This window comes from Macaca thibetana, chromosome 1 (assembly GCF_024542745.1).
Source record: "Macaca thibetana thibetana isolate TM-01 chromosome 1, ASM2454274v1, whole genome shotgun sequence".
Lineage (NCBI taxonomy): Eukaryota > Metazoa > Chordata > Mammalia > Primates > Cercopithecidae > Macaca > Macaca thibetana.
The window spans coordinates 54,731,963-54,876,141 of record NC_065578.1 but is presented as its reverse complement, the minus strand read 5'-3'; positions in this window follow the sequence as shown (position 1 = coordinate 54,876,141).

Genomic DNA, 144,179 nt, shown 5'->3' with positions numbered 1-144,179 from the left:
CTTGGCTCTGGCCTCTGTCAGCTGAGCCAATGCCCCTCTAAGGAACGTTCGTCAGACAGCGAGCCTACCCGGATGAGTTATAACTTGCCCTAAACTGTAGATCATCAAAGATGGCCTCATATTAAAACTCAAATCACCACTTGTGGTATGGAAAACAGGGGTGGTGTTGGAGGGAGGAGAGAGGGAGAAGGGAAGGGAGGGAAAATAAAATCCAGATTATACACTGGCATCCTTTATGTGTATTATATTGTGAAGGAGACTGAAAAAGACAGATCAAGGCAATTATTTTTCTAACTTTAAAGTTAGAAAATATAATTTTCTTTAAAGAAAATAACACACTAAAAATTAGAAAGATGAAGACCCAGCTCTCCTTTGGAAAGCTCTAATAATCAAGGAGCAGGACCCAACTTCTCCTTGTACCCAGGCAGGGCTGCAACTGCCTATGACATACGGTCTCTGCTTGTGGGTTTCTGCTCCAGCCCAGGCTTCTGCCCAGGCTAACATGAAACTGGGACTCCATTTGTGCCTCCACCAAATGCTGTCCCTCAAGCTCATGTCTCCTCCCCCAGGAACTAGAAGAATCTCCCTGCCTCTTTCAGGGTTTGGAATCATCCAGCTTCCCACTGGAGAATTCCAAAAATCATAGCCTAAGGAGCACTGAAGGGATAATTTCAGATCCTGATCTTTCATACTTTTGTTTTGAATACGGAGAAATTGAGGCCCCAAAACTAGAAGTGACCATGCTTAGAACTTGGACCCAGATTTCTGTCTGTGGAATTGCTTCTCTTTTCCCCACTAACTGTTTGTGTCAGGACCAATCCTGGCATTGAGAGTGTGAGTTCATTTTTCACTCTAAAATTCCTTGGGCAGGTAATTTTATTTCCATTGCCCTGAGGGGAGGAACTCATGAAGCATGTGGCACACAGTTCAAAGAGAGTGGCAGAATGAAAATATGCCCACCCACCTCCCCAGCTCCCTCCCCTACCCACCCCAACCATTTCTCATCTTGTCTTACAGCTCAAACCTAATGTAAGTCTACATGAAAGAAGAAACCTTTGCTGGTGTTTTTTAAGTTAAGTGCAGCCAAAGGTGATGGTTGCCCCAGACTCAGAGGCCATCAGTTGGAACACTCAGGGTGCCCCTCAGTGCAATTTGGTTTGGAGGTCTGTTATGAAAAACCACCCAGGTGGGTTTTATTTTTTTCTCCCACCCCAGTTCCTTCCAAGAGCTATTTCCTTTACTTTTAATTCTTTATCGCCTAAAGGCAGAAGGCAAGAATCCCAACCCAACCTCAAACAGGGGGTTTTCCTCACTTCAAACAAATTGTTCAGGGTTTCTTTTGCCCAAACCTGAATATTCCCAGTTTCTCCATTATCATCCCTGCCAACAATTTTGTACCTGAAATTTGCTGCTACTCCCTTCTTAATGGCTTGCTCCAGTGAATCAAGGATAACCTTGCATTAAGACAGAAGCTTTGATGCCTTGCCAATAGAGAATGCCAGAAATATCCGAATTTTCTGACAAGCTGACCAAATTCAGCAATCATTATTTTATTTGCTAATTTTAAAATTGATTTTGCATACACATGAGAGAGAGAGAGATTTCTATACTTCAAAGTCCCTCTCTTTAAAAGGAATAAATACAGGAAGTAGGAGTAGAAAATCCTACCTCAGAAGAAGTAGGGGTTAAAAGCATGGATCAACCAGACTTGAGGACTAATTCCATTTCTGCCACTTAGTAACTATGTGACTTTGGTCAAGTAACTGAACCCCTCTGACTCTCAGATTTGATAACAACACCAATCTCATGAGGTTTCTCTGAAAAGTAACTGAAATTATCTATGTAAAACATTTATACAGTCCCAGTATACATGGCAGTTACTGCTCATATCATAATATGTAATATATGTATGCTTGTCATAATTATTATTAATATAAAATCATCATTTTGAGCCACAAAACATAATCTCCATGAAGGCAGGAACTTCAAGTGGCTTTTGCTTCCCTATCTCTATTGTGGGGAACAATGTCTGACTCAGAAGAAGGACTCATTAAATATTTGTTAAATAAGTGAATAATAAATGTTAGAAAGAACCTTAAAGATGATCTTAACGAGGTCCTGAGAGCTCTATCAAGATAGTAACCATTTTAGTTCATTTACTTTTGCAAAATTATAAGTTATTTCTCTGATTTCCAAGTTTTCCAAATGGGCATGCATTCATTAGTTATAAAAATATGTATTTTCTGTATTTCCAAATTGCCCCTAATTTCATACATAGAAACTTTTAATACTAACATATCCATGTACTTTATTCTGCTCTGAACAATTTTTGATACATAATACAAAGACTTTCATTTCCCAGAGGTGAAGGCACAGGTAAGACTTCAATTTTAATTGGAAATCTATCAAATTTGGGGGTTTTCAATTTTTAATTTATCAGGTTGAGAAGCAAAATCTTTCAAAGTATAAAATCCATTTTTGGATTATGATAAATGAGGTTTTTTTTTTTTTTTTTTTTTTTTGATGAAAAGTTAGGGAACCCCTGAACAGGTCTGATGACCAGTGAGTTAGGAAAAGGTACTTAATGTTCATAAATGGGCCGGGCGCGGTGGCTCAAGCCTGTAATCTCAGCACTTTGGGAGGCCGAGACGGGCGGATCACGAGGTCAGGAGATCGAGACCATCCTGGCTAACCCCGTGAAACCCCGTCTCTACTAAAAAAATACAAAAAACTAGCCGGGCGAGGTGGCGGGCGCATGCAGTCCCAGCTACTCGGGAGGCTGAGGCAGGAGAATGGCGTAAACCCGGGAGGCGGAGCTTGCAGTGAGCTGAGATCCGGCCACTGCACTCCAGCCTGGGCGACAGAGCGAGACTCTGTCTCAAAAAAAAAAAAAAAAAAATTCATAAATGGTTATTATATACTTTAAAAACAGTTAATCTTCAAAAGACTCTACAGAGCCACCTAGGTACTTCAATTGGGTACCATGGTATAATAAAAATCTTTGCCCCCAGTTTCTGGCACAGAGCTTTCAAAGCCCTTTAAATTACCTAAGTGATAGGAGTGTCTTTTGATATTCATCCCAAGCCCCTTTTTACCATATCTGACTTAATGCCAAAAAAGTGACTCAAGGTGGGCTCTTAGATAGTTTCCAGGGAGGGGCTGGAAACACATGTAATTAGAGAGTTGAACTTCAGCCCCAGCCTCTGACCTCTGGAGAAGGGAGAAGCCTGAAGACTGAGTTCAATCACCAAGGGCTCGTTATTTTTTTTTTTTTTTTTTTTTTTTTTTTTTTTTTTTTTTTTTTTTTTTTGAGACGGAGTCTCGCTTTGTCGCCCAGGCTGGAGCGCAGTGGCCGGATCTCAGCTCACTGCAAGCTCCGCCTCCCGGGTTTACGCCATTCTCCTGCCTCAGCCTCCCGAGTAGCTGGGACTACAGGCGCCCGCCACCTCGCCCGGCTAGTTTTTTGTATTTTTAGTAGAGACGGGGTTTCACCATATTACCCAGGATGGTCTCGATCTCCTGACCTCGTGATCCGCCCGTCTCGGCCTCCCAAAGTGCTGGGATTACAGGCTTGAGCCACCGCGCCCGGCCACAAGGGCTCGTTATTTAATCAATCATGCCAACACAATGAAGATTCAGTAAAAGCTCTGCAACACCTGGGTTTGGGGCAATTCTGGGTTGGTGAGCACACACACGTGCTGGGAGAATGGTATGCCCAGAGAGGTTATGGAAGCTCTGTGCCACCGCTTACTTTGCCCTATACCTCTCTTCCAAACTGGCTGTTCTTGAATTGTATCCTTTATAATAAAATGGTAATTGTTAAGTATAGCACTTTCCTAAGTTCTATGAGTTGTTCAAGTGAATTATCAGACCTGAGGGTGCAGGCTGCGGGCTGCGGGAATCCCTAGCCAAGTTGAACCAAGGTGCAGGTAGCCTGGGGGGCCCTGAACTTGTGACTGGCTTCTGAAGTAAGGGCAGGCTTGTGAGACTGAGCTTTTAAGCTTGTGGAGTCTGACACTAACTTCAGGTAGTTAGTGTGGGAATATGATTGAATTGTAGAACACCCTGTTGATGTTGTAGAATTAGTGTCAGAAAAACACAAATACCTCATGTATAATATGGGGAAAGAATGCTCAAACGAAATAAAAAAGTAACCAATGTTACATCTCCTTTTTTTCTCTGTGTGTATTTCCTAAGGAGACTGCCTGCCTTAGAGTCAACTTGTAACCCATCTTCCCCACACTGTACTTCAATTCTTCCTATTGGAGAAGTAATCAAATCTAACTTTCATGGGTCCACAGTTCTGCACCAGGTGGAGTTCAGAGCCTTGACCTGTGGTCCTTACCACGGGAACTAGATAACTGAGGGGCAAAAATTCTTCTTGCAGCAGAATGCGTAAGCATTTTCCCATTCCACAGATTCACACTCTCCCTTCAATGTGTCATCCAAAGTCCTGGATTTGGGAAAATTAATAGGAAGCCTATTGGGGCTCAGATCCAAGTCCTGCCATCTAATGCAATGCTACCATCAGTGAAGCCAGAACACTTACCTCCATCTGTCTCTTGTGACTATTTCTCAGTTGGTTCAGAACCTGTAGGGAGGGTAGAAATGATTATCATTCTTAAACCCCTATCAACAGGCACTGCTTTCCATTGTGATTCCAAAGCTGTTTTTCTTCTTTTATTCCTCATAGTCTCACAATAATGAGACCAAAAAAAAAAAAAAAAAAAAAAAAAAAAAAAAAACAACCTAGAGAGTAAAGACTGAATATACAAAAAAGAATTTTTTTTCTATTTGTAGTCTAGAACATTAACAATATTGCATAAGGGAAAGAAGATGGTGCCTCTATCCTATCCAAACCACCTCATGTGGCTTGGAAATTTTGTGTTATTTCCTGGAAATATATTTTGTCTTGAAAAGAACTCACCAAGAGTAGTGCCAACATATGTTTCCATGTGTTTTATACATTTTACATTTTCTCCAATTATGAAACCAGCCCTTTTTAAGCCAGGAAGTGTGTATAAAAATGTGTGTGTTGACCAATAATTTTTCTTAAGGTTTATTTCATTTAAACATAATATAAAACCCACCATGGATTGAATTTGGAATGACTTAATTAAAGGCAACTTCTCTCTTCCTGCAGGTCTTTTTCATAGCTGTGGGACTAAAATTTCCAAAGTATTATTTTTGACTGTTTTCCTAAATCATCAACATATTGAAAACAGCTGTCAGCTAGGTACAAGTCACTACAGGGAAAATGCCAAAGGTATCTTTCTCCCCAACATGAGTTTAACCATTGACCAACAGGTCATCTTTGTGCCTTTGTGATTTGGGAAAGATGCAGTTTAGTTGAAATCGATTGTTCATAAATGGCCATTATTCCTGTCCCTGTTGAATTTCTGAAATTTGCATTTTCAGCCCAGGTGCATTTAATCAGCTCTGTAAGACTCTCCCACCGAGAACACTAGTAAAATAGGGATCAGAAGCAGTCATTTACTACCTATATGCCTGGTCCTCAGGTCAACCATGCAAGGCAGATATTTTTATCCACATTTTACAAATAAGGAACTAAAACTCAGAGATGAAAAAGCATACAGGGCCTTTCTTTGGGAGGTCATGGAGCCGAGTGGGTGGCTGAGAAGGGACTGTAATCCAGGTCTGACTGGCTGGAGAGCTGGTGCTAGGAACGGCAACACACTGTGGACCAGGAGGTCACACGGAGCATGCGCAGATGCTGTGGCACGAGCGAGCTGGCAGCTACACTACAGACATTTAATAAATGTTGAGCAAATGCTCAAAGCATAGAGTCTTGTGTTTTGTTTTAAAGTGAAACCATCTGAAGCTGCCCCGTTTCCTCCTGTAAAGCAAGTTTTAGAGGAGAAAAAAGACCTGAGAAGCTGTAAGGCATTGATACGGTTGTTGGTTTTCCATGTTATCATCTCCCAATGAAGAGGAAAGGAAACCTGCTAGCTTGGAGCTGTGGCTCTGCCCCCAGAGAGCTCTCGCTGGAAGCTTCAAGAGAAAGGGAGATGATGAGATCAGAAATCCTATCTGCCTCTCCTCCTGTGGCACAGTGGAGTTGCTGTTGAAAAGCACCAGAAAGTCCTGTGTGCTAGAAGACTCAGAGGGACATAAACTGCCCCATCCTGCCCCCCACCCTCAGCTGCCTTCTCAGACATGCTCCAGAAGTGCAGTAATTGGACCAAAGAGAATATGTCTCAGGAAGCTCTGCCCCCAGATCCCTGTCCAGACTTGTTTAAAGACAGCTGCTCTGATCGTTAAAATGAAATAAAACATGTAACCAGATTATGGGGAAATTATTGCTATTAACGGTAATAATTACTCTCTGTTCAAGTAGCTTCCTGAAATTAGAAAAAAATCAAAGCAGAAGCTTTCAATTACTTAACACCCTATATGAACCCTTTGAGTACATGTATGTTTATGAGGCATCAGAGACAGAGAAAATTAGGGTTGGAGAGAGAGGAAGGAGAATGAAGGACTATTTTGTACTTTACAGTAAATAGACTGCGAATTGTGTGAATACCTATTTTCATTAAAACAAAAACCATTTAGAGAGTACCTGTAGTGTGCCAGGCCCTGTCAAGGGTGCTGTGGATATGGACCCAAGTAAAACTGAGTCCCTGTTCTGGAAACTCCAGTCTCCAGCAGGAGGCACAAATTCAGAGGCAACCATTCTGCAGTATAGCAGGTGCTATGAGAAAGGGAAGCATGAGTAACCAGAATCACACAGAGAGACAAGCCTTGCTCCACCTGGCTGGCGAAAAGGGAGGGTAGACTTCCTAGAGGAAGGAATGCCTAAGCCACATCTTGAAGGATGTGCAGGAGTGAGATGGAAAAGGAAGGTTGAACAGAGTTTCTGAGCACAAAAGGCCCAGTGGTTTGCTGTGATGACCTCAGTCACTGGAGATGAGGCTGAAGATGAGGGCAGGTAATAGACAACTAAAGGACAAGACATCCAGGGAGAATTTTAAGCAGAAGGAGCATTTTAGGACTACAACTATGGCCATAGAAAGGGAGAGGTATTAGAAGGCAACTGCAGGAAACCATGCTAGAAAAGAGTTGGCCCTGAATCTATAGACAGGAGAACATAGGTATTAGAAATCTTCGAGAATTAAAGACTTACAAGGTTAGATTAGTGGATGGATGTTGGCAGGGGTGACATTCAAAAGGTTTAACAGCCAGAACAGCACAGACATTGGCGAATCAGAATAGATACCAGCCAAACACAACTGGCAGAGCCGAAGTATGCCTCCTGGCTGATAGAAGCCCCAGCAGGGGTTTCTAAACACCTTTCCATCCAGGTCAGCCTGCAGGTGAGTTGCCTAGCTCGCTCATGGAGGCATGTCATTTTCACCAGCATTTCCTCACTTCCCTGCTATGGTAGCTTGATTGCACTAATAGGTCCCTCCTTCTCGACTCCTCTCAGTTATTTTGGACTTCAGAGTTTTATGAAGGCATAAAAGCATGAAGGCAGAGTACATTCCCCCATCCCATGTGACTCACTTTAGCCAATATGACGAAGTGGAAGTAATGGTGTTCCAGTTTGAGCCTGAGCCACAAGAGGCCCTACATGTTCCCTATGGCTCACTTGTACTTCTGCCATTTTCATAAGACCATGTTCGGGCTAGTTTTTTAAAGAATGAGAGACACCCAGAGCAAGGCACAGGAACCCCAGTGACCCAAGCTGAGGCCATGCTAGACCAGCCAACAGCCAACCCCCCATGTGTGAGCAGGCCCAGACAAGATCAACAGAGCTGCCTGACTGATCCCAGCTAACTCCTGATAAGTGTTTATTGCTGTATGCATTAAAGTTTTGTGGTTGTTTGTACAATGGCAATAGATAATGGATACCCCCTCCCTTCTAACTCCTTCCTTTCCCCCAGCACACATACCTGTCTTACAAAACAGTCAGTGTGTCATCCAACTCTTTTATCAGCTTTCTTAATACAAAGGTATCAAAAATATTTAACAGGGAAAATATTTTAAAATAAATCTGCAGGTGGCTTATAGACAGAAAGTCTCTCAAAAATCCACACTCTCATTGAGTAGAGCCAGAACCTGTGGAAAAATGCAGAGTATGGCAGGAAGTGTATAAGTTGGAGAATTATCTAGAATATCTCTGCCTTCCATTGCTTGAGTACCCTGCATCCACATTAAGCATTTCTTTATTATAAATCCAATGCATTAGGGTTTTATGGGATCAACAAATCATGTGCCTTTCTTCTTGTATATTCAAAGCCAACTAAGATAGACATAGGAGCCAGGCAGATATAGATTTAAAAAAAGAAAGCTTTTATGCTGATAAAAGAACATGGCTTTAGATAGGGCCAAAAGGATTAGTCAACGAGACACTTCAGCCTGGAATTAAACTTACCCACTTGGCATGGGGGATGGTGGGAGTGGGGGGCTCCCAGAAGGGCAGACTCAGACTGCCTAGGCACGGCTGTGAGCAGACCAGGACACACACTCCCGTTGACTGACAGGCTGCCTCCCACAGCCACCATCAGACAGGCACTCCTCTTCCCTGGCAGAGAGACCAGCAGAGGTGGTCTTGCTGGAGGCCCTCCATATGGAAAGGTGAGAGATGAGGAAAAATGCTCCTGCTGACATTCTGGCAATATTCTGTTGCCTTAGATTACCACAAACTTTTCAGTAATGTTGCTGATTTTGCCCAAGCCATAACATCTTCCCTTCTCCCTGATAGCAATCACTTCATCCCAGCAGGAAGAGACTGACTTCTAACGCTGCTGTCCATGGAGGACTCTTCTCATGTAATTCAGCCATGGGTGCACATGTGTGCACATTCACACAGTCTTACACATATACACAAATTTACATACACACTCACACATGCACACATTCATACATACACATGTACACATTCACATGTACATACTCATACACACTCACACACACACAAACACACACAGATACATACCATGCTGCAAATACAATGCCTTTACTGTTGACAACTTCCTAACCCATATTCAGGGGGCTCAGCCCTCCCAGTAAGGGGTGCACTGGTCAGAGCTGAGCCCATCCTAAAGAAGTTTCATGGCTAAACTCAGAGATTGTACTGGAGAGTTTGTACCCTAAACTAAGTGTGTAAGTCTGATTCCTGCTGTGTTACCTCCTAGTCATTTGTCCTTAGGAAAATTACTCAATGGAGACAATAATAGAACCCTATAGGTCTGGAACAAAGTTTAAATTAAATAAGTCATGTGTCTAGCCTGTGGTAGTTAGGATAGTGGTATATCACAACCTAGACATAACTTATGTAACTTCTTTCTACTGGGGGCATTGGGAGCCTCTGGACACTTCTATACAGTCCTTCGCCTAGCTTGCATGGCCCAGCTTGACCTGACCCCTCACTTACCCCTCCACCTTCATCTCTTGCCACCTCATTGTATCCTTGATGCTGTAGTTATCCTGAGCACATTTCGTGCTCACAAACATCCATGCCTTCCAGATCCTGGTCCCTTTGCCTGGAATACTCTAGCCATCCCCTCCCTCTTGCAAGCACCCTAAGCATGGCTAACTGCTGTCATGAATCAGTTCCCAGACAAGTATCATTTTCATTCATTCAACAAATTCTTGTTGAGTGTCTACTTAACACTTGCATTCATCTGCTTGAGCTGCCATAACAAAGTGCCAAAGACTGGACAACTTACATAACAGAAATTTATTTTCTCATAATTCTGGAGGCTGAAAATCTAAGACCAAGGTGTTGGTGGGGTTGTACATTCTAAAGCCTCTCTCATTGGCTTGCAGATGGTTGTCTTCCCCCTGTGTCTTTATGTAGTCTTCCACCTATGAGTGTCCATGTCTAATATCCTTTCCTTATAAAGTCATCAGATATATCAGATTAGACCCATCCTAATGACCTCCTCTTAGCTTAATCAACTCTTTGAAGACCCTATCTCCAAATATTGCCACATTCTGTGGTCCCGGGAGTTAGAATGTTAACACACGAATTTTGGGAGGATGCAGTTCGGCCCATAAGAGTGCCAGAATACTAAATATTTCCCATTCCCCAAATCTGGATGAGAAGACACTTCTGAGTACTCCCACGTATCTCCAATTACGTCAGGATATACCATGATGATGTACTTCTCCAACACAGTAGATTGTGTCTCCCGCCAGACCTCAGCCCGGTAAGGACAGACATTGCATTGGTCTTAGTCACTATGCTAGGCTTTTTAAATATAATAATGAGCAATATAGAGTAGATAACTAGGGTATTTCTTGACCGAATAAATGAATGAATCTCTTTTGCTGTTATATCTGCATGCCAAAAACACCTCCTTCATAAATAACATGGCCTAGAAGAATGTGTGATAAGAATCCCCTACATTTAGAGAGCACTTTACACTTTAAAGCACTTTTGTATTTCTTATCTTATTTCCCCTCCTAAGCAGCCCTGCAGTGTGAGTACAACTGTCTTCATTTGACAGAAGAAACAACTGAGGCCCAGGGAAATTAAGGATGTTGGCCAAGTTCCCTCGGCAAGCAAGTAGATCTGATGAACCTAGGCTACCTCAGTAGATAAGCACAGTTTTTGAAATTACAGCGAACTAAAATTAAATTTTTAGCAAAATATCCTGCCTCCCTTGAGAAATTTGAAGCTGGTGACTGGAGAAACTAAAGTGTCGTTGGAACCAAGAAAATGCATCTCGGTTCCTCCTTATAGTGAAGTTTCTATCATTCAGTCTTCCAAGGGTGATAGAGACTGTGTGAAACCTCATATGTAAATGCTAGTGTCATCTTTTAAAGTTTGAAAGTTTGAGAAATAGTCTGATCTTCAAACAAGGCATTTAATAGCCTTGCCCTTTCAAGTTTAACATTTCTTGAAGGAAAAAAAATAGTCCAGTGCTTGTTGCTTTTGGAATCTACTTCTTATTACTCATGTTTTTTCCTCTCCAAATGAAAATCATTTCACATTTTGGTAATGCCTCTTGGCAGCATTTGTTGAGAGCAGTCAACAAGCACCTCCAGGATCCAGCATGACCTGGCTGTAGAAAGAGGAGCAGGGCATGGGAAACTATGTGATTTTTTTTAATGCAATCATTTGAAAGCAGGAGAGTCATTGGGCTTAAAACAAAGTACACTGTGATCCATGTGTAAAAGAAGCATAAAGTAATGCTAAGAAGCATGGGCTTTGGCACATTTAGACCTGCTTTCAGATCCTAGCTCTACCACAGTTGCTGTGTGATTTGGAGCAGGTAGCTAGCTTATCCTCCCTAAACTCCAGTTTCATCATCTGTAAAATGGAAATTATAGTAAGATACACTTCAAAAGACTGTAAGAATTAAATAATTTAATACATATAAGATTCTTATCCCAATGCCTGGCATAGTAAATACAAATGTTTATTGAATGTGTACTCAGGCCATGCTAGCCTGAGAAGATATTGAAGAAAAAGGGTCCCAGAAATGATTCAATCCCCTGCCTGGAAGTCCCATCCAAGTCCTTCTTCTCTAATCAGGGTATTCCTGATGGTGGCTGTCATGGTCCAAAAGACGACAGCTGTCCTCCTCTTCACCTGTTCTTGACACCTGGCCTCTACCAAAACTCACCCCGTGCAACTCAGATTTCCATTAAACTTCATTTCTGATGCTCCAGACCTCTCCCTCTACCCCAGACTGATAGTCCTCCACTCCATTCCACATTCTCATAACCAGTCACAGTTCTTTGGCTGCAATGACAATGCTCAAACTAGCTAAAAGAAAACAAAACAAAAACTGAAGTGGTAGTAAAGGGGTACCTGAGTACTGCATAGAAACAAAACACAGTGGAACTTCACAGAACATCAACAGGGACCGATACAGCCATGGGGCGTCTACTTCTATGTGAGCCTGTTAGAATCTCCCAACCCTCTCTGCCCTCCAGTTTTCTCTGCTTAGTCACCACTCACCAGTGTTTCACTTTATCATTTAAGTTTCTCTCAAGGACAATCTGGTTTCCCAAGTCTCCTCTTACGCATAATCTGCCTTTGAGGCAGGCGCCCCTCCATACTTCAATAGGTGGCCAGAAGGGCAGGGCATAGGACATAAGCATGGCCAGTCATGCCCTCTCCTTCAGCAGAAGCTCTATAAGAGGTTTAATGCTCAAAGAACAAGTTATAGGCTGTTATAACACTATCTGTGTTGACATGAGGCCGTTAATCCATCTCTGGTTTTCACTTACAGGGCTGGGGAGGTCTGTTTGGAAGAAAGGAAGAAGAAAGCCAAAGGAAAGGGTGTGGTGAGATTGGGGTGTACTGGCAAGGAGGTTTGGTAGAGGCAACAAGAGGCCCAGTAGAGTAGACAACCAGAGTTACTGTCAAGGGCCTGGGATCAGAACCAAGAAGGAGGGTGCAGTGTCAAGTCACACAAGTAAGGCAGGCTGGATAAACAGAAGAACCTCATGAAGGTCGGAGACCAACAGGGTTAGGAGCAACATGGAACCAGGTATAAATACAGGTCAAGGAACTGGTTCAGAACTAAGTAGAGACTGGCACAAGTGTGCTGAATCTTACAAGGAATTTGGATTGTCTTGCCATGGTGAATATGCCATTTTAAGATGGCTGTTAGGAGCAGGTCACCCTTTCACTCCAACAGTCACTGTATACAAGCCTCTAATGTAGGAAAAGTACCCTCCTGTCAAATGTATGAAACTCCAGACACTTGTGGTACCAAGAGCATCTCTAGTGGCTCTACTCTTTACTTTGATTTCGTCTTTCAGGTCTCCACAGCCCCCATCTCCCTTGGAACTTCACATAATTCCCTGGGCTCACAACAGAAGAGCACTTGAAAGACCCTGCCGTGGACTTTACTCAGTCTGTTGTTCCTCGCTGACCACCAATCTGTATCCAAGATCAACTTTATGCACCCACTTGCTCCCCTTGAGGTGAGTTCCTTTTCTGTCCAGTATTTATACTTCCCTTCAGGATATAAAGTTGCCATTATCCCATTATTTCTCACTTCCTAGGATCCTGGCCCAGAGATCAGCCATCAGACCTAATGGCTGTAGTCGTTGTCTTTCCTAAGAGGTGCCAGTAGGTAAATAGCACCCAAGATGACCCCCACCTACCCACCCAACATTGTGCCTTCCCATCTGCCCAACACTCCATGGTCAGCCTGGCCTCTCCCCAGCTCCATTCTTGCATTTTACACAACATCTGGACTCCCTTCAACTCCTCTTTGACTTGTTAATTTGACTAGAATATTTACCTAGGACCTACTCTGTGAGAGACACTACCTAGGCGCTTTGATAGCATTTTTCTTTAGTTTCTAAGAGTTTATACTCAGTGAGAAGATAAAACCTCTAAATCAACAATTAAAATATAATGTAATATATGTCCTTAGATAATGGTGCAAGAGAATGCAGTGAGAATAAGGAAGAATAGAATTTATCCCAGGCTGGGGGGAATCATGGAAGGCTTCCAGAAGAAGGAGACACAAACAGAATTTGAAGAATCATACTACCTGAAGAGGATTGAGGAGGAAGAAGATGAAGAGACAGAGCATCCCAGGCAGAAGAACACTATGCTCAAAGTAGGAGACTCGAAATGGACTGTCGTTTGAAGAACTACACAATTTTTCAGCTGTATGGCACTTTTTTTCCCATGAATTTATACTCTGAGAGGTAGTGTTTTACAAAAAGGTAAGAGCAGGATCTTGAGGGGTAACTACCCATGCTAAAGAGTTTGTGGGAGCTATCTATTGATTTTAAGTAGACGAGAGATACAATTGAATCCAATGTTGACAGGTACAAAACTATCGTTTTGTCTCCCTCTGAATGCCACACTGAAAGACCACCCTTCTGCCCACCCATACCTGCTGTGGGACCTCTGGAAAGAAGTACCCATTCACGGGCCAAAGAAGGCAGGAGGCTGGAAGGACTTGATTACAGCAGGGGAAAGAGCAGTTTGACCTCCCAAATGACTTTGCAGCCTCTACTTTGCTGAGCACAGCAAAGAAAAATAAATCATCCTTCAAATGGCAAGGGCCAGGGCTTGCGGCAGGACTGTCTAATTACGTGTAAGATTACATTGCAGGTCTGGTTACAGGAGGCCAACAGGAATCAAATCCAACAGCATCAGACCAGAATAAGCAAGACCTTGCTCAGAATGAAAACAGAGAAATATGAAGTACTGCCACCATCACTTCTTTCATTCGTGTCCCTGTGAAGAGACCACCAAACACGCTTTGTGTGCGCAATAAAGCTTTTTCATCACCTGGGTGGAGGCGGGCTGAGTCCGAAAAGAGAGTCAGCAAAGGGAGATAAAGGTGGGGCCATTTTATAGGATTTGGGTAGATAAAGGAAAATTACAGTCAAAGGGGATTTGTTCTCTGGTGGGCAGGAGTGGGGCTCGCAAGGTGCTCAGTGGGGGAGGGTTTTGAGCCAGGATGAGCCAGGAAAACGACTTTCACAAGGTAATGTCATCACTTAAGGCAAGAACCGGCCATTTTCACTTATTTCATGGTAGAATGTCATCAGTTAAGGCAGGGGCAGGGCATTTTCACTTCTTTTGTGGTGGAATGCATCAGTTAAGGCAGGAGCAGGGCATTTCCACTTTTGTGATTCTTCAGTTACTTCGGGCCATCTGGGCGTATATGTGCAAGTCACAGGGGATGGCTTGGCTTGGGCTCAGAGGCCTGACACCTTCCTCACCTCCCAGGTACCAATTTGAATAGCCAGATAAAGGGATTTCAAAAAGGCGAGAAAATTATCTCCTAAGATTTTATACTCAGTTTCATTTCTGATGCAGATCTCTGATTACTGACAGATAAGTTATGAAAGAATCAAGAAAGTAGGAGATGACCATAAACTAACAGCTTATTTGTTATTAAACATTACTGAAAAGTAATTGGCTACCATATGTAAAACATTGCACTGTCTACAGGATACACAAAAGTTATTAAGATATAACCCTTTCTCAATGAGCTTACAGCCTTGTGGGGAAGAACAACCCAACAACTCAGAACAAATATTTCTGTGTTAGGGGTTTTTACTCTTGTTGATAGAGTTAGTTTCAGTGTACATGGAGAGCACTCAGAATGTTGTCACAGAAGACTTATTGGTTTGAACTGAGTCTTTAAAATAGTTTATCACATGATGAAAAGAGGAGAGGAAAGTGCTTACTCAAGAGCAGAGACATGAGAAAATATAAGTCATTTTAATGAATAACGAGGACTACATTTCCTTGATTCTGAAAGTTCATTCATTGCCAGTCATATCACTAATTACACTCTCTCAAGGGGGAATATAAAAGAAAGACATTACACTAAATAAATACATCTTAAAATTATCTACTCATAATAGCATACACTTGTCCCCACCCATACAGACCATTTTCTTCTTTTGTGTCACAAAGTGTTCTATGTTCAACCCAAAGATTCTTCTGAATCATTTTTAGACATTAGAAGTTATGCATAGTATAAGAATGACTCATGACTTTTTGTAACATATGCTCAACATCTTGACCTCATTTGTACCTTTAGGATTGACAGTATACTTTTTAGAAGTATCTTAAAATACCAGAGTTGCATTTTGCATTGCTTTTTTTTTTTTTTTTTTAAGACAGTCTTGCTCTGTCACCCAGGCTGGAGTGCAGTGGCACAATCTTGGCCCACCGTGACCTCCACCTCCCAGGTTCAAGTGATTCTCCTGCCTCAGCCTCCCAAGTAGCTGGGATTACAGGCACTGGCCACCATGTCAGACTAATTTTTGTATTTTAAGTAAAGATAGGTTATACCATGTTGGTCATGCTGGTCTCGAACTCCTGACATCAGGTGATCCACCCACCCCAGCCTCCCAAAGTGCTGGGATTACAGATGTGAGCCACCATGCCAGGCCTGCATTGCCCATTTCATAGTACTCATAAATTTCCTCCCCTTAATTGGTTTATGCAATACTAGAAATTAACCTTCTCTTAGTTTTATTATATCTCTTGATGATTCATCCATTTTGTCTGAGTCAAAAAAAAAAAAATAGAAAGCGTAAATACTACCATAACTATTAAAGAAATTGAGTCACTGTTTTTAAATCTTCTTGCTGCTATGAAAGCTCCAGGCTTAAAGGGATGATTTTAATAAGTTCTACCAAACTCTCAAGGAATAAGTACAATTTTATACAAATTCCTTAAGAGAACAGATGGAGGGATAGTCTCAAACTAGGTTTATAAGATTAGTGCACTTTCTATGCCAAATCCAGACATGGATGACATGAAAAATAAAAATTACAGACCATTGCCACTCTTGGACAGAGATTCAAATGTTCTAAACTCAATGTTTTCAAGTTGGGTCTACCAATGAATAAAAAACATAATACAATTTGATAATGTTTCATTTATCTCAGGAATGAAAGTTTGGCTTGGTATCTAAAACCCATCGACATAATTAATTCATTTTATTAATAATAAAGAGAAGTTATGAACCCCAATAATGTTTTTAATATTCAATAAAATAGAATATTTTTATAATTTAAAATTATTATAGAACTAGGAGTAGAGGAAAACTTTTTTAATCTGATTAAAGTTACCTATCAGAAATCTATAGTAAAGTATACTTAAAGGTAAAATGTTAGAAACAACTTACTAGGAGAAAAGAACAAAACAATAATTCCCTGTTCAATATTGGTCCTAACCAACGCAATAAGTCAAGAAAAGAAATAAAAAAGATAAGAAAAGGAAAACTCATAGTGTATTTGGTAATTTTCAATTGTCAAAAACTGAAAAAATATGCAAATTATTATAAGAGAGTAAGGTGATTGATATAACATCAATATACAAAAGTGAATTATGAATTAAGATTGAGGAAGCACTTGAAATAAGTAAACTTTTAAAAGACAGCATCTATTCAAACATAAAATGCATAAGTATAATATGTTGGGGGAGTTATGTGTACATAAATACAAGACCTCTAGGGAGAAAATTTTAAAACAATTCAGAAAAATATTAAAAACTAATAAATGTAAATGTAAATGTTTACTATGTTCATGGATAGGAAGAGTCAATATCATAAAGATATCATAGTATCAATTGTTTCAACCAAAATTCCAACAAGAAGCTTTTTATGAAGTTTAAAGAGATTTGTACCTAGATTATATAAATGTTTATCATATCAGATGGCTTGTAAAGCTGTATATAGCATTAACACACTGAAGTAATACAGCAAGGATAGACTGACTGATATGACAGAAGAGAGAACCCAGATACCATCCTGAATACATTGCAACTTGGCTTACACTGTGGTTTGAATGCTTTCCCTAGAAGTTCATGTGTTGGAAACTTAATCCCCAATGTAACAGTGTTGGGAGGTGGGACCTATTAAGAAATGATAGGGTCATGATGGCAGAGCCCTCGTGAATTAATTAATATTTTTATCACAGGAGCAGATTAGTTATAACAAGAGTGGGTTGCTGTAAAGTGAGTTTGGTTGCTGGTGCCTTTCTCTCTTGTCTCATATGGCCACTTGCTTTTCCACCATGTTATAACACAGCAAAAAGGCCCTCACCAGATGCAGTCCTTCAGCCTTGGACATTCCAGCCTTCAGAACTATAGAAAATTGATCTCTGTTTTTTATAAACTACCTAGTCTATGATATTCTATTATAGCAGCCAAAAATGGACTAAGACTAGAAACTGGTACCAGGAATGGGTTTGTTGCTATAACAAATAGCTGAAAATGTGGAAGCAGCTTTGGAAGTGGGTAATGGGTAGCGGATGGAATAATTTGGAAGGGCAGGCTAGAAATAGCCTGTATTGCCATGAACTAATGAACACTAAGGGCAATTCTGGTGAAGACTCAGAAAAAATCTGTAGGGAAAACTTGAATTTTTTGAGAGATTACTTAAATGGTCATAACCAGAATACTGATAAAAGTATGGATAGTAAAGGCCATTTTGATGAGGTCTCAGATGGAAATAAGAAACAAGGTATTAGAAATTATTAAACTTTTGTGGCAAGAGATGTTCATAAGAAAGTTCAGGATGGCATTGTTTATAATTTTAAAATACTAGAAATAGTATAAATGTTTGTCACAGGAAATGGATGGAGTAGGAATTGATAATATAAAACACTGTGTAGCAGTGAAAATGAATGAACTATGGCTTCCTGTATCCATGTAGATAAATCTCAAAAACATAATACTCAATGGGAGAAACAAGTTTCAAGATAACATACAAACTATATATATAATTATATCTTAATATCTAATTAAGATATCTTATTAAGATGTAATGAAAAGCAACATAATGATAAACACAAATTCTGGGTAATTGAATACGGTTACCTTTGGGAGAAAAGAGAAGAATACAGTAGAGGAGAAGCACACTGGGGGCTTCAAAAGAATTTCTGTTTCTAAAAGTAGGGAGCGATCACATGAGGATTTATTTTTCTTTATACCTGATATATACATAATACAGTCATTTCTATGAATGAAATATGTCTCAATAAAAAGTACTTTTTTGTATGAGCACCATACAAAATCTGAATATAGGTCTATATTAAAAAAAAAACCACTTCTAATTCTATCCATAGGTAACTATTGCTAGCATTTTTAATATTCTTTTACTCTTTATTTTATGTACCAGTACATTGAAAATTTATTTAAAACACACCTAAAAAGGTTGACTAGAGGCCTTTGTTAAATAGGAATCTAGCACTTGCGTGACACCCAAATCCATCAGTGTAGATCATAACATTATGATGGGGATACCTTCTGAGAAATGCATCCTTAGGTGATTTCATCATTGTGCAAATATTAGTGCATTTACACAAACCTATAAAGTACAGCCTACTACACATCTAGGCTATGTGGCATGGCCTATTGCTCCTAGGCTGCAAACCTGTACAGCATGTTACTAGTCTGAATATTGTAGGCAGTTGTAGCACCATGGTAAGTGTTTGTGTGTCCAAACATATCTAAACATATCTAATGTGTTGCACTGTGATGGCTACCACATCACTAGGCAATAGGAATTTTTCAGTGCCATTGTGATCTTATAGGACCACCTTTGTATATGTGGTCTGTTGTTGCCCATAACATTGTTTGTGACTAATTGATTTTGAGGTCACATTCACACACACACATACACACACACACACACATTCATATATGTACACATATATTAAAAGGCCACTTTATCACAACTTACTCCCCTAACTGGCCACTGGCAAACTTATCTTAACAATAACTACAAAATGCATCCCAGAAATGTTAGAGTGTGAAAAATATATATCTTGAAATCTAAAAAACATTTTAGCTTAGTATAGCTGAAGCAGAGAGTATAAATGGAGGGAGAAAGGAGTAGGAAACAACTAGACATGAACTTGGAAAACAAAATTGACACCAGATTACAAAGGGCTTTATATGAAAAGCTAAGGTACCGCTAGTGTATATACACTACAGTGGCCAAACATTTTTGATTTCACAGTTTTTCTCATAAAGAGAATAGAAATGAGTATATTCAAATCTTATGTGCATATTTAAATGTTTATAAATTACATTCATGTATTTCTCTACCCATAGATGAAATATGAGAAGTAATGTTTTCTTCCTATACACCAAAGAATTGCCTTGAGCACCTCCTGAGAAACACACACCCCTCTGTAGAGCCCTCTGCTCTAAATAAGATCTACGGAAGGATTCTCAGCAGGGGCAACGTGCTCAGAGTCGCCATCTGCTCAGTATGGATTCAGTGAGGGCATGAATGTGTAAATTCTTCAATAACACATGAACATCCAAGGCATAGACCCTGGCAGCACTGTTAAAGATAGGTTGAAGAGGGAAAGATGAAAGAAGGTTTGCAGGTGTCTAGTTGCTCAGGATAAAGGGTTTGGATAAAACCGCATTCTTGCCTCCAACAACAGGGAGTGATGGAGTAGAAGGGACAGTTTTGAGACTTATTTCCTAAGTAAATTTGAAAGATCTGACAATTAGATTAGATGCAACAGCTAAGAAAGAGGCAGTTGTTAAGGATGATCATAATGTGATAGATCATGACACTCCTACCTGAAACACAGAACACAGGAAGAGAAGCAGGACTGCAAAGGCACGGGGGAAGGTTGGTTTCAACCTGTGAACTCTACGGGTCTACAGGATGTCTAGCGTGTGGGCTACAGCACAAGAAAGAGAAGCAGGATAGAGGATTCTTGGCTGCAGCTACATCTTACAAGGCAAGCCAGGTCACGCATCCTTAGACACAACTGAATACACGTTTGTCTGTAGAACTAAAACAAACGTTTTACAAAATGTTTGTTCATTCTTTATGGAATACACTCTAATATTTTTACTCTACTATTTTTAATGCCAATAGCAATCCATAAAATTGATTTCATGCCCACAGAGTTTGGAAAACACTAGGCTAGAATAATTGATTTAAATAGAACACTTCACTTTAATCACTCAAGCATCATGCCGTGAAAAGATATTGGATGGAATCTAATGGGCTTCAGTTTGAATTGCAGAATTACCATTTACTAACTGGGTAACCTCAGGCAAAGCTGAGTCTCATTGTCCTCACTGGTAAAAACTGAAATGATAGTATTTTTCTTGTAGACTTGTGGTGATGATTAAATACAAGAGCATAAACATGTTACCTGACACATGGCTCTCTCTGAGTTTCTGTTAGCCCCTCCTTATTGCTTCTCCAGCATTGATACACAACAGAAACTAGTAAAGTATTTCTCTCAAGAAACCCACTAATTTCCTGACAATGAATATCAAAGCTTAACCAGTCAACTCCAAAATCAGAAAAAGAATTAAGACTAAGGTGACCTTGTTTTACCCAGAGATTTAAGGGTGATTTATGCTGATATATGGATGCCTTGAAATCTTGCATAATCTGGGTATCCTGTGACCCAGTAAGGTAACTTTTGGCCAAAGGAAATTGCCCTGTATTGTGAAATACTTGAGACACATTGTTATATTCAAGTCAAGGCTCAATGAAAAGTCAGCGTGGCCCCAGAGGGCAGAATTGAGAAAGGATTCTTGTTGTTGATGGATGTTTTGAAAACACGATAATTAAACACATAATTCAAAAAATAAAAGTCTGATATCTCCAAAACCTGAACAAGGCTTAAAAAATATATATTCCATGGAAATCAAAAATAAATGTTAAAGGTAAGCAAAGAAGGAATTTCTTTGTTAATAAAATGAGTTTCGGGGTCAAACAGACCTCCTCAAGCCCCTACTACGGGATTCAGTAATGATATAACTTTGAACAAGTACTTAACCTATGTGCCTTTGTTTTCTCACCTGAGAACAGTGATACACAATAATCTGGCTTTACAGTATGTGAAACTCTTAGCACAGTGCTGGACATATAGTTCAGTAATAGAGTGTGATGAATGGTAGTTTCAAACAAAAAGGAAACAGCAGATGGGGTTAAATATGTTAGAAATCTATTTCTAACTAATGTACTAATAGAATTTTGCACAGTCTAATAACTAGAGAAAAGTCCTTTGTGTCTATACCGGAAAAGGTAATCTTATTAGCCATGTTCATTGGATCTTTGCAATTGCAGGTATCTATTTTTTAGAAACCATGATCGCATTCAGGTTTCAGAGAAGAAGCTTTGCAGTTTAGCCTACTACCTAAAGCCCCCATACCTAAGGGCACTCAGACATTTGGAATAGAGAATAAAACGTTCTTCACAACCTTGTGAAAGTCATCTTTGAAATCTTTGGAAACAATACAACCAACCGCTATGTTTAGCTTTCTAACATGTACAGTGTTTTATTTTCCTGCATTCAAAAATTCGCAATCAAATAATGAGATACAATAGGTTAGGACTATGACATTTTCTTTCCATTCTTTCTGATTACAGGGAATTTTAAAAAACAACAGGTAACACCAAATCTGGACTTTCCTGCCTCCATGAAAGCTTTTATTCACGCTGTGACTTAGATTTGAAGTGCCCTTTCCCGTTTTCTTCCCCAAAGTGAATACTCATTCATTCCTCAAGACTCAGCTCAAATATCATCTTTTTTTGTCATGGTTTTCCCAACTTGACCCTAACCTACCTACTGCTGACAGAATTAAACATTCCTTTCCTCTGCTACCATATCTCTTTCTTTCCATGTGACTAAAATATAACAATCAACCATGAAAATAAATAAGTAGTATTTAGTCTTAAAGATATGTTATATTAGTGGTCCATGTCAGGCCTCTGAGCCCAAGCCAAGCCCTCTCATCCCCTGTGACTTGCACGTATACTCCCAGATGGCCTGAAGTAACCAAAGAATCAAAAAAGAAGTGAAAATGCCCTGCCCCTGCCTTAACTGATGACATTCCACCACAAAAGAAGTGAAAATGGCTGGTCCTTGCCTTAAGTGATGACATTACCTTGTGAAAGTGCTTTTCCTGGCTCATCCTGGCTCAAAAAGCTCCCCCACTGAGCACCTTGTGACCCCTACTCCTGCCCCCCAGAGAACAACCCCCCTTTGACTGTAATTTTCCTTTATCTACCCAAATCCTATAAAATGGCCCCACCCTTATCTCCCTTTGCTGACTCTCTTTTCGGACTCAGCCCACCTCCACCCAGGTGATTAAAAAGCTTTATCGCTCACACAAAGCCTGTTTGGTAGTCTCTTCACACGGACGCACATGACAGTCCATAAATTAGTTCAGGTTAAACTGTGATACCAACTAGACCCCCAAAAGTGCAATACCGCTAACAAATTAGAAGTTTATTTCTCTCTTATTTCACAGTCTAGAGTGGGTATTCCAGGTCAGTGGGCAGCTCTCCTCCATGTGGTCAGTCAAGGACTCAGAAGGAAGAACACATTGTCAAACTAAATAATGAAAGAGAAAGGTACTCCAAAAAAAAAAAAAAATATTTATTGATTCAGGAGTATGGCATTGCAACAGAAATACGCATGCCATAGTAAAGTATGTGCATATTCATGGAGGTAAAAAAAAGGCTAAGGTTTCTAAAGGAAAAATGAGGATTACACATCATTATCTTTGGCTACAAAGATCAATAACAAGACTCATGCCAGTCCAAGTCTGGACAGACAGTTGTTGGGCAGATGTCCTTGCAGAAGTATTTTTTATGTAAGGCTGTGATGACCTTTTTGTAAAGTTGTAGTTTCTGTAGAATCTTTGAGATAGTTTTGTTGTTAAGCATACAAGCGTAAGAACTCTACAGCCTTTTCTGGCTCTATTTGTCAGGGATTTTTTATAACACTGGTGACTCAGTTTTGATTTTGACAACATTCAAGCATGAAGGAGGCACATATGCCATCTTAACACCTTCCTGGTAGGACCCAAGTCACTTCTACTCATACTCCACTAGAAATAACTTATTCTCATGGCCACTCTTAATTCCAAGACGGGGCTGGGAAATGTAGACCCTGACTTGGAAGCCAGGGTCTACATAATCTGTTCCAGTTATGATCTTATTACCAGAGGAGAGAACACATTTTGGTGGAAAGCTTACAGCTGCTGCCACACTCCCATGAGGGCAGTGACTTTGCCTTCCTCCTCCTCCACATATCCCCGGTGTCCAATAGAGTGCTCAGTAATTTCAACCCTCTTACCACCCCCAAGACCACCCTCAATGCACTCACAGTGCCAACCCCAATGATGTATACTCCTCTTTCTGATTAATTCTGTCCCTTAAAACTTACTATTACCCAACACATTATATATTTCACTTATTTGATTTGTTAAATTTCTATCTCCCCCACTAGGATGTAAGTTTCATGAAGGTAAGAAATTCTATTTGTTTGTGCCCCTATCTTGTCTTTAGCACCTAGAAGAATGTCTGGCACATTAGAGTTACTGAATAGATAATTGTCAAATGAACAACTAAACATAGCAACCTTTTCTTTTGAAGGCTGACCTGTGTACATCTTCTTGTACTAACCCCCCTGGTTGCTTCTAAAAACAAAACAGTAAAAGCCTTTAGTGTTATCAGTGCCCCCAATTGATTTTAATTAACTTCTTAGTCTAAATCTGGTGAGCAAATTTGCAAGATTTTTTTAGGGGACCAGATATCTTAACTCAGAACTGTGTATTCAAATCTGGGTATTGATTTAGCAACCTTAGATAATAAATCTATTTACAAAGATGATAATCGATGGGATGGAACTTTTAAAAATATAAAGCCACACACAAAGGACAAAAGAAGTGCTTAAAACCAGTTCTTGTGTTTGTATAGAAAACATACTTTACTCTCAAAGCCCAATGATAATCTGAGTTATAGGCAGCTGCTTCTGAGCTTTGGCAAAGAATCTGCGACAGAATGCAGCTTGACTGTCTCAACAGTCCCAAGATGGGCCAGGGAAATGGTCTGGATGACGTGTCCAGCTGAGATCACACAGGGCCTGTGTCCATGAGAGACTGCAGCTGCTAACATGCAAGTCGCTGAAGGATAAGAGAAGTGCTGCTGGCCAGTCGGTCCACAGCACAAAGGGGCTTTCTAAACTGCCTCAGGGAAAGTCATTGCTATAGATTGACTCTGTCTCCCTAAATTCCTATGTTGAAATCTAATCCTCAGTGGGATGGTATTTGGAGATGGGGCTTTTGAGAGGTGATTAGGTCATAAGGGTGGAGCCCTCATGAATGTTATTAGTGCCCTTATGAGAAAAGACTTGAGAGCTAGCTTATGCCTTCTGCCACATGAGGACATGGTGAGAAGTCAGCCATCTGCAAACCAGGGATTGGGCCCTCACCAGACATTGGACCTGCTGCCACCTTGATCCTGGACTTCTCAGTCTCCAGAACTGTAAGAAATAAATGTTTCTTGCTTAAGCCAGCCAGCCTATAGTAATTAGTTAAAGCAGTCCAAACTGACTAAGACAGTTGTCGTGGGCAGCTGAGAATCAAGGAGCTAAGACCTCACATTTTGCTGTTGGACCATGAGCTAGAGATGGGGTATATAAGCCTTGCCTACCATTGGCAACCACATAGACCCCATGGAAAAGACAAACAGCTCAATGAGGGGTAGGACAGATGTAAACTAGCATTTATTAAGCACCTACTGCATATTGAATACCATACAGGATGATTTACATACCTCATCTCTTTTACTCCTTACAGCAACCTACCTAATTATAATTATTACGATAAACATATTACACTATTATCCAGTTCAAAACACTATTTACTGAAGGCCTACATAGAGCCTTGTACTGTACCTGGGACAGTGGAACATTAATTTCTTTAATTCTTAAAAAGTACTATGGGGTAGATATATTCTCCCTGTTTTATAGATGTAAACCTCCTAAAGCTCAGAGAGGTAAAGAAACTCACCAAGGTTCACCAAAAATAGGAGACAAATGCCAATCTAAAAGTCTAAGCCTATGTTCACTTGACTATACTAAATTACTAAATAATGTAAATAGCTGGTTTCCTTCTAGTTTTAAGTCCCTAAAGCATCAGGCTATCAATGTCTAAGAACAATATTCTTGGGGACAGAGGCCAGGCAGGCAGTGCCAAATAACTTCTTTTTGGCTGTCTGTTGATCCTTAGGGGAACTTTGGCATTAGTTGACTGTACCTATGACAGAGAGATTTGCTAGATACTTCACACCTGAGCATCTACTAAAGCCTCCTGCTTTCAGTTGTGTGGTCTCTGATTACATTCAAAACAAGCTGGCAGGTTAATCATCCTAAGACCAAAGTGCTCCTGTCACTCCACTGCTCAACATGAGAGGGTTCCTGCTTTCATCATTAAGTTCAGGTTCCTAAACCCAAACAATAAGAAGCTGCATAGTGTGACTGCTATAGTGAAACCTAACATGCACTGCACATTTCCCATGTGCCAGGCATTGTCCTAAGCACTTTGGTTGTGTTAAGCCATGTAAACCCTATAATGTAGTGACTATTAATCTCATTCCATTTTCCAGAGCAAAGAACAGAGGCACAGAGCTTTGCAAAGAACTTTCCACAAGCTTTCTTTGTGGACTCACAAGGCACGATGTGTAGCTACTAAAGGAGTATCATGAAGAAAGCTTATGGAAAGTTCTATGCAAAGCTGTTCCTTCTGTGTAGCTACCACCTCTACAAGGCCATGGCTAAGGATTAATTTGGGAGCAGAAGAAGGAGAATGTGTCCAAGTGGGGACCTGCCAGGTACTTACATGTCTGTTCATCACCACATCTGCCCATAATAACTTTCTTAGAGTAAGGACTACTGCTGTACCTCAGCCTGCCAAATTTCATGCTTGTTCCTTTTTTGCCAGCTGTAACCTAGAATGACATAGGAATAGAAATTATGGAAAATGCAGTTTCCATCTTAACCAAGTTGACATAACTCAGTGCATCAAGAAAATGAAGGAAGTGATGAACTGCCATGTGCTCTCTATAAGAGAAGACTTCCAAGCAAAGGGAGCTGCAGGTGCCAAGGCCCAGAGGTGGTGTATTAGTCCATTCTCACACTGCTAATAAAGATATACCTGAGACTTGGTAATTTATAAAGAAAAGAGGTTTAATTGACTCACTGTTCAGCATGTCCAGGAGAGCCTCAGGAACATGAGGCAGAAGAGGAAGCAAACACGCCCGGCTTCACGTGCTGATGGCAAGGAGAAGTGCAGAGCGAAGGGGAGGAGGGGAAGCCCCTTATAAAACCATCAGATCTTGTGAGAATTCACTCATTATCACGAGAACAGCATGGAGGTAACTGCCCCCATTATTCAATTATCTCCCACCAGGTCCCTCACACAACATGTGGGAATTATGGGAACTGAGAATAAGCAAGTCCCTTCTGCCTATGGCTGTGTAAAAATCAAAAGCAAGTTAGTTACTTCCCAGACACAATGAGGGTACAGGCATTGGGTAAATACCCCCATTCCTAATGGGAGAAATTGGCCAAAATGAAAAAGCTATAAGTCCATGCAAGTCTGAAATCTAGTGGGGGCAGTCAAATCTTAAAGCTCCAAAATGATCTCTTTTGTCTCCATGTCTCATATCCAGGTCACGCTGATGCAAGAGGTAGGTTCCCATGGTTCTTGGGCAGTTCCACCCCTGGGACCTTGCAGGGTACAGCCTCCCTCCTGACTGCTTCCATGGGCTGGCATTGAGTGTCTGTGGCTATTCCAGATGCATGGTGCAAGCTGGTGGTGGATCTACCATTCTGGTGTCTGGAGGACACTGGCCCTCTTCTCACAACTTCACTAGGCAGTGCCCCAGTAGGGACTCTGTGTGGGGGCTCCAACCCCACATTTCCCTTCTGTACTGCCCTAGCAGGGGTTCTCCATCAGTGCTCTGCCCCTGCAACAAACTTCTGCCTGGACATCCAGGTGTTTCCATGCATCCTCTGAAATCTAGGCAGACATTCTCAAACCTCAATTCTTGACTTCTGTGTACCCACAGGCCCAACACCATATGTAACCAACCAAGACCTGGGGCTTGCACCCTCCAAAGCAATGGCCTGAGCTGTACCTTGGCCCCTTTTAGCCAGAGCTGGAGCTGAAGCAGCTGGGATGCAAGGCACTATGTTCTGAGGCTGCATAGAGGAGTGGGGGCCCTGGGCCCAGGCCATTAAACCATTTTTCCGTCCTAGGCCTTTGGACCTCTAATGGGAGGGGCTGCTGTGAAGGTCACTGACATGCCCTGGAGACATTTTCCCCATTGTCTTGGTGATTAACATTTGGCTCCTCGTTTCTTATGCAAATTTCTGCAGCAGGCTTGAATTTCTCCACAGAAAATAGATTTTTCTTTTCTATTACATCATCAGTCTGCAAATTTTTATGCTCTGCTTCTTCTTGAACCTTTTACCTCTTAGAAATTTCTTCTGCCAGATACCCTAAATCATCTCTCATGTTCAAAGTTCCATAGATCCCTGGGGCAGGGGCAAAATGCCACCAGCCGCTCTGCACAGCAAGAGTGAACTTTGCTCCAGTTCCCCACAAATTCCTCACCTCCACCTGAGATCACCTCAGCCTGGACTTCACTGTCCATATCACTATCGGCATTTTGATCAAAGCTATTCAACAAGTCTCTAGGAAGTTCCAAACTTTCCCATGTCTTCCTGTCTTCTGAGCCCTCCAAGTCTCTAGGAAGTTCCAAACTTTCCCATATTTTCCTGTCTTCCTCTGCCTGTTACCCAATTCCAAAGTCACTTCCACATTTTTAGGTATCTTTACAGCAGCGCCCCACTCTCTGCAGAACCAATTTACTATATTAATCTGTTCTCACACTACTAATAAAGACCTACCCAAGACTGGGTAATTTACAAAGGAAAGAGTTTTAATTGACTCACAGTTCAGCATGACTGGGAAGGCCTCAGGAAACTTACAATCATGGCAGAAGGGGAAGCAAATACTCCTGCTTCACATGGTGGCAGCAAGGAGAAGTGCAGGGCAAAGCGGGGTTAAGGAAGCCCCTTATAAAACCACCGGATCTCATGAGAACTCACTATCACAAGAATAGCATGGGGGTAACCACTCCCATGATTCAATTATCTCCTACTGGGTCCCTCCCATGACACGTGGGGATTATGGGAACTACAATTCAAGATGAGATTTGGGTGGGGACACAGCCAAACCATATCATATGGGATTGCACTTGGCATGATAAAAGTAATGGGACACTACTCAGGCTATTTAACTTTCATGGTTTGGCAGGAAGCATTTCATTATTTACAGAATGCTTTAATGTACCTGTAAGCAATACTAGGATACCTGTTGTTGAAAACTACAGCCTAGAATATAACATAGTGAGTACTCAGTGAATGATTGCTGAATGAATGAAAAAATATCATAGTGGTCCTATTTTTGGTTTTGTTTTTCTCCTGCTCAATATTCAACTGCTTTTCCTATTTGTGGGTAATTCTCTGTAGTGTGGAATATTAGTGCCTTTTTAACAGGATAAAAAGATCACTGAGGAATTACTAGGCACTGGCCTTAATTAAACACTAAATCCTAGGACCCAGAACCTACTGCAGTCCAGCAGGCAAAGTAAGGGTTTATAGAGCTCAAATAATAAATGAAATTTTAATTCGACTTTCATTGTAAGCTCAGCAGAAACATCAACTCCATCCTGGAATTTCTGAATATAGTGCTGGAAACATATTATCAGGCACTCACATTGGCTTCCACACACTGGCTTCCTAATCTGTGACGAAAGACCCAAGCAGGAAATGCCAAGGAAGTCCCCTGCAGTCCCCCTTCCCCAGCAAAATGTATGCAAAAAGCCCTTTCACATCCCTGGAGGCAGAAATTACTGAGAATACTATCTTCATCAAAGAATGGCAAAATGCAGAAATAGTGATTCCCACCACATCCTCCCTACCTGCCACATTGCACAACTCTGGGGTGCCATTTATATATGGAATATAATGTGATTGACTCTGTTGGAGCTATTTGGTGCAGTAACCCCACAGAGGCCATTTAATCATCTAGTATATTAGTTAGCATTCTCTGAAGAAACAGAACCAATAGGATGTATATAGACACATAAGAGGAGATTTATTATTGAAATTGCCTCACACAATTATGGAAGCCAAGAAGTTCTACGATATGCTGTCTGAAAGCTGAAGAACCGGGAATGCTAATGGTGTAATTCAGTCTAAGTCCGAAGTCCTGAAAACCAGGAGAGCTGATGTTCTAATTCTCAGTCTGAAGCCAAAGGCACAAGAACCAGGACTACTGATATCTGTGGGCAGGAGAAGATGGATGCACCAACCCAAGCAAAGAGAGAAAATTCACCCTTCCTCTGCCTTTTTGTTCAATTTTGCCCAGCTACAGATTAGATGACACCTACCCTCACTGGTGAGGGTGGATCTTCTTTACTCAGTCTACCTATTCAGATGCTAATCTCTTCCAGGAACACCTTCACAGATACACCCAGAAATAATGTTTACACCAGATATCTGGGCATCCTTTCACCCAGTCAAGGTGACACATGAAATCACCCATCATATCTAGTTTGGCTGATATAGTAGATAAAAGACATTTGGAATGATGCTACACTGCTAAAATCGTCAGCAACACCTAGAGTAAGAGGTAAAACATTGTAGATGATCAGAATCACTGGTTCTCTGGAAGAAAGCAAAACCTTCTCCTTATCAGAATGTGGAGAATCTGTGATTTTCCCACCTTCACTCTACATTTGGGAAAAATCAAGACAGAGAGGAAAGTGACTCATCCAGGTTCACAAAACCATCAAGAAGCAGAGATGGGTCTAAAGTCCCTTCCCTGCAGTGAAAGCAACTAGAGTTCAGCGAGTTCACACTAAGGTAGAAGATGCAAGTTTTGTAGACTTTAAGCCATGGCTAGAAGAGAATATGCTTCCTGGGAAAGACAAAAGAGAGACACAAAGGAAAAATTAAAAATTGACTGTTGGCCATAAGTGATACTTGGGATGCAATTTCTTCCCAACTCTGACATCATTTGGGAGCTTATTTTCAACTAAATGTTGTTTTTAGAATCAGTTGGGGCTAGTACCAAGGGAACACAATTGACAGATGCCTTTTCCTCATTAGTTTCCAAAAAAGCAGGTGGCTGCAGCCAATTCCCCAGGTGCCCAAGTTTGCATTCTAAAGTTATCTGGGTTTGCGAACAGCCCCAATCTCAAAGACTCATCATCTACATAGGGAGATGATTCAATCCACTGACACTGGCCATAACCATTTAACAGCCTTTTATGATGTGGTCCAACTGTACATCAGGGACTTGGCCAATATGTAAAGGAATTTTTTTTTAGGATTAGCCCCCCTTGCTTCTGAATAAATAGAACATTGGAAATATTCCCTTAACCACCTGGGCCCTGAGATACAATTTTATGATGTACTTTATAAAATACAAGTCTTAGAAATAACACACCACATTTGCAACTAAGGATCTATTCAGATCCCCTGGCAAATGCACTCTGAAGGTTGAAAGGATAATTAAGGAAAAGGAAGAGTTTGCAGGGGGCTTTCAGAGGTTACACCTGAATGGAAAGAAAAACTTAGCTAGTATTTCCATGAAGTTTTGATGAGACTGAAAAAATTCTAAGAGCATGTTCTAAAGCCAGTGGACTCTAGCTGTTTCCTGCTTTGCCAGGGAAGTGAAGTTGGGAACCAATGTTAGCATCAACAGTTACAATCACCCTAGAAAGAAAACTGCTTACTGTATTAGTCCATTCTCACACTGCTGCTAAAGATATATTCAAGACCGGGTAATTTATAATGAAAAAGAGGTTTAATACAGTCACAGTTTCACGTGTTTGGGGAAGCCTCACAATCTTGGTGGAAGGTGAAAGGCACATCTTACATGGCAGCAGGCAAGAGGAAATGAGAGCCAAGTAAAAGGAGTTTCCTCTTATAAAACCATCGGATCTTGTAAGACATATTCACTACCACAAGAACAGTATGAGGGAAGCCGCCCCCATGATTCAATTATCTTCCACCAGGTTCCTCCCACAACACATGGGAATTATGGGAGCTACAATTCAAGATGGGTGGGGACACAGCCAAACCATATCACTTACTTTGCAATAAATTGCCTTTTGATTGTAGCTACGTTAGGTTGTGGAGAATCCTAGGGAAGCAAATACTAGCTCCGAAACAGAATGTGTCTTCACCTTTTCTGGCCTCAACTGCTGCTTTGTTTGCAGCCTGCCTCCTGCCCAGCTCACATCCCACCTTCTACTATGAATATCTGTGTCCATGAGTTACCTGCATAAAGCCAGGTCTCGTGACCGTGTATCTATAAGATGCCACATTAGAGGAACATTGGTCTCACTCTGAAAGCTTTAGGTAATAATGGAGAGTTTCACTGTTGGTTTTGTCAAAAGCACACCACCAGTCACTGAACAGCACCCCATCCGGAAATCCTTTGGAAAAATCACCTTGAAACACTCTCCACTCTCCTCCCAGTTTCATCCTCTTGGAAAATGGATTAAGTCCATCTCCTCCATCCCTCTCTCCCATACCCCCTGCACTCAGGCCTTTCTCCAGTTTGTTGCCAGCTCAGTCTCAAACCACTCATGCCCCCTTACCCGCCCCACTCCAGCAATCCCTGTGGGAAACGTAGGCTGGGTCCCTGCTCTGCTTTTTCTCCCTTGCAAAGCAGCCGTCTTTTTATCCTGCCATCTCTCTGCCTGAGCATAAGCTCCACGAGGCCAGGACTGTGTCTAACTGCTTTCTCCATCCCCTTGCTGTGCAGGCAATTTGTGTATAATGAAAGCACTATGGATGTTTGTGTTGCAACAAAGTCATGAGACAACGGAGACAGGGGTTTCTCTGCTTGCCTCTCTTAAAATTCTGACCACTAGCAGTACCTGCTCCAGTCTCACCCAAAGTATACCAGCTACCAAGTATACTAGCTTCCTACGTTTGCCATAACAAATCACCACAAACTTATGTGGCTTAAAGCAACAGAAATATATTCTCTCACAGTTCCAGAGGCTAGATGTGCTAAATTAGGGTACTGTCAGGGCTTTACTCCCTCCCAAGCCTCTAGGGGAAAATTCTTCCTTGCCTCTCCTGGCTCCCGATGGCCCCAGGTGCACCTTGGCTTGTGACAGTATACCTCCAATCTCTGCCTCCCTCTTCACATGGCCTTCTCTTCTGTGTCTTTCTTCACCTAGTTTTCCTGTCAGGACACCATAGTTAGGGCCCATCCTAATCTAGTATGACCTCATCCTAACCTAAACAACTACATCTGCAAAGACTCTATTTCCAAATTCTGAGTTTCAGGTGGACATGAATTTTGTGGGGACAACCTAATATAATAGGAAACAAAAATAATGTTTTGAGGTGGTCAGATCAAATCATGCTTTCTTGTTCACAATCTACATGAGTGATGCCATATAGTGGAGCTCTTGCCTTGTTGGTCGAGGAGTAGCTAATTGTTTCAACGAATATAAACTTTATCTAGTACATTAAGACAGAAGAAATTTCTTTTTTTTTTTTTTTTTTTTTTTTGAGATGGAGTCTTGCTCTGTCGCCCAGGCTGGAGTGCAGTGGCCTGATCTCAGCTCACTGCAAGCTCAGCCTCCCGGGTTTATGCCATTCTCCTGCCTCAGCCTCTCGAGTAGCTGGCACTACAGGCACCCGCCACCTCGCCCGGTTAGTTTTTTGTATTTTTTTTTTTTTAAGTAGAGACGGGGTTTCACGGTGTTAGCCAGGATGGTCTCGATTTCCTGACCTCGTGATCCGCCCATCTCGTCCTCCCCAAGTGCCGGGATTACAGGCTTGAGCCACCACGCCTGGTCGACAGAAGAAATTTCTATCCCCTGCATCTCTAGGCATTGCTAGAATAGGTTTGCATCCCACGTTTTTCCATCCCAAGTGCCACAGAAGCCACAGCAGCCACAGCTACGTGTCCTGTCTGCTGAGGCAGAAGCAGATTTAGGTTTGGTGCCACCTGACTTGGATCTGATTTCCTGTGGAGGTCCACCTAGAGAAAAAGAACACAAAGTTATAAATACAAAATTAGGTTCAAGAGTGAATATTTATTTAGAATGAGAAAATTAATCACCAAAGGCTATACATTTTTAAAGGCTGGCAAATATAAAATCCCAAATGTTTGTTTTTAACTTTTTCCCATTTTTGGCTGCGTCTTGTTCACCTTTTCACATGACAGCAATTTTATCATATTTTCTACAGAAGGAACAGAAAATTGAACTCTTCTTCCTCTAGTGTGGACTCTGGAAATTTGTTTTCGTTGTGGAACCTTTAGAAAAAGTTTCAGCTCCATAAGTTGTTACTGGGAATGTCATGTAAAATTTCAGGATTATCAAAGTCAGAAAAAAACATCTATACAGTTTCTTTCATAGATGAGCTGTAAGATTTTTAGGGCATTTCAAGTTTTATTGTGTGTGACCAACCTTAAATACTTTTTGAGTCGATGACATTGATTAACTAGCTTGATGCTGATGTCCTTATGCGGTATATAAAGAGTTTTGCTATTTTTCCTTTAAAGAAAAACTGTCTTTCACCAAATCGAGTTGAATGAAATTACTGCTCATTTCAACAGGACACAATAAAAGGGCACAACGAATTCATCAAAATAAAGCTACTGTTGACCTTTTGTGTGTTCTGTTGAGAGCATACATTATCTTATTCTCTGCCATAATTTTTATTTCTTTTTTGTTTTTGTGCTTTTTGTCTAGAAGTGTCTTGCTTCTTGTCATCATCTTTTTACCTCTGTTGTCAATTTCATTCTATTTTCTTTGTTATTGTAATTCTTTTCTTATCTTCATACTTTTGACCAGCAGAGATTTTGTTATTTTTGTGATATAAAAGAGAGTTTTGACATTTAAAGTTTCAGCCAGTATTCTTTTTTTTCGGTTTACACTTTTGGCTTCCACTGAAATAGTTCTGTCTCATAAGACTTGAATTCATGTATAATCAACAATTCTGAAAAAAGATACAAAATTAACCTAAAACTGAGATATAGCAAAAAATTCTAATCATTTTTAAATTATCTCTAGTTTTTTAGCTACATAGTTATACTATTAAATTATTCTTAAACAGTATGCAGGGACTTGATGAGCATGTACAGAAATGTTGCCACTGAAACACCTGTCTCACAAGGCTATATCACTGCATTTGTGACAATTTTAGGTTCCATTTCTTCTGGATCCAAATCACACTTTGTGAGAACCAGATGTGTCAGATACATCATTAAGACAATCCAGATGGTCTAAGATGGGGCTTGACAGTTTGGGATGCATAAGACATGAGACCTCACACTGAGGTACTCGCTATTGGTAATACTGATACAGGTCTGTGCCCTGTGAATACAGGAATGCTCATTAAAAAAAACAAAAAAAAAACAAAAAAAAAACCTCTTATTTCACGCATTTAAGGCAGGGGGCACTTTTAATTGCACATACTGCCTTGTTGAGTATATTTCTTGTGGATAGGAACTTCCATTTTGACTAAGTGCCAAGGAGAACCAAATCCACCACTTAGAATTTTAAACATCTGATCATTTTAGGCATTTTCCACAAACTAGCTACCGATCCCTTTTTGTTTCTCTTCCTGTATTCATGTATTCCTGCTGCCACAGAATAGCAGACATGTTCATATTGGGATCCCGCCTCTGGCTTTGCCAGAGCACAGTGGGTGGTAGAAATGGTTTTGGAAGACTCTTCTACCACAGGATGTCTATCACAACTTAACTATGAATGAAGGAGACAGTGATTCACATCAATAAATCTCATGAAATTCAAACCAAATGCATCCCCAACTCAACTTCGCCTCACCAAATTCCAGCAATGCCCACAGCCTTCCAATGCCAGCAAATACAAGGGGGAAGTGTGACATATTAGAAGTTGGAGTAGAGAGGCAGTGGCCTGAGCTAATTTAAGTAATGCCTTACTTTTGAACATTGTACACACACATTTATATGACTATGCAAAGGCATCACTGGAGCCCTTCTCAGAGCCTTGGAAGACACCTATACAATTGAGAAACCCTAAAGCTTAAGTGTCATTAGTTTCAGGGTAAATTCACCTCTGCTTGGCAGTCATAAACGCTCTTCTTCACTTGGACTGCAGGAGAAAATTAGATCCTCAGGCCACTCCTTTCCTGGCCTAAGGTTTGTCTACAAAATTCTCTTATCTGTTAAATCATTGGGATGTATTATGTATTAGGAGGCAGTAAAATTCTTCATTCTTTCCTGCTCAATACATATTCTGGATTTTTTATAAATGACAGCATGATGTGATTACACCCAATGTGTTTGATCTACACTACTCTGTTACCATGCACTTCCCAACCCTCATCACTTCTAAGGAGATGTGGTCTTATGGACTCTCTGGAATGAAGACCATGCCCTGGAGCATGGAGGTAAGAAGTTTTAAAGCATTTCAAGTCATTTATTGACTCTCCACTAGGTGCCACATGCTGTTGCACATGCTGGAAATAAAAGACTAAACAAGTCCCTGCTCTCAGGAAGCTTACATTTTATTGGTGTCAGGGGTAGGATAAACAATAAACAAGTAAGCAAACAAACGTCAAGTAAACATAAGCAAAATGTGGAAAAAATAGAACATGGAAATTAGAGGGGGTTGTGGGAAGGCAGGTTTGCTACATCACAGAGTGTAATCAGAGAAGGTCTCTCTGAGAAGATGACCTCTCATTTGAAATGAGACATGATTTAAAAGAAGGCAGCCATAAATAAGCAGATACAAGGGTATTTGTGCTACAGAAAACAGCAAGCAAAAAGGCCCTGAGACAGAAATAAGGTTGATACAGTCAAAGAACAGAAAGCAAGCCAGGCAGACCAGGGTAAAGTGAGGAAGAGGGATAGCAAATGACCTCAGGGGCAGGTCCTAGGGAGCCATAACATGGACTGAAATTCATTCTGAGAGTGATGAGGAGCCTCTGGGAGGGTCTTGAACAGGAGAATGACATGGTTGGCTTATGTTTTCAAGGGTCACTATGACTGCTTCACAGAGGCTTGATCACAGAGGAGCGAGAACAGAAATGTAGCCATCAGCTATGTGACTGTTTCAGGGACCCAGTAGATCACGATGGCTTAAACCTACAGAAAGTGATTTTACCGAACTATCCTCACTTAATGATCAGGAGTTGGCTTATGTGCTGCCCACAAAGTGCCCTACCTGTTCAGCCACTGACACTTAAGGTAATGACAGGAGAGACAGAGGAGAAAGCCTAGCCAATGCAGGAATAAGCAATGTGGTGAAATCCAAGGAGACTCCTAGGTGTCTGGCCTGAGCACATGGGTGAATTACAGTGCCCTGTTATTAAATGGGGAGGACCAAGAGACAAGTTGAGGGGCAAAGGAGTCGTAAATCAAGAGTTTTGCTTTGGCCATGATGAACTTGAATGTTTCTCAGACATAAAATGCCAAATAGGTAGTTGATCTTGTAATAAAACATGTTGGTCGGGTGTGGTGGCTCACTCCCGTAACCCCCCACACACGCTACAGGCACAGAGAGGCTGATGAAGGAAGATTGACTGTGCCCAAGAGTTTGAGACCAGCTTGAGCAACATGGCAAGACCCCATCTCTACAGTTATGTTTTGTTTTGTTTTGTTTTTTAAGTGCGGCACAGTGGCGTCAGACTATAGTCCCAGCTACTCAGAAGGCTGAGGTGGGAAGATCACTTGAAACCAGGATTTTGAGGCTGCAGTGAACTGTGACAGCACCACTGCACTCTAGCTTGGGCAACAGAGTGAGACTTTGTCTTTGTCTCTAAAAATAAAAAACAAAATAAAGAATCTGATTTGAAGTTTTGTATTTGACCACTGACAGATTTCAGGCCCTACCCTCCATCTTTTGTGCTTGTCCCACATCTGTACAAGCTGATAGAAAGATTGGGTACTTGGTCTGCAAGACCTAAACACCAATCTGCTGCTCCACTCCTTTCTTTACCTCCAACCCAGGCCTCCTCCTTTAGAGCTAAAGGAACCCTTGAAATTTAAGCTTAGCTATCCATTAAGCTCTAAGTTGAGATTCTACTCCTGTGTTTGGCCTGAATTGTGGGTTCAGGGCTCTGCCTGGGTCACTCTTCCTGAGTTAAGATCTGTGGCCCTGCCCAGCATCCCAGTCCTGAACCAGGTCAGAGTTCACCCCTAATCCCCAACCCAGGGTTAGGGCCCTGGTGACCTGACCCAGGGTCCTTCCTACTTTCAATGATATCCTCCCTAGAGTCAGATCTTATCCCGGAACCCCTGGTCAGTGGTCCAGTGACATATGAACACCACCCTCTTATCTGATTCACATGTGCTGACTCCCATAAGGTCCCTGCTTCTTGAACCCAAAGTAGCAAGAAGTGAAACTTCACCCCTGTTATAGCATTTAGCACTTTGTGTACTCAGTTTTAGATGTGTCTGTCTCTCCTGCTAGGGTGTTCCCTTAGCCATCTTAGGGAAGCACATGCACGCGCGCACGCACACACCCTACAGGCACAGAGCAGGCTGTCAGGAACTGTTTATTGAATAAATACAGAAAGTCCTGGGCACTAGTTGAGAAGATTGGAAAGGCTTGGTGGAATAGTCACAGAAGAATTCATTTTATTTTGACAAAGAGGACATGTGTGGTAAAGGGAAAACTAAGTCATTCCTTTCTTCAAAAGTAAATACATTTTGAAAAGTTTCAGGAATGAAAAAAATTCCTCAGTAGAGTCAAGCTTCCACTTTAAAAAGTCAGGTTTCCTTTCTTCTTAAAGCAAAAACTAAATAGATAAAGAAAAGATTTACATATGAGGCAAGATTTGAACATGAACCTCTTTTGCTTTGGTTCTGGGTGATGAGAACGAGAGACTTTAGAAACAATGCTCAAACCCTGAAATGTTTAGAATTATAGAAACTTTGAGTTTCTTTTCTTGCCTGCAGAATAAAGGAAAAGAAAATAGAGGGTCTCAAGATAGCACATTGACTTACTGAAGGTCCCATTGACTGGGACCTGCATATTGGCCACTGCATTATGTCTCCAAGAAAATCAGAGGGTATGCTATAGCTATTCCAGCATGGGCTTTGGAATTAAAAAGACCTGGGCTTGGATCCCAGCTCTGCTATTTGCTAACTGTGTGACCTTGAGCAACTCCCTGAGCCTTAATTTCCTCCTCCATAAAATAGTTATGATGAGGACATAGAAAATTTTACTAAAAATGCCTAGTACCCAGTGCTTTTTTTTCCCGGCCCCTAGACTATTGATCTTTACCTGAGGGGGTGCAAAGCATTTCTGAGCATTTTGGGTTCAGAAATGTTGATATGGTTTGGCTATTGATATGGCTTGGCTATGTCCCTACCCAAATCTTATCTTGAATTGTAGTTCCCATAATTCCCATGTGTGGTGAGAGGGACCTGGTAGGAGGTAATTGAATCATGGGGGCAGTTTCCCCCATGTGGTTCTCATGATAGTGAGTAAGTTCGCATGAGATCTGATGATCTTACAAGGTGCTTCCCTCTTTGCTCGGCTCTCATGCTTCTTCTTATTCTGCTCTCAGTCTGCCACCATGAGAAGAAGGACGTGTTTGCTTCCCCTTCCACCATGACAGTAATTTTCCTGAGGCCTCCCCAGCCCTGTGGAGCTGTGAGTTAATTAAACCTCCTTCCTTTATAAATTACCCAGTCTTGGGTATGTCCTTATAGCAGCAAGAGAATGGACTAATACAGTAAATTGGTACTGCAGAGAGCAGGGTGCTACTATAAAGATACCCAAAAATGTGGAAGCGACTTTGGAACTGGGTAACAGGCAGAGGTTGGAACCATTTGGAGGGCTCAGGAAAAGACAGAAAAATGTGGGAAAGTTTGGAACTTTCTAGAGATTTTGTGGTCTCAGAAGATAGGAAGATGTGGGAAAGTTTGGAACTTCCTAGAGACTCGTTGAGTGGCTTTGACCAAAACATTGATAGTGATATGGACAAAGAAGTCCAGGTTGAGGTGGTCTCAGATGGAAGTGAGGAACTTGTTGGGAACTGGAGTAAAGGTCACTCTTGCTATGCAAAAAGACTGGTGGCATTTTGCCCCTGCCCTAGAGACTGTGGAACTTTGAACTTGAGAGAGGTCATTTAAGGTATCTGGCAGAAGAAATTTCTAAGTGGCAAAGAGTTCAAGAGGAAGCAGAGCATAAATGTTTGGAAAGTTTGCAGCCTGGTGATGTAATGGGAAAGAAAAACCAATTTTCTGGGAAGAAATTGAAGCTACTGCAGAAATTTGTAAAAGTAATGAGGAGCCAAATGTTAATCACCAGGACAATGGGGAAAGTGTCTCCTGGTCATGTCAGAGAACATGGCCACCCCTCCCATCACAGGCCCAGAGGCCTAAGAGGAAAAAAATTTTCATGAGCTGGGTCCAGGGCCCCCCTCCTGTGTGCAGCCTTAAGATTTGGTGCCCTGCATCCCAGCCATTTCAGCCTTGGCTAAAAGGGGCCAAGGTACAACTCAAACTGTTGCTTCAGAGGATTTAAGCCCCCAGCCTTGGCAGCTTCCACGTAGTGTTGGTCCTGCAGATGCAGAGAAGTCAAGAATTGAGGTTTGGGAACTCCATCTAGATTTCAGAGGATATATGGAAACACCTGGTTGTCTAGACAGAAGTCTGCTGCAGGGGTGGAGCCCTCATGGAGACCTCTGTGAGGGCAGTGCAAAAGGGAAATGTGGGGTCAAAGCCCCCACACACAGTCCCCACTGAGGCACTGCCTAGTGGAGCTGTGAGAAAAGGGCCCCTGTCCTCCAGATCCCAGAATGGTAGATCCTTTGACAGCTTGTACCATGCACCTGGAAAAGCTGCAGACACTCAATGCCAGCCCATGAAAGTAGCCCAGAAGTTGTGCTATACCCTGCAAAGCCACAAAGATAGAGCTGCCCAAGGCCATGGGAGCCCAGTTCTTGCAGCAGCATGACCTGGATGTGAGACATGGAGTCAAAGGAGGTCATTTCAGAGCTTTAAGTTTTGACTGCCTCACTGGATTTTGTACTTGCACAGAGCATGTAGCCCCTTCATTTTGGCCAATTTCTCCCATTTGGAACAGGTGAATTTACCAAATGCCTGTACCTCCATTGTATCTAGGAAGTAACTAACTTACTTTTGATTGTACAGGCTCATAGGCCAAAGGGACTTGCCTTGTCTCAGATGAGACTTTGGACTTGGGCTTTTGGGTTAATGCTAGAATGAGCTAAGACTTTGAGGAACTGTTGGAAGGGCATGATTGTGTTTTGAAATGTGAGGACATGAAATTTAGGAGAGGCTGGGGTGAAATGATATGGTTTGGCTATGTCCCCACCCAAATCTTATCTTGAATTGCAGTTCCCATAATCCTCATGCGTGCCAGGGAACTGATGGGAGGAATTTAATCATGGGGGCAGTTTCCCCCATGCTAGTCCTGTGATTGTGAGTAAGTTCTCACAAGATCTGGTGGGATTATGAAGGACTTCCTCCTTTGCTATCTCCCATTCTTCTCCTTCCTGCCACCATGTGAAGAAGAATGTGTTTGCTTCCCCTTCTGCCAATGATTGTAAGTTTCCTAAGGCCTCTCAAGCCCTGCAGAACTGTGAGTCAATTAAACTGTCTTCCTTTATAAATTACCCAGTCTTGGATATGTCCTTATAGCAGCATAAGAACGGACTAATACATCCATAGAAGATTCTCATTAGACCAAGCACAAAACAATAAAAATGTTTAATTGTTCTCAGCCTTATGGAAAGATGGTTTTCTGGGTTGGAGGATGGGGGAGGAGAATTGAATTATTAGGTTAAAAAAAAAACCAAGAGATTACATCTCCATTCAAAGTTGAAATAGCCACAGAACAGAATCTAATCAAGTTTTGTAAAGGAAAAGCCAAGACAAATTCATGAGATGGGCCCCCTTTGAACAAGATACTCCACTCTGTCATGAGTGTGCAGTGCCAATGTCAAGGTAGTGCCCTGAGTATGGCCAACAATAAGGAACAGACCTGGAACATGTTGGGCCTCTTTGAGGTTCTGCACATTGGCCTCTAGAAGGGAGGTGTAAAGCGCATCTGTGTTCGTTTGATTAATCTTAAACATGACTCTAAGAACTTTCCACCAATGTGGATGCCCAGACAGGAAAGAGAAAACTTGAATAATAAATGAAGATAATAAGTGAAGATTGTGGTTCAAAGCTCACCTTGTGCAAATCTGGTAAAACTACAGGCCTTAAAGTGACAGTTCCCATTATGGAAGGCAGAATTTCCCAAGATTTGTGGGGGGTTTTCTAAATCTGAGTTAGGTGAACATGACATTTTTACATTGAAACTATTTGTAATCTCTTCATTTTTATTGTCAACATGCACTTTCTCTCCTTCTCCCTCCTTCCCTTGAAGAAGGAAAAAAAAAAAAGAGTCTCTCAATGGTTTTTAGGTAACTGGTGGTGGAGAGGCAGCCTAGTCCACTGGAAAGAACATAGATTTGATGGTCAGATAGATCTAGGTTGAACACCTTTCTCCCCTGTAGGTAGGTGATTTTAGATATATTCTTTGTCTTTGCTAATCTTTGCCTTCTGCATCTGTAAAATGGAAAGGCTAATTCTTACTGCAGAGTTATTGTGAAATTTAAAAATAGCATATGTAAAGCTTGTTCTCCCATAATGAATAGTCCCTATTACAAACAATAACAGTATTTGCTCCAGGCCTAAATCATCGCCTCACTACTCAACGCTGACCCCTTGTTTCCCCAGAAGTGAAATTATGACTAAAGGGAGCATAGGCTTTGGAATTGTCTCTAAAACTAACAAACTAGGCAGCCTTGGGAAATTTTTCAACCTTTCCAAGACTCAGTTTTCTTATTTGTAAAATGAAAATTATAAGATTTTGAGTACTTGATGAAATCGTCTATTCTAACATTTGTTCTACCTACCACACTGCAAGCTTCTTGCAGGTAAGGCCACATTTGTGTGGTTTACTTCCGTGTCCCCAAAACCTGACACCACAGTGCACCATCCCAGAAGCTGGAGTTCTGAAACCTGCTGTCAAGTGGCTTGTCTTCATGCCCACTACCTACCTACCTACCATCTGCTGCCAGACTGTCCCCAAACTGTCTTTCTATCTTTCCATTGAATGTCCTGCAGTGGACTGCCTCATGGTGACTACGTGCCTGCATAACTCAATGGGCAGAGAAGCAGTCTGCCAATAGCAAATTGGCAGAATCCATCATGTCCCCTCCTCCCAGGATCTGCCACAATGGACCTCCCTGACAAAAAACCAGGGCTTAAGGGAGTGATGGAACTATGGTGAAGTATGTTTCAGTAGCTGGAACAGCATGAACAAAGGCTTCAAGCCTTGAAAAGAAAACGGCAAGCAGCTTAGGCTGAGTGAGGACATTAAGGAAGTGTTGTGAAGTGGTGCAGACCAAGTGCAGCTTCAATGCCGAGAAGTTGGACTTTATTCTTTGGGAGCCTCCAAGTATTTTGAAGAGGGAGAAGTGATTAGAAGCTCAACCTAGAAGATGAATCTCACACTAATAAAGAGGGAGAGCTGGAAGCAAGGAGATGAGTTAGAAAGCTGATACATAGTGCAAGCAAGTGGTTTGCTCAAGCTCAAGGAGGACTCATGAGAAAGAGTCACAGCAAACATTACTGTACGTAGTCTATAGCTCTTTTCAAGGAAAACCTTTGGATGACTTTAAGTCGGTGACCTAGATTATAATCCTGGCCACAATCTGCTGGGTGACTTTGGCAAGCCACTTCACCTCTCTGGGGCTCCCTTTCCTTATCCACAGAATAAAGGGCTTGGATCAAAAGATCCCTTTCAGCGCTGCATATTCATTTTGCTCTCCACAAGTTCATTACATTTCCAAGCACCTGTGAGAGAATGATAAGACACTTTGATTGAAAACAGAAAGCCAAGGCATCCAGGGAGACTCCCACCAGGCTTCTCCAGATGTGGGCCATTATCATTTAGCACAAAGGACTGCCAGGCAGCTAAAACAGAATATTCTGGGAAATTGCTCCGTAACTGGGCATTTCTCCTTGTAAGCTTAAATCAAAGCACTCTGAGAATAAACTGTTCCCACAAGGAGATAATATTATTTCTCCTGGCCTGGTAAGGCAATGGATGTGTGTGTCTGCTCATACTTCTCCGATTCATCAAATCTCACAGGCCATAATACATTTCCAGAGGTAGCCAACCAGCTGTCACATAACTGGAAAGGAGCAAAAGAAAAAGAATGGGAGCCTGATATTCCCATCCTGCTGGTGTCTCTTTGTCTCTTTGGTGAAACCAGCAGCTGGTAAGATAAAAGCAAAAAATAACGAGAAACATCCAAAACACCAAAGGGTGTCAAAAAAAAAAAAAAAAAAAAAAAAAGAAGAAGGGCAGGAGGTGGAACAGAGGAAAGAGAAAAAGCAGAAACAAGGTCTTGGGACAGAGACAGTGTGGTACAGTGAACTGGGAGGAGAGGAAAGCCACAGCTTGAGTCCAGGGCCACCTCTGTCCTGGTGCCAAGCACAAGCTGGACTCCTGGCAGCTTTTCAGCTCTCACATTCTGGGGTTCAACCTCCCCAGTACAGATCAGGTACTTTCTAGCACTTGGGTTTCCAGGAGAGAAAAAGAAAAAGTTTTGGAGTATGTATGTCACACCAGGCATTTACCAGCATATGATGTTAGACAGCTTGTTTGGCCTCTGAGTATCTGTTTTATCATCTGGAGAGCATGGAAAGTCACATCTACTGTATTTCATCAAATCTAGCACACTACACACTGTAAGATTTGCCATTGTTTTATGTACACTTAGCAAAAGAGAAACAAAAAATAACCTTGACAATTAAATCACAATATAAGACTCTCATCACATAGATCGTAAGATTCAACTTGATCTTAAAGATGTTAACATATGGAAACATGGAGTCTTAGAATCTATGAAATGCAGCATTTGCAAGGTTGTTGAGAGCTCTAAAAATGAGGCCATCTGTGGAAAAATGCCTAGTGCAGTGCCAGAGACACTTTAGGGACAAATATGTGTGATTTCCATTATCATCACCATCATAAAACAATTATCTGAGGCCTCAGCAATTTCCTGGGAGGTGGGGTTGGACATGGACACTGTGTTATGTCTCCTTTTGCTCCTTTCCACCTAGCACCTAATCCTTTAGAAAACTTAGCAGATACCCACCACGTACCACCAAGGTGCTGAGGGCTTTTAAGTGTTGATTTGTCAGCCAACTCATTGAGTTGTCCCATATAACTGTGAGAAATGCTAACACTATGGTGACCACAGCTTGAACCATCACCCAAAGTCGTTGTCCCTGCCAACTGTTTGACAGAAGTGATGCCTCTGGGGAGGTAGAAGGTGGGAGAGTTAAGGCCACCATTTTGACTTCTGCCCACCAGAGTCTCTGCTGCTTAAACGGGTGGCCAGAGGTGCCCGGCCTTTTTAAGGACTATGTTAAAGCTCACCTACTTTGTTTTTAATCTCTTTCTCCCCACTCCCTCATATTTTTAAAATTTTTATTATTTTTTCAAAAACAACCTATATGATCCTTTAACTATGTCTGTGTACATTTTATTTAACTTTTTACCCTTATATTTTTAGCTTTTAAATTCTTATTCATACTTGAAAAAAAATCTTCTTATATGTTGACTTTCTCACCTCATCTGTTATGATCTATAGTCATTATCCTTTACGTCTTTTATTTTCATATTTGTATTCATTGATTTTGTATGGAGGGAAACCCTTTCTTTTCTCTATCCTCCTGCTTTACTGGCTGGATCCTTGAATCAAATAAATAAGAAACAGGCGGAAAAAACAAATTTAGTTATATACACATGCAGCGGAGTTCACAAAGAAATGAAAACTTCAGGAAGTGACCAGATGATTAAGGCCAGTATACCATCTTAGGGTAAACAAATAAAAGGCAGGTTTGGGCTTCTGGGAGCAGAACAGTGGGGTTTGGGCTTCTGGAAACAAAAGGTAAGTTATGGGAAGGTGAGGGGGGATTGTGTGACACACAAGGGCTGTTTGGTGATCCAAGTAAGAGGCTCTGAAGTTATAAGAGCTGTCCCAAGGAGTAGCTTTCTTCCTGGGAGGAGACACATTTACAAATTTCCTTTATAAATGTACATTTCCCTTGCAAAAAGGAGAAATTTATACTCTATATTTAGGCAGTTAAGAAGTAAAGAGCTCTTCCTGCTGCTTCTGATACTCAATTCCCTTTAGGTCAAAACGGTCCATATGTCAAAGAGGTAGAGTTCAAGGTGGCATATTCTGGTGCCCTTCAATTTCTAGTATTTTATCTTATTCTTACTCTCTCCCAGTCTATTTCATTATTGTATTTCAACTGTTAGCCTTTTATCTTTACTCAATTTTGAACTCTTTTTTTCACTTCTCATGGGTGTCCTTTCAGTTAAAAATAAGATCATTAAAATTTAACATTACTTCCGTTCCTACTTTTTCATCTATATACCCTTTAAGATGTTTTATTATCTTTTTAATGTGTTCTTATCATGGCATACAAGAAGCATAAATCCTAAGTTATATTTGAAAAGGGAGCTCATCAAACACAAAAGACACATACATATATTAGATAATTCCATTTACAGTCGTCCCTCGGTACCTGCAAGGGATTCGTTCTAGGACCCCCCAAAGACACCAAAATCCACAGATGTTTAAGTCCCTTATATTAAATGGCATAGTGTTTATATATAACCTACACACATCCTCCTGTATACTTTAAATCATCTCTAGATTACTTATAATACCTAATGCAATGTAAATGCTATATAAATAGTTGTCATACTATATTTTTTATTTCTATTACTTTTATCACTGTGTCTTTTTTAATATTTTCAGTCTGTGGTTGGTTGAACCTGTGGATGCAGAACTTGCAGATATAAAACGCTAACTATATTTAAAGAACAGAAATGGGCAAAATTATTATGTGCTGTTAGAAATCAAGATAAAGGTTAAACTTGTGGGCTACAGAGAGAGTAACTTGGAAAGGGGCATGGGGGACTTCTAAGATGTAGGAACGTGTTGTTTCTTGATCTGGGTGTTGGTTATATGGGTGTGTATATTTTGTAAAACTTCATCCAATTGCCACTTGCGTGTATTTTTTTTGTAGCCATGTTATACTTTAATAAAAAGTGAATAAATAAACCAAAGAAGAAAAAAAATAAAGAGGGTGGCTATGTAAATTACAGCTAGCCATTGGATGCCTTCGGAGAAGCAGCTGGAGAAGCTGCTGCAGTCAGATACCAGGGACAAGAGAAGGCTTTACCCTCCTTGTGCTACTAAGGATGCTTTACTCTCTCATGTCCCTCAAACCTCTGAATACTCCAAAACCTACAGTGTAGGCCTTCCCCGGTCACAGTCTCTCTGTGCAAACAACACACCTGACTTATCAAGGGCCTGCAATCTCCCTCACCTGTCCATCCTATAATATTATCAGCTGTCTACAGTACTTTGAACAATGCCTGGCTATAAAGTAAATAACAGATATAAATTTAAAATGTCACGTGATTTCAAGAGTTCATGTCTTTTTCTCTCTCCTCTCCAGACTGTTCATTATTTAGGTAATGAAAGGGGCATTATCTGCAATGGGGGCAGTGGGCTATGAAGGCACAAGGGAGGGCAACCTGATTCTTTAAGGTGATGGGGGAGGCTTGAGGAAAACCATCTGGAGGAAGTTTCGTCTCAACTTCCTCCAGATGGTTTTCTTCCTGGAGGAAGTTGTGCTCTCCAGGATTTAGGCAAATGGAGTGGAGAACAACGGGAAGAGTGTTCCAAGGTGAGATGACCACATGGGCAAAGGCCGGCAGGTAACAAGCATGGAACTCTTGAGGAACTGAAAGAGACTCAGTCTGGAAGGTTCCCAAAACTTCACACCATGAGCACCTTAAAATCTATGGGATTTTGTCAAACTGCCAGATTGGGGAGGTGGTCAGGAGGCCTCACGTGACAAGAAGTCCCTTTTTGAGCAGTAAGGTAGCTGTGAACTTCCTCATGAGAGAAGCACAGAGACAGGTCTGAGCAAGGCTTTTTGGAACCCTCGTCTGCTGTTAGCCTTGTATTTCCAGGTTGCTCCATCAACCTTCCTGGTGGATTTCCAAAAGGTGCCTCTTGATGTGTGGCTTCTCCCACATCTTCTTGCATAATGGTTGAAGAGAAACTGACTATAGTTTTAAAAACAGAATAAACTGCCCCACTGAGTATCAAACACTTCACTGAGCACACTATACCCCATGAAGTATTGGAACCCAAGGTATCCCTGAGCTTTGGGTCCACTAGGAAAGATTGTGGGGCCTAGGCAGGAGACCAAAACTACCTTTCTTCACTCCTTTTCTAAGTTCCACAAGGAGAACAGCAAACTGCTCTGTATACTATAAATTCTAAAGGAACCATTAAAATAACAAAACAGAACTGTAGCTAAGAAGCCAAAAAGGAGATAAAATGGAATCATAAAAAATAAAAAATCCAAAAGAAGGCAGAAAAAAGGGAAAAGAAAATTAAGAACAGATGGAACAAACAGGAAATACATAGCAAGATGATAGGCTTAAACCTAAGCATATTAATAATCACTTTAAATGTCTCATAAACATAGATGTAAAATTTTAGCAAAATCAATTAAGCAATATAGAAAAAAGTCAACACATCATGACCAAGTAAGCTTAATCTCCAGGATGCAAGGTTGTTTTAGCATTCAAAAAATCAGTCTGTAATTCACTATATGAACAAACTAAAATATATATACTGTCTCAAAAGATGTTGTGTTAGTCCCTTCTCATGCCTCTAATAAAGGCACACCCAAGACTGGGTAATTTATAAAGAAAAAAGGTTTAATTGACTCACAGTTCTATAGGGCTGGAGAGGCCTCAGGAAACTTACAATCATGGTGGAAGGGGAAGCAAATATATCCTTCTTCTCATGGTGGCAGGAAGGGGAAGGAGTGCCAAGTGAAATGGGAAGCCCCCCTTATAAAACCATCAGATCTCGTGATTACTCACTCACTACCATGAGAACAGCATGTGTGAAACCAACCTCATGATTCAGTTATCTCCACCTGGTCCTGCCCTTGACATGTGGGGATTATTACAATTCAAGGTGAGATTTGGATGGGGACACAGAGCCAAACTATATCAGATGTAAAACAAAATTGACATAATCCAACATCTATTTCTGATAAAAACTCTCAGCAAACTAGGAAAAGAATGGAAACTCCTCAATCTGATAGAGGGCATCTATGAAAAGCCTACAGATAAAATCATACTTAATCATAAAAAACTGAATACGTTCCTTCCTAAAATCAGGAATAAGACAAGGATGTCTATTCCTACCACCTATTCAACATTGTACTGGAGCTTCCAGCAAGTGTAATCAAGCAAGAAAATAAAATAAAAGTTTTCCAGCTTACAAACTATGAAATAAAACTGTCTTTATTTGCAGATAACATAATCATCCTTGAGAAAATTCAATATACTCTACAAAAATGCTGCTAGAACTAGTGAGTTTAGCAAGGTTGAAGAATACATTATCAATACCCAAAAGAATCAATTTTATTTCCATATACTAGCAATGAATAATCAGAAAGTTTTCTAAAATGCAGTTTGCAATAGCTTTAAAAACATTAAATACATAGAGAAAAGTCCGACAGCAGATATGAAGAACCTATACACTAAAAACTATAAAATATTGCAGAGAGGAACTAAAGAAGACCTAAATAAATGAAAAGCTAAATATATCTTGTTCAGCATTTAGAAGACTCAATATTGTTAAGACAGCAACATTCCCCATTTAGCCTATTGATTCGACACAATCCCAACCAAAATTCCAGCATGTATTTTTTGAGAAATTAACAGGCCTTCTAAAATTCATAGGAAAATGGAAAGGATCTAGCATAAGTAAAACAATTTCAATAAAGAAGAAAGTTTTAACACTATCACTACCTGATTTCATTATAAAACTATAGTCATCAATACAGTGTGATTATTGTTGATTAGACAAATATCAAATAGATCAATGGAATGAAACAGAGAATCCTGAAATAGACTCACGTTATATAGACAACTGATTTTTTGACAAAGAAGAAATGGCAATTCCACAGAGAAAAGACAATCTTTTTAAAAAATGATGCTGAAACAATTAGATATTCATATGCAAAAAAAACCTTTTGTTTATACCTCATTCCATATAGAAAAATATACTCAAATAGATCAGACGAAAACCTAATGTAAAATCTAAACCATAAAACTTTTAGAAAACCAACATGAGGAAAAATCTGTGTAGCCTCAGATCAGCCAAAGATTTCCTACATATGATACCACAATAATGATCCATAAAAGAAAAAAAAAAGAATAAATTTGTAAAGACACACTGTTAAAAGAATGAAAAGACAAGCTATCGGACTGAGGGAAAATATTCACAAAGCACAAATCTGATAAAGACTTTGTATCTGGAATTTACAAAGAACTCTCAAAATTCAATATTAAGAAAACAAAAAGCCCATTTTAAACATTGGAAAATGATTTGAACATATACTGCACAAAAGAAAATATTACTATATGTATAGGTAATAAGCACATTAAAAGATATTCGACATCATAGTAATTAGGAAAATACAAATTAAACTACTAAATATTGATTAGAAGGGCTGGAATTTAAAACTAGCAATGCCAACTGTTAACAAGGATATGAAAAAACTAAAATTCTCACACACTGGTAGTGGGAATGTAAAAGGTTACAACCACTTTGGAAAATAGTTTGGTGGCTTTTTTAAGTGTTATACATACAGCTCGTATGATCCAGCCATCACACTCCTAGGAATTTATCCAAGAAAAAACAAAACATAGTTCATACGAAGATCTATATACAAATGTTCCTAGCAGCTTTATTTGCAAAAGCCAGATACTGGAAAAAACAAGACCAAAAACAAATGTCCGTTAACAGGGTCAATGAATAAACAAATTTCAGTGTATCTACACAATTAAATACTACTTGACAATCAAGGAACACTCACAGATGAGACTCAAAATAATTATGCTAGGGAAAATAAGTTACATTTTAAAGAACACTTACCATAAGATTGTCTTTACGTAAAGTTCTTTAAAAAGTAAACAAATTAAATTGGAAAGGAACAAGTCAAATTATTCTTGTTTGCCAATGACATGATCTTATATTTAGAAAAACCTAAAGACTCCACAAAAATCTCTCAGAAATGAGAAACAAATTCAGTAAAGTTCAGGATACAAAATCAACACACAAAAATCCATAGTGCTTATATACACCAACAGTGATCAATCTGAAAAAGAAATCAAGAAGACAATCCCACGTATAAATGCTACAAAATATTAAATACCTAGGAACAAATTTAACTGAAGAAGTGAAAAATCTCTATAAGGAAGACATAAGACACTGATAAAAGAAATTGAAGAGGGCACACACAAAAAGCAAAGATATCCCATACACATGGATTGGAATAACTAATATTGTTAAAATATCTATACTTCCCGAAACATCTATAAGATTCAATGCAATTCCTATCAAAATACAAATAACATTCTTCACAGAAATAGAAAAATAATCCTAAATTTTGTTTGGAACCACAAAAGACCCCAATTAGCTAATGCAATCCTGAGCAAAAAGAACAAAACTGGAGGCATCACATACCTGATTTCAAAATATTCTACCAAGCTATAGTAACCAAAACAGCATGGTGCTAGCATAAAAGTGGACACATAGATCAGTGGAACAGAACAAAGAACCCAGAAATAAATCCATGCAGTTAATAGACAACTCATTTTTGACAAAGGTGCCAAGAACATACACTGAGGAAAGGATAGTCTCTTTGATAAATAGTGTTGGGAAAACTGGAAGAATCTATAGGCAGAAGAGTGAAACTAGACCCCCATCTTTCACCATATACAAAAATCAACTCAACATGGATTAAATATTTAAATGGAGGATCTAAAACTACTGAAAATTGAAATTACTAAAAGAAAACATTGGGGAAACATTACAGGACATTGGTCTGGGCAAAGATTTTTTTAATAAGACCTCAAAAGCACAGGTGACCAAAGCAAAATTAGACAAATGGGATTATATCAACCTAAAAAGCTTCTGCACAGCAAAGAAAACAAACAACAACGTGAAGAGGCAACCTACAAAAAAGGAGAAAATATTTGCAAACTACCCATCTGACAATGGATTAGTAACCAGAACATATAAGAAATTCAAACAATTTGGCAGCAAAATAATAATAATAATAATCTGACTTAAAAATGAGCAGAAGACCTGAATAGATGTTGCTCAAAAGTAGGCATACAAATGGCAAACAGGTATATTAAGAAGTGTTCAAAATCATTGATCATCAAAGAAATGCAAATCAAAACCACAATGATATACCATCTCACCTCAGTTAGAATGGGTATTATCAAGAAGATGAAAAATAACAAATTGTTGTCAAGAATGTGGAGAAAGGGGAATGCTCATACACTGTTGGTAGAAATGTAAATTAGTACAGCCATTTTGGAAAGCAGTATAGATATTTCTCAAAAAACTAAAAATAGAACTACCATATGATCCAGCATCCCACTGCTGGGTATCTATCCAAAAAGAAAAAAAAGGGAAGTCAGTATATCTGCACTTTCATGTGTATTGCAGCACTATTCACCATAGCCACAATATGGAATCAATGTAAGTGCCCATCGATGATGAGGGAATAAAGAAAATGTAATTATACATAACAGAATATTATTCAACCATAAAAAAAAATGAAGTCCTGTCCTTTGCAGCGACATAGATGTAACTGGAGGTCATTAGATTAAGTGAAATAAGCAGGCACAGAAAGACAAACATTGCATGTTCTCACTCATACGTGGGCACTAACAGGGCAGATCTCACGGAGGTTGAGAGTAAAATAGTGCTTACCAAGACTGGGATGGGAACATGGGAGGGTAGATTAAAGACAGGTTGGTGAAGAGGTACAAAACTACAGTTAGAAGAAACAAGTTCTAGTATTAAATAGTATAGTAGAAAAATTATAGTTAATAATAATTTATTGTATATTTGTATATTTCTTTCTTTCTTTCTTTTTTTTTTTTTTTTTTATTTTGAGATGGAGTCTCGCTCTGTCACCCAGGCTGGAGTACAGTGGCACAATCTCAGCTCACTGCAACCTCCATCTCCCAGGCTCAAGTGATTCTCCTGCCTCAGCCTCCTGGGTAGCTGGGATTACAGGCGCGCACTATTACGCCCGGCTAATTTTTGTATTTTTAGTAGAGACAGGGTTTCACCATGTTGGCCAAGCTGGTCTCGAACTCCTGACGTTGTACTCCACATATCTCAGCCTTCCAATATATTTGAAAACAGCTAGAAGAATTGTAATGTTCCCAACACAAAGAAAAGAAAAATGTTTGAGGTGATAAATATCCCAATTACCCTGATTTGGTGACTACACATTGTATATAGAGTTATCAAGATAGCATGTGTACATCAAAAATATGTAAACTATTATCAATTTTAAAAGTTTTTAAAATATTAAGCCAATTTATAGTGACAGAAAGCAGATCAGTGGCAGCCTAGGATGGGTGGGGAGTCAAGAAGAGGAGGCTAGGAGGAAGGGGTTATAAAGCAGCATAAGAAAAGTTTTGAGGGTGATGAATATGTCCACGATCTTGACTGTGGAAATGGTTTCATGTACGTATACATATGTCAAAACTTACACAATTACATCCTTTAAATATATGCAGTTTGCTAAGTGTGAGTTACACCTCAATTTTTAAAAGCAGAAAAAAGAAAGCCTACAATGGTTTCACGTCATCACATTGCAATTTGAATCACGTTCTAACCTCTTATTGCACCCTGCAGGTCCTGCATATTCTGGGCCATATCCACCCACCCACCCTCTCATCTTATTCCACACATTCTCTCCTCCCTCTCTCCCCTGCTGCCTCAGTCCTGATGACCTCCCTTCTCATCCCTCCAAACCCTTTCCCATGTCGAAGTCTTTCACTTGCTTTCCCCGCTTCCCTAGGATATTCCCTTGACTGGTCTTCAGCTTCAGGGCTCAACAAACCCATCACCCCTGCAAGAGGTCTTCCTGATGACCCAGACTGAGTAGGTAGGACAGCACCATCCCTCTCTGGCAGACAGGTCTACTTCCTCCATAATAGTTTTCATCACCTGAAAGCAGCATGTGTATTTGTTACCTACTCGTTTACTATCTGTTTCTCTTTCCTAAAACACAAATACTTTAAAGATAGGGACCTTAGCTGTCTTGTTCATTGCTTTATCCCCAGTGCCTCATGCACTCCCCGGCACATGGTAGTAACTTGGTAAATATTTTTGAATGAAGGACTAAATCAAGCATACTATTAAAGTATTGAAGGTAAAAACCACTGAAGTGTTTGCTTTTCATTAAATATTAGCATTCTATACATGTAAGAGAGCTTGGTTTTAAAGCATTTATTTTCATATTTTCATACTTTTAATCCATTCATCTTTCTGACTTTCAGGAATGCTTACTTTTTTCAGTTTACAAGCCAAAATCAGCTTCTTTGACATATATAAACTCCAGGCTGCTTTCTGACAGAGTCCTAATAATTTGTCCTGTGATATTGTAATTCATCAAAAACTCAGGTTTAAAACAAAGAATTCAGGAAATACTGCTTGTCTAAAATGCAGGGCATCTGGAGGCAAAAGTAAGGGTTCTAATGTGGTTGACGTGTTGGGGTGGTGGGAGCAAATGAAATAACCACTGTGTATGGCAAATATTATTTTGTTTTTGGTCTCTAAAGGTGAAAACTGAGTAAGTTAATAGCCTCTCTGAACCTTAAAATCACACAGTTAATAAGTAGCAAAACCAAGACTCCAATCAAAGTCTTCTTACATCAACCAGAGGAACCACGGAAAATGACTTCAGTTTTTAACATTTGCACTCAGAAATAATCGATGTCACTTCTATTCACATCATACTGGCCAAACCAAATCCCATGGTCTTGCCTGATTTGAAGGAGATGGAAGGACGATCACTCCATGCTCCTAGGAGGAGGACAGAAATGCTAGTGGGCAACATGAATGTCTTCCTCCAGGCTCAGTTATGGAGGACCTTGAAGAGAACACCATGAGCCAGTGTATAGCCAGGGAAGGCTTTGCTTTTGAGCATCAAGTGGCATTATCAAAAACTGAGGTTCTATTAAGGCATCAAGCCGAGGGATCTGTGATTTCATGGGGTCTGACTTCAGCCTATGAACATCTAGAAATATTAGTGGTGTTCATACCCTAGGAGCACATAGGCCTGTGTCCTGGCATTGCGTTTAAAGTAAGAGGCACTTAAGAACCATTTCGTCTTGATGTAAATAAAGATTAGCATATGTCTGCTTGCTCAGCCCTGCAGGTGGGAACTTTCTAATCACATTCCCACCTCCAGTCAGTAACTAGGGCCCTACACCCCCAGCCCTGCCAAAGCATCTTCCAAACTGCTGAAAGGTTTACTTGCTGACTTTGCAAAAGCCCCTCTTAAATTCCTCCTTTCTTAGAAAGTGGTTCTGGCAGGTGCTGAACAGTTCACACCAGATGGGACGCATTTACACAGAATCAGAACCAAAGAACACCCATCTCTCTGTGCATGGCCACAGGCTGGACGGAAAACATCATCTGAAGCTCTGCTTTTCACACTGGTCAGATGTGGCAACCTGTGTGTGCATACTTTTGGTGAAAAAGATTTCCCCAATTAAGAAAATAGTTAAAACAAATATAAAGTTATAGTTTGTTTGTTTGTTTGTTTGTTTTTCACTGTATATGCTTTTCCTTTCGCATGCTCATGATTTTGAATCAAACCCAAAAAGATGTTCTCTAGTCTGGTGCATCTTTGAAAGTTGGATCTTGGATCTGTCCATTTGCTATTTAATTTATGAGAGGAACATATTCTGACTACAACCACATGCCAGTTACATTCATTTCTTTTTCCAGGACTTTACGGAGTTGGAAAGTTCACCTTCAAGTTCAGAAAGATAGTATGCTGCAGGTTGGGTTCCTTGGAAAGTGGGCTTTGAGATGGAAATTAGCATGTAGGACACTTCATACATCATTCTTTCAAGTTCTATACCTGTGGAGAGAAAGGAAGGACAAAGGATGGGGCAGAGGGAAAAATCAGGCTGCAGCAAAGGCTTCCGCAGCAGTTTCAGCTAACCCCACCAGGAGCTCAGGAGTTGGAAAAATCCGCCAGATTTATCCACTTTCTAGCAAAGGTTATGGGCTTTCTGCATTAAGCAGTCATTGGATGCAGGTTGCCCCAGAAAGGGGGCATGGTCTTGGGTAAGGCAACTCCCTCCAGCATAAGGCAATTTCCAGAGAAGGCCAGAAGAATTTTCAGGCACTGGAGTGTCATTTATTCCTGAAGAGGGATCTTCGTGGCACATTGCAGCATCCACTTCATATCTTATTTTCATAACTGGAGTTAGGCAGTATGATGTCATCAGAATAGCCCTTTGGACCAAATGGACACCAGACCAAGATTGTCCTTCAAACACTGGGAAAGTAGCCAATACTGAGCAACTCAGGCCATCACACGGACTCTGCATCCAATACAGATAAGGCCTTCAGCCAAGTTCTTGGCATTGCTGATCCTGCCCTAAACTCTCTAACACACAGTCCAGGTCCACCTTCCAGGCTGCACTAGCTGGTAAGTGGAAGCTAGGAATAGACTTGTGTCACCCCAACACTTACTTCTGATTTCATTCCCAAGAAGCTGATCTTGACTAACAAAAAGCCTGCTGCTATAGACCATCCCGTGCCTCTAAGTCAGACCAACTCACCCGAAAGCACTGACAGGAAGGATAACAGCTATTCCAACCCTTATGTTTTTCTTCGGACCTTACTCTTATTCCCAGATACAAGGATTTGTCTGGCTCGGGGATTTCTTTTATCTTGCTGGCTTCTGGGAAGAGTTGAAGGAATGTGACTTCTCCAGCTGAGGTCCTCATCTTCTTTGCTTCCAGTTTCTCATCACACTCTATCTCTTGCACTTATCAATGTTTCAAGTAACCCCTGGGTGCAAGCTAGGACAGGCCTGGTGTTGGGGTTGAATTATGTCCCCCAAAATGACTTATTAAAATTCCAACCCGCAGTACCTCAGAACATGACCTTATTTGGAAATAGGCTTTTTACAGAGAGAATCAAGTTAAAATGAGGTCATTAGAGGAGGCCTCTACCACCAGCCCAATATGACTGGCATCCTTACGAAAAGGGGAATTTTGGATACATGAACACATACACAGAGGGAGGACACCATGTGACATGAAGGCAAAGATCAAGGTGACACATCTATGAGCCAAGAAATCCTGAAGGTTGCCAGCAAAACATCAGAAGTAAGGGAGAGGTATGGAACAGAATCTTCCTCAAGGGCCTCAGAAGGAACCAACTCTGCCAACACCTTGATCATGGACTTCTGGCCTCCAGAACTGTGTGACAATAAATGACTGTTGTTTTAAGCCACCCAGTTTGTGGTACTTTGTTAGTGTGTTTTAGATACAGCCCTAAAACACAGATACACCTGGGAAGCTTGTCTGTTCGTGGCTTGCATCCTGGTCATCATGCTAGAAAGAGCTTAAGGTCACAGGGCCATCAAGTGAAAGAGGTGACAACAGTACATTAGAAGCTAAGCCATCTGCAAATCCAACCATAATGAGATATCACCTCATACCCATTAGGATGCCCATTATCCCCTGCCAAAAAATAAATAAAATAGAAAATAACAGAAGATGGCAAGGATGTGGAGAAATTAGAACTCTTGTGCATTGCTGGTGGGAATGGAAAATGCTGTAACTGCTTTGGAAAACAATACAGACATTCCTCAAAAAAACAAAAATAGAACTACCATATGATCCAGCAGTTCTACTTCTGGGTACATACACAAAAGAATTGAAAGCAGCATCTCCCAGAGATATTTGCAAATCCATGTTCATTGCAGCATTACTCACAAATAGCCAAAAGGTGGCAGCAATCCAAATGTCCACCAACAGATGAATGGATAAAGAAAATGTAGACTATACATACAATTGAATATTACTCACCCTTAAAAAGGAAAGAAATTCTGACATGCTACAACACAGGTGAACTTCAAAGACATTACGCTAAGGAAAATAAGTCAATCACAAAAAGATTAATACTGTGTGGTTTCACTTATATGAGATAGCTAGGGTAATCAAAATCATAGAGACACAAAATAGAATGGTAGTTACCAGGGAGTAGGGGAGATGGGAATGGGAGTTGTTGATGGGTACAGAGTTTGAGTTTTGTGAGATGGAAAGTTCTGGAAATCTGTTGTACAATGATGTGAATAGAGTTAGCACTACTGAACTGTAGGCCTAAAACTTGATAAGAGGGTTAACTTATTATGTGGCTTTTGTTTTCATCACAATTTAAAAGGGAGAAAAAGGAGAAGGAGAGAGAGAAGGAGCAGCAGCCACAGATAGGTCATCTGGCTCCCCACCCAGCATTCCATCTTCCGTGGCACACCACCTCTCTAAGCCTGCAGCATCCACATCAGTCATTTGCAGGAGGACAAAGGACAGACTAGTCAGTCAACAAAAGCACTGCCCATCCAGATCAAGAAAGGGGGCATTTTGTTGAGCATCTACTGGGGCTTCAGACTATCCCTGATCACACATCACCTTATTAGCAACCCAGTGGAACAGTCCTCATTTCTCCACCTCCTAAATAAGAAACTGAAGCTCAGAGGGGTGAAGGGGACTGTTTTGAGTCCCTTGGCTGCTGGGAGGCCGAGCTGGGATCTCCTTCCCCCACCCCAGTTGCCTGTTTGATGACTACTTAAACTTTGTGAAATCATTTGGCTTGACAGAACGCTTAAGAGCTTTTCAAAGTGGTAACTGGAACTCACTCTGCCACACGTACTTGTATATCTGTCTGTTTTTCTTTTCTTTTCTTTCTCTTTTTCTGGAAGGAAAAACCAATCATCTAGTGAAAAATATTTTCCTTAGAGATCACTTAAGGTATTTGGCAATTTGGATTGCCAAATATCACAAAAGAGGCTAAGAAGTAAGACTTGGGACTGAGGGCAAAAAGAAAACATTCAACAAGTCCTAAAAGGCCAGGGAAATGCTTCAGGCTCACTTCCCTTGCCACCGCCCCAGACGTCCACACTGCCTTTTGAGTTGACAAACCCTTGGGAGGCTGAGTCAGGGTGGCCTGGGCCACCTCTTGCCAATCTTGGGAACCCTCTAGAATCCTGTTTGAAAACAAACCAACTGCTCCCACCCCCCAAGTCTTGGTGTGTTCAAATTTCTTTTCCCATGCCAAAATCTGATTTCCTGTTTCTAAGAAGCAAAGCTTTAAAATGTCCCTTAAAACAGAAAAAGACTCCTCAAGGGAGCTTAAACATCAAAGGACTCTTAAAAAGTAGGGTTTTGTTTGGTTAAGTACACGTAAATCAGAAAATTTTCAATTACATTTCCCCTTTTAGGTGCTAAGGATTCTTACCAGATTTGGGCGAAAGATTTGTTGACTAACCATATAGATTCTTGGGGGCCGTAAGGAGCGTTAATCTGGTCCAGTCTGCTTATTGCAGTGATAAGTCACTTACCTAAGGTCTCGCAGCAAGCAAGTGTCAAAAACAGACCCAACCCGAGGCTCTTAATGCCCAGTTTGGTATGGTTTCCATGCATCTGCCTATTTCTTCTCCAGTTGAAAGTTACAAGATTTTTTTTCAATATCGAAGGTTGAAGTTCGTAACAGGCAGCAGGAAGCCTTTGCGTAGTAATCGTGTAGGGTTTTTTAAGTTATGAGTTTGAAACAAGTAACTGTGACTACTAACCTTTCCTGAGCACTTAGCATGTACATGCGTTGTTCATTTAATTGCCTCAATTCCATGAAGTATTTACTATGTTTTCTTCATTTTACAAAGGAAAAGGGAGAATGAGGGAAGACAAGGATTCAAATTCTTGGTTTCAGCTTTTACTCTACTTTTTGAGTGGCCAGAACATGCCAGGCTTTTTCTGATACCTGGTATCAACACATCTTCAAAGCAACCCAGAGATATTGGTATTATTGTCTCCATCGCATGAGAAAATCAGATCTTAAGAAAATCAGCCTGCCCAAGTGCTCACCACCAGGAAGTAGCACAGTAAGGATTAGAACCTAAATCTGGCCCTCCATGCCCGTTCTCTTTCTGTTACCCTCTTGACAGAGTTGTTGTGAGGGTCAAAGCAGATCATTTAAGTGAAAGCCCTCTGTAAAAACTGTGAAGAATTTAACAGATTTGAGGGATTATCATGCTTCAATCTAAGTTGTTTTTTCCTAAATTTCCACTCTGGCTTGTAACAACAGGATCTAAGAGCCAGGCATGACAAGGGGCCCAGGTCTCTCAGCTGAAAAACATTTTCCAAATAAAAGATTTGATTGAACACATGCTTGTTTTCCTTGGGTGGGTCCCAACCACCCAAATGTTTAATTGGGTTGGAAAGTTTTGATCCTGATGGCCATTGTTGGAGGCAAATGAGAAACGTGGAGCCTTGCTCTCTGACCCTGAAGGAAAGAAGAAAGCCCAAAAAAACAGAGCTGTAATTCTGCTAGCAGTTATGCCATCCAAATAGCAGCATTATTAGACCAAATGCTGCTTCATTCATTGGCTTATGTGTTTATTTGGGGCTATCTTATGAGCATCTTCTGCAAACCACACTCTGCTTTAGGCACAAGGAATACAGAGAGGAATGAGCCACAGTCGTTCCCTTGAGGACCTCACAGTCCTGAGGACTTCCGCAAACATTCCCCGTGAACATTTCTCTACCCTTCCTGGTCATATTCTATTCTTCCCTCTTCTCTGCCCCACACAATTTATGCCAGTGTTATGGCTGGATAGTGTCCCTCCATAATTTGTATGTTGGAGACCTAACCCCCAGGACCTCAGAATGTGATTGTATTTGGAGATACATTCTTTAAAGAGGTTAATTAAGGGGGGCCAGGTGTGGTGGCTCACGCCTGTAATCCCAGCACTTTGGGAGGCTGAGGCCAGCGGATCATCTGAGGTTGGGAGTTTGAGACCAGCCTGACCAACATGAAGAAACCCCATCTCTACTGAAAATACAAAATTAGCTGGGCATGGTGGTGTATGCCTGTAATTGCAGCTACTTGGGAGGCTGAGACAGGATAATTGCTTGAACCCAGGAGACGAAGGTTGCAGTGAGCCAAGATTGCACCATTGCACTCCAGCCTGGGCAACAAGAGCAAAACTCCGTCTCAAATAAATAAATTAAATAAATAAATAGAGTTAATTAAGGTAAAATGAGGTCATTAGATGGGCTTTAATCCAATCTGTCTGGTGATTTTATAAGCGGAGATTAAGACACAGACACTCACAGTTGGAAGACTCTCTGAAGACACAGGGAGAAGACAGCCATCTACAAGCCAATAAGAGAGGCTTCGGAAGAAATAACCTTACCTACACCTTGATCTCAGACTTCCAGCCCCCAGAATTATGAGAAAATAAATTTCTGCTGTTTAAATCACCCAGTTTGTGGTTCTTTGTTACAGCAGCTCTAGAAAACGATTACAACCAGCCAAAGCATTGAGTCTGATCTGCAGAGTATGAGAATTATGTCTGTGTTCATTGAATGAAATGAAGAATGAATAAAACTGTCATGGGCCAACCCTCAAGGTGTTTGCAGTCTTAAGAGGACACTAGTGTTTTTTCTTGTTCTGTGCTGTGTGCTGGAGGCACGGAGATGAAAGCTGTGGACCTTCTTCATGGAATGTGTGTGCTAGCAGGGAAACCAAGCTTACAAGTATTTCATGCATAATAATTTTCAAAGTACTATGATAGAGGAATGCAACACCTGAGAACCTGGAAGAATCCCCTAACCTACTGAGGAGAAGAGAAGGTCAGGGAAGGCCTCTTGGAAAAGAAACCACCCAAGCTGTCATGAAGTACAAACAGCCATTACCCAGCAGGTGGTGGAGACAAACCATTCCAGGTACGTGCCCAAGCCTGGAGGTACCCAGGCCAACCACAACTAGTTAGTGCAAGAGAAGGAACAGAGAGAGAGAGAAGGCTGGAGTGAGGCAGAGACCAGGTCATGGAGGCAGGGACCAAAAGAGGCAAGGGCCAGGTCACAGAGGGCCTGCGGCAGGGTGAAAACACTTGGGTTATAGAGTTAGAGAACTGAAGTTCTCTAACTGTAGCCAGCTAGAGGCTACATTTCCCACCTTCGTGATCATGAGACTAAGTTAAGACCAGGGCAACACATGCAGAAGTGATATGTGTGACTTTCAGGTCACTCCCAAAGACAGGCTCAGCTACTTGCTAATTTCCCAGCCTAGTTATTTCTGCAGCCTGGGAAATAGAAACAACTGGAGTGGTCTCAAAAAGACACAATGCAGACAACAGACTGACCTACTAGCCTGAGTTCCTAGCTGCCCTAAAAGGACAAAAGTCCTGCTCTCCCTGAACAATTGCCTCTGGACGATTACAGAAGAGAGGAATAAACACCTGCTTAATTTAGGCCACTGAATACCTGGGTCCCTGCATTGCCCCAGCTTCACTTGTACCCTAAGCAACATATAGCCTTATTTTGGAGATTGTGGACAATACACTAAATCCTCAATGTTATCAATAAGTTCTTAGAAACTGTGACTTGAAGCAAAACAGTGCACAGCAGGTCCTTGAATAATGTCTCACATTTACCTTTCTTTCCTTATAATCTTGATAAGAAAAATAATTGGTTTTTATACTTTGTTTCACAGTCACACGGAATCCTACGCAGCCGTAAAAAAGGATGAGTTCATGCCCTTTGTAGGGACGTGGATGAAGCTGGAAACCATCTTTCTCAGCAAACTATCACAAGAATAGAAAACCAAACACTGCATGTTCTCACTTATAAGTGGAGTTGAACAATGAGAACACATGGACATAGGGAGGGGAACATCACACACCAGGGCCTGTCGGGGAGTTGGTGGGGCTAGGGGAGGGATAACATTAGGAGAAATACCTAACGTAGGTGATGGGTTGATGGGTGCAGCAAACCACCATGGCACATGTATACCTATGTAACAAAACTGCACGTTCTGCTCACGTACCCCAGAACTTATAATAAAAAAAGAAAAAAAAAAAAAGAAACTGTGGATGACATTAGGTGAGGACTTACTATGCTACTTGACACATAGTGGGTCTGTGATTAGTCAATATGCCTGATATAGTTTAGCTGTGTTCTCACCCAAATCTCATCTTGAATTGTAGCTCCCATAATCTCCACATGTTGTGGGAGGGGCCCAGTGGGAGGTAACTGAAACATGGGGACAGGTTTTGCCCTTTCTGTTCTCGTGATAATGATTAAGTCTCAAGAGATGTGATGATTTTATAAAAGGCAGTTCCCCTACGCGTGCTGTCTTGCCTGCCACCATGTAAGACGTACCTTTGCTCCTCCTTCACCTTCTACCATGATTGTCAGGCCTCCCCAGCCAGGTGGAACTGTGAGTCAATTAAATTTATTTTTCTTTATAAATTATGCACTCTCAGGTATTTCTTCATAGCAGTATGAAAATAGACTAATAAAATACCCACAGCTATCATTAGGATGAACTGATAGAATGTGATGACTCACTAGATGTGGTGGCAAAAGAAAAGGAAAAGCTAATCAAACTCTGAAATTTCCAACTTGGGTGTCAGTAAGAATGGTGGGACTCCTGATAGAAATGTGGGGAGGAGAGAGGAGGACAATTTGGGGAAAGAAAATAAAGGCAGGCTCTAGCCATGTTGAGTTTGAGTTGCTGGCGGGGCTCACAGAAAGAGATGCCAACAGGCAATTTGAAATTCGAGCTGTAGCTGAGGTCTGGAAACAAAGAATGGGGTGGGGGTGGGGGAGTTGAAGCTGTGGAAATAATGAGGTTTCTAAGGGAGAAAGCTGCAGACACAGATATTGGAAGGATAATGAGGAGACAAGTCTGGCTGGAGCAAAGGTTTCTTAGGGTGCAAGAGGGAGGGAGCACTGGGAAAGGGTTGGAGCCGATGTGGCAGAACTGCAAGAGCCTTGTGGAGGAGCTCAGACCTCAGTCTTCAGGCGAAGTGGCTTTGAATGGGGAGGGCAATGATGAAGATCCTACCTGTTGTGCCAGAGCATCCCTGATGGGGCCAGAGGGATGCTCGTCCTCTGCCAGACAAGCAGCTACCACTTACAGCCATTTCACTGCAGTCTTAATAAACATGTGTGAAGTACAGCAAACAACCTCAATAAACACGCTGCCTCTAGGTGGTGGGTTATGGGGGTTATAGGATTTTTTAATACAAAAAATTAGATGAAAGTAAATTTTTTTAAAAAAATGTCTGAGTGTGTGCTATAAACTTAGTACATCAAAGCACTTTCAGCCTGAATATTTTGGAGAGATTCTTAAGGAGACAATGAAACCAAAGAATTAGCCAGAGTGACTCCATGGAATGGAAAGTCACATCTTGAAGAATGAGGCAAGACAGGTGACTCCAGCTCACCCTTTCCATCCTTCAGTCAACCAAAATGTATTGAGAGTACCCCCCCACTCTGCCCCTTGCAGGGACCATCATTCACACCACCTGGAGGGTCAAGGCAAGAAGTAAACAAACGTGTCAGGAGTTGTTGAGTGCTGGGGTGAAAAATAAAACTGCGTGAGTGATAAACAGAAGACACAGCCACCCCACCTCAGGGAAGTTCCCTCCAAGGTGACCTTAGAGCCCAGATGGAGGGCAGTGAGGGTGCCACACAGCTCTCAGGAATGGAATGTTCCAGGCAAAAAAAAAACAGCAAACACAAAAGTCCTGAGGTGGGAGAGGGCATGGCATGTTTGTGGAATGCCAGAAGAGGTCAAGGCTGGCATTAGGGTGAGGCAAGTGAAGGGCCTAGGGTGAAAATTTAAGGAGGCCTTCTTCTCAAGGTCCTGTAATTGCCCAGGCAGATGGTTTCCTTTCTTGCTTCACCTCAGTCCAAGCCCTGGTGGCAGGAACTGAGTCTGAGACAGGGAGAGTGGCAGCAAGGCTCAGTGGCCACAGGACTCAGAAACGGGAGCAGCAGGGAACCCAAAGCCACAGATGGCTCACTGCTCTGTCTCCCTAAGAAACTCAATATGGGGATCCAAGAAATCCTATACGCCTGGAGGAGTTATCCTAAGCACGAGAGGAGAGTTTGGACCCACTTCTTAGTTGACTGAAGGATCTTCACTAAGAAGCAGGAAACAAGTTGTCTCCCAACATGACAAGGCGGTGCTACCTCAGGTACACATCCTCCCCAGTCTGGACCCAGATTTCCTTTGCTGTACCATGGAAGGATTGGATTCAATGAACTCAAAGTCCTCCCACCAGGAATCAGGTCCAACATTTCATGATTCTGTGAGCTCAAAACAAACCTTGTTTTCAAAAGGAGCCTGAGGGTGCAGGGAAGGAAAAGAAAAGGAAGAGACTCAAAGGCCTTCCCACCAAAAGCTCAAAGAAGACAAACGTTTTGCTCTTCCTCCCCATGTATTTCTGAGACATCCAGAGCAAGTTTCAAACAACCTGCTGGCCCAAACTTAGATTCTGGAATCAATCTCCCTTCATGGGATGAAAGAGTCTCACTAGGTTTGTGATGGCCCAGGTATCACCAACAGGCTCAAAACCTGCCATCCTGTCGAATGTTCACATGCTGAGGCCTCCACTGACCAGAACCACAGTGGATGCCTGTGGAAGTGACCACTTCAAGAATCAGCTAATAAATAGAAATGTTCTGTTTTGAACAAAGAGCTCCACTTGCAGCCAAGTTTTCCATTCATGAGCCTGTCTGACACAGGTATAACTGTCCCTTTGCCCTTTTTGCCTTAGGCTTTTTATAAGCTAGTTTCATTCCTTCTAGATTTCCAATAACTGCCCAGGGTTTAGAGTTTCTGAAGAGTTTCACATTTAGACATCCAACTTGACTTCTGCACCCGGGATCTGAGGCAAGAATTATTGTCATTCCCATTTTACAAATGAGGAAACTGAGGCTTTCAGAGAGAAGAGCCTGGAGCAATCTCCCAAGTAGGCATCAGACCTGAAACACTGACAGTGTGGCCCTGTAAAATCAGTGCTGTAAAAGCTCGTGATAACGGGAAATTAATGGTGAAAAATGTCCCTGCTTTTGCATCAGTGAATCAATTCTCACTTGCAAGCCTTATGAATATCCACCATCTACCCATCATGTCCGTTTTCCAGAGAGCAGGGACACAGATGCCACACAATCCCTTCACCCTCCCTAACATCCTTGACCCTCTGCCAGGCTCTCGGCCATGCATTGACTCCTTCCTCCTTCCATTGCCCCTCAAGAAAGGTCCATGCGTATCAATTCTAGCCAAGAGAGCCCTAGAAGGATCACCAAGCCCTTAGTTCTGCCATCAGGCAGACTCCAGAGCAGGTTTGGGTTCCACTGGAGTGCGCTTCTACATCCTGCCATGTGGAAAATTGTTGTAGAGCCTTAGAGAGGCCTCCGCCCTCTTTAACGGGTGGAGGGATGGGGACACTTAGATCCAGGACACCACCGACTCTAACTTTCCATTCTTGACTCACAGTGCCCTGCCCTAAAAGGCCATTGGGCCCAGACTACCCACAGTTTAGAATGCCAGGATTCAGTAGATGTATTTGCATACACAGGACGAGCCAAAGAAGGGAAACTCTGGCCCCATCTAGAGGGAACGCCCCTGAGAAACGTTTGCTGAAATGACCTGATAGCAAGAGCTGGAGAGGAGGGACAGTGGTCTCCTGAGTCATAAAACCACAGGACTTCACAGGCAGAACAAAGCCAGAAGGGCCCACCCTTGTTGAGGGTAGACCCGCAGCAAGGACAAGCAGGCTGAAAAGTTTCCTTGATAAGTTACTTCGTTTTCACTTTGGGTTTTAGCTACCAGGGATCTGTTTCAAAGAGTAATGGAAGAAACAAAGACAAAGATTCTAGTCTTCTTGCAGCCTGCTTCAGGCAAGTCTAATTAAGAAATATGTGAAAGAACCTCAGGAAAAGCTAGGAATGTCAAAAGGGATTTCAGTTTGGCCTGGAAAAATCTTCTCCCTGCCTTGAACTTCATAAAACTCTTTCATTTGCTACCCTTAGCTCCGAACCATCCCAACAGTCTTCCACGAGATGCCTTATTATTTCGGTTTTGTAGATGAAGAAACTGAGATTCAAGGAAGTGAAGTGATTTGCCCAAGGCCACATGATCTTAAGTGGCATAGCTGGGATTGTATCTGAAGTCCTTCTGAACCTCAGATGTCTAGCCAGAATACCACATGCCTCAAAACAGTCCTATGGGGCCAAGCGCAGTGGCTCATGCTTGTAATCCCAGCTCTTTGGGAGGCCAAGGCGGGCGGATCACTTGAGGTCTGGAGTTTGAGACCAACCTGGCCAATATGGTGAAACCTTGTCTCTACTAAAAATACAAAAATTAGCTGGGCATTAGTGGTATGTTGGTGCATGCTTGTAATCCCAGCTACTCATCCAGGAGGCTGGATGACAAAGTGAGACTTCATCTCAAAAAATTAAATAAATAAACAAATAAATAGTAATAATCCTGTGAAACAGGGATCTGTTATACCCCAGATTTGAAGAGCTGCACAGAAAGTAAGTTCCAAGACCAGGAGGTAAAGCCAAGTTTCTCAGCACCACAGCTAGAGCTCTTTCCACCATACAACACTGCTCCAGTTGCCCCTCTTATTTCCTGCTCTGTCACTCCAAGCTGCCAAAATAGTATCTAGTATGTAGTGAGTGCTAAATAAATACCTGATGGGTGAGCGAGTCCTCCTTTGAAGAGAAGTTTTGTTAGGAAAGTGGGTGATGATCTTAACTGGATGAGCCAGTGACTCATTTTGCTCAAGGATTAAATCTGAATTTGAAGAAAAGCAGTTGACTTAGCTATGAAATATGTCCCTGGGCTCCTCCCCAGTAAGGACAGAATGACTGGAGAAAGAACCCACTGTTCCTCTCTGGAATGAGAATTAAAACCATGAATAAGGCTTTTATGTTTCTCTTCTCCAGGACAATGAGGGAATAAAGATAGTTCTTGACAACATTGCGACATCGGAGAGAACAGGCGTCTAAGCATTCAAACACTGCTTTCCCTCTCATTATCTGTCATTTTGTTAAAGTAAAGCCATTCGTGAATTGGAAACTGTAGGACAAGAAACTGCTATGCTGTCCCATAGGGAAAACTCACTCGTACGTCTCATCCATTCTCTCAATTACTGGGAAAAGCACCAACACCTAAAGTGGCACAAAGTGGTGAGTGAAAAGGTGCAGACATTTTTCAGGGGCTCTTCCAGACAGGATTCCATTTACAGAGGAGGAAACCAAGGATCAAAGACATTCTGGAATTAGCTAATTTCCCCCAAGAGCTAGGATTTGAATCCAGGACTTCCGGAATACAGAGCCTGTGTTCTGTCCCTACACCATGATTAGAGGCTACTAATGATGGGCGTTATCACAAAGGAAAGTACCCCCACAAAGCAGCTTCACTTACTTTACCTCACACAACTGTGAGGATCAAATGAGATGGAGAGAGTGGAGATAATAATCCCCATTGTACAGATGAGGAAACTGAGGCTTAGTTTTTAAAGTGGTACATGTATGTAATATATGCCGCATCTAATTCCTGTTTTATAATTCCTATTTTATAAAAGAGGAAACTGAAGCCCAGAGGCAATAAAGTTACATATATGCATTAAACATGTTAATATTGTGTTCCTACTGTATGTAGGTTCTATGCTGACATTCCTCTTTCTCCAAACCTCAGTTTTATCTTTGGTGAAATGGCAGTGAGTGGTTTGACCAAAAGTGGTCAGCTAGAAAGTATTGTATTTGGAATTCCAAATCTAGAACTTTCTGATTTTAAAACTTATAAAACTTTTCTGTTATGAGGATCTATTTGCTTCTACCTTGATGTTATAAAATATATGACTCCTATAAAATATGTGGCATCTAAAGGTAAGACATTTTATTAATGGCTAGGTAGGGTAGATATCTTAGACAAATACTTCCCCACTGACTCTGTACAGAAACTTTTCAACTCTGAAGTTTATATGAATAATTCACTTATGGAATCAAAAATATTCATTCTACCAGTGTAGGAAGACCTCATCTGAATAAATTCTGCCTTGCATGTCACTCTTGAAATGGTAGGAGGGAAGGAATTTGAGATTGAACTTCCTCCAAGAGATGGGCAGTCACCTCTGTATGCCAAATGCTTTAGGGGGTTGTTTAAATTAAAATGGTGTGTGTCCTCTGGAGGTACAAGAAAAGCTATATTGGAAAACTATATATGTAAGACATAGTCAGAAACACATTGCCAGTCTCTGCAGAAAACCTCCTTTCTGGCCAAAGTTGTCGAGCACCAACTTCAAAGGTCAATGGAATGCCTGAGTGAGCAAGTGCACCACCCACCACCAGGAACCAGAGAGGCTGCTATTAAGGGCAAGGAGACAGGCGATGTGGACACCAAAGAAGGTGGGGTTAGTTAGCTTGACCTTGAAGAGGAGCTGTATTTCAAAACTTTAAGGACAGCCCAGGCAGAAACTGTGACGTGAGCAAAGACTTGAGTTTGGAAACTGCAATTAGAGACTAGGGCCACATTGAGAAAGATTATAAGTGTCTGGGTCAGAAATTTGTACTTAATCCATCAGACAATGCTGAAGGTTTTAGTAGTGAAAAAATCAATTAGAACTCTTTTAGAAAAACCGATCTTTCATTCATTCATCAAATACCTATTGAGCACATTGCCAGGCATTGCATCTTTTCATTCCCACACATCAGTGACTGGCAGGCTCACTGTCCAGTGCACAAACAGGCGATCAGCTAGTACTGCCATTCCCGATCTGGGTGGCCATGGTAGCCACTCCCAAGACAGCCACCACAATCCCCACCTCCTGGAATCCACACCTTATGGAGTCCCCTGCCATGAGTACCAGGGTTGCCTATGTGACCAATAGAATATGGCAGAAGTGATGCTATAGCACTTCCAAGATTAGGTGATAAAAGACACGTGGCTAGCATCCCTTCTGGTGGCTCTCTTTCTTCACTGGCTCTGGGGGAAGCCAGCAGCTATGTCATGAGCAGCCCTATGATGAGACCCAAATGAGAGTAGCCAAACTCTCCTGCTAGTTGCCCCAACCCCAGTCCTTTGAGTGAGCTTGAGCTTGGAAGTTGACAACCCAGTCCTCAATGCCTGCAGCCCCAGCCGACTGCTTGACTGCAGCCTCATGAGAGACATGGAGCCAGAACCACCCAACTAAACCCCTCCCAACCTCCCCGCCCTCAGAAATGAACTTACATTGACACATCATTATCATCCAAAGTCCTTTCCATTGTCATCTATGCTTGTTCTTTTAAACCATTCCATCTTGGGGTAATTTGTTACACAGTAATGGGTAAACAGTACAACGATCTTCCCAGCATGGTCGTTGTGTGGATAAAATGAAACAAAGAATGCCCTAAGGATTTGTGCAATTACAGAAAAGAGAGGAAGAGGCAGACTCAGGGGTCAGGTGGGATGAAAGACCTGTCTCCATGCAATGGACTTAGGAGGTGAAGAGCAGAAGCTCTAAGCCCCAAGCTTTCCCCAGCACTTCCAGGGTGGGTGCTGACTAGTACCTTACACAGAACAAAGTATCTCGCTGACCTCCCAGATCTTCCCTGCAGGACTGCTGCTTCATAGTGCTTCACAGAAAGAAACCAAGGCTCACAGAGGTCTATACAGTAATTTGATGACAGACACAGAGCACAGCGGGTACAAGCGAGGAGAAACTGGGGTACCTCAGGCCTGGTTCAGGGCAGGGAATTGGTGGCAGGGCTGCAGAGAGGTGTTGAAAAGATGAGAAGGGATGAGGAAGAGGAGAGCCCCAGAAAGGCAGCCTCTCCTCTCTCCTAGGGCAGCCAGCTCCTTGAGCCCGACAGGCTTCCCATGTGTGTCTAACTGAAGGTACGGCTCACTTTTTATCCTTTTAAAGTAAAAACTCAGGGATGCACCCAGGCCATCTGTGTTTATTAGAAGGGGCCGTTTTTTCCACCCTCCTGACATCCAGGAGAGGCACTCTATTCCGGAACAAAGCATGCCTCCCACCCACCCTTCCCTCCTGCTGGCTGCCCAGCCTGGCTCCATACACCACCATTCCAGAGATGATAAATATGCTTTGTAAAGTGCTCTGAAGAAGAGAGACAAAGGTCTCCTACTGGGTTTCACATAGTCCTGGAAACACCTGGATATGTGGGTGTGGTCTGAGCCATTTTCCAAAATGAAATTAATGTCCTCAAAACTATCTGGACCTATCAATGCTTGTCTGTACTAGAATCAACCCACCATAAAAGAAAATCTTTGATCAACAAAATAAAAGTTTCTTTAAAAATCAGCTGCTAAGTTATTGCCTCATTTCCTAATTGTTTTTGCTTTTCAGTGTTACTAGAGTATGAGGCAATCTGTGGCTTAGGCATCTAATAAACAAAACAAATAAACCTAAGGGTTTATGTTTTATAAAAATAAAGCCGACTTCAGGGAGGCTGAGCATTCATTTATTAATATTATTTTTCTATCTGGAATCAATAATTTTTATTAATAATAATCACACTCCACAGATACGAACTGGTATGTTGTTTGCAATTTGCAAAATAATTCTTCACTTAACCTTCACACCACCTATGTATAGCCGCAGGGGAAGGGCCATCAACCCCATGTCTGCAGAGAAGGGGGCTGGGTGCTAAGGGGCAGGATGGTAGTGTGGACAGGTGTGGGTTTGGAATCAGACAAGCTCTTCCACACAGTGGCCTGGGCAAGTTTCCTGTGCTTTCAGCCTCAGTCTCTTCATCTGCAAACAGGGATGGTAGCAAAACCTGCTTCAACAAGGTTGCTGTCTTTACAGTTCTCCTCATAGTGCTTAGAACATAATTACTCAATAACAAATGATATTTGTGGAGGTGGTGGTATTCTTGTCGTGGCTGTTGTTATTTTAATCTACTCTGTAAGGCTGGGAGGATTAGAGGCAATGTTGGTAAAAATGCTGAACGCAGGGCCCAAATCATAGAAGGTGTTAATTTTGAAGTGGGAAGGCTGAGATTGTAAATCATGTGTTTCTAATTCCTTAATATTTTCTCTGCATCCCAGTTACCTGGGCATGAGATCAGTGAAACACATTTCTTAGCTTTGAGAATAAATAGATTAAATTATTTTTATGAAAACAAAAAAGAATGGGAGGAAGGGAGGGAGAGAAAAAGAGGCAGAGAAAGAGAGAAAAAACATTTTACTATCTGCCCTAATGCCTGTCCATACCCACGTTTTTGAAGACTCAACACATTTCCCCCCACACCCCACCCCAATCCTGGGTGCAGCAGGGATCATGAGTCTATAATATCTCAGTGTCTTCCCAGCTTATAAAGGATAAAGCCAACTCTTTGTCTTCATTCAAGCCCTCCCTATGTGGCTGCAGCTTGCCTTTCCAGCCACGTTCCCTCCAAGTAAATATTCCCTCCGCGCACACTGCACTCCTCACCTTCCCTGGACTCAGCTGTTCTTCCAGCCTCCGCCCCTTGCCTGTGCTGTGACATCTGCCTGAAACGCCTTTCCCTTTCTTGCCTGGTGAGAATCTACGCACTTGTCAAGCTCTGGTGATTTGCCTTTCCCATTAGGCCATCAGCTGGGGACATCTTTGGAGACGGGGTCATTTCTCTGTGTCTCTGCTCAGCACCCAGCACAGGTGTGGCACTGAGGGGCGCAGCATGTTTGTTGGGAAAATCAGTGTGGGAATGAAGCAATTGGCACAAGTTCTTTCCACGGCAGAGGGGGCACTTGGGCAGCAGCCTCCCAACTCCCAGGCCAGCTGTGCTGGAGGGAGCGCCTGCCCGGGAGAAGGTGTTTGGAGACAGCACATAACACTCTGTTAAAAAAAAAAAAAAGTGGTTTTTACTCTGGTAATCACAAATCATGTGGGTGTTGCTGCGATTCTTCTTTAAAAGGATTATTAAAAGGGAGGGAACTTCGAATTATGGCCATGTAGAGAGAGCATCACACATTTCAGGATAGATCACTGTAGAGAGGAGAAAAAGCACTTTTGTAATGGGCCTGGCTTGGGTCCACAGCTGTCCCTTGCCAGGTTCTAGAAATGCTGCCACGGTGGGGAGGAAATGGGTGGCTGCAGTTGCAGCAACAGACAAGTGATGTGCATTGGCTGTGCTGGCAACACAGCCAAGAGAGCCCAGCCAGGAAGTACCACAGAGATGGCCGTTCCCCAGGACACCTGCCCCCATGACTTACAAATGTGGGTTCAAGTCCCAGCAACATCACCTGCAAATATGGTGGCCTTCTCTGTTCAGAGTCTCTCTGCTTCCTGTTTGGTTAACTTTGGGTTAATAAAAACAAACTGTAAGGATAGTGAAGAGGATTCAGTGAGACTGTAAGCTCCTTGAGGACAGGTACTTAGAATCACTTCTTTCCTGGCCCCCAGTGAAGAGTTGTTGGAGGTGTAAATGAACAAATCACATTAGACAAAATCCACAACAAACAACACTGATGTTAATTTCTCCTTTCACAGCCAGGAAAAGTTGAATCCATGGTTTATTACACATTTACCCTGGATGTGCTCAAGACTATAGAGAATACAAAGGTGAAAATGACGTGAGCCTCCCTCCAGGCTTTAGGATGATCTGAACACATATAAAACACAGGACACAGTGGGGTAAGTAGAGAAAGAAATAAAGGCAACAGGAGGTTGGCTTGAGCCAGAGTGGGACCTGGTGGTCCCTCTGAAAAAGAGGAAAATGAAGAAAGAAAGCTGGATGCCAGTGCATCAGGAAAGAGGGTGTTAGGAACAATCGTGGGTTATGGCTTGGGTTTTATTAGACCAGGGATCCAGGATTGCCCAGGCGCCCTTACACATGAAAAATCAAAGACTGTATTAATAGCTGGACTTGTACCCAAAACCTCTAAGTGGAGTTTTCTGGAGCTTTTTCATAAGCCCTTAAGCCCAAATTCAAATCTTGGGATCATACCATCAGCCAGGCAGCCCTATGGGCCAAGAGACCAGAGATGAACGTACTGGAACACATGTGTGAGGGGAGAGAGGGAGAGCCTGGGTCTCCCCATTGCAGGCTGGGCCCTGGCTTCCCTCCTGCTCTGTACGTGACCCTTTAATTCACAGTAATCCCTGCAATAGTATTCAATCGTCTATCTCTGTCTTGGCGTCTTAACAATCAATGAACAACTTTTCCACCACGCTTGGAGAGCAGGGGAGGAGGGGGGCTTCCCTGTTGAGCCCCCTCCATTCCCTCTGAGGTTGCAGGTGGGTGGGACATATCTTACTATTTTCTGGCTCTGTACCTTTGCATCCATTGTGTCCTGTGCCTGGAATTTCCTTTTCTATTTTGCTAACACCTATGCATCCTTCAAAACAGCCCAGGTTCACCTCCTCAGCGATGGCCTCCCTGAGCGCTGCTCTAAGTCAGCTACTGCCTCAGAGATAAGCACAGGGTACTGCTATGCCCAAACTTAGAGCCCATCACATTGCATTGTCATCATAAGTCTGCTTCTCTAAGACCCTCAAACATGAGTGAGCTCCTTAAGGACAGGAAACCTGCCTTCTTTTTCTTTTCTAATTCAACCCTAAGGTTGTTGCTCAGAGGATGAATGTGGAAAGGGGAGAGGAGGGAAGAGTATTTTCCAACAACATACAGTTCTATTTTAGGTAAGAGTGACTTCCTGTCCCTCGTACTGGGCAAACATCTTGTGCATCTTATGGAAGAGTAACCCCAACAGAAAAGAGATGAATGCAATGCTAAACCCCACCAAGATTCAACCTAAAACTTTTAGGAAAGGCAAGGTCTGGAGTTAGGAACCCACATGACAGCTTGTGTACATGTTCTGCTCTCTCTCTCTCTCTCTCTGTCTCTCTCTCTCTCTCTCTCTTTCACACACACACACACACACACACACACACACACATACACACACGCAGTCACAGGTATCTGCATGTATCCATATGCCCCCCTAATAATAGAACTCCTTCCTCATGCCAATACTTTAACCCTTAGCATGCACCTTCCCAGGTAGGACTTCATAGGAGCTGACAACACTCCTTCTCTGGGCAGTGGCAGGCTCTGCCCTTGTCTTCTAAACGACCAGTTTGATAAGGTGCAAAGGATCTTGAATGAAAGTGAGAGGACTGAATTTATGTCTGGAATCCATTGAGACACAATGTTGAAAACTTTGAAAGCAATTATCTGATTTTTAAGGCCAAAGCAAGAGTTCTGGGAAAGTTAGAACTTGTCACTTTTTGAATGTCTATGTCTACTGTAGACTGGAGGTTGCCTGGGTCCGGGCCAGTGCCTGCTCTGTTCACCGCTGCATCTTCAGAAACTAGCCCTGTGCCTGGAACAGGATTGATGCTCAAATTAATATATAAGTGAATAAAAAGCGAATGCCCTCCTCATAATTTCAAGCTGCTGTGTTTACAGGTGTCAAAGGCCTAATGGAGGAACTGTGAGGTTGCCACAAAGGCCTTCCAGGCCTGAACCCTGTGAGTCATCTTTGCTGCTGACACGTGCACAGCATGTTATTAATCACAGAGATCTTTGATCTGCATCAGACCCCACAAGTGAGTGATTTATCCTCCATGAATGCTAGGTTCATTGAGGGTGGAATTTTAATGATCTCTGTATCCCAGGCCCCAGCCCCTGCTCTGGCACATAGCAAATGCTCAGTAAGTGTCTGCTCTTTCATTCATACAGAACAATAAAGTAATGACTTGATGCTCAGAGAAGTGGCTTGTGTGGGTTCCACAGCATGCTAATGAGAGAGTCAGTGGTCCACTCCAGCCTTGGTACTTCCTTCTGTAGAACATCAAGGATTGTGTGCTTTCATGCATGAGGCCATGACGGAGCTTCAGAGTCAGTGACCTACACCCTGCCCTATGGCCTACTGCATCCGTCAGAGGACATGAGGTCAGACTTCTGCCCAGTTGTGGCAGGACTCCAGCTGGGACTGACGCCATGGCTGACTAGTGTCAGGTATTTGGGGAGTATCCAAGCTTAAAATACATCACCTCTATGTACAAATAATGTAAGTCATGGCATCAGCTGTGGGTTAAATTATGACCCCAAACAGATATGTAGTGGTTAAAATCCCCAGTACTTGAAAATGTAACCTTATTTGAAACGGGGTCTTTGCAGATGTAATCAAGTTGAGGTTAGGTCATACTGGATTAGGGTGAGTCCTAAATTCAATAAGTGACATCTTTATAAAAAGCCATGTGATGACACAGAGGAGACGCACAATGAAAATGCCATGTGACAAAGGAGGGAAGGATTGGAGTGATGTATCCAAAAGCCAGAGAACGCTAAGGATTGCCTGGAGCACCAGAAGCTAGGAAGAGGGCAGGAAGGATCCTTCTTAGAGTTTTCAGAGGGAACATGGCACTGTGACACCTTGATTTTGGATGTCTAGCCTTTGGAACTGTGAGAAAGCACATGTATATTTTTTTAAGTCACCCAGTTTATGGGTTTTTTTTTTTTTGTCATAGCAGCCACTGAAAACCATACATATAGCAAAAGCCTAAAGTAAGAGATGTTTCTCTGCAATACAGGCAAGAGGAAAGGGCCTGGAGAGAACATCCACAAATGAAAAACAAAACTCACAGTGAACACTTGAAGGCTCAAAGATCCCTGTTCCACATAGTTTTAGATGGTTTGTATTTTTATCAGCACAATTAAACAATATTAGGAGTCAACTCTGTGTGTGTGTAATTTATATTTACACAATTGGAGAGCAGTGTTCTCTTCAAATAGGATAATCATCTGATTTGCTCATAATTTGGAGAAAAGTCAATCCAATCTATCAGTCAACAAGCCTGGTCCCTGATGCAGGCATACAGAGACGTAGGATATTTGAGGTCCTTGCCTCATAATTTAGTTCAGGATACATTATATCGAGTCAGGAGTACATACAATGTTTGACCAAAATCCTTGGGGCCTTGAGAAGGCAGGGCAGGCAGTATCTCTGTCTATGAGATCCTGAGGCAAAGGTCAAGAAGGAATAACAGAAAAGGTGTTCATTTGAGCTGAGTCAAGGAGGAGAAATGTACCATGGGGTTGCTTAAAACAAAATCAAGCTGACAAAAGTGAAAGGGGTTCATGAAAGAAGGAAGCACACAAAAGCCTGGCCCACTGAGGTACTAATGGTGTTCTTCTATTTGTCTGGACCCAGCAAAAAAGGGAGGAGACAGACAAGATTTGCTGATTACCTATTCTTCACTATGTAAGTGAGTGTATCTTACACACCTGTGTAAGTGTATAAGAAATGTAACTTGTTTTTCTAGAAAGCACCCTGTTTTGTCTTCTAAGAGCATATTCTGCTTGAGGGCAGAAATCCTAATGTAATCAATTTTTTTTTTTCTCATCATGGCAGGGCTTCCTCCCTCTCAAGATTGCATTTCCATTCCCAAGATTGCACCTTAGTTCTGATGGGGATAGGAGTGTTGGAATGGAAAGGCTGATGTATGGTAGCAACGCACTAGGGAGAGGGACAGATGGGGAAGCACATCTGTGTCTCTCATCTCACCCTCAGCAGCAGCATCTATTGCAGTGTTGTCTGAGCAGCCCATGCAGAGCCTGCTGCTGGCGTCTCCTCACCCAGCCTCGTGGCTCCCAGATCTGCCCCATCTCAGTGTCTACCACTCTCAGCAACATGGGTGTAGTAGTTTGTAACTGTGTCTGCTAAGCTAGAACTATATTTCCCCATATTAACTTCCTGTGCAATTTCAGGTTGGAGTTGGTCAAAAGACTTAATGCAAGATTTAGAAAAGGTAAAGCAGCATCCACTGCTCTCTTAGGGCTATTGTATTTAGGAGAAATGAGTGACAGTTGCAGACATGCTACAGATTCTAGCATGCTCTCATTCTCCTCACTTGTCTACCTTCACAAATCTCAGAAGGGGTGCGTAGAGATTTTCTCTGATCCTTCAACTGCCCCATTCAGACTCTTATTTCCACAGCTTCTCCCACAATCATATGTGGTCTTATTTCTATAATAAACCCCCTACTCCATAATACTCACAGTGGTCTGCTTCCTTCATCAAACCCTGACTGATATAACAGGGAAATACTTGCACTTCTATGGAGGTCTCTGTATCATGGTTACTGACTGTCCCCAGTATCCATTCTATCTTGATTCCTGTTTCTTATAGTCCCATAGCTATAAGTTGTAGCTGGTCTGATGGCCAGGAAGCTAGAGATTCCATTTCTAAACCTTTCTTACAGCGAGAGATAACCATGTGACAAAACTCTGTCCAGTAGGACGTGAGAAGAAGTAATGTATCAAACATCGGGTCATGCCCTGAAGAGGAAGCAGCTTTCCTCCTTTTTCCTCTTTCCCTTCGAGCTCACTGAAATGCAGATGAGGTAGATGAGAGCTAACTGAAGCTAAGATGACTAAACCAGAATGCTAAAGGACAGTGGAATAACAAGAAAAGAAGAACCAGGGCCCCAGACGATTTGTGGTGCAGAGCTGCCCTTCCTCCCTGGACCACCTGCCAGTCTAAACTTTTTTCAAAAATTATTATTATTATTATACTTTAAGTTTTGGGGTATATGTGCAGTGAAATAAGCTTTCTATCACATTCAACCCACTGTTATTTGCTCAGTTAAAGAAGCTGAGCAAATATCCTATTATTCATCCCCTATGGCCACCTTCAATCCATTCATCCAGGCAAAGTGGGATAAGAACCTTGTGGGGCTCACTGCATCCTGGAACAATGAGCCAGATATTGGGCAGAGGCTCCCTCTTTTTTGGATGCCAGAGTTGAGTCTATCTAAGGATTCCTTCACCCTTTGCCTCACACCCACAAGGAGAAGAGGTGACACCTGTACCAGAGACTCACTTAGTTTCCTATTGCTGCTATAACAACGTTTCCATCTTTCTACCAGCTCAGAAAGGATTGCGCTTCTTATGCATAAAAACAGGCATCACCCCTGGGTTCTCAGCTGTTTAAGACATAAACTTCATGGCCTGAGGCAGTCTGAACTCTTGTCTTTTGGACAACTGCTTACTGCTGGGAGCTTCAAACACCTACTTCAAAAATCCTAAAATGAACTCTCAAAAATTACTGTTCCTGCCCTAACAATCATGACCCCTGGGCAGTGAATCTCAAACATGTTTACTGCTACCTGAAGGAAGAGGGGACAGCAATTACTATGTGACAGCATCATCCCCAACATCTGCAGGGTACAGAGAATCACGCCAGGCACAGTTCATTTCCTCTATGACCCGGCCTTGGGGATTAATTTCCTCAGTTCTGAAATGGACATAATATGACCCAGACAAATTAAGTGACTTGCCCAAACTTACACAGGCAGGAAGTGTTGGAATAGAATTTCATCTGAAATTTATGCTTTTTCAGCTGCACTTCTTTGCATGGAGTAGTGTGGTGGGCTGGTGGCAGATGTGGGAGGGACACTGAGCAAAGGCTAAGTGACGTGTGACCTGGAAAGCCCAGTGAAGGAAAGTGGACTTTAGTTTCTGTTTTGGTTTTTATTTTAGTTTGGTGTTGTAGAATTTTTGATGATTGCTTTTCTTTCTTTTTTTTTTTCCTAAAAGAAATCTAGATTAAATTTATGTTTAAAACAATCTTTTCATGTTTAACTTTTTATGTATTAGGCAGAAATCTAATCATTAAATAACACAAATGTCAAAACTATGTTTCATTCCAGAATAAGGAAAGATTAAAACAGAAGTATAGAGAGCTTTTCAAAAGCCACTTTTAAAATGTTTTTTGGGTTTCTAAACTAGTCATTGTTATGCCACACTGATTATTTTTATTATGTAAATATAAATGCTAGTCTTTTCCCCTGCATAATAAATGAACATTGCAAAAACAAAATCTTGCCTTTGAAAAACTATGACTTTTTTTTTACAATTATATATAAATGTTATGTAAATGTTTTTTGGTTTTTGGTTTTTTTTTCTGTTAAACTAAAGTTCTATTTATCTTCTCCAATACTGCCAGGATGATTTCTTTTTGTTCCACAGATTGAAAGGTAAGAGTAAGAGGGGGTCCTCGTGAGGCTAAGGTAAGAGTAAGAGGGAAGTAGTGTATTAGTTTCCTGTTGCTGCTATAACAAATTATCACAAAGTTAGTGGCTTAAAACACAGATTTGTTCTTTTACAATTCCAGAGGTCAGAACTCCAAACTTAGTTTCACTGGGCTAAAGTCAAGGTATCGGCAGGGCTGGTTCCCTCCAAAAGCTCTGAAAGATGAATCTACTTCCATATCTTTCTCAGCTCCTGTAGCTATATGTATTTCTTGGTTGGGAGCTCCTTCCTTCATCTGCAAAGCATATTGCTCCCATCCCTGCTTCTTTCATGCTATCACCAACTCCTCTGACTCTAACTCCTCCTGTATCCCTCTTATAAGGACTGTTGTGATTCCATCTGGCCCACCAGATCGTCCAGCATAATCTTCCCATCTTAAGATCCCTTAATCACAGCTGCAAACCATGTCAGGTTACATATTTACAGGTTCTGGGGGTTAGGACATGATCATCTTTAGGGGCCCATTTTTCAGTCTGTCACATGGAAAGACTGGTTAGAAGTCTGTGGCTGTGGGGATGGATGGAGATCAAGGATATGTGTGGGCTTTTGTACGGCAGATGATGAAGGAAAAAGCAGAGGTTTGGAGAGCAGAGACACCTGGTCAGATCAAGCTACATAATTGTGAGGCCCAGCGCAAAATAAAAATGCAGGCCCCTTGTTAAAGAAAAGATTTAAAATTTCCAGAAGGCAAGAGCAGAGCATCGAATCAATCAGAGGTTCTTCTGAGTTCAGGACCCTGTACAACTGCACATGTTGTATGTCTAGGAAGCCAGCCCTGGAACTGGGTTAGAATCCAGTCTGTAGCATTTGCTAATTTTTTGACCTTGGACAAAGTCATAAACCTTTTCCCAACCTCAATTTTCTTATCTTAGAATAAAAAGTAACTCCTGGATTATAGGTGTGCGTATTTCCTGGGAAATAAACACTGCCATAGCAAATTACCAAAAACTAGCTGGCTTAAAACATCAGAAATTTAGTCTCTCACTGTTCTGGAGCCAAGGGTTCAAAATCAAGTTGTTGGCAAGGTTGGTTCCTTCTGGAGGGTCTGGGGAGAATGCATCCCATGTCTCTCTCCCAGCTTCTGGTGTGGCCAGCAATCCCTGGCATTCATTGGTGTGCAGGTTCATCACTCCAATCTCTGCCTCCATCTTCACATCTTCTCTGTGTTAAATCTCTCTGTCCTTACTAAGAGCACTAGTCATTGGATTTAGGGTCCACTCTAAATCTAGGATGATCTCATCTCAAGATCCTTAACTTAATTATACCTCCAAAGGCCCTATCAATGTGACCCCAATACGGTCATATTCGTAGTTATCAGGAGTTTGAATTTCAACTTTTGGGGGCATACTATTCAATATGTGAAGTCCTCAACAGAGCACTGGGACAGAGGAAGCGCTACAAATTTTATCTATTATTACCATTATTATTACTTGACACGTTAAAAATAAAACAAGGGCATATATTTGATAATGACTTATCATGATGGAATTGAAATCCAGAGAGGACAAGGACTCACTCCATATCAGAAGGAGAACCGAGAAGTTTGTGTGTTCCAAAGGCAAGCCAATCACAAGATGGATAACCCCTGGAACGCAGAGTTCCCCACAATGCAAAAAACGTCCCAAGGGAACAGCCCCCAGTGCAATGGGAGAAAGTCTGAAGTTGAAACAAGAATGGGCACTATCCCAGGTGAGTGTTGAGGAAGAAAGGGACTCCCTGGTAGGTAAGCTGTGGATTTACTCACTTGTACATTCAATCATCAATCATTTATCACACATCTACTAGCATCAGAGATACTAGTTGCTAGGGGTTCTGAGCATAGCAAGAATGTTCTGTTTTGAAAGATTGCTGTTTTTTTGGAACAATCTTTTAAAATTTGTTTGTTTTTATCATGAAATTAAAGTTATTGGAAAATAATGGAGGAAAATAGAAGACCCAAGCAGACAGTTGTAGTACAAAAAACACTTTAGGCTTCAAAAGCCAGGCAAACTAGATGTAAGGGCCTTGGTCATGCAATGTCACCTGTAACACACTTTTCTCATCTGTAACACAGGTGATAATACTCCTCATATCTCCATAAAGGAGGTCCTGAAATGTGGAAGGTTTGCAATAAAAACACCTTTCCCTTTCAGATGAGTGTTTTAGAAAGAGCGCTTCAAATGTCCTAGCACTCTGCTGTATAATATGACACTCATTTTCCCTAACTCAACTTTCACCAGAGGCTAATGGGCTGTTTTCTTTCAGTTCAAGCAAGATATTTTCCTGGCTATGTTGTAGCTGGAAAGAAAAGCAAGAAATATAGAATACAGTGAACTTGGGAAGTCTTTCCTGTAAAAACCCCAGCAGATTTATCACAGATGTCTGGCCCACTCGTGGCCTTCTCCTGAATTCTATTAAGAATAATAACAAACAATCAGGAAACTGAACTCCAAAGCCCAGAAAACAGTGTTCTGGGTCTTTGGCAAAGTGGGGTCATGTGCAGACACAGGAGACCTAAAGCCCCCCAGGCACTCCTTGGTTGCTGGGACAAGGAAGTCAGCAATTACTGAGCACCCCTGCGACTGGACACTGTGCTGGGCCCTTTCATACACATGCACTCCTTTGGATCCTGCAAAAATCTCCAGATCCCTGTGGCCCCCATTTTTCAGATAAGAAAACCTGGGGCACGGAGGGGTGAGTCGTTTATGCTGACGCTCTCAAGCAGGAAGGCACATTGGAACCACTTGGGGAGCTTTTTTAGAATACAGAGGTTCTGATTCAGCCAGCCTGGGCTGGGGCTCTGGCATAGGCTTGTTTTTAAAGTGTCAGAGAAGAGTCCAAAGCATACATTCTGCTGGCTGAGAATCACTTCAGCACAGGCTCCCAAGTCTGCCAGATTTAGACACGAGTCGCAGTTCTGCCAGTATCTAATGAGGCAGCATGGGCAAGTTACTTCATCTCTCCAAGCCTCAGTTTCCACCTCGGTCAAATGGGGATAATAAAACCCAATCCGTAAAGTTATTTTATCCAGGATTAAATATGGTAATAGATGAAAAGCACTTATATTAGTGGCTAATACATAGCCAGTACTCAATATACTCAATATATACTGTAGCTAGAAATATAATTACTGATTAGTTGGGTGGCCTTGAGCAATTTACTTAACCCTGACACTTAATGTCTTCTTCTGTAAAATGAGGAAATCTTTAGGAAACATTTTGCTCCACTTAACCTTGAATGGGTCCCTATTAATACGTTTCTCTTCCAGTGAGGAGGGACTTTAACAGCCACTTAAGAGATGAACCAATTCTGGGCAAGCAGTAAGTTGAGCAAGAAAACAGTTTTTATTCCAGGCCCATGTGTTTTTGTTCTGTCTTCTGAAGATCTGGCCCGTCTTCTGTAAGCTGTATCTGCAGCCGATGCTGCTGACAGGTCTGCAAATGACTCCCAACCTGCTTTCCCCATAATATTCTCTTCATGCTTGCTAGACCACGCACAGCAGGGAGAAGCATGACTCAGGTTGAAATCACAATCATAGGCTCCATAAGTTCGCAGTCACGAGTGAATGATAGAATGTAGAACCCAGCCATCTGTTCATGCCTAAACATTTATGTACCATGTGCCAGATACTATTCTAGGTGCTAAAGATACTAAAATAAGACACAAGAGTGGCCCTTGTGTGCACAATCAAAGGAGAGGAGACCAGTCATGAACTGGGGTCAGCATTGTGACTGAGGGAAGAACAGATGCCTGGGGGTACACTTAAAGGGAGTTCAAAGCCAGGGATCACTCTTTTACTCACTAATGCTTTCATTATAAGCACTTGTTGTGTGCCGGGCTCTCAGCTGGGCACTGGATTATCTGGATCATCATTAGATCCAGTCTCAGGGTTTGAGCTGCTCAAGTCACTGGGCTCTCTCATCCATTTATGCCTAGGACATAATGCTAATCCCAGAGGCCTAGGCTTCTGGTGCTCAAGGCCTCTGGAGCTCTGGGCCCGGAGAGGTAGAAAGCTCTGTGCCAAAAGCTGAGAGTGCACAGAGGAGAGAATGAGTGTTCCACAGACATGTGGTCTTTATCCTGAGCCTGAGCCAGCCATAGAACAAGGAAGGGACACCGGGAGGGCCTGCCAGCCAGCGGATGGGAAAAGCCAGGGAGCTAGGAGAAGCCAGACATCCAGGAGAAGGGAAGGACCATTCACCTCTTTCTTTCAGACAGAATCTCAAGCAGGGCAGTGTCAGGCACTCTGTGCAATAGAGATGCGGCCCTCCCCCAGGAGCTTGGTCTACACTTAGCCAGAGGTGGCAGCAGGTCTGGAACCTGTGACCTTGCCCGCAGAGCACCTCATTAGAGGGTCGATGTAGGCTCCAAAACCCATGACATGTACAGTCCCAGGTATGAGCCATCAGGATTGGAAGAAGGGATGATCATCACTTCACTTTAAATACATCCTCTTTGATAATGTTGTTTGGCTTTTTTTTTTTTTTTTCTGTTTTTTGTTTGTTTGTTTGTTTTTTAATTACAGAAACAGCTACACGAATGGCAATGGCAGAGGCTGCCTCTTCCAATCTTTGCAAAATTCCATCTATGAGAAGGTCTCCTCATCGTCAAAGTCCCTTCATGATCTGTCCATCCAGCCAAAATGCTGTGAAGACAGAGGAGGACGAAAAGGAGACTCACAGAGGTGGTGTGACGTGCCTACAGCTGGAAGATGGCCAAAAACAAGACAGGAAGTAAATCAGGAACCCTGACCCCCTAGTTGTATGCCTGAGGCCATTTAACACGCAACAAATGCTATCCTCGGAAATAAGGCGGATGACTGTGCTTTGTCATAGCATACTGGATGCCCATAAAGTAATCTCATTACTCACCCCATGGTCTCATCCAACAGAGAAAAGTAGGGGACATTTCAAGGATGAGAGAGATTTCAGATGGGGACTGAAAGAATTTTGGAGTCAACCTGGCCCAAGGGAAGCTCCGCCCTTGGAGCTAAATAGTCAGGGTTCACATGTCAGCTCCACTCACTTATTCACCGTGAGACAGTCAGCTCTGAGGATGTAATAGAAGACTGATGCCTGCAGAGGATCTGATGCATAGCAGATATTAAATATCAGCAATCATAACTGCAACTGTAACACTTATATAGGGCTTGCTATGTGCAGACACTGTTCTGAGCACTCTATGTATGCCAAATCCAAATGCTCATATCAACTCTAAAAGGCAAGGAACAGCAACTTTCATTTTACACATGAGGAAACTAAAGCACCAAAAAAGATGAAGTAACTTGCTGGGGATCACAGAGTTAGTAGGGGGCTGGGATTTGAACCCTGACTGCAGAAACAGGGTCCTTAACCAGTACACTATGTTATGCCCTTTTGTGAGCGGCTTCCCCTTGGTAAAACAGCACTGACTGCTTTTTACTTCCCCTAAGATCAGCAAATCTCAGAAAGGAACTAGCACCACAGGTTGTGGCAGCCATTCCCTAAGCAAGTGTCTTCCTGATTTTCACCTCTCTGCCTCATGTCTCCTGGCTGAAGATGTCCTGATGACCCAGGCCTCAACCCACCTTTCTCAGACTGGGACAGAAATCCTCTTAGTCAGCATGCCTGGATTCTATTTGAACAGTCTTCTCAGAAGAAGATAGTACAAACACTTCATAGAGTCAGGAGCAGGGATGAGTTTACTGCAAATGTCCAAGGACAAAACAAATGGGTGCCCTCTCCCAGTCCAAGGCACTCTCATCTGACCCAACAGCTGACCACCCATCATCCTGTCCATCCTCCAGCTTTGACCCCCTATGGCCCCACCCAGCTGGGGGTTCTCTCACTCTCCTGCTCATCATTTCTCATTTCTCTCTGTGGGAGGGGAGAAAGACCAATGTTAGGTGGGGAATAAATTTCAGTGTGACATCTCCACTAATTAGAGGTGCATGCCCACCCATGGGAAGTTAAAATGTTTTGAGCATCTTCTAAAACCAGGCTTCTAGGCACGGTATGTACATACTCAGTTTTTTCATCCAGAAAATGGAGATATCTATATAGTACGGTGCTACTTGGGGATGAGATCAAATCAGAGAATTTTTTATGAAGATAGACAGACTTCGTCATTCATTCCTTCAAATAAGAAGCCTCCTGCTTGCATTTTCTTAGAACTGACCCTAGATGGGGGCTCAAAATGTCAGGTGCTCAGTGTAAAGGAAGCCTGGAGAGCCCTCTCAGGGCAGCAAGAGGCCTTGGAAATAGTCCTGGCCTGGACCCAGTCCCACTGCAGCCTGTCACTTGCTGTGTAACTAGGCAAGACCCCAATCCTCACTGGGCCTCTACTTCTCCACCTACAAATGTGACAGCACTGATAACAATAATAGCAAACATTTTCAAAACACTTGCTATGTGCTCGGCACTGTTCCAAGAGCTTTCACATATTAACTCATTTAAATAAAAAAACAAAATAGGATGGAGCCTGGATTGCCACGTGTCTCCTCCCAGCTCTGCTGGTCTATGACTAGTAGGCCTGCTTTGGGTGTTCATAATTAAGCAAGGCGTTAATGGCCCTTATCTGTCCCCAGATTATCAGGACAAACAGAGTCCAGCTCTCTGATGTCAGCACCAGGCACTGGGGGTCTCCACAGAAGGGAGGTTGGCCTTTCTCTGCGAGCCAGGGAGATTGATGAGGTGTGGGGATAGCGATTGGACACAGAACAAATGAGAAAGCAAATGGGGCAGGGGGATGAGACAGAAGCAGGGAGCACACTGGTAGTGCTTTGCAGCAGCCTCCTGGAAGACCCCTCTTTGGAGACCTTCCAGACCTGATACACGATCCTCCCTGAGCCACGAGCCATCTGTGTCCTTTCATTGCAAACCTGGTTAAAAAGGAAAATGCTTTCAGTGGTTTCTCTCTCCTCATTTATAATTAGAGGGAGAAAATGGACTTGCTCAGGGACAAGATAACATTTTGGGCGTGTTTTAAATCAGATCCAGTTACCAAGAGCCTGCCCTTCGTCTCTCCTTCCACCCCTCACACCCCTCCCACTGCCACCCTAGAGCATGGACTTTCTACAGGAGCCACAGGTCCTGTGCCCCCAAGCTTTGACTGTGCTGGCCCCCTTTCCTGGAGCACCATTTCTTCTCCTCTCCACCTGGCCAACAGCTTCATGTTCTTCAGGATTGCCATCAAGGGTCATCTTGTCATCTTTGGCCTGGCCAAATGGCTTGGCCCCTCATCTATGTGCTCACCAAGCCATAGATTTAGGCTGAATCATAGCTCTCTTCATACCCTAATCATCTCCTGATCATCTGAGTATATGTTAGAATGCAAAAAGCTCTGTCACCCATCAGAAACCAGGGTTCAAGTCCTGGTTCAACACTTCCTAACTTTATGAACTCGAGCAAACCAACTAACTTTCTTTAGCCTCAGTTTCATTGTCTGTAAAATGGGGATAACTCTAGTCCTGGTGAGGAGTAATTGAGACCATGTAGGCGGCATTGGCCTGCAGAGTGCCTGGCAGGGAGCTGGTGCTCGGCGCCACTCTGCTCAGCCTCACCTTCATTAAAAGAAGAGGGTTTCGGGAAACTTGTATTTAGAAGATCTGGATTTAATACCATACCCTCAACCCCTTCCTTCCTTCCTTCCTTCCTTCCTTCCTTTCCTTCCTTTCCTTCCTTTCCTTCCTTTCCTTCCTTTCCTTCCTTTCCTTCCTTCCTTCTTTCCTTCCCTCCCTCCCTCCCTCCTTCCCTCCCTCCTTCCCTCCCTCCCTCCTTCCCTCCCTCCTTCCCTCCTTCCTTTTGAGACAGAGTCTTGCTCTGTTGCCCAGGCTGGAGTACAGTGGCACAATCTCAGCTCACTGCAAGCTCCGCCTCCTGCCAACCCCTGTCTTTAGAATCATTGTTTTTGATCTCTTAGTAAGGAATTGCAGCTGCTGAGTTTTATTTTCTTTCAGACTCAATGCTTTCCAGCAGGCTTATGGGATAGTTCAAGCAATCTTCCCAGACTTGGGGAACCACCAATTAGTAGCAGATGAGATTGGCTGCGTCTCTGTAATGTGTCTGTCCCTGGGCTAGGTGCTTCTCATGCATCTCATCTCATCCACAAGGTCGGTATCCTCGTTGCAGAGCAGATGGCCTGGCTTGCCGTCTGCCACTTGCTTGACCCAGGAAGTTCTTGAAGCTCTCAGAGCTCCTGCTTCTGTCTGGCAAATGGGAATGATAAGTGCCTAACTCATGTGAGGAATGGATAAGAGATTGCATACGGCAGGCTTAGTAAGGTGTCTGGTACTTAGGAAACTCATGGCATGTGCAGGCTGCTGCTGCCATTAATAAAATCGAAAGTTAGTCCTTGATAAATGTCAGTCCCTCTCCTCCTACCATAATCCCAAACCTTAAAATTTCTGCCCAGCCACAATGAACTTCTTTAGGTTCCTTGAATTCCCCACACTCTCTCACTTTAAGTTCTTCAGAGGGCTGTTCTCCCTGACTGAAGGGAACTTCTCCACTCCCCATTTCTGGCGAACTCCAACTGATCTTAGACCTCAGATTAAATGTCACCTCCTCCAGGAAGCCTTCCCCATTAACTTCAGACTAGGTTATGTACTCCTTCTATGGGCAACCTATGCTTTCCCTATTTCATCACATCAAAGGTAATCAAGTAATTGTTCTGTGTTTCAAAAACTGAAACATAAAATGGTAAAACTATGAACATCTGGCTCTATCCAACCTGCCTCTCCTCACCCACACAGGTAATCACTTTTATTAATTTCTTGTGTATCCTTCTAGACTCACTTCTGGCAAACAAAAACATGTATTCTGACTTTCCTTCTTTCTTTCTCACATGAAAAGAGCAGACTACAGTTGACCCTTGAACCACTCAGAAGTCAAAACTCTGCATACAGCTTTTGAATCCCGGAAAACCTGACTACTGATAGCTTACTGTTGATGGGAAGCCTTACCAATAACAGTTGATTAACACATATTTTGTATATTATATGTATTATATGCTGTAGTCTTATTGTAAGCTAGAGAAAAGAAAATGTTATTAAGAAAATCGCAAAGAAGAGAAAATATATTTACCATTCACTAAGTGGAAGTGGATTATCATAAAGGTCTTCATCCTCATCATCTTTACATTGAGTAGGCTGAGGGGGAGGAAGAAAAAAGGGGTTGGTCTTACTGTCCCAGGGGTATAAGCAGCCCCATGCAATTTAAACTTGTTTTGCTCAAGAGTCAACTGTACATTCTCATTTTTCTCCTTGCTCTGGTCGCTTCATACTCTACACTGGAGATTCTTCCATGTCGGGATATAGAAAGTTTCTTTATTCTTTTCTTATTCTTTCCCTACTGATGAAAATGCAAATTGTATACCTATTATGTTGTAGATGTGCAGGTATGTCTACAGGACAAATTGGTAAATTCCAAGAATTAATGGAAAGACATTTTATAATATAGTGTAATATCTTCCCCCTTTCAAATGTAAGCCCCATAAGGGTTAGGACATCTGTTTTCCCCTCTGTGCCCCTGGCATGGAGCACGGTACTCAGCACACACCAGCCATACAGCTCGACTTGAAAAGGGGTATCAATAACCAGCACTATCCTCTTTTTAACTCCTTTTTACATAAGCTATACTCAGTGAAACTTCAACTGTATTCTCTTAAAAGCTAGTCCTATAATAGGCAGAGGCACCTCAAAATTCCAGGAAATGATTTATTCGAATGCTCCGGTCAGGCTGCCAAGAACTAACCTATCAAGATGCAAGAAATGAAATTTACAACAAGCCAGTTAGGATGTGCCTGGGGGTAGGCAGGCAGAGAAGAGGGAAAGGAAGAAGGAGATTAACTAGAGTAAGGGATGGAGCTCACAGCTCCTCTACAGAGCCCAGACTAGCTGAATAAATATTTTCAGAGTCAATTCAAGGAACATATAATGAGCACTCGATCTCTGCCAGACCTCATCACACTGGGGAAACTGGGTTGCCTGAAATAAGCTTCCCACCCTTGAGGAGCTCATAGTCATAGCCATTACAGTGCAGTACTACAAGGGAAGTAAGATGTACAAACAGGGTGTAGAGGCAGCACAGGGGAGGGAGCGGTTTATGCTGTCACAGGCCAGAGACAGGAAAGGAGTCATAAGGAATATGGCCACTCTTTCATTTTTTCATCCATTCAACAAATAGTTATTGAGAGCCTGTTTTGAGCCAGGCCCTGTACTGGGAATTATAGATTCCACACAGACAGCACACCTGACTTCACTGAGTTAAGTCTAGAGGAAAAACAGACAATAAAACACACATTGTCTTTTGAATAGCAGCCATTCTGACTGGTGTGAGATATTATCTCATTGTGGTTTTGATTTGCATTTCTCATGATCAGTAATATTGAGATTTTCTTCATATATTTGGTTGCATCTATGCCGTCTTTTGAAAAATGTCTGTTCATGTCCTTTGCCCACTTTTTAATGGGGTTTTCTCTTGTAAATTTGTTTAAGTTCATTGTAGATACGATGATATGGTTTGGCTCTGTGTCCCCACCCAAATCTCATGTTAAATTATGATCTCAGTGTTAGAGGAGGGACCTGGTGGGAGGTGATTGGATCATGGGAGTGGATCTTCCCCTTGCCATTCTCATGATAGTGAGTGAGTTCTCATGAGATCCGGTTGTTTAAAAGTGTGTAGCACTTCCCCCTTTACTCTCTGTCTCCTGCTAGCCATGTGAATATGTGCCTGCTTCCCCTTCACTTTCTGCCATGATCATAAGTTTCCTGAGGCCTCCCAGCCATGCTTCCTGTACAGCCTATGGAACCATGAGCCAATTAAACCTCTTTTCTTTATAAATTACCCGGTCTCAGGTAGTTATTTATAGCAACAAACTAATACATACTATTATTAAAAAGTCTAAAAATAACAGATGCTGGCGAGGTTGAAGACAAAAGGAAACCTACACTCTTAGTGGGAGTGTAAATTAGTTCAACCATTGTGAAAAGCAGTATGGTGATTCCTCAAAGAGCTAAAAACAACTACCATTCAACCCAGCAACCCCATAATTGGGTATATACCCAGAAGAATATAAATCACTCTACCACAAAGACACATGCATGCAAAAGTTCACTGCAGCACTATTCACAATAGCAAAGACATGGAATTAGCCTAAATGATTGTCAATGAAAGATTAAATAAAGAAAATGTGGTGCATATACACCACAGAATACTATGCAGCCATCAAAAGAAGGTGACTATGTCTTTTGCAGGAACATGGATAAAGCTGGAGGCCATTATCCTTAGCATCTATTATCCTAACACAGGAATAGAAAACCAAATACCACACGTTCTCACTTATAAGTGGGAGTTAAATGATGAGAACACATGAACACAAAGAAGGGAGCAACAGACACCGGAGTCTATTTGAGGGTGAAGGGTGGGAGGAGGGAGAGGAGCAGAAAAATTAACTATCAGGTACTAAGCTTAATACCTGAGTGATGAAATAATCTGTACCACAAACCTCCATGACATGTTACCTATATAACATGTTACCTATGTAACAAACCTTCACATGCATCTCCAAACCTGAAAAAAAAGTTTTTTTTTAAAGACATACATTGGGACACATAAGCCTGAGTTGGCCTCTGGAGGCATCATCATTTACCCCTTGATTTTCCAGAGAAAATCTAGAGAAATCTAGGCAGAGATGTTAAACATTGCATAGCTCTCCAAATACACTGTCCTGTGATGTGACTGGAAAAGAGGGATTGGTGAAGGAAGGGAGGCTGACAGTTTCACAGGATGACACAATGGTCAGATGACAAGGGGCCTTAGAGGCTGGGATGGTTCTTTGCCATTTTTCCACCCTCTCTCAGATCCATTCTCCGCTCTCTCTTTCCTGCTTTGTGCTGCTGAGGGTGACCCTCATTCTGCACAACTCAGAGGTGCCTGCAGGAAATCGGGGCAGAAGAGAAAGAGGCCAGGGTATTCCTCTGGCTCCCTCCCTGCCTTGGTATACATTTCTGGAAGAGGCTAAGCCCCTCCCTGACTACACCTCCTGTGGGTGGCCCTTCCTCCAGTTCTTGGTGGGCTCCCAGAAAACTATTCTCCTCCCTCACTGTTCAGGCTTGGGTAGCAATGGCTTCCCGCTCTTGCTAGCCTCTGGGCACCTCAGCATCTCATGCTGGTTCCCTTAACCCTGCCCACATCCCCATGATTAGGTCCTTCATTAACCTCTCTCAAACCATCTAAGCTAGAATCTGCTTCCTCCCAGCAGCCACACTGATGTTGAGGTCTTCCTGTGGAACCCTTACCTTGTAGTCTACAGACAGAAAATTAAGGTTCAGGAGGCAGAGACTTGACCATGTCACAGAGCTACTACGTGGCAGAGGTGAGATAAAAAGTTAGGTATACTGACTCTCCGCCCAGGATTCTGCCCACTCCACAACATGTCTGCAAGCCCATGATCAGCCCTAGCCCCAGTGCCCAGAACAAGGCTGGACTGAGTGGGCTCTCGCTAATACCTCTCGCTCTCCTTTCAGGAGCTGCTGGAAATGCTATGAAATGCTGTGGGAACAACAAATATTATCTCCCAGTCTAGGGTCCTCACTAGTTCTAGAAATAATCATTATATATTTTAAGAAGCAGGAAAGACCCTCATTCTTCTCTGATCCAAGAGACTCCATAAGCTTTGGCCCTAAAGGCACTAACTCAATCTGAGACACCTAGACATTTGAGCTTGAAAATACAGCCCCCCCTCCCCGCCTCTCCCTCAGAACACAAAAGCAAAATTATTTCTCTCAAAATTCACTTGACATGATGGGTCCTGGGCTGCTCTCCTAATTTATAGGTGTTTAGACTTAGAAGGAACCCCTAGTATTGCCTAGTCCAATTCATCTCATTTTGTAGTGGGGGAAAATGAGGTCTTCAGAAAGGAAGGGATTTTCTTAACAAGTCAGTTGCAGACCCAGACTCCTTGACTCTCAAAATAGTGCTTTTCTTCAGTGACCAAGTTCATTCATTTATTCCTTCATTCAAATATTTGATGAGCATCTACTATATGCCAGGGGTATAATAGTAAACAAAACCAGACATGGTCCCTGACCTCAGAGAGTTCACAGCCTAGTAAGCCATCACTGAGATTTCTCTCTAAATTTCCATTGAAACCTCACTAGACCAGGACTCAGGAAGGCTAGGTTCTAGGTTCTGGTCTTCTGTATTATGTAGTCTCGGCTAAGTGGTTAAACTTTCTCACCAAAAGAGAGTTGATAAGGAAACTCAGATAGCATCCCTAGATGGGGTTAGGATAAAACAAGAAAGTACATGGGAGAAAAAGGCACAGTGTTAAACAAGCAACAGTTCTTATCAACAGTAATATGGTCCAATGTGATCAGATCCTAGGACCTCTGGACTGATTGAGAAGGCACACACCTGGAAGAACCTTAGTTACTCTGCAGATTACTGACATTGCCATAAACTTTTGAAGGATTAGGGAATATTCTGTAACAGTATTACCTAACTCGATAAGTAGCAATGTCATTTATTAGTCATCATATCAAGCTATATTTGGGAATCATTCATTCTCTATCCTCTTCTTCACTCCTCCATATCATCAATGATCAAGTCCTATCAATTATATCTTTTAAACATCTTGAAAATATCTCAGAGTCTCCATCTATTATCACCTTTGAATCTTTTCTGGACTACTCCAACAACCTTATCCTGAAACTCTCCACTGTTAAAGTAGACTATAACTTCCAGAGAGTTAAAATAAAACATAACTGTCATACAAATATAAAGTGAACATGTGTTAAAGATTTATTTAATGCATTAATGAGGGAACCAGCCAGATGGTAAATCTGGCTTGTAGCATATGCGAAGGGCTGAGTATTTATATTATATAAGCACTGCAGAAAGAATGTTGGAATAAGATTTTTTGTTCGATGTAAAACTGGTTAATGTCCTTCAAGACAACCAAGCCATAGCCATTAGATTTTTTTAACAGGCTGAGATTATTTGCATCTCCATTAGAAAAAAAATTTACAAACCAGCATGTAATTTAGCAAAACTGGGTTCTAATCAATAGTAAACAATATGTCAAACAAAAGTACATTCCTGTAGAGTAGAAGTTGGCAGCCACCTTTTGTTTTTGTAAATAAAGTTTTATTTACACCATTCATGCCATTCATTTACATATTGTCTTTGGCTGTTTTCATGCTACAGTGAAATTTTTGACCAACTACAAGAGACCATATGGACTACAAGACTAAAATATTTACTATCTGGTCCTTTGCAGTAAAAGTTTGTCAGCCCCTGCCATAGAGAATTAAATATCCATCAAGCGTACCTGTTAGACAATGCTCTGGTATAACAATGAGAACACAAGCAGACCTCTTTGCCTTATTTCTGTGTTTGGTATGATTTTTTTTTTAATATCTCTTTCACTGTCACTTTCTTCCTACCCATTTCCAGACTCTTATCAGAGCAATCCTTCAAAAGCACACATCTTACATTGTCAATTCTCTGCTTAAAATCTTTCAAAGTCTCCATTACTTAGAAATTTAGCTGTACAAATTCCTGAGTTCTTGCAACCCCCAGTCACTTTACCTGGGGTGAAGATCCACCAGAACAATACGTGTGAAAGTCAGTGTACCCCACAAAGCAGCATACAAAGGTTTGTAATTGCATCTATGACTAGCATGGTTAGTTTTTCTCCCACATCTCAAGACAACAGAAAGACTTTGGGTATTCTTGGTTTGAGGGAACTGAGAGTAAGAAAAGATTAATAGATCAAAGGGTATATACAGTTGCAATTCTATAGGGCAAATAAGTCTAGAGACCTCCTAGCCTACAGCAGGAGGACTATAACTAATAATATTGTATTGTATGTTGGAAACTTGCTAAGAATGGAGAGTACATAAAAGAGAGCCAGCTGTGTGAGGTGATGGATATGTTAATTTGTTTGAGTATAGTAATCATTTCATTATGTATATGTATATCCAAACATCATGTTGTACACCTTAAATATATACAATTTTTAAAAAGTATTAATACCAACTACCCCTGAAGCTTCTGGGAACTTGTTTATAGGACTTGGCACCTGGTACAGAGCTCAGTAAATGTGAGTTTATTCTCCTACAATCCTCTTACCTTGTGTTGATCTGAAATGAGGATTATGTTTCTCTGAGGGAGAAGAGATGAGAGGAGGAGGGTGGGAGCAGGACTAGGAGGAAAATAACAGTGAGGACAACATCTGCTTTCTATTCCCCGGGCTCAGGGGCCCAGGCCGCCCTCCTGGTGTAACGTTTCTTCGTTCCATATAAACAGAAAGGATGATTCTCGTAATCTCGGCAACAAAATACGCAGGCATAAAACTGGGTCATATTTTACTTTAATGAGAGAAATGAGGAGCTGTTTCCTTCACACAGAGAAGCCTGGGTTGCCATAATTAACACCAAATGGGCCTGAGGCTGATTGCTCAAATGATGAAGAGGTTGTTGGGATTGGAAGAAACCTGGGACCTCAGGAGCTGCTAAAACATTGCCAGTCCTCCATTACACCCATCCTTAACCCTCCTGCCCACCCCAACCAGCCAGCTGCAGCTCCTGAAAAACAGGGAGGAGGATCAACTTTCATTACGTGCTTACTAGGTGCTTTATACACGTACACGTGGATATGAGCTCATGAACACAGACACACACACGCACAAAATCATGACGGGCATTTCATCCCCATTTTCCAGATCATGAAGCTGAAGTTCAGAGAGGTGAAATAACTTGCCTAAAATTCCACAGATTGGAAGTTACAGGATCCTTCACCATCTGGCGTTAACCTGTCTTTCAAATCTCATTTCTCCCTATAACAGCACTCTTGTATAGTTTATAATCCAATCACATAGAACCACATCTCCCTTTCCATCTACACTTGCCTTCCTGCCTGTTCCTGTGCTGGTATCTCAAATTGAACAACCCTCCCTATCTTCTTTGCTATTGAAATCTTGCTCAGCTTTCAAAAGTCAACTCAAAATTAAACACAGCATGTGCCAGTAAGGAACACAGAGCAGTGACATACAGCATACATGTGGACATTGGAATCACCCAAACCATATTCAAATACCAATTGTGCCATCTAATTGACCTCTTCTCTTTGAGCCCTGTCTGCCCATTTTTAAAATGAAGATAACAACACAGGGTTGTGGTGAGGAGTGCATGAGTAAGGACATATAAAATGCTTTGCATGGGATTTGGCATGCAGTCCATGCCTGTTAAACTTTTTGATTAGAAAAGCAACATTGCCAGCCAACAAGACAGAGACTTAAATAACCCAGGCATTTCAAAGGTAGCAACTCAAAATGAGACTACTGCTTTCACAAGCAACTATTATATGTCCCAGCCTACTCCCTGACTTCCAGACAAACACCCTCCCATTATGCCCGTGCCTGCATCCCCATCCTTCTGGTGGGGGTTACTCCAATCATGACAGACTTGGTGCCAATTCCCAGGGCTATTCCCAGACTGCTAACCCTAGACTTATGACATGCAATAACCAATATCAGATAGGGTATCTGCACTGGGGATAGTAAGTTAGGTGACAGTAGCCAAATCAAACTATTGTTTTCCCTTTTGTAAGACTTCTTTGATAGAAATAAGCTAACATGCCAATATGAATAAAGAAGAAAATAAGGGAGCTCAAAAAGACAAGAAGATGGGAAGGGCATTTTAATTATCAAGAACTACGAGAAATTACTGGGGGATTCTACAAAATAATGACCTGAACAGGTGCTCAGGATCTTCTTGCTGTTCCAACTCCCTGGGGGTGAATCAACCACCAAAATTAACTTGGCTGATTGTAGTAGGCTAGAGAAAAAGCCACATATGGCTGACATCTCAAATACTCAGAAAGAAGGTACAGGATGAGGGATTCATTGATTGTGATAGCAAAGGAAGGACCCCAAACTCCACCTGAACAGAAGATTGCCTCTCTAGAAAAATCTGGAGTGAACACTTCAATTATGAGGTCCAGGGAAGAAAACCCGGTGAATCCCCTAGGATCAAAGACGGGAACCACTCCTCCAACTAGCTATGTGCAGCTCCAGGAGAGATAGCTATTCTCATAGGTGGCTGTGTCCAAGAGGAGTAGCAATGTGGGGCCAAGGACACCCCATTTCCATTGGGACTTTAGAATAAAGAAGCTTCTGAACCTCACCCCATATAAAGAACCTGTCATCAGCAGCCTACTGGAGAAGACATTTCTCCTTACCTTCCACTGCTTGTCAATCTCCCTGGCCCAAAAGACCCCAATGCCTAGTGCGTATATCCTCCAAGCCAAGCATTTAAAGAGTAGACATTATTTTAAAATGGATCAAAGCCATTGAAGTAAGGAGACCAATCCCAACAACTAAAACAAAGTAGCTTTTAAGGAGGCAAGATATAATTAGAATTCTTAAGAAGATATTGTGAAAGCACAAAAATATACTTGTGGTACTTCCTGCATTATTTCAGAATTTTAAGATTTAATAGAGAAGTTTTCAAATGAGCATTTTTTTAAATTAGGTATAGGAAGTAACTCCCAATACACAGCAAAAAATGCAAAAAAAATTGAAAATCATGGGTAAAAAGATAAGAGACATGAAAGACATATGTAGGTGATATATTATGGAAGTAACAGAGTTTCAAAAGGGGCACAAGAAACAGATGGAGGAGAATAACAGGAAATTAGAATTAAAGAAGTTTTACTGAGGTTAGGAAAGACATGAAACTTGATATGAAAAAGATGCTCCTTTGTCTTAAATAGGAATAATTTTCAAGTGACACACACTAGACATACCCTGGTGAAATTATGTAACTCAAAAAAAGAAGAAAAAATATTTTTAAGCTTCTTGTGGCAGCCATGAAAATGTGGCAGCCTCTCAGATCTCCTGCTGCAGAGAACGTAATTAATGGATGGCCCCATCTGCAGCCCCTCTGAATCCACCACTAAGTTTATGCGGAGGCTATGCTTCCTGCAGGCTGTGTGCAATGAATAAGCATGGCAGGACTCCTACAGCAGGCCAGTCCTGCAAGATGTGGGACTTTTCCAATGGACAACTTTGGCTTGAGGGCACCCCATGAGCCTGGCCAAACCTTCCTTGCAAGTGTGCCACAGTCAGAGATGACTCCAATCTAATTCCCCTCCTTTCCCTCTCTCCTTCCACAGGTTTCAGATCTACATCATGATCTGAAGGTTCTCCAAGGCTTCTCCTGCTCCCAGGCCAATAAGTCTCCTACATATCTAATCCAATCTTTGTATTGTCTTGGCAGACCTGAACTAACACAGTCATAGAGGATGGATGGATGAGTAAATTGAGATATATAACATGATATGTGTGTGTGTGTGTGTGTGTGTGTGTGTGTGTGTGTGTGTCTACAGTGGTCCCCCGTAATCCACAGTTTCACATTCCACAGTTTCAGTTACCCAAGTTACAGTATAATAAGATATTTTGAGAAACAGAGATCACATTCACATAGCTTTTATGATGGTACATTATTATAATAGTTCTATTTTATTTTTGGCTATTGTCATTTTTCTCTCACAGTGCTTAATTTGTAAGTTAAACTTTATCATAGGTACATATATATAAGAAGAAACATAGCATATACAAAGCTTGGTGCTATCCATGATTTCAGGCATCTACTAGGGGTCTTGCAGCGTGTCCCCTGTGGATAAGGGGAGACTACCTCATGCATAGTTCTGTGTGTGTATGTATTTATGTATCTAGACATAATTTTGCATGTCTCTCTTCTAAGTCTCTCTTAGACTGAAATTAAGACTAAGATTTCTCTTACGCAGTACTGGTGATAAAAGACACTGAATCATAATTTTTAGATTCTTGAGAGAAAAAAATTATATTCAAGCAAATGATGTCTTATATTCTGCCAAGACATGAATTTTAAGGGCAGGCTGAAGTGTATACTCATGATGCTCACAAAATCCCCAATTCTTTACCTTCCAGGCACACAGAGATTGGCATTTCTCTATACCTCTGCAATTTGACATGGTCATGTAACTTTTTTGTCCAATGAACTGTAAATGAAAACGAGTGCGTCACTTCTGGACAGAAATATTTACTGGTGGTATGAGACTTTTTAGCACCTTCTCCCCTTGCCATTGTGATCTGGGAAGCTTGTATTGACACAGAAAGCAACACTGAGCTATCACACAGAGGACAACCTCCCTGATGAATCCTCTGAGACCCGCAGCAAACTTGGTATGAGCAAAAAAGAAAGTTATCCTTTTTCTGAAGGCTTCAAAATTTGAGTGGTTTTGATTTCTGCAGCACAAGCCAGTCTACTTCACTAACACAAAAGCAAAGCCACAGGAAAAAAAAAAAAAATGTAAGCTCCATGAGGGCAAGGACCTTGACTGTTCTCTGTCATAGCCCCTTTGCCCAAGCACAGCATGAATTAGTGCTGTATACATTGTTGTTGCTGCTGCTGCTATAGTTATTGAAAGAAATTTTCGGACATTGAAAAATTCAAAGAGTATGTGCCCATGCCTGTAGCTGAGGAAATTACCTGAGGAAGAACTCTGGCCAAATGAAAACTCATTAAACCAAAGTCTCAAGATAGGGAAGATGACAAATACAAGAAAGAATGGTGAGCAATAAATCTTGTGGTATTTCATAGTTAAATATAAGAGAATGATGAATGCTTGACTGGGAATTGTAATATGAGTTAAGGATTATTGAAACAGAAGAGGCATATTAAGAAAATATGGGATAATAGCATCAACATTCTGAATTTACTCAGCAAAACCCAGGAAGTATACATGTGTGAGAGAGAAGGGGTGGGTTGTGGGGGGCAGATTCCACAAGGGAGCAGGAAAATGAAGAAGTTAAAACTTTCAAAGCCTTCATCACTGTACAGAGCACATGGCCAAGTAAAACAATGAGGCGAGGGGAAGAATTAGGAAGAGTTATTGAATTTTTATGTAGCAATAGAGAAGTATTTGACTGTAAAGATGGCTGACATCTGCAATAATTAAGAGGCCTATGGTTTGATCACTTATTCAACAAATAGTTATTGAGCAGCCAGGATATGCCAGGTATTTTTCTAAGTGCTGGAGATATATCAGTAAATAAGTCAGTAAATAAAACAGAGAAGGCTTATACTCTCATTCTCAAGAGGGAAGGCAAGCAGCACACAGGTAATCAAACAAATAACAACATGTCGGGTGGTGATAACCTCCATTCCTGTTCCTCAGCTGAAAGTTTAGGAAAGAATAAAAATTAAGCCATTTCCAGATAAGGAGAGTATGACATTCTCTAGGCAGAAAATAAAACCTGCAAAAACTCTAAGGCAGTGATAAGATTCATATGTTCAGGCAAGAAGAAGGTCAGAAGGACAGTAGCGTGTGTGTGTGTGTGTGTGTGTGTGTGTGTGTGTTCATTCCTGAAGGTGCAAGGTTATATAGAACTTCATGAGGCTGAGTAAAATGTAAGACTCTTCTAAGTGTGCTGGTAAGCCACTGAGAAGTTTTAAGAAGGGGAGTGCTATGATCTGTTTTAAGATCGCTGACTGACATGCAGAGAAAGAGTAAAGGTTGGGCAAGGGTGAAAGCGAGACACCAGTGGGAGGTGATGGTGGCTTGGACCAGGGTAATGGCAGCAGGCATGGAATGCAGGGGCCAGATTGGGATTTGTCTGAAGATACAGCTAATAGGACTTGCTGGTGGATTAGCTGTCATAGGTGAGGGAAAGGGAAGAATCAGAGTTTACTCAAAATTTTTGACTTGAGCACATGAGTATATGGTGAATGAAAAGACTCGGAAAGAACAGATTGGAGGTTGCGGGGACAGGTTGTAAACAAAGTTATGGTTTGAGCAAGTTTGGTTTGAGATGCTTCAACATCCCAGAGAAGAGGCAAAGAACATACCTGGATATGTGAGCTTAGGAAGAAGTCAGGGATCAAGGTGAATATTCATAGAGAGAAGACACCTGAAGCTAAAGGAAGTACTGAGGCTACTGTATGTAAATAAGCTACATATACAGTCATGCATCTATTAACGACAAGCATGCATTCTGAGAAACGCATCATTAGGTGATGTCATCACTGTTCAAACATCACAGAAAGTACTTATACAGACCTAGGTGGTATGGCCTGCCACTCACCAAATGTGCTTGTGTGTGTGTGTCTTATACCTATGTGGTATAGACTTGTGCTCCTAGGCTACAAACCTGGACATCATGTTACTGTATTGAATGCTGCAGGCAATTGTAAAACAATGGTAAATATTTATGTATCTAACCACGTCTATACCTAGAATGGGGAGAGTAAAAATATGGTATAAAACATTAAGAAACTGGCACACCTGTACAGGACACTTAATGTGAATTAGCTTGCAGGACTGGAAGTTGCTCTAGGTGAGTCAGTGAGTGAGTGGTGAGCAACTGTGAAGACCTAGGACATGACTGTATACACGTTTATACAACTGACAACACAGTAGGTTTGTTTACATCATCATCACCACAAACAGGTGAGAAATGTGTTTTGCTATGACTTTACGATGGCAACAATGTTACTAGGAAATAGGAATTTTTCAGCTTTACTATAATCTTACGGGACCACCATAATATATGCAGTCCATTGTTGACCAAAACATTGTTTGGTGTCACATAACTATATAAAGCACTTGGTCCGGGGCTTCATAAATGGTTCCCTCTCCTTCTCTTCTTGGGATAATTGAAGGTAGCCTCTTAGAATTAACACTGGACTGAGTATCAGGAGACTGGCACTTCCTTTCTGGTTCTCTGTGTTCTCAGCAGTTATAAAAACCATTGAATGGATGATGAGGAAGCATGAGGAAACTAGAGGGGATTGGGTATTCTCTGTATACTGATTGTGTTGATAGTTTCATTAGTGTGTATATGTCTCAAAATTCACCAAACTGTACACTTTCAATAAATGCAGGTTACTGTATGTTAATTATACCTTATTAATGCTTCTTTTAGAAAAAGGAAGAGAAGAATTTCAGCTTTATTTATCTCCCTAGGTGGTTGTGTCCTTATAAATAAATAATAATTATTAAAATACTTGAAATAATAAAGATGAGACAAATGGAACATATGCTGTTGCTGGTGACTTTTTGCTCACTCTAAGTAGCCACTGCCTTATTTGGGAGTGGAGAGTAAGAACTGAAAGATGTGTGAAAGAAAATCATGAACATTTTCCTGAAAAAATGACAGGGTGAATGGCAGACGGGAAAGGACTCTATTAGGGTTCTCCAGAGAAGCAGAACCAACAGGACATACATGTATATATATATATATATATATATATATATATGTGCGTGTGTGTGTGTATACATATATACACACATATGGAGACAGAGAGATTAGTATAAAGAATTGGCTCACATCATTATGGAGGCTCACAAGACCTAAGATCTGCAGTCAACAAGCTGGAGACCCAGAAAAGCCTATGCTGTGGTTCCAGTCTATATACCAGCAGGCTCCAGACCCAGGAAGGGCAAATGTTTCCATTTGAAGCCAAAGGCAGGAAAGAACCAATGTCCCAGCTTAAGGCAGTCAGGCAGAAGGGGTTTCCTCTTCCTCAGCCTTTTTGTTCTATTCAGGCCTTCCACTGATTGGCTGAGGCCCACCCCATGAGAAAGGGCCATCTGCTTTCTCAGTCTACCAGTTCAAATGTTGATCTCATCCAAAACACCCTCACCAACACTCCCAGAGTAATGTTTGACCAAACATCTGCATACTTCGCGGCAGCCCAGTGAAGTTGACACATACAGTTAACCATCATTGGGACTCTTATTTATCGAGCTCCTATTTACAGCAAACCTCTATTGTCAATATTATTATTCCTTTTTACAAAGGAACAAAGAGGTGATGTCATCTGCCCAAGAACACAGAGCTCCAAAAGGACAAAGTTGGATTTGAATCCCATTTCATCTGAGTCTACCAAGCTTCCCTTCTGAGAATCCAAAAATTTGAAGCTCAATCAGACCTTACAGATGATCTGGACCCTGTCCCTCTTGACGAAGCAACACAAGTGACTGAGAGAGCTGGGGCTGCAGCCCCTGCCTAGAGCTCCTCCTGCCTGGCCACATCGCCCCTGCTGGGCTTGGCTTTTGGTAAGAATCTGACTCCATCTCTGGTCACTTCTTCCCACCTAGCCTGTGAGGGGGAAAAGCCTACTCTGGGATCATGTTCTGCCCTCAAGGCCTCCACAGCACCAGTGAATGTTTCCACAGGTGACCCCCATTCTGCCCCTCGCCATTCCTGGCCCCTCCTTCCTGGCTGCCCTGGTAGCAGAACGCCAGATATTTCACAAGCAGCCAATTAACACCTTTTTTCCTCCTTAGTGGAAAAAGTGATGCTCAGACTTCCTGAATTCAGGCGTGTGAGGCTGCCCGGTGGGGTCATCTCCTTTGTCGGGAGCCAGTTGCAATTTAGAGAAACTCATTTCTTTAAGGCTATAAATGACTGGATCCCTAAATCCTAGTGGGCTCCAGAGAAGAGATGAGTGAGAGAAAAAAAAGGAGGAAAAGGGCAGAAGAGAAATGCTTTGAGGAAAGGTGCTCCCCCAGAAAAATTCTTTCGATGATAATATCAGCCAGTGTGCATGGAGTACTGACTGTCAGCCACTACTCTAGTGCCTCGGATTATCTCAGTTATCATAGTCACCCAACAAGGGAAGACCTCTTTTTGCCTCCATTTTACTAATAAGGAAACTGAGGCATGGAGGTGTTGTGTAAGTGCCCAAGGTTGCACAGGTGAGGCCTAGTAGAGCTTATGTTTTTACCTCCGTCAGTTCAACCTCAAAACCTGTGCACTGTTTCTGATATAGCAGTTTACAGTTTACAAAATGTGTTTTCATCAACTCTCTCATTCGATTTTTCACAACATGCCTGCGGATTAAGATTTGCCCTCTGCCATGGTTTCCTCCTGTGTAAAATGAAATTCACAGAGTAGAGAGACTTAGCCAGGTCTACCAAATGAATCAATGCTAGACCAGGGAGACATTTGTTTATTCATTTAAAAAATGTTTATTGAATGCTTACTATGAGCCTGGCATAGTAACTGCATTAAGTTATACCTCAACAAAAATAGTAAGATTAAAAAGTAAGATTAAAAAAAAGGTCAGATTGTATGTAATTGTCTATGTCCCCTGCTGGCATGGAGTTCCCTTTTACTGGAGGGTGGGGCCACCTTTTTATTCTATTCAGGCCTTCATCTGATTGGATGAGGCCCATCTGCATTAGGGAGGGCTATCTGCTTTACTCTGTCTACCAGTTCAAACACTAATCTTATCCAGAAACACTCTCACAGACACACCCAGAATAACATGTGCTGCATCCTATATACTACATACTAGCAGGGTCATAGGCAAGTAGAGTGCAATCTGGCTTTTTTATTATTTTGGTTTTTATGGAGGTATAACTTAATGCAGTCAAGTAAGTATGCAGCCCAATAAATGTTAAATATGAATATATTACATACATACATGCATAACTATGTTGAGGTGGTAGCTACCCACTGAATCAAGATATAAACTACTTCCAGTACCGCAGGAGGCTCCCTAATATGAAGGGTTGCCATTATTCTGACCTCTTTTGCTGTGGATTTGTTATGTCTGTTTTTGACCTTCATTTAAATGGAATCCTATAGAGTGTACTCTTTCATATATGACTTTTCTCACTCGACAGTCATCCATATTGCCTGTATTATCATGTGTTCTTTTCTTACTGCTGTGTAGTATTCTAGTGAATAAACATATCACATGTTACAGGTTTGTTCTCTGGGAAGTTGACTCTGAGATGTTGGTTAGCATGCAGCATAGTTTCTTTGAAGTGCCCTTGGGATGAATCCCTATGAAAGGGAAGAATAGAAAACAGGGTCAGAACAGAGAGAAGTCAAGAGCTCAATGCAGACCCAAAGACCACTTCAGCTGACCCAGAGAGCTCTGAAGCTAAAATGACCCACCTTAGTTGTTCCATGTGGAGCATAATTGCTGGATCAGTCATAGGGTGTGTATCAATTTATACACTCACCAGCAAGTCCCTTAAATTTTAACCATTCTCATGGGTGGGTGTTTCGTGGTATCTCATGGTTTTGATTTGCACTCCACTTTAATCTTATTTTTAATCTTATTATTTTTGTTGAAATAATCTTATTATTATATTTGCACTGACTAAACACATAGCCACCAGAAACCTGCCTGGTCAGGGTAGAGCCAAATTTGAACTCAAGGTAGCTGATTCTAAAGACACCATGTTTCTCCCCATACATCATGTTGCCTCCCTTCACATCAGGAAGTGTCTACATCCAGAGACCAAACTGTTTCTGAAGTAGTCATTGACTTGGAACCTGCTGGGTATATGGTTGCATGGTGTATATTAGTTTCTTCTGGGGCAGACACTGCTAGTTGTCCAAAGCCAGTACAGTCTCTACTCTTTCCCTGCTCGCATTCAGATTTCAATCTGTATCTGGTGGCGATAGGCTTAGGGGAAGCCTATGATTGTATGTAACTAACCTATAGACAATGAAACATGAAGCTGTGCTTTTGGGACTGCTGAGAATCATTTTGTCATCTTTTCCCTTACTTCAAACATCTTCATATGTAAAATGATAAATTTCTTTACCATTTAAACAATGGTAAGTCTTCTGTTGCTTGCAGCCAAAAGCATCCTAACATTCCCTTTCCTATACCTCAGTGTAAACAGATTGCACCTTTTCTTCCCAGCTTCTTCTTAAACTGTGGTCTGATAGAAAATGCAGAAGCATCATCCTTATAATATTTGTAAGATAGATTATTTTAATTCTTATACGGAGCAGCCCTAGAGGTAGATGTTAGTGTTAACTCCATCTCATCAATGAGAAAACCATAGATCAATTTCAGCTCCTGAGAAATTAAATGGCTCAAAGAACTCTTCCAAACAGCAGCCTCATTTTTCAGACATTACAGTCAAGACCCACAGAGAAGAAGTAAGTAAAACAGCTGAAATCTGATGGATTGTGAAGTTCATGCTTTTTTCTTTAGATCTCTGTGTGAAATAGCTCTTCTAAGAAATGAGCACACGAGCATTTAAAATAGACACTTCGGACAGTCACAATACACAGTCACTCCAGATTTTAACTGCCCCGTAAACAGTCTTCTGCTTCAGAGGATGCAAACCTGAAGGTCTCCTGCATATCTCACAGAGGACACATATTCTGACACCCAATAGAAAATGAAAGCAACTCCTTGTCCAAGACTCATAAAGTTAGCACCTTTGCTTAGAGGCACTGTTTTCTCTGAAGCTGGAAACTCACTGAAAACCAGACCTGCTGTGCAGAGAAAAGAACTGAGCTGAGCTGAGCTTCTCCCCAGCCTCTAGATGGGTCAGATGAGAATGGCTCCTTTCAACGTAGCACATTTCAGCAGCTCAAATGTCATCCGAGAGAATAGCAGGGACTTTCTCATGTTCTCAAGCCTCTGATTCTCCTGAGGCCCTCTACCCTTTCCTGCCTGGGTCCTGGGGACTCAGCCTGCTTTTCTCTTTTCATTGGTGCTGCCAGCACCCTCTGTCTCTCTACAGAGTTCTAATCACCTGATCTCCCATGCTGGAGGCTGAGAAAGGTGCAGTCTTCCAGCTCCACAAACACACTCACACTTGCTGCCCTAAATTTAAGTTCTTGATCCTTGTATCATATGAGTTTTACTGTGTGATATTTTTAAGTTTTATTTTAGGTTTTGGGGTGCATGTGCAGGTTTGTTATATAGGTAAACTTGTGTCATGGGAGTGTGTTGTACAGATTATTTTATCATCCAGGTCCTAAGCCTAGAGCCCAGTAGTTATTTTTTCTGATCCTCTCCCTCCCACTTTCCACCCTCAAGTAGACCCCAGTGTCTGTTGTTCTCTTCTCTGTGTTAAATGAGTTCTCATCACTTAGCTCACACTTACAGGTGAGAACATGTGGTATTTGGTTTTCTGTTCCTGCATTAGCTTGCTAAGTATAATAGCCTCCAGCTCTATCCATGTTCCTGCAAAAGACATGATCTCTTTCCTTTTTGTGGCTGCATAGTATTCCATGGTATATATGTACCACATTTTCTTTATCCAGTCTGTCATTGATGGCCATTTAGGTTGATTCTATGTCTTTGTTATGGTGAATAGTGCTGCAATAAACATTTGCATGCATGTGTCTTTATGGTAACATTATTTATATTCTTCTATGTATATACCCAGTAATGGGATTGCTGGGTCAAATGGTAGGTCTGTTTTTAGCTCTTTGAGGAATCGCCATACTGCTTTCCATAATAGTTGAACTAATTTACATTCCCACCAACAGTGTATAAATGTTTTTCCCTATTCTCTGCAACTTCACCAGCATCTGTGGGATTTTAATGTAAAAGAGGCAAGAACAGAACTGCAAGTAGTTTGACATCACTGAGTGAGGAGTCCTCAGGGGCCACTGCCAGCTGCAGGCAAACAAGAGGGCAGGGACAACCCACACAGGAGCTTGCAGGCCTTGTTGAGAAATCTGAACTTATCCTGAAGGCAAAGGGAAACCATTGGATTTTAAGCTGGAGCATAACAAGATCAGATTTGGGTTTTAGAAAAAAGAATGAGGAGAAAAAGAAAGGGATAAGACTAGAGACCAAGAGACCATGGCAATAATCTGGGCTGCTTTGTCAGGTAAGGAGCTCCCTATCACTGGAGTATGCAAATAGATCCAGAAGCTGTAAGAACATCCCTATGATGGATACAAAGTCAAAATAGCTCCTGCCTGAGGTCCCTTCCAGTTGTCAGGCACCAAGGTTCTCTGAGAAAACTTCCATGACCCAGTCCAACCTTCACCTCCCCCATCACGAACCCCAGGCTCACAGGCTGTGAAACTGAGATGCGCCGTGGGTTGGTGGTGGGTCTGAGCAGTTTCTCCATCCCAGCCTGAGTAGGTTTCTGTCTCCATGGCAGGTTTGAGGTCCCCCAGCCAGTGCCCCACATGGGGACAAGGGGCAGTTCCATTTTGTTGTGCAACAGCTCATAAATCCAGGAATTACAAACAAAGGGGATTCTGTTACAGGTAAATACCATTTGAAATACAATCTCTGTAAGAGCTTTATGTTTGTCATGAATTTTATAAATTGTTGCAGTAATTAACAGGGCATAAAACAGGCTTCCTACCCCATCCAAGAAGGCCTTCCTGAATGCTCCATTGTCAGATGTGCCCTCGGGATCTCAGAGTGGCGGTGCCCTGGGTGATGCTGGGTGTGGGATGAGGGTGGGAGCACCTTAACACTGGGAAAAACACCTCCATTCACGGGTGGTAGTTTAATGAGCTTATTTTAGGTGGCTTAGAAAATGACATAGAGATTTAGCTCCCAGGCCCTCCCCTCCATAAATTAGAATGGGGCCTGTGGCCTGGGAGACAATTAGGACCTTCCCCTGCATTTAAATCAGAAGCTGGGCAATGAGAACAGTTTTCTCCCTTGCTGTTGACTGTATAGGTTTGGAGAATTTTCCCACTTTTTTCCACTTGTTTTCTTTCTTTCTGGGAAAACTGTCAAAAGCTATATGGAAAATAAAGACCCCAATTCATGAACACAGGTTGGATTTCTTTCTGGAACATAGTACCTTCTTGAAGTCTCAAATGACTCACAAAATTAATTCTGAGCCCTCCTGTTCCTGCCACCCTGAAGGACGCTGTCTCCCTCCACCCAGTTTGCAGCATGCCAGGAAACAAGTCAGTAAATGTGATGTCCTTGGTACTCCCTCCTCACGTACCTTTTAATTCAGAAACATTTCAGGCGGACAAAAAGTATAGCTAGTATAAATAATTTTTGTAAACCTACTACCTAACTGAAAATATAAAACATTACAGATCAAGTGAAGCCCCGGGCTCTTCTCCCATTTTTTAATTATGTGTCCTGTAGGATTTTAACAAGAAAATGTCATGGCCAGATGAGATTTTAGGGTTCTTACGCTGACTGGGGTATAAATGGGGGTAACCAAGACTGGACATAAACAGACCAGATTAGAAGGGTGTTTGACGATCCAGGCCAAAGATAGTAACGTCACAGGTCCTGCTCTTCACCTCTTAATGCTAAGCATGAAAAATCAATAGGCAAATACACTTGTCCCACCTTCAATTTACCCTGTATTTTTCAAACTCATAAATCACCAAATCCTCTCCATAGCTTTTTATTTCATCTCCATTTTACCTATATGCCATCATTCTCAGCAAACTATCGCAAGAACAGAAAACCAAACACCGCATGTTCTCACTCATAGGTGGGAATTGAACAATGAAAATACTTGGACAGAGGAAGGGGAACATCACACACCGGGGCCTGTCGTGGGGTGGGGGGAGCGGGGAGAAATAGCATTAGGAGCTATATCTAATGTAAATGACGAGTTAATGGGTGCAGCACACCAACATGGCACGTGTATACATATGTAACAAACCTGCATGTTGTGCACATGTATCCTAGAACTTAAAGTATAATAAAAAAAATTTTTTTAATAAAAAATAAAAGAAATAGCCAAAAAAAAAAAAGTTGTCCAGTAAGTTGATATCTAGGTTTACTCAAAAGTGGTTTCTATAAATTTTCTTTATGCCTGTGAATAAACCATGCTTTCCTTTTTGTTGTTTGCATTAAAATTTTTTGTTGAAGACTGAACATTTGAAATATTATAATGTGGTAACTGTGGAAATCAGATTCACATCTGTCTTCAAAGTTTGTTGTTGTTGTTTGTTGGGGGCCACCATAGTTATTAATTTGTTTAGTGACTTTTTCAAACTATTTTTTGAAATTAAAGGCTGTATTTCTTTTCAAAAAAAAGAAAAGAAAAGTGAAGCTTGAGGCGGTTTAATAATTTTCCCAGGATCATACTGCTGGGCCTCTGTAGCATTTTCTCTTGACCCTGAATCAACTCAGTGCCTAGGACAGAACCTAGCTCATACATGGTCTGTGCTCCATAAATGCTCAGCGGACAAATGAATTGCTCCTAACATACCTCTATTCTTTTAGGATTTAATCATATATAGCCCAGTGTCATTTTTGGCATTTACTTATATAAAATAAATAATAATAATATATTTTTCCAAACTTGGTAGTAAACTCCTTGAAAGAGGGGTCACGTTTCTTACCTTTTGGCACAAAATAGAAATTCATGATTATAATTATATAACAGACATATAGACTTCTACCATCAAAAGAGATATTTGAGGACATCCAGTTAAATTCCTTCATTTTACATATGGAAAAACTGAGACTTGTAGGGGAAAAAATGGCAGCCTAAGGCTCATAGAGTACATCAGAATTGTGTGCACATGCAGCTCAGCCACTTCCACCCAGATTCCTCTGATTCCTCTCCCAGCCCATACTTAGAACCCCTCCTATGTGCCAGCCTTCAGGATGGGCACTGGAATACCACAAGCAATGAGACACCGTCCTTGTCACAGTGCTCATGCATAGTCCCGGGGTCATGGGGGCTTAGTGGACAACTTCTTTGTAGGAAGCCATCATAGAAGAAATTATAGACGAGCCAGGAGCCTATGGAGAAGGGAGAACCCATGCCCCAATCAATGACATTCGGATTCAATTTTTCACATTGTGTCAACAAAACAGAGCATGTTTGGAAGAAAAATTTGACTGTTTAGCCATTGAGACACCAGATGTGAGCCACCGATCTTCCTAAAGAGACAGACAGGTAAAAGAGTGCTTGTCCATTATTCTGCACTGATCACCATAATTCTGGGTCAAGGATCATGGTGACTGCTTATGCCGTAGGTGCATCTTGGAGGCACAAGGCTCTATACGGCATTGAAAACATTCATGGGACTTACCTACCTTGATACTGGCTGCAGAGCTTACATTCCACCTGTTCAACTGTTGCACAGTCACCTTCCAAACACAAATCTGGAGTCACCAATGTCAAAAATGTCCCTGGTCCTAATCCAGTCTTTACACTTCTAGGACTCTGCTCTAAAGAAATAGTAGTTAGTCTTGGAAAAGCACAGAAGATGTCCACTGAGCCACAGTTTATAATGAAGAACTGATACAGTAATAATAATCATCATCATTTGTTAACTTTTTAGGTCACATGTCAGGCACTGTGTTAATGTACCTGTAAATGTTATCTTAATCTCATTAGTTTTCACTATCAATTCTATAAATAGGTCATTATTGTATCTATTATCCAGTTGAGGAAATTGAGGCTCAGAAAGGGTAATTATTTAGTCTACATTTGGTCAGAAAGCTAGTTTAAGTGATGGAGATATAATTCCTATTCCAGGGCCAGTGATCTTACATACTAGGCTCCAGATCAAATAGCAGAACAGGTAAATAAATGTTGGTATTAAATGTAATGTTATCCAATTTTTTTAAATGATGTTTACAAAAACTGCCTACAGTATCCACAGCAAATAAAAAATCAAAAGCAATTTGAAATTATACTTTGACAACCATGGCTACATGTTTGTAAACACACATGCATACACACACACCTCAAAAGAATATAAACCAAAATGTGACCAGTGGTTGTGGTAAGGTAATAAGATTAGGGTGGTTATTTTATTTTGTGTCTCAATTTTTCAAACATTTTAGAATCATCATAGTAAATTATTTTGATAGTAGGAAGAGCATATTTTTATATTTATTGCTAATTCTAATAACTGTCTACCCTCCCATTAATCATCTGTTAATCTTCTGCCAGGAACATCCACCCATGAGCAATGAAGAGTAATAATTTTCCAACCCTTTGCTGAAAAATCCTTAGTCTTAAAGGGAGAAAAGCAACAGACAGAAAAAGAATGATGGTGTACATGTGTGTCATTCAGTCTCATCATTTTCCTTTTCTTAACCTCAGCCTCTCCCAGAAACAAGACAAAGAGAACCAAAATTTCATGAAATCTCCAAGTTAGTAGGAAAAGGTAATTATCTAGTTGTGACAAAGTTGTCTAGTCTATTCCACATCCAATACAAGAATCCCAAAAATAAAAACTCTTATTGAACATCCTTGTATTAGTCCATTCTTGCATCGCTCTAAAGAACTACCTGAGACTGGGTAATTTATAAAGAAAAGACTTTTAATTAACTCAGTTCTGCAGGCTGTACAGGAAACTTACAATCATGGCAGAAGACAAAAGGGGAAGCAGGTACATCTTACATGGCAAAAGAAAGAGGAAGAGAGAAGGGGGAGATGCCAGACATTTTTAAACAACCAGATCTCACGAGAAGTCACTGTCACCAGAACTGCATGGGAGAAATCCACCCCCACAATTCAGTCACCTCCCACCAGGACCCTCGTCCAACACTGGGGATTGCAATTCAACATGAGATTTAGTTGGGGACACGGATCCAAACCGTACCACCCCCTGATGTTGTGGCACTCACTGATGTTGGGAGACAATTCTCTATGGGTCTTTCATGTTTCTACATAGCTTATAAGCAGAGGCACCAACTATCTTTTCAAAGATCTTTGTAGAGCAAATGGCCTCAGAATATAGAAATCGTGCTTCCTCCAGGAGCAAAGGACAGGTTTGTTTGCTGTCCTGCATGATAAAGGTACTATCTCTCCCCAGGACAAGGGTCAGGTGGGTTTGCTTGCAACACACTATAAAAGATTTGGGTTTCCTAAGCTCTAGGTTTCTCAGCTAGCTGTGAAGTAAGCCCATTGTAAATGCAGCACCCACCTGTGGTACTTTGCATCACTCCTTGGGACTTAGAGGACGAGAGAAAATACACGCAAACAGGAAGCTATGCCATTTGCTGGGCTATGAATAATAAAGCCCTTTGTCTCTGACCCAGGAGTCACTTGTCTTCTACCAGCCTCCATTAAACTGTAGCAGGCTACCTTCTTAGCTTGGAGGTACGATAAAATCTCAGATTCTTCACAGTTCTTTACAACTAATTTTTAAGACAACCTATACTATGGTTTAACGTGTGTTTATGTGCTATTCCTAGATGATGTGTAAAGTTCCTTTTTAATATTTTTTGGTTTTGCTAGTGAGGATTTAAGCATGTCTTCTGCCATGATTTAGAGTGGAGTTCAAGCTTTTAGGAACTTAATTTTAGCTGTATGGTGACCAGATGGCCTGGTTTGTCCCACATCATTATTCCATTTATGACTAATGTCCCAACATAACTATTAATAATACCCTTTTTCATTCTCAAAAGTGTCCCTGTTTGGATGATAAATTATATAGACATTCTAATTAAAAGAGAACTTTGGTGGCCAGTTTAATAACCAGAGGTAAAGTCTAAGGGCAAGAGACCACATATCCCTGTGGTATCTTTCTACCAAAACACTAGGATACAAGGTAAGGCTCTATGCTCCAATAGAAAAATTATACATCATGAGCAAGTTATTTAACCTCCTTGTGCCTCAATTTCTTTATCTGTAACATGGGGATAATAATGGTATTGACTTCATAAGGTTATTGTAAAGATTAAATCTTTATAAGTTAGTATATGTAAGTATAAAATACTTGAAGCAATGCCTAAGCATGCAGTAAATAAGTTAACTATTACTAATCACATTCATTATCACTATCATTTTTATTTAACCGCAAGAGCCATGACCTCTTTGACCATTTGTGAGCACCCAATGATCTACTTCAAGCATTCCCAAGACCATATAGAGCCTTGAGTAGTTATTCATCTCATACACTTGATTTCAAGCAAGACTGTACTCCCTCAAATCCAGGATGGCAGCTCATTTGGATGTTCATGAAAGTCACTGGAGGGTTCTCTACAGCAGTGTCACAGAACCGTACAATAAATAATCAGGAACGAATAAAAGCAACCTCACTTCTCTAAATTTGTATATGGTTCCTGATTCCAAACCTTTACCATGTGGGGTATACACGTGTTATGTGTGTGGATATGTGCGAGTGGGGCTTATATGTACACTTATATTTTGCTAAGGACTCTACTCCACATCTGAGAGGGAAAGGAGGTGCTATTAATATTTACACTCAGGCAATGGGTATAAACCAGAACCAAGCAGGGCAAGTCAGGTCATATGATATTATTCATGGGGTGTTTGATTCCTTTACAGACAAAATAAAGCTCCCAAAAGGTAGCACTTACTGTAAAAAGGAAGAGAAGATGGAGGAGGAGGAGGAGGAAAAGAAGAAAGAAGGGAGAAAATAAATCTGAAAAAATAAGTTAAAAGAAATCTACCGATCGACTCAGAACAACACTCACAGAGCCACGGAAAGGGCTGTCTTAGGAGTCAGTCTTTCAGCGAATGCCTTTGGGGTGTTGGGGACGGGAGGAGAGAGTTGTCTCTCCTTCTGTAACACGCCAGTGCCGTGGCGAGACAACTTAATAGCAGGGTAGCATTTCAGTTACAAATCAAGAACTCTATGTCTCAGTAAGGTCTCTTCAAACTCTGGCGGGTTAGCCTGTGGGGGAGTCTCTGAATCTGTGCACTCTATAAAAGGCAGGACATTTTTATGGCCCTAGGGGCTCAATAAATGTTAAAACACCAAAGGTGGCAATATAACAAGTATGCAAAATATCCTGAAGGGTCTTAAATCTCAGAGCAGCATGACTTGTATTGAGACTGTCTTCAAGTCTTGACAAGCACAATGAATGGTCCAATACACTCTCCACTCTGCATCAAGGAGGAAGTGTTGAGCATGTCAAATATGAAATGTTCCCCTTTTTAAAATTCATTTGTCAGGAAACCTGAGCTGCCTTGCACACTCCAAATGAGTGCCATGTCCTCTTTGTGAGAAGAACAATCTCAAATGATGCGAGCATATATAGAACAATAATCTTCCTGACGTAACCCTGAGGGCCAGATCAGCCGTTCACATTCACAGTCAGCCCTGCAGAATATTTGTTCCTTCTGGAGAATTTCTGGTCAGACTGAGAACAGATTTCCTGTGTATTTGTCACTTTGGGTTCACTTGGTCAGAAAGGCTGCAAGTTTCTCTTCATCAGGAGAAATAATAATAACAACAATAACAGCATGACTACCAATGCTATTGTGTCTACCATTTACTATACCCTTGCTATGTGTTAGATACCGTATTAAACTGGGGGCAGTATTCAAGGTCCTTGGGTCCTCCAGGAAGCAGACACCGAGATGAGTTAGGAATACAAGTGGTATATTGAGGGCAATGTTTGTAAAATTGAAAAGGGAGAGAAGTCAGAATTGGGCAGGGAAAGCCTTCAGATTGAGATGCTGATCTGATACCTGGGAATGGAAAGTGAGGGGAAGCAGGATTATTTCCTGGGAGGCCATAAGTCACTGCTCTTCTAGCTTTGGTTTCCTGCTTCACAATTTTCCTCCAATTTACCCAGAAACCAATGACAAGGGCAAGCACCTCATGATATATACAACGCTTGACTTCTTACAGACCTCTGGTATCTGATTGCTCTCACATTCTAGGATTTTTAGTGACTTTCTTGGGATTTGAAAGACAGAGCCCATATGAGTACTCAGATCCCCACCCGAGGCACTCCTGCCATTCAAATATATGGTGCCAACCCAGGGATAATCGGCCTGCCTTCCGTTCCCCATCCAGCTCAGGTGGAAGCATGATTGCAGTTAACACTTGTAATTTGAAGGTGAGGCTATAAATGGGATCCAGGGCAGAGTGGGTGGGGGTGGGGATGGGAGGCCATCAGACCAGCCAGGATGGCATCTGGACAACAGGAGCTGATGTTTTGGCATGTGAATAGGCTCAGGTCCTAGGGACACAAGTGACTTCCCTGGGTTACTGCTAGAGAAGGCCTACGTACAGATGTGGGGTGGGTAACCTCCCATCAGTTAAGCCTCTACACACCCTCAATCCTAATCCTGCCATCCCCACCTGTGAGCTCCCTAACTATGCACACAGAGGCAGTCTAAGGGGCATCTGGCTGCAAAATCTTGCCAGAGAAGCAGGATTGGTTTGGACCCTTCTTCCCTAAATGTTACCTCACTCTGGAGGTCCAGACAATCAGAGACACTTGGCAAAGGCAAATAGAAATCAGGACTTCTTTACAATTAGCTCAGAAACCAACCACTCAGGATAAGCCCCAGGGCTTGTCCTCACAAGCAACCAAATTTACAAAGCTACAGTTATTAGTATTTTTGTTTACCAAAAATCAAACTGAGGTTTTTCTGGCTCCAGAGTTCATGCTCTTACCCATTATACAGTATTGCCATCTGTATCAGTTAGAGTTCCATAAAGAGACAGAAACATGACTTGAATAGGGAAAGCTTAATATAACTAATTATTAACTAGTAACAGTGATATCAGGAAAACTGGATCCAATTTATGTTCTGAGTTCTGTCTACCATATAATGCTGCAGAGGGAATCGTTAACAAGACATGCAAGCTTACATATTCCTCAGATATTACTAAGAAAGCTCTCTGTGCTAGGCACTGTGCAGAGGTGTTGGAAACTCACTGATTAAAAAACACAGGGGCAGCTCCTGCCCTCACAGAGTTCAAGGTATGGAAAAAATGGCCTCGTATCTTACAGTGAACAATTGAGAAACACCAACCCAGACGAACTAAGTGGGAACCACTCAAATCGCCTGGAATGCCTATCAAAAAGGTACTGGCATATCTGAATCCCAACCCAAATTGAATGAATCTGAACTTTGGTGCTCAGAGGCCACATAACACTAACACCATAATCTGATGAGCTGTTAAAGGAAAGTAGGAGTCCAGGAAAGCCTTCTAAAGGACTCATAAGCGCTCACCGTGATTGCATGAGAGCCAGGTGCCAGACATGGTGCTGAGCATTCTGTATGCATCTCTTTAATCCTCCAGCAGCCTGATTGCCATCACATGTGTTAACACGTTTAATCCTCACACTAACCTTTTGAGTTATTATCATTATCCTTATTTTATATAAATAAGGAAAATGAGGCAAAGAGTAGTTATTTGTCTAAGCCACACAGGTGCTAAGTAGTAGAGCTTTTCATCATGTTACTGTATTGCTATCCAACCTGGCACCTAAAGAGTCAATGGCACCTAAAGGATTTTGCCAGAACACCACTCGCCTCCCTCTGCCCTTCTGCCCATGGTGCAGCCTCCTCCTTTGACTGGCTGAAGGGAACGCACATGCAAAGACCCAGAGGTAAGAAAAGACACAGACCATTTAAGGTGGCGGTGCAAAGACCCAGAGGTAAGAAAAGGCACAGACCATTTAAGGTGACTTGGGGAACCTAAAGTGCTAATCCATGAGGCTAGATTGTAAATGCTTAAGGTCCAGAGGATATTGCATACCGCAAAACCTGGACCCAACAGGCTAATGCTTTGAACCTCAGTTTAGCCCTTTTGACCTGCCTAAAAAATGTACTCTTCCATACCCTGTACTGAGTGCTTCCATCCTTGTCTAAACCACAACCATGGCATAAAGACCGCTAAGAATCTGAAATGAGGAAACCAGCAACGCCCACCTTCAATATCCTTCAAACAACCCCCAACTGCAGGGACATCTAGCTCACAACCCTGCTGTCCATCTTCTGTTCTGTCATCCCTCTGCCTGAGCCCACCCTTCTGAGACAGCAACCTGTGGTCCAAGCCCAGCTTTGTACCTTTCCCCCTGCCACCAAGATCAACTTTTGCTGAGTCCTTCTGCTCACTAACTATTAATGTCACTAATTAATATAATTAATTTATTCCTTGACAATGACAAATGCCAAGCAGATGATGAAGCAGAAAAAGCTTATGCTTTGGGTCAGGAGAAATGGATTCAAGTCTTGGCTCAGCTGTTGACTAGCTCTCTGAGCCTCAGTTGCCCCATCTGTAAAACAGGGCAATGTCTCCTCCCACAGAGTTGCTGAGAGGTGGAAGTAAGATCGTGTCAGTGAAAAGTTTTTGAAAACTCTTCACAGAAAGGATTTCTATAAATGTGAAGTTGGCCATCTAACACTGGCCCATTAAACCTCCTACTGAGGCGAAATGAGAGTAGGGGTCAGGTTCGAAACCTTTTTTAAGTTTATCTGTGTCTGTGGTCATGCGTGTTAGCTCTGGAATCAGAACCCCCTGCACCTGATTCAGTCTCTGCCACTTATTACCTGTGAGACCTCAGACAATTTGCTTAATTTTACTGCCTTAGTTTTCCCATCTGTAAAATAGGCATAATAGTAACAGCTAGTTATGAGGCTGTTGTGAGAATTAAATGTGATATTGCAAGTAAGGTATTTTGTGTAGTGCTTTTTATATAGTAAATGCTAAATAAATGTGAGTGACTTTTAGAAATCCTCACAACCTACACAGGGCTGTGCTATTATCTGTGTTTTACAGATGAATAAACCGAGGCCCACACAGATGAAAGTTTCAACCAAGGACACTCAGGGAGTGGATGACATTGGTGAGCTTTGAACCCATTGATGAGTCTGTGGAATGCGAATCTGCCCCTATGCTGCCTGCCCTGCTGTCTCTCAAGCCTGGCCAACAACCTCTCATGTGGAATCATGAGATCCTGCATGAGCTCATTGGTAACATGATCTCTTAGTTAGGCCGGAGCCTAAATCCTCTCCTCTAGAGAAAGGGTGAGATGGAAACAGGATTCCTCTGAGCAGTGTGGACTGATGAGTGTTTCGAAAAGACCATTCAGGCAGAAGCATAGAGATGAATGGATGGGGAGAAACTGGATCAGTGGTTCTCAAAGTGTGGTCCCAGACCACAGCTTCACCTGGGAGCTTGTTAGAAATGCATAGTCTCACCCCACCAGAAACCCACTGAATCAGAAACTCTGGGAGTGGGGCCCATCAGTCTGTTTTCACAAGACCCGAAGGTGATTCTGATGTTCCCTAACGTCTGAGAACCACTGGACTGGAGGTCACACAACCAGCTAAGAGTTTATTTAAATACTTTGAAGAAAAAAATGATAGCTGCATAAACCAGAAAAATGCTGATATTAAATTACCAGCTTTAGCCTGGGCAACAAAGTGAGACCCCCAACTCAACAAACAACAACAGAAAAAAAGCAGGGTGTGGTAACATGCACCTATAGTCCCAAGTACACAATAGGCTGACATGGGAGGATCCCTTGAGTCCAGGAGTTCAAGGCTGCTGTGAGCTACGATCACACTGCTCACTCCAGCCTGGGGAACAGAGTGAAACCTTGTCTGTAAATAAATAAATAGACTTTGTGTCTTATTTCATTTCAATTTCCATTTAAATCATGTATAAATTATCAACAATGATCTTGAAGTGTATAAATGATTCCCATTTTTCAGATGTGGAAACTGGGGTTCAAAAGATATGACACTGCAATTTCTCATCCAAACAGGAACACTTTTGAAAGGGAAAGGAGATGCTAATATTCATTCCACAGAGTCAGTAGGGCTGAACTGGGACTGTACTAGGGAAACCAAGACATAGGATCAGCTTTCATATGTAAACTATGAGAGAGCTGGAATGCAAATCCAGGACCATATGTCTCCAAGTCTCCATTGTCTGTGCCCCTCCATAATCTGCTCGTCAGAATCTGCTTCCTTTACTCAGCCCAGAGAAATCAGGGGTCTGGGGGACCAAAGGTTTTGGATGACGCCCACCAGGGTTTCTCCTGGAGGATTGAGAGAGATGGGAGGGAGTGACGCAGTTTTTGTCCATCTGCTCCTTTTTAGGTCTGGACAACCTGACCTGTTTTTACTTCCTCTTTAGTCTGAAACATAAGCAACATGTCACAGTTTTATTGGGAAATGTTACAAAGGTCAGAGCCAAAGGGAGCATATAAGGCTGCCCTGGGCCCTTCTCGAACTCTCTCCAGAAGCAGCTATGGGCTTTGATGTGCTGCAGCCTCACTCGAGGGCCTTAACAAGTACTCCTTGGTTCTCATGGAGGCAGAGGCCACCACTACTATCCTGGGAGTGTTTGGGCACTCCATAGTTTGCAAAATGCTTTCACATCTGTGTCTCAGCAACTTTTTCCTTAGGCCCTACACCTGCCTATAAAGAAGGGATTGAAGTTTCCCATTGGGCAGAGGAAAGACCTGGGGCTGGGAGGAGCAAAGCAACTTACACAAAAGTCACCAGCTAGTGCGTTGCTGTTCAGCTTGTCTTTCTTTTGTAATTGTCCACTCTACCATTTATTAATTTAGAAATAGAAAAACTTGTCAATTTTCTTGAAAGGGAATAAATGTGAACTCATAGCATCTTTCCTTCCATTTTTAAGATGAAAAAAATTAGGAGTCAGCCTTTAATGGTTAGTTTAACTTCATTCTATTATCTCTAGTTTATTGAGATACAAAAATGGAAGTCTTTCAGTCCGAATTCTTCTGATTCCAACGTCGTTATGCGGTCCAGAGGGCTAAAGCTATGATGATGCCTGGGAAACTGATGATAGCATTGTTTCCACATCTACTATATGTCAGGGACTAGCTGGGCACATAACACTTGTTACCTTTTTCAATTCCCTCTTTCCAGATGAGAAACCTGAAGTGAAGAGGGGATAAGGACTTCCTGGAAGGCACACATCTAATGAGTGGTATAGCCAAGATTCAAACTCTGTCCGATTCCAAACCCAGTGCCCCCCGAAGAGGGAAACATTAGAAAAATCCAGTTCAATTCTATGTCGGGTCTTGTTAAAAATTCGCCAGGGTCAAATCCTCTACAAGGGACAGGAAGAAAAACTAAAGATGCCTCCACACCCTTTCCTCTCTCTTCAAACCTCCAACACCTCCTCCCTCCTCCTCTCTCTTAGCTAATGGCCGTGCTTGCTCCTGTCACAGAAAACACATGCATTCCAAAGCTAACTTCCACACACTCATACATTCTCTCCAATCCCCACCCTGCATCCAGGCCTGTGTGCCCTGCCTTCCCTCCCATCACTCTAGATGGTCCATCCTGCTGCCACCTGAGGTCAGTTCTGCCACGGATGGTCTAGACTTCCCCTGACACTTTGAAAGGACACAAGTGGAGTAATTGACACCTTCTCTCCTACACTATCAAAATTTCCCTTTCCCTTTCCCATCAACATGTGAACACATTGTGTCTTTCCCACCTTTACAAACCCCAGACTTGACTGTTCATGCCCCTCCAGCCACTGCCCCCTTTTTCTGCTCCCCTTTATAGAAAAACTCCTCAAACAAGTTTCTGTCTTCTCCGTGTCTCACTTTCCTCCCTCTGATTTCACCTGAAGCCTCTCCAGTCACGTTTCCACCCCACATTCCATGGAAACAACTTTGCTAAGGTCACCAATGACTGCCATGTTGCTAAACCCAATAGTCAATTGCTTCCACCTAACAGCAGCTTTTGACACAGTTGATTACTTTTTCTTTCTTGATACTTTCTTAATTCAGCTTCCAATATTTTCTTGATTTCCCTCTGTCATTGATGCCTCCTTTTCAGTCTCGTCTTATGATTCCTCCTCTTCTCCCTTTCTCCTAAAGTTGGAGGACTAGAGGGCTCTTCAAATCTCATCTCTTCTCTCTCTAATGGATGATGGATGGATGGATGGATGGATGGATGGATGGATGGATGGATGGATGGATGGACATAAAGACTGGTAGACGCTTTGTGATCTCATCCACATCCAATTTTATAGATTTATGTATCATATGCTGAAAACTTCTAAACGTGCATCTCTAGCCCGGCCCTCTCTCCTAAATCCCTGACTCTCATACCTCTCTACTCAACAACTACATTTAGATATATGATAGATATTTCAGACTCCTAATGTGAGCTCCCCATCTTCTTCCCAAGCCCTGCTTAACTTCCACTTTTCTTCATCGACATTGAGGGCAATGCTAACCTTACAGTTAGATAAGCAGCAGCTTAGGGTCATCCTTGACTTCTCTCTTTCTCCCATATCCTGCATCCAATCTGTCAGAAAACCATACTGGGTTTATCTTCAAAACAGATCCAAAATCTGACCACTTCTGTTATCATTCCAGTCTGAAGCATCATCGTCTTGAGCCTGGTTTATCCAGCAGCCTTCTAACTGATCTGAGGAAGTCAGCTGCCTGCTGCCAACCCTATCCCCGCTCAACAGAGCTACTAGAATGATCCATTTGAAAAATAAGATGGTTAAGTTATTTCTTGATTCAGAATTCCCCATTCGCTCCTCGTTTTGCTCAGAGCCAAAGCTAAAATTTTAACAATGGATTTTAGTTTCTACATGTCTGGATGCCCTGTCACCACTCTGACTTCACCCCTGCTGCTGTCCTTCCCACCCCAGCCACACTGGCCTCCTTGGCATTGTCTGTCTGCCTGGAATTCTTCCTTCTAATATATATGCATGGTTTCCTCCTTCAAGCCTCTGGTCAAAAGGTAACGTCTCTAAAATTATATAATAACTACCCAACACTCCCAGTCCCCCTAACCAGTTCTATTTTTCTCAGAGCATTTAATGTTTTAGAATGTATTCTATATTTTCATTTCTTATTATGTTTATTGTTTGTTGTCTATCTTCCCCCATTACAATGTAAGTTCCAAGACAGCACAGCTTTTTCTCTCTTCTGTTTACTGACATAGCCCAAATACCTAGAACAATGCCTGGCACGCAGGTGCTTAAGAAATATTTGTTGAATGAATGAGTGTGAGAGAAATGGCCCTTCCCTGAAGGATTTTGCAGCTGGCTTGGGAGGCTTTGGGATAGGCACCACCCAGTTGCCAGATGCCCTTGAATCCCTTCCCTCACTCTCCCATTCATTTCTTCAAACTCCTGCTTAGCAATGGCTCTGCCACTCACCAGCAGGGCTGCATCTGGAAATTTGTCATCCCGTGGACTTGCAAGATCTTTATAAATAACCCAAATAACCTCTATTTCTTGAGCAATAATTATGCATAGGTAATGTGCTAGGTATTCTAAGCATATTATTTCTCATTGTCACAGCACCATTGAAAGGGCAATTTAAAGTTTCAACTTCAACATCTGTAAATGAAGATGTTGAAAAGCTGCAGAGCTTGTTCTGATTTACAATTTAGAGAATGATAGAACTGTGACCTGAAGCTGGATTCACTGGCCCCCAAAGCCTATGTTGCTTTCACTCCTGCCTTGCTCAGAAAGACAGAGTGCTGTGGCTAATCAGCTTCCAACTTCTTATCCTACTTCACTGCCTTTCTTTTTCCAAATCCATGCTCCTTCCTGTAATTCGCACCTTAGGAACATGGACTCTGGAGCTACACTCTCTGAGTTCACATCCTGGCTTCATCACTTACTTGCTGTGTGTCTTTCGGAAAATTACTTACCTCCCCTACTTCTCACTTTCCTCATCTGCAAAATGTGGATAATAACAGTACCTATCTCAGGAGGTTATGTCTGGATTAAATTAGTTAACACATCTATAGCACTTAAAATTATACCTGGAATGTGGTAGAATTAACAAATGTAACAGTTGTTGTTTGTTATTTGTTATTGTTATTATCCCACCTGAATCACAAGATTACTCAGAGGGAAAGAGAAAAGGAACTATAAAGCACTGGAAGGAACATTCCAAAATATGCAAAGAAATCATCCCTAGGAGTGAGATTACAGATGATTTTTATCTTCTTTCTAATTCTCTACACTTTCCACATTTTCTGCATTTATGGGCTGAATTATATTCCTTCTGCAACAAAATTCACATGTTTAAGGCCTAAACCCAATACTTCAGAATGTGACTGTATTTGGAGTTTTTTTAAAGAGGTGACTAAATTAAAATGAGGCTAATAGGGTAGGCCCTAAAGCAATCTGACTATTGCCCTTACAATAGAGGGAATTTGGACACACAGAGAGACACCAGGAATGTGCACACACAGAGGAAAGATTATGTGAAGGCACAGCAAGGAGGCAGCCGTCGGCAAGCTGAGGAGAGACACAGCAGAGGAAACTAACCCTAATGGCACCTTGACTTTGGACTTCCAGTCTCCAAAACTATGCGAAAATGAACTTCTATTGTTTAAGCCACCCAGTCTATGGTATGTGTTATAACAGCTTAAGTAGACTAATATATTACACTTTCTAAATTATCTATAATGAACATGTAGTATTTTCTTTCAAAAATCTTCTTTTCCTAGGTCTACAAAAATAATAAGAGCTAATGATGGAAAGGTGGATGGGGCCTAGACGTTAAAGAGTCTTAAGTCGTCTGTACTTGTAAGATTCATGCATACAAGTATACACCTGGCACACGCATTCTTACACATTCATCCTCACACACTAAGGAAAGAAATGGGAAATTTTAATATGACATAGATAATCACACTGTGGGTCTTGAGTCAGTTTTATTAATGGAGCCTCATTTTCTTCATCAATAAAAGGGAGTAATACCAAAACCTCCCAGAGGAGCATACTGTGAAAAACGAAGGGGGTCGGGAGAAGGAAAGCCTTCTGTAAGTGACAAGGCAACCCAGATATGAAGAACTACTATTCTTGGGAGATGCCAGAGAGCACTTGTTTTTATTTTGATGATGATGTTGACACCAAAGTAGAAGACAGAGAGGTCCAACCCTAGGGAAACCGCCTATCGATCACACGCCTTGCAAGCACTGCACGCTCACTTTCTCTTCCTCCCATCTTGTATTGGCAAAGTCCTCCAGACTCCTTAAAACTGTACTTAGACACCTCATGCAGTGTGGTAATAAGAGAGAAGTTTTTAGTTTTTAACTGAACCCAAACCCTTAAAATATTCATGAGCCTGAATCTCTATAGAATAGTATGGAAGACAGACATCCAGCCATAAAACAGAATGACAGAGATGGGCCTTGCAATGTGTGCCTTTTCTGAGCTTCAGTTTTCCTTCCCATACAATGGGAGCTGACACTAAGCCCCACGCAGCTTACTCAGCAGTCCCTGAGACTCAGTGAGACCCTGGAGTAGACTGTGCTCATAAATTACGTTTCCAAATACCAGGGACGTTTTTAATCATTAGAGAACATGCACAACAGTTATAATGGCAAACTGTGTCCTTCACATTCTCCCACAGGAGGTCTAATAGTAGGTGGCACAGGGGAAGGATTAAGAGATAAACTACAAGCTTCCTATTAAAAACAGAGGATGATCATTCTCAGCAAACTAACACAAGAACAGGAAACCAAACACCGCATGTTCTCACTCATAAGTGGGAGTTGAACAATGAGAACACATGGACACAGGGAGGGGAACATCACACACCGGGGCCAGTCAGGGGGTGGGGGGCAAGGGGAGGGAGAGCATTAGGACAAATGCCTAATGCATTTGGGGCTTAAAACCTAGATGATGGGTTGATAGGTGCAGCAAACCACCATGGCACATGTATACCTATGTAATAAACCTGCACTTTCTGCACATGTATCCCAGAACTTAAAGTAAAATAAAAATAAAAAAAAAAACAGAGGTTGCCGCCTAGTGTGTGTGCTACCATTCTCCCTCTCACACTCATGGCAGACTTATCTAATTGAGCACAGAGCTCTCTCAGGGTCACAAGGACCAATGTGATTGCTACAGAGGAGCAGACAAGGTTGGGGAAAGCAATTACCAGAATAGGGATAAACTCAGAGAAGAAATTGTGGTCAAGAATTTTTTTTTTTTTAGATGGAGTCTTGCTCTGTCACCCAGGCTGGAGTGCAGTGGTGTGATCTTGGTTCACTGCAACCTCCACCTCCAGGGTTCAAGCAATTCTCCTGCCTCAGCCTCCTGAGTAGCTGGGATTACAGGTGCCTGCCACCATGCCTGGCCAATTTTTGTAATTTTGAGTAGCAAAGGGGTTTCACCATGTTGGTCAGGCTGGTCTTGAACTCCTGACCTCAAGTGATCCACCCACGTCGGCCTCCCAAAGTGCTGGGATTACAGGCATGAGCCACCGCACCCAGCCGATCAAGATTTATATGATGCTAAGTCATGAATCTGCTGGCCTAAGTAATGCCACTTGTATTTGCTGGTCCAGAGGCAGAATTATTCTTTAAATCTGGATCTATGCTCAGGCTGGGTGTAGAAGCTAAGGAATTTCAGATTAGGCCTTTTGAAATCCTTTCTGGACCAAGGATATACATCGATTACTCAATCAATCCCCACACAGGAAAATTACAGTGATACAGAGGCAGGGTTATAGGTTATGCTTACTCCACCATGACCATCACTAGCAATAGCAACCACTACTAGTACGTAAGCTATCTATTGCTGTGTAACAAATTACCCCCAAATTTAGCAGCTTAAAACAATAAATATTTATCATCTCACATGATTTCTAAAAGTCAGAAATCCAGGAGCAGCTCAGCTGGGTGGCCATGGTTCAGGGTCTCTCATGAGGTTGCAGTCAAGATGTCAGCTAGGGCTGCAGTCATCTGAAGACGTGATTGGGGCTGGAGAATCTGCTTCCATGGTAGCTCACTCATATAGCTATTGACAAGGAGCCTCAGTGCCTTCACATTTAGACCTCTTCTTAGGGTTGCTTGAGCATCCTCACAACATGGCAGCTGGCTTCCTTCAGAGCAAGAGCAATGTGGAAGCTGTGATGCCTTTTATGACCTAACTTTGGAAGGGGAATTAAGCTTCACATATTAGAGGCAGGGCGTCAAAATTTTGTGGACCTATTTTAAAACCACCAAAACCATCACCAGAAATGTCTATGAAACATAGTGGAAATTGGGGAGGGGGAGACTGACAGGTAAAATGCTCTACCTCGACAAGCGTCTGTGTTCTAGACATAATGTGTTTTACACCTATGTAGTATACTTAGTGTATGACTGCTAGTAGATGGGTGGTGTATGGTATGTTTTCAAGCCAGAAGGGATCTTCTAGATTCTCTTGTAATTTTACAAAAGGGAAAACTGAGGCCCATAGAGAGGCTGAGATTCTCCCAGGTTAAGGTATGCTGATCTCCTGACTCTGGGACCACAATATTTCTCTGTAGTTCTTGCAGGGCTGCTTGTAAAAGGGCTTTTTCCAAGATTAGGCTGAGATGCCCTAAGAAGAAAACAAGTTCCAGAGAGGATGATTTCAGGGAACATAGAGACAAAATGAATTTTGGAGATTCTCAGGACCTGCCGAGACCAGCTTGTGGCCTTCAGATGAGCTGTCCTCCTTCTAGGGGATGGCCACGAGTGAGGCTGGCCAGGAGAAGGGGAAATGAGCCCAGCTGCCTCACCACCTCACAGTAGCCAGGGCAGTAATTGTTTCTTGATGTTTAACATTAACCAGAAACCCCTGCTATGTGGCCAGTTCTTAGGAACCCAGGAACACAAGGATAAGCTCAAGCCAAGAGTTTAAAATGACAAACAGACAGAGGTAGCTGAGAGAATATTTTATATTGTTTTCCAGGCTGTTTATTATATATTTTATACATTTTATGCATCTTTATGCTCTGTAACAATTTGACATGCTCGCAGTACTTTATAGGTTTTAATTATATAAGTTATGTAGGAGATGTTTATTTCTCAGATCTTATCTAACCTTCCTAAGGACCCTGGGAAAGTAACAAAATAATAGTTATTCTTGCAATGGTTATAGAGGAGTATCAGCAGAGTGGAGGAGCCCATAGCTCTGGAATCAGACTGCCAGGGTTCAAATCTTGCCTCTACCATGTACTAACTGTGTGATGCTGGGGAGAATCATTTAACTTCTCTATGTCTCAGTTTCTTCTTTGTTGGTAAAATGTAAGTGATAATAGTACCTGCCTCATGAGATTGTTGGGAGAGGTTAACAAGTTAATATTTGTGGAACACAACAGGGTCTGGTTCATTCTCCCAACTTTGTGTGGCCATTAGTCACTACTGCTACTAGAGGCTTTAGGTCACACATGGTCTCTAGGGCTTGAAGGATAGGTATTGCAGTTCAGAGACTTGTCCAAGATCACACAGTAATCTGGCCAAATTTCCAAACCCAGGAAGTTGGACTAGAAGATCTCCGGTGTATCATTCAAGTAATTATTCTCCGTGCCTCAGAAGGTTGGGCATGAACTGTAAACAAATATGCAAAATCATTCCATTTATTCCATTAAATTCAAGAAGACCTGGATAGGGAGATTACATAGCTTAATATAAACACAAGTTTAATCTCCACAACAGTCCTAGGACATTGGTATGTACATCGTTATCCCCATTTGACAGATGAAGAAAGCGAAGCACAAAGAGTCTAGATGATACAACTGGTAAACCACAGAGCCAAGTTCTGACACAGGCATGCTGGCTTCAGAGGCTTACCTGCCTCACTGCGTCCTAACTGAAGGGTTTCCTTGCAGTGACACTGATTGAAACATTGGATGAAATGAAATGCTCAATGGAAATCAATCGGCAGCAAAGGGCTTCATTCTCTATTGTATGCTTAGCCATCTACATTCTTTTAGCTGCTTCTGTTGGTGTCATCTGTGCTCTGTGTTCCAAGCATAGGACTGGGGGACACTGGCATTAGAGTCAGAAAAGCCACATTATATATTTTTTCATGCAACTAATCCATGGCTGCCTACTGTCCCTGAATTTGCCAACCACACTCCTACTTTTGTGTCTTTGCCTGTGTTCATTGTTCTGCCTGGACTTTCTCCTCCTATAAGGTCACCCGCTCTGTGAAGTCTTCTCTGATTTTCCAGGTTTCCCAGAGTTGTTCCATCCTCTGTGATTCCTCGGATTTTGCACTTTCTTATAGCATTTATTGATAGGTACCCAGTGCTCCATGATAACACGTGTCCTCTATCTCCATGACCTTTCAACAATGTGTGACTTGAGGGCAGAAACTGAGTTTTCCTCAACTTCAAACCTGCAGTGCCAAGGAGAGGGTAGGTTCACGGTAGAAGCTCAATAAGCCTGAACTGATCAATTAAATGAATGAAGGCCCTTTTCTTGAAAAGGTTTCTGGGATTCTATGTGGTATTTTTCTCCAGAACATGTTGTTTTCAGGCCAGAGCATGGCTTTCCCACTACTTCCGTTGTAAACAACTCTGTGAGAGTTTGGCTTCCTGGAATTTTGCCTGCATTTTCCTTATAATTACATCCCAATTGTTTCCTATTTGTTTGACACCTTATAATTCCCTGGCTTCTCCCTTGTCTAAAAGTTGCAGGCTGTGCCTTGATTGCTGGACTGTTCTAGTCTGGAGTGACCTCCTCTCATCAGACAGGCGGCCCTGTGGGCAGCAATTTCTGTTTGGGGGCAGTTTCCTGAAATTTCAGCCTAGGCCAGATCATGGGTTTTGGGCTTTATCACTTATTTGGTAAATGAACATGCTATTGCACTTTGCTAAACTTCTGCTTCCTCACCTGTAGAATGGTATCACTTCTATATTCCTCGGTAAGATGTTGTGAGGATTTAATAAGTTGTAAATACGCAAAATACTAGCACATGTTAGGCACTTAACAAATGCTCTAGTCTCTTTCCCTATGCAGACAGGATCTGCTTTTCCCTGTAATGCACCGCGTTATCCATGAAACAGGGGTAAGAATGCCTACTGTGCACAGCTACGAGAAATAAAGTCCATAGAATGATTTCAATCACTGGGGACACATCCCCACCCAGCACCCTCCTTTGACACCATCTTATTAAGCAGAAACTTACAAATAGATGTGGTATTTTTCTGTGGCTCAAACCACACTGCCCTGCACCTATTTGTCACACATAAGCACACTTGATGAACAAGTGCTATGGGAATGAGTATGGAAGAAGAGTGATGAGATCTCCTTGGGTAGGTGGGCAGGGCAGACTTCAGGAGACCAAGATTCGCAGGGACAGAAGGGTGGGGAAGGTACAAAGCAGCCCTCCCTCCTCAGACCTCCAGACTGAGAGAGGAGGCAGGGCTAAGAGTAAGGACTCAGAACTCAGCCATGCCTGAGGAAAGTAAATGTAAAACAATAAAAAGAAGGCTTTGAGAGAGAAAACCAAGGCTAAGTACTGGCAGCACCGTTCACTAGCTGATCAACCTTGGGCAAATCTGTGAGCCCCTTTCTTCACCTGTAAAATGGGTTGGATAATCCCAGCTTGTACCAAATAAGAGTTTTGCATCAAAATTCCACAAGGTAATGTATGTCGGCACAGTTTAAACTACAACATTGTGTGCCTTTGGAAGGGAGTCTTTTAATAATCTTTTAGTCTGTTTTTAATCTTCAAGCCTCTAGGTCACCTGCCAACCCACTCTGCCAAGATTTCCTTAAGACACTATCTCAAATGCTTCACCTAAATCCAAAATTCTAGGAGGTTTTGGTAAGAAGATTGGCAACCAGAGAATCCTCCAGTGCTTGTCCCAGAGAGTCTTATCTTAAACCACCCTTGCTCTTCCCTACAAAATGTTGACCATGTAAGGACAGAAGGGGAAGGAATACAGTCCATTATTCAGTATCCAGGGAGGATTGGTTCCAGAAACCACCCACAGATACCAAAATCCACTGATGTTCAAACCCCTTATGTCAAATGGCATAGTATTTGCATAGAATCTATGCACATCCTCCTGTATACTTTAAACCATCTGTAGATAATTTATCATACCTAATTAAGTGTAAATGTTATGTAAATGGTTGTAATTCACTACTAGTTGTTTATTTGTATTTTATTGTTATATTGCTTTTTTAATTTTTTTTCCAAATATTTTTTATTTGTTGTTGGTTGACTCCTTAGATGAGAAACCCATGTACGTGGAGGGATGACTGTAATTAATAAGGTACACAATTATCATTCTCTTTATCATAAGTTATCACTTCAAATACTATTATTATCAAATTATTATTATCATTCTCTTTACCATAAAAGCTGATCTTTTGTATTTTTAATTTGGATGTGGGATCTTGACAGGTGGGGTCATGCATAAATGAAATTGTATTTGAAATCCACACATGTTGCATACAGAAACTTGGACCCATGCCCAGGAAATTCTTTCATGTGCTGCCATCCAAGAGGAGGTCTCACTTGAAAACTAGCAACTGATATTCCTTCACCATCCAAGTGTAAACAGAACTCTGATCCAAGAACTTGCTATTGTGCATCTCTGGTGGGCATTAGCCCATGTTGAATAATTCATCACGGCTGGTGGTCACAGTGTTAGAAAAAAAATTATTATTTTTCTATCCTCAAACCCTCAAAATAAGACTATTGATTTCATAAATGAAATCGATAACTATGTGATGTACACTTCACAAACTTTTTTCTGATTCTCATAATGCCACCACAAAGTAGGTATTATTGTACCCATTTTACAGGTGAGAATGGTGGTAGGGTTGTCTTGAAGTAACTTTGGGTATCAGTAGTGGCAGAACAAAGAATGGGCTAGAAGAAGTCTATCATCACAACTCTGCAAATATTGTTTCAGTGCCAACCATGTAAAAAATCACTTTAAGGCCAGGCGTGGTGGCTCACACCTGTACTCCCAGCACTTTGGGAGGCCTAGGCGGGCAGATAACTTGGGCCCAGGAGTTCCAAACCAGCCCGGTTAACATGGCAAAACCCCATCTCTACTAAAAATACAAAAATTAGCCAGGTGTGCTGGTGCACCTGCAATCCCAGCTATTTGGGAGACTGAGGCACAAGAATTGCTTGAACCCAGGAGGTAGAGGCTACAGTGGGCCGAGATTATGCCACTGCACTCCAGCCTGGGTAACAGAGGAAGACTCTGCATTCAAAAAAACAAAGTCACTTTATTAAGATTGAAGATATGAGGATGAAACAAAGCAGGTTTAGTCATTGCACTTGTGGAACTCACAGCTTGGAGGTGAAAACAGGTCCATCAGATTTACAATCACTCCTTTGTAGTGTAAGGGAGTTAGGTAGCACAATGCAAGAGGAGTTGACCTGGGTTGAGGTGGGGAAGAGAGGTAGGGTAGTCACAGCACAGCAGGAGTAAAATTGGGTCAGGGGAATTTAGAGGGTAGAACTTTGCAGGCAGAGAGAGCAGAGAGGGGCAATTCAGGGCATAGGGGAGAGTAAAGGAGAAGCAATTGGAGGGGTGGATCATGAGGGTGGGGAGCCGGGCAGAGCCGTCCAGAGGTTCCAACTCCATCCTAACGCCTCCAAATGGCCTCTTCAAGGTCTTCTCTGGGGACAGACATGCACAGATTAATGTGCCCCAACTTGCTTCTTAACCGCATTTATCCTCCTCGCTGCAGCCTCAGTGGACATAGTGCAATTCATTGCAAGGTGGTCCATGGTCCAAGTCAGGAATGCTGGTGTCCGGGTGTGGGCTGTGACAGCGGAGATGGGGAAGAGTGGATGAACTCAGGGATCCTTAGGAGGCAACAGGACTCTGAAGCCACAGAAAAGCCCCAGCCTACTGCTGCCAGGGAACCAATGGGGGATGTTATGGAGATGAGAAATGAAGATCAAGAGAAGGGCAAGGGGGAGTCCCAAGCCAGGGCGTCGGCCTGAATTACATTGTTTGCCAATGTGTACCTTTTTCTTTTCTTGCTCTTTCCTTTTATATTTTCAGTCATATGCATATGATATAAACTATTCTCTCTTAAAAGTTTATATGGGACCATAACCCTGTTTTATATATGGGGAAAGGCTGACTCCCTGTGGGTTTTCTGTATTTTCATATTGCCCTAATTCAAACAATGTGATGAATCAACTCACTGTAATTTCTGGAGCTGGACTCAGAGAAGCTGAGTTTTATGGAGACTTTATTGAGCTGTACCCTGGGGCTGGGTAGCAGTCCTCGGGGAAAAGGGTATTTGGGGGTGGGATTTACACACTCTTCACTATGTTCTGGGGCATTCATCCCTCCAGAAATTGACGTGAATGTTGTTTGGTATATGAGGGACACTTAGGGGTTACGTGACTTGCCTATGGACACCCAGCTGGGTTGGTAGAATCTGCTAACTCCAAGACCAGGGCTCCTTCCCTGAAGGTGTGCACCTCCCAGGAACAGATGACACAAACCAGTGGACCTGGCTCTGAGGAAGGAGGAGGCTTCTGGGCTATTTTTCCTGTCTCTCCAGCTTTTCCAGGCTGTTTGTTTAACCTGAGTGGGTCTCCTCACTGTGCCTGAGCATCCTCTTCCCCAGGCACATAAAGGAGCAAGCAGGGGCTGCTCCCCTTGGAATCCATTTTCTCTTCTGACAAAGACCTTCCCAAGTTAGCAGACAGAGCATCAGGCTTCTAGCCCTAACTCCAGGGCCAGTGTTCCTTCTCCCACGCCGCACCGCTTCAGTGAGACAATTCAACTGATGAACAAAGGAATCATGTGTTCAACCTAAGAGTCTCTTCCAAATCTAAGCAGGTAAGAGGGAATATTCAAATCTTAGACTCTCAAAGGCAGCTAGGGGATTTGATCTTCCTTTTCTGGAATAGGTCGGCGTTACTATCCATTTTACACAGGAAGAAAATGAGATTTGGGAAATGTGAGTAATTTGCCTGGGGTATTTAGTAACATGGTCAGGATTTGAACCCAGGTTTCAGCTGTAAGAGTCCCCAGCAGAGTCTTCAGCAATAGTAGGTGTTCAAAATGTTTGTTCCCTTGCATGCTTCCAACTCTCTGCTGGTCCTGCCCCTTCTCTGGAAAGTAGACACCTATCGGCATTTTTCCAGCGTGAAAGCAGCTGTTCCCTGGATACCTGTGCCTTCATCTCAAAGTTGTTGCCATAAGTATACCTCTAAGGAATTAACAAGCCCACATATGGTATAGGGTAGATGGGAGCCTGCACTAAGGTGTCATAAAGGATTTTTAATAGAACTTTACAGGAGTAAGCCTTCCAGCCGGGCAGGGTAGGAAGTCAGGTAGAAGGTTGGGGTGGAAAGATGAGTAGATCTGAGAGGTGGGCAGTCAGCTCTGATGGAGAAAGAGGAGCTAAGAAAAAGCCACAGCCTCCTCGGGAGAGTGCTGAGCTCAGATCCTGGTGCCGGGACTCACCATGTGACCCAGGGCAAGTTCCTTCCCTCATGAAACTTATCTATGCATTAACAAATCTGCATGTAAGAAAATGTTCTAAAAGCAGAAATGAGAAAGGGAAGAGGGAGGAGGAGAGGAAGAATGGATTGGTTCAATCAGCTCAGGTTCAGAGTGAGGCCAGGAGATCACCGCCACGCCATGACTCCTTTACCCTCTACCCTGTGAGCAGATAGCAAACAGGCATTCTCTTGCCCCCACACTGACCATGCACACTCAATAGTTGTGCATAGGCTCTTCTTGCTAACAGGAAAGGTTTTCATTCTCTTCTCTGCCTGGAAAATTCATAATCCATTTTTCAGGTCTCAGGTCATGTCACCTCCTCCATGAAGTCTTCCTTGACTCCTCTCTCACCTCCACCCACCCTCAGACACTCATACCTTTGAGTTTTTACATCATTATATATACTCCAAGGACAGCATTTGTTACCTTGTTATTATTGTAGTAGTACTATTACTAGTGGCATAAATTGCTATTTAAGGAACACTTTTTTTGGTGGGTGTGGGCAGACATAGTGTTGTGGTCTTTTTACAAATTATGTATCATTTAAATTTCATCACTATGCCATAAATTAGGTATTTTCTTCTCAACTTTAAAAGTAAGGAAACTAAGGCTCCAAGAGGTTGGTGGTTTTCCTCCCGTGTAACTCAGGCAAGGCACAATGCCTGTATTTAGGGCCAGGTCTGACTCCTTTATAATTCCCTACTGTTCAACCTGAACAAAGAAGTAATAATAGGTGATAAGTGAAATGATGAATGAATGTCACCATGGAGTGAGGGGGGCTGAAGTGTGAAGCATGGCTTTAAACAATCATTTTAGTTTGCTGCGACCATCCCAGAACAACCCCACTCAGGTATAAAAGCAGACCTTAAGGATCATGTCAGTTAACCACAGGGAAAGATCTAGAGGAGCATGGGCTGGCCTGGGGGACAGAACTGCCTTTGGCACCTGTCCAGATGTATTTCCCAGCTTCTGATGGGCAACCCTCTTCAAACCTCTACTTCCCAGAGCTCTGTGTTAGAGACTGGCCCGATTTTCTTCCCTGCCACAGAAACCTTTTTGTGTCTGTCCTTAGAGACAGAAGGCGACCAAACCTCTGTATTTCTCGGTTGTGCTCTCCCAATTAAGCAAAGGAGCCAACCGAAGACTCCTCGAGACAAACTAATTGCATCTTAACAGGCTCTGTGCCTGCCAGCTTTGGCCCAGATTCAGATTTTATAGGCCACTTAGCCCCACACCCAGGGTTTATGATGGAAACACTGACAAAGCTTCACTGATAAGGCAGCAGAGGACCCAGGAGACCAGAAAACCTGGTCATTTTCCAGAGTCTAAACCCAGTCTCTACTCCAGGGGCCCCTCACTAGGCAGGATTCTGAAGTGTCAGCCAAGAGGACCCTGGCACAGGGCTGTTTGTTTCCACTCCAGTGCACTCCAGAAATTCTGCAGGATACCTTGCTGGGATTTTTAATGGCGAGTTTCTCCTTCAGCATCACCTGGTATCCAATTAGTTTTCCCATTCTTTGGGCTGCTCAATCATTCATTGATTTGTTCAATCATTCCTCAAATTCTGAACTCCTCTGCCAGGCTGTACTGGACACTAAAAAGAAGTACTACTTGGGTGATTAATTTTAAATGCTGCTCTATGAAGGTCACTCCACTCAGCCAGGTATTCATTGAACGACTTCTCAAGGATCACAGTTCCCATCAAGCCTGCCATGTGGACTTTGTGCAGTTTGTGCACTGCACAGCTCTAGGGGATGCCATTCACATAGACTATGATCACATTAAGTACCCTCTATAGAGAATAGAGAAGAACAAAAACAAAAGAGAAAACGAAAATACCATATATTCAGTCTATTATAGAAGTAAGAACATTCAAAATAAAGCTGCTGGGTCATAGAGCAATTTCCCAGCTCTTAGAGAATGTATAATTCGTCTCCAAAAGAAAAAAAAAAATCAGAAATATCATTCCCTTGTTTAAAACAGGGCTTTTCAACCTTGGCACTGTTGATACTTTTGGCCAGATCATTCCTTTGTTGTAGGAGGCTGTCCTGTGCAATGTAGAATGTTTAGCAACACTCTTGGCCTCTACCCGCGAGATACCAGTAGCAACTTCCTCCTCACCATTGTGACAACCAAAAATGTCTCCAGATGTTGCCAAATGTCCCAGCAGAGGCAGGGTAGAGAAGGGGGCAAATCATCCTTAGTTAGGTCAATGTTTTAAAATAACCTTCTCTCTCCCTTTCTATAATACCTTCCATGGCCCTCTAAGTGAAGTCCAAGACACAGGTTTTCATGCTGCTTATCAGTCCTGCCTCATCACTGCCCATTCCACCATACCTTTGCCCATGCACTTACCCCTGCATGCAAACGTCAGCCCCAGCCCCACCTCCCATCTCACCTGGTTTAACTCTCCTTGTCCTGCAAGACTTAGCTTGGGTCCCCGAACTCATGAAGCCTGTATTGACCCATCACCTCTCCCTCAGCAGTTGAATCAGCCTCTCTGTGGAATCCTTGGCACCCCAGGATCTCTCTACCCGACACTTAGACTTGTGGGAGTATCAACTCTTGTGAAATTATTTGCAGATTTGGGGGCAGTAACTATGTATCCCCAGCACTTAGCAAAGTGCTGGCTCAGATTTATTTATTTAGAAATTGTTCTATCTTATTCAAGTTGGATGAAGGATTAAAAAAAAATAAAATAAAAGCCCACACCCTCCACCAGCACGCCCTGCAGAATTATCTATGACTTTTGGCCAGAAAGCCAGTGCTCTCAACTCCATTGCTAACCAGCTTTCTGATCTTAGGCAAGTCAGTTCAGCTCTCCAGTCTGCCTCAGTTTCCTTACACGTAAAATGGGAGTCTCTTTGGTCTTCCTGTCTCATGATGATTTTAAGGTACAAATGAGTTATTATACGACCCCTTAGTAAACTGCCATTCATTGTATGAATGTCAGATGTTATTATACTGCTGAATAATAAGATCCTTGAAAACAAAAATGTTGAATGGAAGCAAATATATTAGAAGAATTCTTCTTTCTTTATATGGAAAGTTGGCCATCTCCTGAATGTAAACAGCATTTTATTTGTTTGGATTTTCTTTTGTTACTTCAAAAAACAAGCCTTACCGTTTGCTGATCCCTACCCTACCAAGACTCTTAATATTTCAATGAAGGAATTTTCCATATCCTCCTGGGCTGGAATTCCAGGAGTTTCTTCAATTTCTTTGAAGCGGGTCACACCGTTAACTGGAGGACATTTTTCTACCAGACACGTAGCCCATAGAACCTTCAGTTTAAACAATTTTATAGAGTGATAATAACTAGGATAGAAAACTTTAGAAGAGGAGCTGCTTCTAAAATGTATTCTTCACTTCAAAGACCAAAAAAAAATGCATTTGGTTTAAGAAAATGAAGTTGAAAGACATCTCCTAAGAATTTAGTGCTATTACAGGTTGAATTGTCTCCCACAAGAAAAGATATGTAAGGTTCTAACCTCCAGTACCTGTGAGTGTGACCTTATTTGGAAACAGAATCTTTGCAGATATAACAGTTAAGATGAGGTCATACTGTTTAGGATAGGCCATAATATAACTGGCATCCTTTTAAGAAGAGGAGGAGACACAGACACAGGGGAGAAAGCCATGTGAAGACAGAGGCAGAGGTTGGAGTCGTGCAGCTATAAACCAAGGGACGTCAGGGATTACTGGCAACCACCAGGAGAGAGGCCTGGAGCAGATTCATCCCCAGACCTCCAGACAGAATGAGCCCTGCCAAAAGCTGGATTTTTGACTTCTAGTCTTCAAACTTACGAGAGCCAAGCATGGTGGCTCACACCTGTAATCCCAGCCCTTTGGGAGGCCAAAGCAGGAGGACTGCTTGAGCCCAGGAGTTCGAGGCCAGCCTCGGCAACATGGTGAGACCTCATCTCTACAAAATAAATATATTGAAAAATTAGCCAGGTGTGGTGGTATGCACCTGTAGTCCCAGTTATTTGAGAGGCTGAGGTGGAACAATGACTTGAGCCCAGGAGGTCAAGGCTGCAGTAAGCCATGATCATGCCACTGCACTTCAGCCTGGATGACAGGGCAAGGTCCTGTCTCAAAAAAGAATTATGAGAAAATAAATTTCTGTTGTTTTAAGCCAACCAGTTTGCGATATTTTGTTGGAGCAGTCCTAGGAAACTAACACAAGCACTCTAGCCCAAATTATGAACTCTTTCCTCAGATGAAGTCTTCCTTTACCCACAGTCTATTACAACATCTAGACAGAAAAACAGACAATAACAACAGATTGGGAGCCCTCACCCCTCAAGATGGGAAGCATTTAAAGAGTACATACTACTTTTGACCCACTCTGTGTCTTCAGCACCTGTGTTCATGAGAACACAGAGCAAAGGCTCAGTAAATACTAGTTTTCTGAACAAAACTGAAGCAAGTCTCCATGAGACTTATAAAGCCTTAGGCCGAGGCTGATCAGGGCGAATAATTATTTTTCTGCAGTTATGAGGAGACAAAGTCAAAATGTATGCCCCGAAGGAGAGTTCTGAAACCCAGTCTGGAGCATATCTCCAGGCAATGGGGCTGGCAATTAGTGCACCAGGTGCTAAGGAAATAGGAACAGTGAGGAAAGTGGGTCAGAACCTGCCAACCAGAAGTTGCCTTGATGATCACACAGATGAAGCACCCCGTCCTGGAATGTATAGACATGCACACTTCTGGGGAGGAGCGTGGCCATTGCTTAGTTTTCTGGCTGCTTGGTATTCAATCCCTATTCCTATTAGGGAGGAGCCTTTCTTTATATATATCCCATATACTATTAGTAGACACAGTGCCCTCCTTATTACTATCACAACTGAAGATGAAAGATGTTCTATAAGTACATGCCTTGGAAGCCACAGCACAAACACATGACCTAGGCCCACCTGTCAGGCATGAGAGTAAGGGATGCAAAGTTGGAGGAATAGTTAGATTTATTGACAGGAGGCACCGCTGGATCCAGTTATGGGGAGTCACAGTGAGTAGGGAGTGATGTGAGGCCAACTTCCATCTCCCAAGACTAGAAGCATAACACAATACTGTTGTCCTCTTTCCCATTCCCCACTGATTTTTGTTGTTGTTGTTGTTGAGACAGAGTCTCACTCTGTTGCCCAGGCTGGAATGCAGTGGCATGATCTCGGCTCACTTCAACCTCCGCCTCCTGGGTTCAAGCAATTCTCCTGCCTCAGCCTCCCGAGTAGCTAGGATTACAGGCACGTGCCACCACACCCGGCTAATTTTTGTATTTTTTTTAGTAGAGACAAGGTTCCACCATGTTAGTCAGACTGGTCTCGAACTCCTGACCTCAGGTGATCCATTCATCTCGGCCTCCCAAAGTGCTGGGATTACAGGCGTGAGCCACCGTGCCCAGTGACCACTGATTTTTCTTCATGGGAAGAAGTGTCACATATGTGATTATCAAGTTTAGGGGAAGAAATTAGACTACTACTTCCTTCTCTTTTTTCAAACTAGCCTGCCTAAAGGGACACATAGATTTTACTTCTCCATGCCATGAGTTTACTGTGGCAGATTTTAGCTGCAGGACAAGACCTGTGGTGGTTCTGCTATGCCAATGACCAGGAGGAAGTCAAAATTTAGGAATGAGATATAAGCAAACCCACTTGGCCTCAGATCTAAAGCCACATTCTCCAATCAGCTTTTTCAACAATAAATGCAGAGTTTTAATATTTTCTATCTCTCCATGGGCTTTAAGCTCAAATTGGGAAGAACGTTATTTGCTGTGTCCCAGGGAACTCAGAGGGGGAATTCTAGACACTAATGTCATCATCAGTGTTTGACAGTTGAGGGATGATGTTGATTTTGAAGAAAGAGAATTAGTTGGTATCTCTAACACAAACTGCTATTCTAAATTTGCTCATTATAAAAAGTAAATCATCATCAATGTCTGACTTGGTAGACAGATTTTTTTTTTTTTTTTTTTTTTTTTTTTTTTGAGATGGAGTCTTGCTCTATCACCCAGGCTAGAGTGCAGTGGCGCAATCTCAGCAAACTGCAAACTCTGCCTCTCGGGTTCACGCCATTCTCCTGCCTCAGCCTCCCAGGTAGCTGGGACTACAGGCGCCTGCCACCATGCCCAGCTAATTTTTTGTATTTTTAGTAGAGATGGGTTTCACCATGTCAGCCAGGATGGTCTCGATCTCCTGACCTCGTGATCAACCCGCCTCGGCCTCCCAAAGTGCTGGGATTACAGGCATGAGCCACCACACCAGGCCCTGATTTTTTTTATGCCAAGTATCAGAAAACACAAGAAATTTGCTTTCACCTGGGAGAAAGAGAATATACTGGAAGAACAGATACACCTGTTCTGCCTCAAGGAAGTATCAAAACTCCTGGTCTGTGCCATAATTTAAGCCACAGGCACCTTGACATATTCCCATCCCAGGTGGCAGAACGTCAGTTCACTATGTCAATTGCATCAAGTTAGGACCAAAAACATAGGAAACAGCAAGTACTATAGATGCTTTCTGTAGGATACATGCAAGCCATAAATCCTACAAAAAAATAAATCCTATGAAAATGTAGAGAGTTTATTTCTGTGAATTCCGTAACTGCCAGCATCCGAAGGCATTTTTCAGTAGTCTCTCAAAAATGAATGTTAGGTTGAGGTACCTTGTGCTTCCCACCACTTAGAAAGAAGCAAAATAATTGCTGAGCCTTGGAATTTTGGTGGTAACATATACTACACTTGGATATGCCATGTTAACCCACTTGGGGAGTAAACTACCAGCTTGGAGTGGAGTACTCACTAGAAGGGGATCTCTGCCTAGGCCAGGCTGTAATACAGTCAGTGGTGCAGCTTGTATATGATGACCCAGCAGATCCAACAGTACTTCTTAGAATGCTGTCCAACACCCATAGCAAGTCTCCAAGAAAGAATCACAATAAAAAGCCCTTGAAGTCTAAGGACAAATCTGGGACCTATTTGGCAAATGATGATGCTCCTTTGATAAAGCACCTTTTGGATTGCTACTGGGCCCTTTTGGCAATTGAATAACTGAAAGTGGGACACAAGGTAAGCCCTCACCCCAAGCTGAACACCATGAACTGAGTGTTAGGTCTTCCACCTGGCCAGAAAGTTGGCCAAGCCCAGCAGCAGGCCATCATTCATGAAAATAGCATCTGTGGGACCAACCTTACAGGCTCTTAAGGCACAAGCAAGTGGCAGAGGCAGGCTGCTCACACTCCCGCAGTGCCCACTCCTGCCATAATTCATCTCCTCCAGCAACATATACCTACAGTTACATGGGAGACACCTCAGACCAGTGAACTGCAACAGAAATTCCACCCAGGAACCATAGAGAAGGGGTGCACAGGAAGCAAAACTTCAAGCAGTACCTTTTTAAGTCCACTTTGCAATGGATGGAAGGAAGACAGGGAGGGAGGAAGAAAGGCAGACAACGAGTTTATGCCCATGGGATTCATTTGGTTTTAGAATAAGGCCATGAACAGAAGCTACTGTACTCACAGAATAGTGTCTTGGTGGGTTGAAGAATCATTACCCATGCCGGCAGGGTAACACCTCACAAGATGGGGTATTATCCTGCAGAAAGTAATAAATACCCTCAATAGGGGAATAATTTTTGGTTCTGTTGCTGTTGTAGTCAGAATAAAGCATCCAGAACCAAGGGATAGGAGAAAGATTTGCACTTCTCGTGCCCCACTTATAAGTTTTGTTTTCCCTTCCTACAATTTGGGGATCTGTTAGTTCAGTGACTTGTGGGGAAGCTATGCTTTGGGGAGGAATGCTTCCATGAGGGGCCATAACAACCATCACACTGAACTGGACCATCTGGTCATTTCAGATTCCTTATGCCCCTGAGAAAACAGGGCAAGAAAAGAGGCAGTCACCAAACTGAACACGGTATAGGAACCTGATTGTCAAAGAAAAATAGGATTGCCAACTACGGCAGCATGCAGAAGTAAGATGGAATTTAGGAACCACCCCCTGTTCACTGGTTCCTACTTCTGCTATATCTAGTAGTAAAATCAGTGGAAAACTTCTGCAGCCCCATACATACCAAGGGCTCATATCCCTCAAAACTAAACATTGGGGCCACCCACAAGGGTGACCAGTGAAGGGCTGGCTGAAGGCAAAAACAAAGTCAAACATTGAAATGGAATAATAAAGAGAAGCCGCAAACACCAGTTATGCAGAAATGAAGACAATAGCCTCTATTTACTTCCTTCCTGATAGTGTCAACTATTTGTATATTTTACTGCAGTTCCCTCTTCTTTCCTCTCCATTTTCCCCACTATTACATATGTGGCTAATAGTAACAGTGAGCTTTATAATTAATCCTTGGGCTTTAGAAAGAACTGGAGGCATAGTAGGGATGCAGTAGCTGGTCAGGCTTTTGTTTTTATTCTTTTGGGAGAGGCTGAGACCATTTTTAGTTGTAAGAAAAATTGTGTGTGTGTGTGTGTGTGTTGGATGAACAGATATAGAAAGACGGATCTGTGTGGAGGTGGGACATTCAAAGAGGTAGTCATAGGGGGACATTCGTCAGCTCTTCTTGGCTGCCCAGCCACATCTCTTCTTAGTTGGAGGGAAACCCCACATTGAGGAGCAGCCTGTTGTCTCTATCAAAGCCTGAGTAGTAGGGGAGCCCTCCCTCTTCCCTGCCCCAGCTCCCAACAAAGTTGCCCAGATGAGTGAGGATTGGGGTTCATTCCCACCCGCTGTCCATGGGGAAGGCACTGATGGATGACCGACCTAGCCATCTTCCAAAAGATGAATGTTTGCTTCTTGCTATTTGCTCCCTGATCATCAGAGAGCTCCTTTGATTTCTGTCTGGTTCTGAAATCTGGTCCTCTAGAATCTGCTGAATCTGGAGCCTCCAATTCCCTTCCAATAATTTTGTGGAGGGTAGGAACTAATTTTCACTGGTTGGAACTGAGAACCTTCTGAAAGTAGTGTGACTCGAAGTATGTGGTTGATCTAGATTCACTTAAAGGGTCCTGGATAGAGCAGATGATGAAAAGCAGCTTTTAAGCACTAGTTACAATAGCAAAGCCATGTAACCAACCTAAGTGTCCACCAACAGTTGACTAGATAAAGAAAATGTGATACACATATGGAATACTAGACAGCCATAAAACAGAGTGAAAGCATGTCCTCTGCAGCAACATGGATGGAGCTGGAGGCCATTATCCTATGTGAACTGACTCAGAAGCAAAAAACCAAATATCTCATGTTCTCACTCATAAGTGGGAGCTAAACAAAGAGTACATAAGATAGGGACATAGACATAAACATGTCCATAAACATGGACATAAAGATGGGAAAAGTAGACTCTAGGGACTCTGGAGGGAGGAAAGCAGGAGGAGGGGGAGGGTTGAAAAAATTATCTACCGGGTACAACGTCCAATATTTGAGTGATGGGTACACTAGAAGCCCAATCCCCATTATGCCGGTGATACCCATGTAACGAACAGGCACATGTACCCCTGAATCTAAAATTTAAAAAAATTAAAAAGGAAGATTTTTAACAGATATTAGTTGGCATTATGTTCTAGCCACCGAGGGGAGAGGCTGGTCCCTCCACGTGCATGCAAGATCTCATTTTACCCACTATAACCCTATGAAGTCAATAGCATTCTTATGCCCATTCTAAAGATGAGAAAACTGTGGCACAGAGGGGTTAAGTAACTATTGCAAGTCACATGGCTAGAATGTAGGGGTGTGTGTACAAGTGTGTGTAAAAGCATGGGCTTCAAGGAAGACCCAACTCCACTAAGGGTCATGTAATCTGCATCTCCTGGAATCTCATCTGACCTATGCTCTCCTTCCTCTCAGGAGAATGCCTTCTCCAAGTAGCTATTTTTATGGGAACCAGACTGACGATACTGACCAGTAGCAAGGCACAACCAGTTGGTCCTAGCTTGAGGAAGATAAGGAGGTTTTCCTTCACATGGGTCTAAGAAACTCACCATTTTCCTCAACATCTGACCTGACAACTGGTTTCCTAGCATTGGCCCCAAGAAATACCACCCGCCATCTCCACCTGGATTCTGCAGCCCCCAAAGCCACAGCATTCCACCTTCTTTCCCCAGCAAGACAAATGGGGTAACCTGTTTGCAGCATCCTCAGGAGTCCTTGGGGGTAGGAGAACCTGAGGGAGATGAGAAGATAGGCCACGCCCAGCTCCAATGAGTGGCACACATATAAGCATTTAAGCATTTAGACTGGTTGAGGGTGGCAGTCCTGACCTCTGTTTTTAAGGAAGCCTGCCCAGGGTTTTATAGTCCAGGGTTCCTTGTGATCCTCAAGGCTTCCTCTACCCCTAACCCTGAAAAAACTCCAAGGGAAGAACTTCAAAGCTGCTTTCTCATTATAAATCTCACAGCCTAGGGACCTTCTGCCCACCCAAGTAAAACCCCCAGATGTGTGACTCATCTGGAGGTTTCCAAGGCTTCCCTGGCTTTATTGGATAGTCTCCTCCCAACACTCCTTGGGGTTCTTGTTCAACAAGCTTACTTAGCCAGGTTGTACATTTTATCCAAATACTACTTATCCTTAGGCACTTCTCCTGAGACATCACATCTCCAGGAAGCCTCCCTCAGACTGGTTGGGTTCCCCAGGGCACTTTGCCCTTACTTCTAGTAAAGCACAGGCACATCGTGATGGTTAGTATTGAGTATCAACTTGATTGGATTGAAGGATGTGAAATACTATTCCTGGGTGTGTCTGTGAGGGTGATGTCAAAGGAGATTAACATTCGAGTCAGTCGACTGGGAGAGGCAGACCCGCTCTTAGTCTGGGCGGGCACCATCAAATCAGCTGCCAGCACGGCTAGGATAAAGCAGGCAGAAGAACATGGAAGAACTAGATTTGCTGAGTCTTCCAGCCTTCATCTTTCTCCCGTGCTGGATGCTTCCTGTCCTCGAACATCAGACTCCAAGTTCTTCAGCTGTTGGACTCTTGCACCTACACCAGTGGTTTTCCAGGGGCTCTTGGGCCTTTACCCACAGACTAAAGGCTGCACTGTTGGCTTCCCTTCTTTTGAGATTTGGGGACTCAGACAGACCCACCACTGGCTTCCTTGCTCCTCAACTTGCAAACGGCCTATTGTGGGACTTTTACCTTGTGA